The sequence below is a fragment of the Nomascus leucogenys genome, chromosome 15 (genome assembly GCF_006542625.1).
Source record: "Nomascus leucogenys isolate Asia chromosome 15, Asia_NLE_v1, whole genome shotgun sequence".
Taxonomy (NCBI): domain Eukaryota; kingdom Metazoa; phylum Chordata; class Mammalia; order Primates; family Hylobatidae; genus Nomascus; species Nomascus leucogenys.
Window position 1 is genome coordinate 79551750 of NC_044395.1, and position 141951 is coordinate 79693700.

The following is a 141951-nucleotide window of genomic DNA, read 5'->3' on the forward strand; positions in this document are numbered from 1 at the left end:
GTCCAATTGCAATTGTATCGGTGTGGACTGCATGTTTAAAGGCTTCAGGGAATCTGTCTTTGCCTTTTGCTCCTGGGTTATGAGAAAATGTATGTGGCTGTGCGTCCAGGACAGCAATGTGTTTGTCTCTGAGCCAAGCTCAGTCCTCACCCAGGCACCGGGGTCACGGTCACGTTCACGTTCCGTGGACGCCTTGGCACGGCCTCCCAAGGGGGCGGGGCCTGGGGGGTCCCCGCCTTCTGACCCCTGGGAGATGCCTCCTTTCTCCGAGCAGCAGCCGGGGGCCTGGCCGGCGCCGCCAGCCGGGCCCCGCCCCCCCGGCTCCCGCCCGCTCATTGGCCCTGGCCACGGTGACGTCACAGGGCTAGCTGACAGAACCCGGGCGCCGGGCGCTCGGGAGGTATTGTCCGTCCGTCCCGGCTTTGTAGAATCGTCGCCGGCTCACCTGGCCGTGGGCGCGTCCTGGCCGCTGCAGCCCGGAGCGGGGTACCAGCCGCCGCCGCCGCCGCCATGGTGTCCCCGGTCACTGTGGTGAGTGAGCGAGCGAGCGAGTCAGTGCCCGGCGCGGCTGGAGCCCACCGGCCTGGCCGCCGGACTTCGGCGAGCTGCTAGCGGCCGAGGCGGGGCGGGGGTCCCGCGGCGGCCGGAGTCCCCCGGCGGGAGGCGGGCGCTGTCACGGCCCCTGGCTCCTCAGACTCGCGGCGCCCCTCCTCGCGCGCCCCCAGCCCGCCCGCGGAGGGAGGAAAACACTGGCCACGTGACTCGGAAGCGTGACTTTGTTGATCTCCATGTATTTGGCGCGGGTCGGCGGGGTCGGGGCCCGGGAGAGGGAGGGGACCGCTGCCGGCCGCCGAGTTCCGCGTAGGCGGACCACAGGGAGGCGTGGGGGCGGGGGGTGCTGGGAGGATGACAGGGACCTCCTGGGAAGGCCGTCCCAAGTTTGTTTCCTAACCTTCCTCATTTTGTAAACAAGTCGGCGGACGCCCCTGAGTCTAAGGAGCGCTGATAACGCGCTGGGGGAAAGGGGGGCATTCTCTATGACATCCCCTGCTTTTCAGACTTTCTCAACTCGAACCTTTTGTTTCGTCTCCCCATCCTCCTTATTCTACTACTGGGTTCCCTATAACTGTCAGGGTCTCTCTAGCTACTGCCGGTATCTCCTTCTAGAAAATATGGGGCTGGGAGAGGCCATGGAGCGGAGGTCAATGCTCCCAGGGGCTGGCAGGTGGTTACTGGGCATTGTGGGCCTGGGCATCCCCTCCAGCCTCCTCCTCTGACCATGCCCCTACCCTGACCAGCCTTAATTTCCATGGAAAGTGGAAGTCATTTCTTCTCACTGCTCTTACCTCTGGCAGAACAAGGAAAGGCTTGGACCCTGGAACCACCCATCCGCCTCTTCCCAATCCTCCTCATCACAGTCTGATCAGTCCTTAGGTACCTGGTCGTCTGGGAGTCTGAGTGTTTCCCAAGTCCTGTGCTGGACAGCTCACCTAGCCAGAGACAAATCACTTTGGGCAGAGTGTGGGTGTACAGGGAACCCCAGCTGCTCCATATCACCCTCAAGGGATCTGTTAGCAGCCCAAGGAAAGGAGTTTCAAGGATCACAGATTCAGAACATCGCTGCAGCCCCCTCCCCCAGCTTGGACTCTGCCTGCAGTGGCCTTGGGTACAACCTTTCTTTAGCTGCCCTCTGCTAATCCGGCTGAGACCAAGTCAGCTGCTCTAACTTCCCCCTCTCAGTTCCCCATCTCCCAGCCCGTCTGCTGGCTCCAGATCAGAAGCTGGGAGAACCCCTCCCCCCCTTCCTGCCTCTCTCTGGTGTGGCTTGAGTTGCTCTTGTTCTCTGGGAAATGAGGCTGACTGACACACACCCTCCCTTCCCCCCCGTTCTTGAAATCTTTGGTGTTTGAAGGACAGTTTTCTTGCTCCCAACTCATGGGTCCATTTGTCTAGCCAGCATCCCTAGCATAGCTCTCCTTGCCCTTGATGCCACCTTCAGGCTGGGGCAGGTGGAGTGGAGGCTGAGGAACAGACTGGTTGAGGAGGAGAGAGGCTGTGGTGGCTGAGGTGGTTGGCATTGCCTGCCTTCCCACATTCCTGGCACACACCTGGTGTTGCCAGGGCCCTAAGGCTGCGCCCTGGCCCCATGCTGAGGATCACGAGTTGGCCAGTCAGGGCGTCTCTGTGGTTTCCCACTGACTTCACTCCATTCCAGACAGCTGGGGGCTGTTGCTGGCAGAGAGGGGGGCTAAAGGGGCCCTGAGGAGGGAGAAGGAGGGGGCAGGAAGGGAGAGGCACACTAGGCTGCAGAAGGGACGTTATTCCAAAGTCTGTTTGCTGCCCAGTGAGTGACTATTCCGGCCCAGCCCCAGGACCAAGAGTGGAGGCAGATAGCAAGGACAGTGGAGCCCTTCCCCCTCCTAATATACTGAGCCTCAGGGCAGTAATGGGTTTGGCCACAACCTGCTGGCTGGTAGAGGCAGGCCAGGCTGGGTTTCTCTGTGTCAGTCTTCTCAGGTTGGGGGTGGAAGTGAGGTGGGGGTATGGGTGGGAGTGTCTCTGGGGTGGATGCCTAGGCTGAGGGTGCTGACTTTAAGCCCCCAAGTTCTGAGTGCTGCCCTTGTCCTGTGTCCTCCAGGTGAAGAGTGAAGGACCCAAACTGGTGCCATTCTTCAAGGCCACCTGCGTGTATTTTGTGCTCTGGCTGCCCTCATCTAGCCCATCGTGGGTCAGCACCCTCATCAAGTGCCTGCCCATCTTCTGCCTCTGGCTCTTCCTTCTGGCCCATGGCCTGGGATTCCTGCTGGCCCACCCTAGTGCCACCCGCATCTTTGTGGGGCTTGTCTTCTCTGCTGTAGGTGATGCCTTCCTCATCTGGCAGGATCAAGGATACTTCGTGCATGGTCAGTGGCCATAGTAGTTGCCTGGGAGGAGTCCTGAGGCTGGGGGATAGAGGGTCCTGGGCTGTAGGCAAAGATTTGGAAGAGGGAGTTCTTGAACCAGAGTATGGGGAGCCTGAGGGTTTCTGAGGCCAGGGACTGTGAGGGTACTTGTTAGGGGATGACCTCGCAGGGGAACTAGTGATCAGTTCCAGAGTCCTTCAGGGGACTGGGGTGGTGGTCTTTAACTTTAGATCTTCCTACCCCTGTTATCCCAAAGCAAAGCTGCTGGGTTATCCCAAACACTCCACTCCATCCCCACCTCCATCCCTACCCCCATCCTGTTACTCATTCTTCATCAAGCTTGCCCTCAGCTGCCTTTGCCCCTCTTACCCCCAGGTCTGCTGATGTTTGCTGTGACCCACATGTTCTACGCCTCGGCCTTTGGCATGCGGCCACTGGCTCTTCGGACAGGTCTGGTGATGGCTCTGCTGTCGGGCCTGTGCTATGCCCTCCTCTACCCATGCCTCTCAGGTGCCTTCACCTACCTGGTGGGGGTCTATGTGGCCCTTATTGGCTTCATGGGCTGGCGAGCTATGGCAGGGCTGCGGCTGGCCAGGGCAGACTGGCGCTGGACAGAGCTGGCAGCTGGCAGTGGTGCACTCTTCTTTATCATCTCAGACCTGACCATCGCCCTCAACAAATTCTGTTTTCCTGTGCCCTACTCTCGGGCGCTTATCATGTCCACCTACTATGCAGCCCAGATGCTTGTCGCCCTGTCAGCTGTCGAAAGCCGGGAGCCTGTGGAACACTACAGACTGACCAAGGCCAACTGAGGTGCCAGGGTCTGGTCACCCCTCTCTCCTCCTGGGGCTGGGGCCCAGATCCCGGGAACCTGCAGGAGCTGGATCAGGATGGCTGCAGTGCCAGCCTGGGGCAGCAGGCACTGCCTGGGGAATTTGCAAGTTTGAATGGGGAGGCTGGAAAAGGATCTCCCTAGCAGAACTCGTGGTCCAGGACAATGCTGAGAGCTAAAAGAGCCAGCCTAATACCTGACTGGAGCCAGAAGTAGCCATCTCCCCACCTCTACCCTATCAGGACTTTCAAAACCCCCCTGGAAGGTGATGGTGCTCAGCTTCTTGACACCCCCCCTCCCCCTACCAGGTGGAAGAGTCTGACTCCATGTGTTATGCCTAGGACCAATGGCAGTGCTGGGTTTACCCACTCCTTCCCTTTTCATCTGCACAAAGTTGAGGGAAACGGGAGAATCTGTGCTGAGAAGACTCAGACCCAGGAGCCCCTTTCACAGGCCCCTAGTTGGGAAGACTGGATGAGAGTGGAGCCTCCTTTCTTTTCCCTCTTCTATCCTTGTTACTTGAACAATCTCAGTCTCTAAGTGGTGGGTGGGGACGTGAAGAGGTGTGGGTCCAGGTTAGGCAGGAGAGAGAACTTCTTTGGTCTCGGAGCCTGGGGTCTCAAGAATTCAAGTGGCCCCATCTCTCTCTCAGGCAAGCCCAAAGCTCAGGTCCCATACACCACCCTTAGATCCTATCCCCAGGGCTAGGGTGAACCATGCCAAAGGAAGGGGCCAGCTTCTGTGTGTGTGTGTGTGTGTGTGTGTGTGGTGTGTGTGTGTGTGTGTGTGTGTAGCCTGTCTCCTAGTCTGCCTATGTCTTTCTCTGCTATGTTTCTGTCCTGCTGTCTGTCAACAGTCTCAGAGAGGGCCCCAGGGAGCTGCTGAGGGGTGCTGAGCCTGGCTCAGGGAGCTGGGACCCCTCCCCTCCAACACACATACTCACAGTGCTTTCCTCCTTGCCCCTCCTACACTAGGAGCAAGAGGAGGGGGCTCCAATGACACTCTGGGGTTTTAAGACCTAAGGCACATTCAATGCAAGGGGAGCAAGGATGGGACAACTCCATCTTCTGCTGCCCATGTGAAAAAAAAATAAATATCAAGAGCCACTGGCTGCCCTGCTTGTGGGCCTGTGTGGCATATGCCTATCTTGGAGAGGGCGTGGGGGCATGATGCCAGAGGCTCTGGCTGTCCTCACAGCCTAGTCACAGTCCTGGGCAGTGCATCTTGGTGCCAAGCTGGCTACCTGGCTCTGGTGACACTGTGCTGGTTGGAGTGTGTCTCACTTCCCTGGTGTGGGTGAGGATGTGGTTTAGGAGGATGGGGGATGAGTGGTATTTGCCACTGTCCAAATTTGTCCTTGATGTACTCCCCTGTGCACAGGTGCCCAGCACCCTTGGTGACCTTTAGTTACCCAATGTCATCTATTGCTGCCCACCTTCTCCCCTCCCCACTTGAGACCTGCTGCTTCCTTCGAAATGATCTAGATTCCCTTCAAGCATCTCCCTCATCTTGGACTCCGGGCTTAGTTGAACAGCTGGGAGCAATGGGATTAGATTGGCTGATTCATTCATTAGTTGTAAAGCCCTGGCAGAATAATGCATCACTCTGCTCCAGGAGCATTTGTAACTTAACAGACAATGCCCTAACCCACAAGTAGAAAGGGAAGCCTTGGGTGGTGGTGGATATGCCATCAGTAGAGGTGTCGCACATTTGTGGGGCTGTGATTTAGGAGACTCAAGTCTCATGGGTGGTTGGATGAATCAGTGATTTCCAAATTAGTTTTTACAGAGATTCCTGGTAAGGGGGTAGTGAAGGAATAATGAGAGAAGGTAGGCTCAAAGACCTCCTCTCCTTATTTCAAGTCCAGTAGCTTCTTAGGTTGTGTTTTTTTGTTTTGTTTTGTTTTGGAAGGATTCCACTGAAAACTGTAAGTTTGAAACTTAGTGAGCTGGATGATCAATCCCTTCTAGCTCTGAACCCTGGACACTAAAGAGGGAAGATCTTGATCCTTTCAAACTTCAGAACTCTGAACACAGACCTACCTAGTGTGGAGAAATGGGAGGAAGCAGGATGGGGAGAAGGATGAAGTCAGCAGGACTTGCCCCCAAGCTCTGAGGGGAGGGGGAAGGTGCCATGTGGATGTGGAGGAGGGGAAGGGAAGACCAGGCCCAGTCACAAGGAGGCTGGTCACTGCCTTGTGGGTGGGTTTGGACTAGGCTTTCAGGGGTCCAGGTCTGGGATTCCCTATCATGCAGTCACATCCATCCCCTTGGTCCCTGCTGTATACCACCCTCAGGAACAGGAAAGGATGAGTTTAGTTTATTGCCCTATCCCTTCACTGAATGTTTACATTGATAAACACCAGGGAGCAAACTGGGCTTCCTACACCGGGCCATGCAGGCCAAGACACTCCACATCATAACAGCCGCCTGATGCCTGGGCTTGGCTGGAGCTCACATAAGGTGCTTTGATTTCTTCTGCAGACTCTCGGTGATGGACGCCACAATTGACTTATCATCTTTGTCTGAAAGAGCAAAGAAAGTATTCGTTATATTAATGATGCTGGGGACCAGGGAAATTCCAAACTGCTGGACTTCCTATGCAGGAAACCAGGAGCTGGACCCTGGGACCCTTAATCTTGAGTTGGCAGAGTGTGAAGGGGCAAAAGCTGCCATTTATCTAGCACTTAATATTTGCCAGACATTGTGCCAGGCAGTTCTGTACTGTCTCATTTAAGCCTCATAGTCCTATAAAGAAGATGAGAAAATAGGCTCAATGAGGTAGCTTGCTAAGGTCACATGGCTGGTCAGTGGCAGAGCCAGGGCCCTGGGCCCACATGCTGTGCTTACAACCAGAGTTGAGTTATCAGGGATCTCTTTAGCTGTGGAATGAAAGCTGGATAGCACCCACAGTGCCATCCCTGGCCTAGTTCTTTTACACAGCTCAGCGGCCTCTCTGGAGATATTGTCTCAGTGCCAGACACTTAGCTAAGCACTCGAGAGACAGAGCAACAGGACAAGGTCCTTTCCCCAAAGAAAGGTATCGATAACTGGATAAAAAGGGTCTGTAACCATGGAGACCACAGCAATGGAGTGTCATGGAAGGTTCAGGAGTAGCAGAAGGTGAGATGAGAGGTGGGGGAGGGGGAAACCTTGTTGGTTTGGGATTTTGTCATGAGAGGAAAGCTGGGGGAAATTTAAGCAACAGAAAGCAGGGCAGGCCAGCTTTGCATTTAGAGTTCACGCTGCTAGCTGTGTGCCTATGAAGACAGTAGACTGGGAAGGAATAAAATGCTTCCCCCTATGTGTGCACACATGAGTAGAAACATGGCATGCATGTACAAAAGGGAGAGTTCCCTTCGCTCCTCCCCTTGTTTGTGCCCCCCACCTGTCTTTATCCTAGACCAGTTTTAATTTTGATTGCACATCAGAATCACCCGCAAAATTTTGTAAACATATAGGTTATTTCCAGAACCGTGTCAGAGAGATCGTGATTGGTGAGTCTGGCTGAGTCCTGATCACCAGTATCTTTTTTTTTGAAGGCAGGTCTAGACTCACCAATAGTTGCAAACCACATCTTATCTAGGGATTGAGAACTCTCATGTCTGCAGGGGCCAGGCATATAACAAATAACATCGAAAGGATGGGAGAGTGGTAAGAACTGTGGCCAGTTAAGAATGTTTGCACCACCTGTTGGTAGTCAGATTAAAAAACGGTGCCAGCCAAATAAAGAGTTGACCAGTGGCCCACAAGACCAGCCTTTTGCGCCTCTCCCCCTCCTCGAGGCCGGACCCCGCGGCGCCCTCACCATAGACGGTGAGCGTGCAGCTGCTGCGGTCCTTGCCCAGCTCGTTCTCCACCAGCACGCTGTAATCGCCGCTGTCCTTGAGCGTGCAGGTGGGGATGACGAGGGTGCACACGCCGCTGGTGGAGTTGTACCAGAACTTGGAGTTGGCCGTGATGTTGACGTCGCCCTTGTAGAGGGTCACTGTGGGCCGCGGGTTCCCAAGGAAGGCACAGGTCATGGTGCAGTCCTGGCCGCGGAGCACCGTGTGTGGCTTGAGGGGCGTCACGAAGCGCGGCGCGTGGCGCCAGTCTTTCTTCTCGTAGGGCTTGAGCTTGGCGCTCAGGTCCTGGACTGCGCGGGCGGGGCGGGGCGGTCCGTGAGCGCGCCCCAAGGCCCCCACCCACCACCCACGTCTTACAGCTCAGCTTACACGGAACCCCGAGGACCTAGGCCAGATTCCCAGCGCCACCAACTCTGGGGGCCCAATGTTACACTGGTTCCTAAGGGCTCCGCACCCGCCCCCAGGCCCCCCCCGACCCCCCAGCCCCGTCCCCAGCCACTCCAGGGTTCTGCCACCCAAATCACGCTTTCCCGCACCCCTGGGGCCGAGATGTCATTCCAGCGCCAGCTTCCTGGACCCGGTTATTCCCAGCCTTTAACTCCGCCTCCAAGCTTCCCCTACGTCATATCAGCGTCCACAGTCTCCCCTCTTACCCATTTAGCTCCTCAGTTCGAGTTTCCCGACGCGGCCCCCACCCTTAACCCCTAGCCTCCAGGGATCCCAGACATCCTCCCGGCTCCCTAGAGCCCTCCCCTGTTCTCAGCCCCGTTAGACCCTCCCCTCAGAGCAGAACGCGTCTGCGCTCTCAGTCCGCCGCAGCCCCTCCACCGTCGTCTCCGCCCCCAAAGGTACCTCCCCACCTCCACTTTAGTCTCACTCCTAAGTACCCCAAAGAAAGCCAATATTTCCTTCTCTCCGCAGCGCCCCAGATATTAACCGTTCTATCTCAATGGTTTTCAGATTTTATCTTGCCTCTTGGGCACCCTTTGGGACCCTTATGTCATCCCCACCATCAGGGCACCCAGACTTAACCCTAACTGCAAGTCCCAGACTCACTCTGGTCCTTATTGATGAGCCAGGTGTCCTTGGAGTCAAGTGGCTCACTGTCGCCGATTTCATTCCGAGCCACGACTCTGAAGTAGTACTTTCTGCCTGGGAGCAGCCCCGTCACTGTGTACTTGTTGCTGAAGACACGCTCGGCTGCCGTGTACCAGGTGGCAGTGCTTGCATCCCGCTTCATGATGACGTAGTGAGCCTCACCGTCCTCCTGCACATCTGGGCTGTGGTTCCAGGTCAGAGTCACTGTGTTGGGGACTTCCTCAAACAACCGTAGGTTTGTGGGGGGCCGAGGGAAATCTGGAAGAGTTAGAAGATCTGTCAGCGACCTCGGGGGACCTGAAGTATTGTGTCCCCACCCCAGCCATCTGCCAAGTCCGATGGACGATAAGATGGGACAAGTCTCAGGCAGCTGGTGTCTTGGAGTCGGAAAACTATTTCTGAAGTCTGCTCTGCCATTTACTAGCCTTGTGACCTGGGGTAAGTTACTTATCTGAGACTTCTTTCCTCAATTGCAAAATAGAGCTAACGATGACTATTTGATAGAAATAGTGGATAAAGAGGCTGGCATGTACTGTTCAGTAAAAATGAATCCATTCCTTCCTTGAGGGTTTAGAGCTTTATTTTAAAGCTTCCAGCTCTCTTTAAGCGGTCACCCCAATTTTTAATGGATTCATCTCCATTTGTCCCTCCTGCCCCTCCACCCATTTCTACTGTCTCTGCCGACCATACTCTGTATGATAAAGTCTTGCTCTGTGGTGTCAAAGAAATCTTCATGGCCCTAAGGCATGACTTTCCTGTGGTAGGAACTCAAGCAGCACTGGGGAGCTGTACTTTGGAAAGTGTACAGGGATGAGTCCTGGAGGCCTCTGCCTTCTCTCCATACCTGCCACGCGCACATGGATGTCATAGTGTGCTTCTCCAAACTCATTCTGAAGCAAGATTCGGTACACCCCTGAGTCAGAGCGCTTGGTGCTATTAATGAGGAACTGGGAGTGGTTTTTGCTCTTGGTAATTGTTTCTCGGCCCTTGGTGGGAACGCCATCTTTCTGCCAGATCACGTCAGGTGGTGGTGAGCCCTGAGTAGTGACAGGAGATGGCACAATTGGTCACGCAGATGATATTTGGGGGCAGGCCTTCCTCCGTTGTCGAGGAGTTTCCTGCCAGGCTGTCGCACTAGGGGTCTGGTGAGGGGCAGAGTCAGAGTCAGAGTCAGAGATTGTGATGGCTACAATAGCCATCTTGGTTATGTGGAGAGCGTATGGAGGTCAGGGTCAGGGACAACTCACGGAGAAGGCTGCATGGATGCAGAGGGCTGTCCCAGCGCGAACCACCATGTGACTCTTCAGCCGGGCACTGAGGTCAAACTTGGGTGCAGCTGAGATGGAGGAGACAGAGGTGGAGGCATGGATCTCTCTTTCAAGAAGACTCTGCTTTAAGCCTCCTCATCAAAGCCTTCCCAACCTCTCCTCTCTTATGCCCCCACTACAGGCCATACAGACATCTAGCTGCCCTGCAACACTGTGAAGCATTTATTTGTTTTCTCATCTGTCTCATTCTACTAGTATGCAAGACCCTGGAAGGCAAGTCCTGTGTCTTGTTTCTATATCCCTAACACCTCCTTTTGAAATTGCCATTGCAACAATTATAACAGCGAGAAAATTATGACAGTGAATGAGATCTGATCTAACCAACCCCCATCTTGCCTTTAACCTCCAAACTGCCCTTAATCATTCCTGGTTTCAGACCAAGCTAACGTTGGGAGAGACATTTAGTTTATAGTTTAGATGATAAGAGTCCTTCCCCCAAACTAAATCACCTTTGCGAAGCTAATGAAAGGCCACCAGGTTAGGAGGATGTGAGGAGCCTGAATTCTGCTAAGGTGTAGACATAAAAGATTATCAGTCATTATTCCAGAGGTCACAAGATTTGCAACTCCCCAGCTGCTCCTGCAAATAACATCACTATTGTAGAACCTAAGATTGGTCGTTGAGATGTCTTTTCAGGTTTTTGCATTTCTGACGACTGATGGCTCCACCTGGACCTGCTGACCCTCCACCCAACAAGTCCTGTGGCCCCACTCAGAAGCAGGCTTCCTGGACTCTGAATTTTCGGGGAGTTGATTTGGGTAATAACTCCGTCTCCCATACAGCATGCCTGGCCTTGTGTCCATTAAACTCTTTGTTGCAATGCTGTGGTCTCAGTGAACTGGTTTTGCGTGTACAATGCGCAAGAAGAACCCATTGGGTGGTTACACTTTGACACACAGTGGATGCTATTTGGCACACAATGATTGCTTTAGTGGGGGTGCCCCTGAAGTTACCCCTAACTTTGTCCAGGCACAACAACTATGGATGACTTTTTCATAATCATAGCATCATCCAATTTTCCTGTGGGATGAGGCCCCAGAGGAGAAGGTTTGGAGGTACGATGTTGGGCATGAATCCCCAGCCCTCTCTGTGTCCTTACCTGGTGGTGGCATGGCACGGACCCCCTCGTCTAGCTCCACAGGCTCCCCAACCCCAGCCTCATTCACAGCCCGGATTCGGAAGAAGTATTTCTGCCTCTCGGTGAGTCCTCCCACTGTGTAGCAGGTGCCTGAGATGGGGATCTTTGTGCACTTGGACCACTCCTTTGTGTCTTCAGCCCTCATCTCAAGGATGTAGCCAGAGGGTGGGTCTCCCTCTGCAGGCTCCCGCCAGGCCAGGGAAATGCTGGAGTTGGAGGAATCAGATACATGCAGGTCCTGGACCAGGCCTGGGGGTTCTGGGGTAGAACAGACATGTAGTCAGCCCCTCCAACTCATCTCCACTAAATGCTGTGCCCACTTCCCACACTCAATACTCCTGAACCCCATCTTTCACTACTTCTAGCTCCAGAACCCTTAGTTAACACCCTCAGTACCTAACCTTATACACTCAACCTCCAAATAAAATTCAGTTATCTTACTGTTTTAACACTTTCATCCTTAAACTCAATATCCGTTAAATTCAACATACCCCACATATTCAAAGCTTCTATATTCAAAACCCCAGCCTTTAACCCAACCACCTCCACCACATCCACTTCCAGGCAGTACCTTCACCTTGCTTCCTAAATGCAACACCCTCCAACCAGCTACCTCACACCTTACTCAACCCTCAGCATGCCCCTCCTACCTCACCTAACTGGAAATACATGAAATTTAAAAAACGTTTTTGCACCCCACCTCCTCACTGTCCCTGACTCTCAATCTTTATTTGCTGGCTTTCTCTGGTGTGTGAATCTTGTCCCTCTATGAGGCTGGCAGTTTGCAGAGTGTAGAGACTGTGATACCTCGTGTCATACTTTCCCAGGGAAGAAATTCTTTCTCTACTTTGAATGGGCTAATTCCATTATGTGTCAGGACCTGGCAGCCCCATACTCACTAACAGGATCCTTGGCCACTACTGAGCTGGATGGCACACTGGGCTGTCCAGGGCCTGCCTTATTTACAGCTATAACTCGGAATTCATATTCTGTGTCCTCCAGGAGACCATCCACAGTGCACTTGGTGCCTGAAATGGGAAGATGAGGGGTTGTGAGGCCAGAGGCATCCATGGGGTGAGAACAAGAGTGAGAGACGTAGAAGAGGAGGTCATGGGATGTTGTTAAAACTTCCAGAAGAGTTGGAGGAGGGACTGTGTCAGTAGTTAATGGGTCCACTCAGCAAGACCTCCTTTGGTCACTCCTGGGCCTCTGTTCCAAGGACCTCACCCTGGATGGGGTCCTTGTTGACTGGCACCCACAGGTTACTGCCTTTCTTCCTTCGTTCTACAATGTAGCCGAGCACTGGGGCTCCCCCATCCTGGGTAGGGGCATTCCACGTGATGGTCACGGCCTCTTTAGTCACATCAGTCACTTGAGGCTGGGAGGCAAAACCAGGAGGCTCTGTGGGGGACAGAGAGAGTGCAAAGGTTAGGAGGGGGAGCATGTAGATAGTTGCCTACCTCATGCTGACTTCTGCCTTGCCTGCTTAAATAAACTCAAAACAGTGATTCTTTTTTCTTTTTCCTTTTTTAGAGACAAGGTCTCACTCTGTTGCCCAGGATGATCTTGAACTCTTGGGCTCAAGTGATCCTCCTGTCTCGGCCTTCCAAAGTGCTGAGATTACAGGCATGAGCCACAATGCCTGGCACAAATGATTCTTAACTTTGCTTGCACATTAACATCAAGTGGGAAGTAAAAACAAAAATGAAAACAAAACAAAAAAAGACCCACTAACAACAACTAGTGTCTGGGTCCTGCTTACCCATATTCTATGCCTGGTGTGAATGGCAAGTATTATTAGCATTATTAAAGAAACCAAGTGATTCTAATGTATAGCCAACGTTGAGAATCAGTGACTTAAAACTTTCCCACAGTGTGACCCCCAATCCCATCATTCTCAATCTACTGTCCTGACATGGAGATTTGGAGATCAGTTGGGAGAGGTATAGCAAGTAATTAATTTGCAGTAATAATAATATTATTATTTTTGAGACGAAGTCTCACTCTATTGCCCAGGCTGGAGTGCAGTGGCATGATCTCGGCTCATTGCAACCTCCGCCTCCCGGGTTCAAGCAATTCTCTTGCCTCACCCTCCCGAGTAGCCAGGATTACAGGAGCCCGCCACCACACCCAGTTAATTTTTGTATTTTTAGTAGAGATAGGGTTTCACCATGTTGGCCATGCTGGTCTTGAACTCCTGACCTCAGGTGATCCGCCCACCTTGGCCTCCCAAAGTGCTAGGATTACAGGTGTGCACCACTGTGCCCAGCCTGCAATTATAATTAAAATGCCAATGTTGTCAAGGATTTTCTGTGGGGAAAAATTAGAGTGGTTTAAAGGTTATCCCTAAAGCAACATCATGCTCACTTGGATTCTGGGATGACTTCTGAGATGGGGAAAGAAGTGGAGTCAGTTCCCCGAAGTTGTGCATGTCCTGGGTATACCCATGGGAGTGTGTTGTGCATGTGATATGACTGGACAAAGTTGACAATTCCTGCCCAAAATGATGTTCTGTTTTTACTCTGGAATCAGTCTGTCTCATAAGACAGCTAGAGAGATGTTCCTGTGGAATTCCCCACAGATCAGTGTTCCTCCCTGGCTTAAGGTCCCCATGCTGACCCTCGGGTTCCCCACTGAGCACCAGGCTATCTCACCGACCTATGGGATTTCCTGCAAACACTTCTTCCGTCTCCAGTGGGTCACTCACACCTTCTGAATTGACTGCCAGGATACGGAACTGGTAGGCTTTTCCCTCTTCCACCTTGTTGGTGGAGAAGTTGGTGACTTTGCCGTCCACCTCGCCTATCTTAATCCAGGACTTCTTGCCAACTGCCCTCCGTTCCACTATGAACTGTGTCACAGGTCGTCCACCGTTGTCCTTTGGGGCCTTCCACTTCATGTGCACGCAACTACCTGAAAGCTCCAGGAACTCCACCCGGCCCTGTGGAGGCTTCGGACGGTCTGGGGACAGAGAACAGCTTCAGAATGGGGCTTTGGAACAAAGGATCAGAAGAGCCTCCTCCCACTCACCAAAGGTCTGCCCAGACTAGGGTATAGCTGGATTTGGAGCTTTTTGGATCCTTTGCCCCTCCCTGTGTCCATCATCCCTCCTTCTAAGACTTGCCCAAAGAGTTTGATCCTTGCCCCCCTGAGTTTCCCATCTGCCTAGCAATGGGTAGACTAGAGACCTTAGGGGCCCCTGCCCTTAGCTGATCTCCCTGTCCTCTTCCAAACACGTTCTCCCCCTCTTCTGAGCTTTGAGAACACCAGTACTTTCTAGTACCACTGTTTACCTTATGTTATAATTACAGTCTGTCTACCAGTTTCACCCCTTTTGGATTGAGGAACTGCTGGGCATACTTCATCTCTGTGTACCCAGCAGTGAGAACACAGAGGAGGTGCTCGGACTTGCTGCTGAATTGAATTGAAACTCAAACTTTCCCATCCCACAGCTTGATGGAAATGCAGGTAGAGGAGGTGGTGATGGTGTGTATGTGGCGTGTTGAATATAAGTACATTCAGGCCAGCTCCTCATCTCTTTCCTTATATCCTCATGTTCAGACAAATCCCAAATCCCATTCCCAATCCCCATTCCATCTTTCCCACCTTATTTTATCTCCAGCTCTATCTGACCTCCCACCTCACCCTGTTTCACTTTCAAACTCACTACTCTTTCCAATCAACCTCACCTCCATCCCTAAATCCCACCTCTTTTTTGTTGTTGTTTCTTTTTTTTTTTTTTTTTTTTTGGTAACAGAGTCTTGCTCTGTTGCCCAGGCTGGGGTGCAGTGGTCTGATCCTGGCTCACTGCAACCTCTGCCTCCCAGGTTCAAGCGATTCTTATGCCTTAGTCTCCCAAGTAGCTGGAATTACAGGTGTGTGCCACTATGCTCGGCTAATTTTTGTATTTTTAGTAGAGACCAGGTTTCGCCATGTTGGCCAGGCTAGTCTCGAACTCCTGACCTTAAGTGATCCACCTGCCTTGGACCCCCAAAGTGCTGGGATTATAGGCGTGAGCCACCATGTTTGGCCAATTCCACCTCTCTTTCACCTCATTCCCACCTTACTTCCTATTAAGTTTTCCTCTTCAAGTCAATAACAATACTTAAGTAACATCTGAAAGTATATTATGTCCTGCGTTCTTAGCTGTGCACTTTAAATTCACTAGAAATGGATACTAGAAAAAAAATCACCCTGTTCCAGGTAAGAAGCTGAGGCTTAGGGAGGTTCACTCGGCCAAGAGCTAGCTGGGAAGTTAGAAAGCGGGCTTCTGGCTGAAAAGCCAGCCTTCTAGGCCCATTCCCAGTCCAAACTTCGACTCTGACCTCTTCCTCAGCCTGCCTTCTGCCCTGAGTCTGGGCAGCAGATGCCCTCAGCTCAGCCCGGCCCAGACCGGCCCTGCCCTTACCCAGCACACTAAGGTGCAGAGTGGCCGTGGCTGAGCCGTGGTCATTCTTGAGCTTGAGCAGGATGAGGCCGCTGTCTTCACGCACACAGTTGGAGATGGTGAGCAGTGCCTGGTCTTCCCCACGCTCCATGGACACGCGTTCCTCCTCCGTCACTTCCATGCCATCCTTGTACCATGTCACTTTGGGCAGCGGTTTTCCCCGGAAGGGGACCTTGATATGGGCCGTGTGGCCTACCTTCACGGTGATGGGGTGTGCGGCCAGTGCCTCCAATACTGACGGGTCGATGGTAGGAGGATCTGTGGGGCGGGGCGGCAGGGAAGGCTTGAGCATTGGCATGGAGGAGCCCATGAGGTGGGGGAGAAGCCACGAGCTTGTAGGTGGGCCAGGCATGGTTGAGCTTTGCCTACCTTGGACAGATCCATACCTGCGATGAATACAGAGGCTTCACTTTCCGCGCCCTTGGCCCGGAATGTGTACTTGCCCTCGTGCTCAGGGCCCATACTGGGAAAGATGAGCTTGTGCACTGCACCCTGCTTCACAATCTGCACGCCCGGCAAGTCCGTGATCTGGGGGCCAGGGGTGGGCGTGAGTGTGAGCATAGGCTAGGTCTACCTCCTTCACCCCCTTCCCTGGCCCCTCCTTCAGACCTCCTTGCCATCCTTCAGCCACACACCCTCCACCTTCTCGTCATTCAGCACTACACACAACTCAGCTGGGCTCCCAGTGGCTGCGTGCACGTCGGACATCCCACTCTTCACTGTGGCCAGACGCTCTGGGGAGAAAGGTGGGCAAGGGACTGGCTCAGGATGTTGGGGTGGGAGGGACTTCCGGGAAAAAGCCTGGTGGCGATGGTCATGGGACTGGTCAGGGGTGCTGCGTCAATCAAAATAATTTATGATGAGCAGGTGGCTTGCCAATGTGGTCAATAGGTGATTGGGGGGTGCTCAGTGGGGGGAACTGGAGCAACAGGTGGGAGGGGGATGGGGAAAGGTCAGTGGCTTGGGAAATGGTGACCAGGAAAACTGGGAGATGGCTAATGGGGATTGATTAATGGAGGGTGGTCAGCAGGGACTTAGGATGCTGGGTTGAAGAGGGAAATAGATGGTGAAGATGCAGGTGGTTACTGGAGTTGGGATGTTTAGTTGTGGTTATGCTAGACTGTGGGATACATAAGGTCATTGGGGGTTGAGGGTAGCCAGGGTCTGTGGAAAGTCGTTTATGATTAGGTAGTAGGAGATGGCCAGGATCAAGACGTCTGGGATATCAGGGTTGCTGGGGATGGTTAGAGTCTCAAAGTGAAGGATGAAGTCAGGAAATTTGGGATAGAGTCTGGAAGATGGGGAGTGATCAGTGTCTAGGAGGTATAAATGTTCAGGGCATGAGAGGTCAGAGACGGTCAGAATTTAGGAAGTGAGGGTCATCAGAGCGGGGAGACACAAGTTGGTCATGGTCTATGGGAGGGTTGGAGTTAGTGGGAGGGGGGCAATTGATGTCCACTGTAAGGGAATACCAGTGTCGGGGGATTGGTCAGTGGGGATTGATAGGGCGGGTATTACCCTCCACAGTGACGATGGCAGTACTGTAGTATTCAGTAGGGTCTCCATCCTGCGTGGCCACCACAGTGTACTCGCCGCCATCACTGAGCTGTGCATCCTCAATGATCAGCTCTGCTCGCTTGCCCTCATGGTTCATGCTGTACTTAGTGCCATGCATCAGCAGCTGCCCATCCTTCTTCCAGCGCAGTGTCACATCCTTGGATGTCAGCTCACACTCCAGGCATGCGCGACTCCTCTCTTTCACACGTACATTTTTGAGGTTGCTCACAAACTTGATGGGGATGCCTATGGACAGACAGACACTTGGGCCTGCTCCCAAACCACGACATCTTTTTTCTGCAGCTATAGAGCCATAAGCCCTGTCCCTCTTTCTGGCCCCAGAAAACACAAGAACTTGTGATGTTGAATGTGTTTTTGTGCAATATGTGACTCACAGAAGTACCTGACAGGGAGAATCTCAGCTCTGGCCTTGACTTGCTAGTTGACTATATACAACTCATTTAGCTCTCTGAGCCTCAGTTTCCTCGTATGTAAAATGGGGTGAGAACTTTTACAGAGCTCAATATTTCTAATGCCCCCTTGGAGCTCCAACCATACCTGCATTGTCTTTCTAATGTCTGGACGTTTATACATGCTATTACCTCTGCTGGGGATGTTCTCTACTCTCCCTCATTCTTTGAAAGTGGAACTCCTTTTAGTTCTTGGTAAAGCTCGGACACCATTTCATTATATCATTTCTGATGTTGCCAGGTGATGCCTTTTCTTTGGTCTTCTACAGCCCTTGTGTCTCCCTCCGTCACAGCAATGATGATTCCATGTGATATAGATTCCAGGTGCGGTTCAGATATGTGACATGCTCATTGGTGTACCTACATTACTTACGAATTCCCAAAGTAGTTGTGATAGCAGAATGTAAGTAGACAAGGGTGACACAGATGTGCTGTAATATATGACATTAGAGACATAGACTAATACTTTTTGGTCCACGATCTCACAGCCGATAATAAGACCCCAGTGTGTCTTCACTCTTGGAATAATAACTGCTATTCTAATTTCATTTTCATACCTGCCTCCGCTACTAGACTAGGGGTTAACAGAGAGGAGATCCCCCTATCTTTCCAGTACCTATCACAGGGCTTTGCAGAGAGGAGATGGATGGATAGATGGATATATAAATGATGACTACCTGCATGGAGGTTGCAGTGCCATAAAGCCCACCCCTTAGGCTCTTGCCCAACCACTCACGGTCAATAGTGAGCTGGGCCTTTTGCGCCAGGTTCCCTGCCTCAGCAGAGAACTCGCCGGTGTCACTGAGTCTGGCATCCTTAATCTTAAGCGTGTGCGTCAGACCATCTTCAGACACCGTGATTTCATACTTGTCATCCCTCTTCAGCTCCTTCCCATTGAATTTCCACACAAAGTTGGGCTCTTTCTTAGAGAGGCGGATCTCAAACACAGCTGTCTGGCGCTCTGTCACCTTCACAGGCTTCATCTCTCCCAGGAACTTCAGTGGCTCATCTGCAGCAAACAGTAGGAGTGGTAGTCATTGGGCTGGTCCCTCCTGAGGGGTGGAATGGTGAAGAGGGCACTCACATGTCACTGGCCTCCTGTAGCCCATGGCTGGGGGAAAGCACCCTTCCTTTGGTTTTGTTTTCGAGCCCTTCTCGCCTGGAGTCCCCTCCTATGATGTTCATGTGGTCTTCTCCCCAGTAATGGTAAAAGCAATTTTAAAAGCACTAATGTGGTTTTAGATATGTTCCAGGCACCATTCTAGCCATATTAATTCATCCAATTATCACATAGGTAGATTCTATTATTCCGCATTTTGTAGATGGGGAAACTGAATCAAAGAGAAGTGAAATAACTTGACCTAAATCACATAGCTCATAAGTGGCAGAAAGTGGGATTTGAACTCTAGTAGTTTAGCTCTAGAGTCTGTGTTCTTTTTTTTAACTTCTTTTTTGAGACAGGGTCTTGCTTCATCACCCAGGCTAAAGTGCAGTGCAGGATCATGGCTCACTGCAGCCTCAGCCTGCCGGGTAGCTAGGACTACAGGTGTGTGCCACCGTATCTGGCCAATTATTTATTTATTTTTGTAGAGACGGGGTTTCACTATATTGCCCAGGTTGGTCTTGAACTTTTGGTGTCAAGCGGTTCTCCCGCCTCAGCCTCCCAAAGTGCTGGGATTACAGGTATGAGCCACCATGCCTGGCCTAGAGTCTATGTTCTTAATCACTATGCTACACAGCCCCAAGGCACTTATTATCTCATAGTCCTCTCCCTTACATCTGATGCTTCCTCCCTCCATTGACTCCCATCCCCACACAATCCTTTCTTGCATAGTCCCATAGTCCTCTCTTCAATATCCCCATGGACCCCAACCCTGGCCATTCCTCTCTTCCAACCCGACATGTCCTCCTTGTGCCCTTGCATGCCCCCACTCATACCCAGCACTGTGAGCTCTGCACTCATCCGCTTATCGCCCACGGACAGGCTGTAGATGCCAGCATCGTTCATGTTCACGTTGCTAATAACCAGCATGTACTTGGTGCCCATCTGCTTCACATCGTACTTGCCCAGGGAGTACTGGATCCTCAGTGGCTCAGTACCCTGCCTCATGGAACAGGTAGGAAAGCTGATGAAGGGCTTTAGGAGGAGTCTTCCAGAGGTCTCCATTCCCCAGCACCAGCCTAAGCTGGAGGGTGCATGTCCAACCCTCTAAAGACACACAGAGGTCCCTATGATCTCTATAGCCTCATCATCTGGTTTGGTGGGCTCCAAGATCCCTGCCTCCCCACAGGCCTCCTCACAGGCCCGAGCTCTTAATATGCATGAGTTCATTAGATGCTTTTCCTTAGAGGCACAGATCTTCAGTGACCTTCAAGACTGTCTAATCTAGCCTTTCAATTTAAAGATGGGTAGACTGAGGCATAGAGAGAGGAATGTGACTGTCTTACTTCACACAACAAAGTGGTGAAACAGTTAAGAGTAGAGCCCAATTCCAGCCTCTTTCAACCATACCAGGAGGCATCCTCTTGATGGGATGGAAGACAGGCTATGGCTTATGGATAGTGAGAGAAGGGGGTAGAGAGGAAGAGATATTGCCAAGGTGGACTCTGGCTAGGCATCCCCCACCTTGATCCATATCATCTTGACATTGGGGTCTTTTAGTTCCATTATGCAGTCAAAGACCACTGTGGTGTCAACCTTGGTCTCTTTGTCTTCCAGGGGCTTCAGAATCCGGATGGCCTGAGAGATTATGATAATAAAATGACGAGTGTCAGTGGTACCCAAAGCCTGCCCAGACTGTGTCCTCAATCCTGGAGAAACTCTTAAGCATGTGGGGAGAAATGACTAGGCTCATCAGATAACAACCTGCAGTGCTCCACTGACCAATTGAAAGATTTAGGAGGAGAGGAATATTAATGGGAGATAAGTAAAAAACCATCATTCATGGAATAGTCACTATGTACCTGGGCCCATTATATAGATTCCCTAATTCCAGTGTAGAGGCTTAATGAGTTGGTTGAGTGAACCAATGACGACAGCAACAACACAAAAACAAATGAAAGAAGGAAGTATAATTTTCATTTTGTAGATGAGGAAACTGAAGCTCCGAGAGATGCCCAAGTTCACACAGCTAATAAGGCAGTACAACTGGGATTTGTTTGTTTTTTTTGAGACGGAGTCTTGCTCTGTCACCCAGGCTGGAATGCAATGGCGTGATCTTGGCTCACAGCAACCTCCACCTCCTGGGTTCAAGCAATTCTCCTGTTTCAGCCTCCCAAGTAGCTGGCATTACAGTTGTGTGCCACCACACCCAGCGTTTTTTTTTTTTTTTTTTTTTTTTTTAGTAGAGACAGGGTTTCATCATGTTGGCCAGGCTGGTCTCAAACTCCTGACCTCAGGTGATCCACCCACCTTGGCCTCCCAGAGTGCTGGGATTACAGGTGTGAGCCACTGCACCCAGCCTAGAACTGGGATTTGAATCTAGGTCTATCTGACTCTAAAGTCCATGCAAGTATGTTTGGGAGTGGTGAAGACAGAAGTAGAAGGAAGGTGACTTGTGCTCCCTTGCTGCTTTCACAGTAGAAAGTACGCCTCTGAGTATGTGTGTGCAGAATTGGGGAGACCTTCTTGCTGAGAAATACACAGGCACTAGCACTTTGGGTGAGGCCCTGCCCCTAGTCTGCAGGCGCCTGCTCTCTGCAGGGTACTTACCTCTACCTCTACTTTCTTCTTCATCTCTTTGAGCTTCCTGAGCAGCCCCCGAAAGTCAGTGAAACCATACTCCATGCAGACCTTCTCAAAGTCTTTCTTGGGCACTTTGGACAAAATCTCCAGCATCTCTTTCTCATTTGCCACCTTCTTCTGCTTCTTCTTGGGAGCAGGGGGTGCCCTAGGAGAAGGAGGAAGGGACTAAGCTTGTATACAAGGCCTCTCCCAACCTTGAGAAACCCCTCCCTACTCCATGGATTCTTGGAACTCAGGCCCTGTTGAGAGGCCTTTGAGAGGCTTCAGCCTGGATGAGGAGACAATATCTTGGGCAGAAGGACCTGCCAGCCTCACCTCTTCTTCAGCATCTTTTTGAAGTCCATTTTCTCTTGACCTAAGGATAGACAGAGGGACAGGTTCAGACAGGGGGAGTCTGGTCCCTAAGAAGAAAGGCCAAGAGGAAGGGGCCGACTCACCTTCTGTTACCTGCAGAGATACAGTATAGATGGCATCTGCATGGTCATTGCTTGCAATGCACTTGTAGTTGTCAGAGTCATCCAAGGTCAGTGGCTCCAGCTGGATCAAAGTCCGGCCATTAGTGGGGGAAGGAAAAGGAACCACAGGGAGACTTTCTGTGAGATAAGGAAGGAGGCCTTTTTTTTTAGGGGACAATAGGAGCTGACTGTTGGGTATATGTGTGGAGGATTAAGCAGCTTGTATGATTTGGAGGTACCAGCTAGTAGGCAGTGTGAGTATGCATGTTTGTAGCCTGATTCCATAGCAATAAAACCGTCTGCTTCTCCATCAGACTTTCCCCCTTGGCTGTGAGCTTCCAGAAGGCAGGACTTCCCCTGCCTTGTAACACTATCTGCAGTTTCTGGCATCATCTGGCTGAGACTTCATTTAATACAATTTACTCCTCTGTACCAGGCACTGGGCTGAGCCCCAGAAGGAACAGTGGTGAGTAAGGCTTACTTGGTGCCCTCTGCATGGTGCTTGCAGAAGCCTGCTAGGCTCTCAGAAGCCAAGGCTCTCAGAAAGTGTCTGCTGAATGAATGAGCTTGTGCAAGAGGTGGCCAGTAGGGGGACCTGGGGCAGCTCGTGTGTGCTGTGGGGGGCTTAGGGTCCAGTGATGATGCGCGTTTGGGAGGAGACTACTTCTGTCTGTGGGGAAAAAAGGAGGCCCTTTGCCTTTCACAACTGGAAATCGGGTCAGGACCCGAGTGATTATAGGATCAGAAGTAATTATAGGCCTAGATCTCCCAGTGACCCATCCCTCCCTTTCATCGAAGGGCCTGGAGCCAGGGGTTGCAGCTGGGTAGGCCCAGCTCTCAGAAAGTGATCCAGAAGCTGGTTAGACCTAAGGATGGTCGGTCCTTGGGGAGGGTTCAGCTGAAGAGCCCAGAGCCCCGACCCTCACCCCTACTCTACGACCAGTCCCTCCGGCACCTCCCCACCCACAATGGTCCCGCCCTCCATGGCTACGCCCACTGTCTTGGTCCCGCATTCCTTTGGGCTCACTCGCCTTGTGGACACGCCCCTTCGCTTCCATTGGGCCCCGCCCCGCCACGTTCTGGCTCTGCCCCTGCTCTGCTCTGCCCCAGGGGTACTTTGGGTCCTCTGCTCTTTCCGGCAATATCCCGGTTCCTGACTCGGCCTCTTTTATCCTGCCGCCCGTCTTGGGCAATGACAGCTGCTTTTTCCACTGCCCAGTTCTCGGGCCGCCGTTAAGGCTCTCATCGGTGAGAAGACTGGCGGCCCGCCCTGGGGGTCCCTGCCTCTGGCCTTCTCGGTAACCGGACTCGGGCTCGGCCCCCGCACCTTCAGCACGTGTTCCTTGTTAATGCTGTCGTAGAATATCTTGGCGGACTCCTTGATGGGGATGCCGCTCTCCCTCTTCCAGGAGATGTGGGGTTTGGGGTTCCCCTGCACTCGGGCTCGGAACACGGCTTTGTCCCCTGCGATGAGCACAGGACGCGTTTTCGCCTCTTAGCCACCAGGCTAGAGCCTCTGCCACCCTCTGCCGGCTCTCTGCCTCCTCCCAGACTCCTGGGCCTGGCCCCGGGCAGGGGAGGAACCCTCGGCCAGGCTCTGCCGGGGTTTAGCATTGGAGGTCGTTGGGGTGGGACGGAGGGTGGGGGCACTCGATTAGAAAGCGAAGCACTGGGGACCCAGGGAGCCACAAGCAGCAACACACCCTCGGGCGCGGTGACCGGTTGAGGCTTCTCCACGAACTCAGGGACGCTGTCGCCCTCAGGGATGTTTGAGCTCCGGGTCACTAAGCTGAAGAACTCCACTATGCTCGAGGACTTCCTCCTCACGACCTCCTCTGTGGGGGCAGGCGAGAGGTCAGAATGGGCTCCAGGTAGAAGCCCAGCTCGCGATGGGAGGACTGAGCTTTCTTGAGGGGACGCTGGAGCATGGGAACAAAGGGCATTTAGGGAAGTGAGAGCAGGACCAGCTACATGGGGAGAAACGGTGGGTCGATGGGCCTTTGTGTTATGGCAAGTTTCAACCACTAGGGGAGGCGAACTCCTTTCCCACACCTCAGTGGTCCATTACCTTTATGGGGCCACAGCCCTAATTTTTGTTTTTAAAGGAGGCTTCCCTTTTGGAATTTTCTTGGTCTCTTAGCCTTCTCTCCTGGAAGTCCTGGTCCCCCAGTAGCATTAAGAGGCGCTAGGCCTGCTTCTGCCTGGGAGGTCTGTAGCTTGGCTGAGCTCTGCTCTAGATTTTCTCCCTGCCATTCTGTGGGTTCAGCATTCATTGCCTTGGTAGTAGTGGTTCTTGAATGAGGGACAGGACACATTCCCACTCCAGTGGAGCTATATGTGGGAATATCCTTATCTGAAAGCACATCTTCAATGTGGAAATATAATTTTATATTTGGAAAACAAACTGTTTTTGCAGTATAAAACTACAGACAATCTTCTCGGCTGGTGAGTTATCAATTCACAACAATTGCTCTGAATCATGGAACACTTTCCTTGAGTCAGGAACTGTGCTAGGCACATATCAGAGATGATTTTATTCCATCTTCACAGCATCCCACTGAAGTAGGTGCCTTTATTATCCCACTAATCTGACAGAGGAGGAAAAGTGTGTTAAGAAGCTCTCATGGCCTGCTTTTAAATAGTAACACGAGGTCTCAAACAGGCAGAGTGCAGTGGACACCTGGCCTGCAGATGTCTTTTATGTGACCTCCAAAATGTTTAAACAAAAAAGTAGCCCTACATCTGAAATAGAAAGATTTCACATAAAAATTCAGATTTCTGGATTCTTAACACTAAACTTGTATTCCCATATGGCAACAGTCAGTGGGAGGTGACTAGTGGCTGCCCCTTTAGCTGGGATATACAGTCTCTAGTTTACCCCAGTCTTTTCCCCACATGTATGTTCCCTGCCTGGGCCCTGTTGATCAGTGGTCTACAGCTTTGGCTGCACATATATAATCCATGGAGAACTTTATAAGAAATACCTGATTGAATGGTCTGGGGTGAGACTCAGGTACTGCCATATTTTTGCCCTCCTCACACCCCCTGCACTAAGGTGACGCATGTGCAGCCAGAGCAGAGAATCACTGCTGTAAATCACTTGAGTTTGGAACTTCTGGTCTAGACCATAGGCCTTGAGTCCCAACTGTTCCGCTTGCTCTGCCTCACTGGCCAGGAGGTATTGGTTGGTATAGAGTGTTTATCTGGCCTTGACCTCTGTGCACAGAGGACTTTGAGGGACTCTATCCCTTTGAGGCTTTGAGGGAGGGGCAATGACTGTGAGAAGGGGTATCCAATGTCTTGGCTCCTGGCCATCTTTTCATCTCTTTCCACTAGAGACATGACTAAAACACTTTGTTCAGCTCTGAGACTATTTCTCAGCTTTCCCTTGGATCTGCCCTCCTCCAAGTCTGGCCCCAGAGGGCTAAAAGCCTGGAAGCTAAGGTCACCTTCTTGTTTATGTGTTCACCTTCTTTCTCCACTGGTAGCCCCAAGTCTCCTATTTCTTAAGTGGAGCAGGGTCAGCATTACTGATATGTAGATAAGGTGGCTACCTTCCTAATTTCCCCTATGCTAAAATTCTACCTTTGGAGATAGAATCTGTTCACCTATGGCTCTGATCTCCTTCAGCAATTCACACACATCCACATGATTGATCTTTTCTAAGCTGTTTTCCTGGAGATCTGATCTGTGTTGAACATCCAGCTGGCTGAAGCTTTAACGAAGCCCAGATTAGAAGCACACGTTGAATGGGGGTTGCTGTTGGTATTGTGGGCTCCTGAGGGACCCATTAGTGGCAAAACTGGGGCTACCCAAGGGATGGGTGTGGAGGAAGAATAGCTGCCCTTCCCGATCCCTTCCCTGCCCCCATTCCACTTGCCTCCCACGATCTTGGTTGTCTGGGAGAAGGTCTGCACGTGGGTGGTGGAGCTGGAGAACTCCATGGACACGTGCTCCTGCAGCATCTGCTGGCTGTGAATGGTTGTCATGGTGACAGCAGGCGTGGGCACTCACCTGTGAGACTGGGGAGAGGATGAGGCCATGAAGGACAAGACAGGGAGTAGGAGGGAGATTCAGAGATGTTATGTGTCTGTTCAGACATAAGAGGAGATGGAAGCACACAGGAGAGGGCCAGGAGAGCAGTCAAGCTCTCTTTTCTTCATTTCCTAGCTTCCTTTTCCTGGTTAGTTACCAGACCCAATAGGCCTGTCCTCTCACTGAGTAACTCCAAACTATTCCAAGGTCTCAGAGGGAGAGGTTATAGGGCTTAGACTTACCAGCCAACCAAGTAAGGCCTGGAGGGAGTTGAGGATACCTATTGATAGCTACATGGCACTAAGGAGGCAGTGCTGGGTGTTTCATCAGGAGGGAATGCAGTCAGACCTAAGAAAGAACTTCCTGACTAAGCCATACTGGAGTGGGCCTTAGAAGGAAGCTGTGGCTCTTATTCCTGGGCCCTGGGGACCCCGGCACTGGTGGAATGCTAAAACAGATGACAAAACATCACTACAGTTCTGCTTGTGTTTGCGACATGATAAAGGCAAAGGTTTAGTTTTTCTTACATTTTTCTTTGAACTGGTAATTCAATCACAGTTAAAGAATAAAACAATATAAAAATCCATATGGAGAGGCTCCCTCCCACTCCTGCATCTATCTTACAACCTTCCCCATTGCAATAGGTAGCCAGTCTCTAGGTTCCTTCTAGACCTCCATCATGCAAATAGGGAAACTCATATGTTCTTGTTATCTTCCCTTTTTTTTAATTAAAAAAGCACATAAGGTAGCCCATGATACACACTATTCTGACCCTTTCTTTTTTCATTTAATATGTCTTGGAGATTTTTTTCCATACCAGATGATAGTGTTTCCTCATTCCTGTTCAGAGCACCATGTTTTCTCAACGAATGGATGTCCCTCCATGTTTTATTTAATGAGCATTGCAGTTTTTTTGTGCGATCTCAGCTCACTGCAACCTCCTCCTCCCAAATTCAAGCAATTCTCCTGCCTCAGTGTCCCCAGCAGCTGGGTTTACAGGCGCGTGCCCCCATGCCCAGCTAATTTTTGTGTTTTCAGTAGAGACAGAGTTTCATCTTGTTGGCCAGGCTGGTCTCGAACTCCTAGCCTCAATGGATCCGCCTGCCTTGGCCTCCCAAAGTGCCGGGATTATAGGTGTGAGCCACCGCATCTGGCCAGCATTGCAGTTTTTTTTGTTTTGTTTTTTTGAGACAGAGTCTTGCTCTGTTGCCCAGGCTGGAGTGCAGTGGCACGATCTTGGCTCACCATAACCTCTGCCTCCCAGGTTCAAGCAATTCTCCTGCCTCAGCCTCCCGAGTAGCTGGGACTACAGGTGCCCACCACCACACCTGGCTAGTTTTTTGTATTTTTAGTACAGATGGGGTTTCACTATGTTGGCCAGGCTAGTCTCAAATACCTGACCTCGTGCTCCGCCCACCTCAGCCTCCCAAAGTGCTAGGATTACAGGCATGAGCCACTGTGCCCGGCCCAGCATTGCAGTTTTTAAAGTCCTATTTCGTTGAGGAAACTGATGTCTGAAAGAAATGACCTGTCCAAGGTCACTCAGACTAGACTCCTAGTTCTTGACTCCAGTCCAGTGGCATCCCAGAGGGCTCCAAAGCCTTCTTTAAACCAGGTAGTTAGGGGTTAAACTCTATTCCCTCCCTCCACCCCCTAATATATCTCTGCCTGGGTTGCTTCTACCTTTGGGTTCTGAGACTACTCCCCTGTTCCTGTTCCTGCCCCTGCCCTCTACCCGAGTCCCCTCTGGGCTCAGAAGGTGGTCAGCTTTGTCCCCTTCCTGAGGGAGGAGGGGAGCCTTACCTTCAGCACTGACCAGTCCCTCCCAACACTCGAATGCTGTGTCCACGGCTTTAGAGGCTCAGCTAGTGCCTGGACTGTAGGGTGGCCCGTCTCCTTCTTCCTTTGCCCCAACAGTGAGACTACCAGTGTCATCCGTTCCTTAAATGTCTGGCCCCCTGGGGGCGATTCCTTACTCTGGCTCTGCAGCTGTCTCAGCTGGATGACACACCGCTTGGTTGTGGGGGGAGGGGGAGGGCAGTGGAGAGGGGAGGCAGGAAGCAAGGCTGGATCCAGGCTGGGGGAAACACCGAAGGCCAGGCAGGAAGGAGGCTGAGGGTGGTGGTCCAGGGGTACTTTTTCTGTTCCCTTGTGGAACAGGTTTTGGCTCTCACTGCTGCTGGGTGGGACCTCTCTGAGCTGAGGGGCTCAGGGTAGTGTGTGTGCATGGGCATACACTCAGGTACATGTGCATGCATAGTCCAGCAGGGCTCAGGGAGCAAAGCAACAGGTCTGTATTTTCCAGGGACTGGGACAGGGTGAACTGGGGAGGGCCTCTGGGATCTGCTGCGTTGCTACACAAATCCAGGGGTTCCCATTCATGTTGCACTCCTATGTGTGGTTCATACACAGCCTGAGTATCTTTACAAGGCCACCCTGGGGAAGGACAGGGAAATGTTAGCTCTCCTTCCTCTTGCCACTTCAACAGCCCAATCTCCCTAACCTGGGTAGAAGAGTAGGAGGGCCCATCCTCTGGGGGTTGTGGGGAGGTCTCTGCTTGAGGGTGACTGGAGAGTATGGCCGCCTCTTCTCAAGGACTTCTTCCATCTGGGCTGCTTCAGCCACCTGTTGTTTTCGTCTTCTTTTTTTTTTTTTTTTTTTTGAGATGGAGTCTCTCTGTCACCCAGGCTGGATGCAGTGGCACGATCTCGGCTCACTGCAACCTCCACCTCCCAGGTTCAGTCGATTCTCCTGCCTCAGCCTCCTGAGTATCTGGGATTACAGGCGTGCACCACCACACCCGGCTAATTTTTGTATTTTTAGTAGAGATGGGGTTTCACCATGTTGGTCAGGCTGGTCTCGAACTCCTGACCTCATGATCTGCCCCGTTTGGCCTCCCAAAGTGTTGGGATTACAAGCATGAGCCACCGTGTCCAGCCCACCCTCTTGTTTTCTCATCATCTGTAGCACACCCCGCATGCCTGGACCCTGGATTCCACCCAAGGTTCTGGCATCTTGTAAGGACTTGTTGGTCAGCACCCTTGCCCTGGACCCTTCCTTCTGCCCTGGGGTGACCCCCATCTGCCAGCAGTGGCATCATGGCTACTTTTGCTTCATCCCAGGGGGGCAGGGGACAAGAATAGAGCAGGAGTGTCCAGGATGGCTCAGGATCTCAGCCCACATGCAGATTCCCTGGGCCCCTTGGGAGGAGCTACTCTGAGCCCAGGCCTTACAAGGGAAATTACTGGGCTGCAGCTGCTGTTGGGATCTGTGGAGCTAACATGGGATAAGTGTTTGGCCAACAGGGAGGGGCCTGGGTGTGACCTGAATGTCTCCTTGCTCTAGCCTTGGCTTCTCTGGCACATCTGTTGGAAACGGTGATCTGCCAGCCACTGTGCCTTCCTTGGAAGCCTTCCACACCTGTCCTTGAGGCTCCCCATGGCCCAGAGCATCTGTCAGGGCCAGGGCTGAGGCTGTGTGAGAATCCTGCAGAACGTTCCCAGTTTGGCTTTACGAATTTGGACTTACTCCATACTCCCAGTCTCCACAAGGGGCTCCAGTGAGCAGAAGGGCCAAGCTCTCTGTGTGCTCATGCTGGGGAGGGGCACAAAGACCCAGGTCCCAGGTACAGGAAGGAAGGCAGTGGAGGGGAGAGGCAAATCACACAGACCCAGGAGGTTAGTTTTGCTCAAAATGCTCCGTTTATTGCTCTATTCAATGACCACGAGCGAATTATAAAAAGACACCAAATGTCTCTGTCTGCCGTGGGATAAATATTTAAAGTCAGCAATAAAAACACGTGGCTCCAAGATAACACATGTTGCCAAAGAGTCATGCATGCCCTCCTGATGGGCTCTCAACACACACATGGACATGGGAACACACGCAGAGCGACACGCAGTGAGACTTCTGGGAAGGCTTTCCCACAGTGACACAGAAAAATGCCTCACACAGATCTGGGGCTGAGTCCCCACCCAAACCTTGAGCTCCCCTCCCCTCCCCAACAGGGCCTAGATCCTCTGGGTTCTCCATGCCCCATCTGCCCCCTACCTTGCCAGTGCCTCACAGGCTGGGCACCCTCCTGAGGACATCTGACACCCAGAGGCCACCCTGGCTGTGATGCCCACTCCAACCTAGAGAACTCTCCCTCAGCTGAAAGCTCTCTGGTAACCCTCCGGAGCTCCCCATGCCTAACTCCCGGTCATCTGCCTTTTGGGAGAAGTACGGGTGAAGCCGAGGCTGACAAGTCCGGTTGCTTAGGGGCTGGAGCTCATTACCCCTTCCTGGCCGAGGAGACACAGTGTCCGGTACAGAGAGCAGAGATGGATGGACAGACAGAACACACTGCAGCAGGACACAAAGTGTAGCACGGAAACATTCTGGATCAGGTATTGATGGAACCATCGTTAAAAACTGGGGCCCGGGATCTGCGTGGTGTGGGTCAGGCCCTGGGGCCCCAGGCCTGGCCTGGCATGTCCCTCCCCGACCCTGCCCCCCACTCCCCAATATGTACAGTAGGAAGAGCAATGCTGGAGGGTAGGGGCCAGGCCAGGCTGACAGAGGACAGAGGGAGCTGACTGAAGGGGAGGAAGCGGGGAGCAGGCCTAGGACCCAAGGCGGGGCCCTGGCTGGGGGCCGAGACTCAGGCTGAGCAGTGCCCAGAGAACCTTGTAGAAGCGCAGTCATTCTGGGGACCGGTGGGACAGCTGCTTTTCGTAGAGGCTCATGACGTGGTGCACAAACTGGTACTGCTCGCATGTCTGGATCATGCCGCCCCTGCCCGGCAGAGATGCACAGTGGGGGCAGGGTCGTGGAGGGATGGGCTGTGGGAGGGTGCCTCAAAAGCCATGGAGTAGCAATCACTTGCCAGGCCTTGTCCCTGCGCATCTTGGAGAGACCAACCCTTGCCAACCATTACCCTCTGCCCCTTCCTATCAGGGACACAGATGACATGTCCTACTGCTTTCAGCCTCTGTCCTTTTGTCCACCAGCTCTGCTTTTCTTCCCTCTTCATCCGCCCCCCCACTGTCTGGATCCTGCCCCTCTACCCAACTGTCCTCGCTACTCCTTGTCTGCCCATCAGTCCATGCCAGTGTTTTCCATCTGCCCCTCGCCCCCTCCCCCCCCCCCGCCCCATGCACATGTGGGTCTCTCCCTGTACCCCCTCGGGGCTCTAGCTCCCCTGAGTGTCCCCACCCCCGCCCGTGGGCTGACCTGTCCTGACGGAGCTGGCACGTGGTCTTCAGGATGTCCACCACACCCTCATGCCGCAGCTGCTGGCAGCAGATGCTGGTGGCAATGAAGCAGCCGGTCCTCCCAATCCCTGCACTGAGGGCCGAGGGGACCGGTGGGATGAGGGGCAGGGCAGCCCAGCGGGTGGGGGGCTGCCCCGCTCCAGTGGCTGGCTGGGAGGACCCACCTGCAGTGGACGATGATGGGGGCACAGTGGGGCCCCTCCTGCTGGGCTGCCTCCTCCACCTCCCGCACCAGGTGCAGGAGTGGGGGGGCCCGGTCTGGGGTCTTCTGGTCGGGCCAGGATGTGAACCAGTAATGCTTCAGGCCTCGCTCCTCAGTCCCACTCTGTCGAGGAGACAGAGGCCCACCCCAGGTACGTGTGAACTCTTTCAGCTCACAAACCACCCAGAGATAGAGATGGGATGGGAGGAGGAAGAACACAGGAAGCACACAGAGAGTGGGACCCCTTCACCCTTCCATCTAGGCCACATTGCCCAGTGGCACCAGACACAGACCCAAAGCCAGCTCGGTTTTGGGGGTTGGTCAGCGGCGTTGGCATGGAACTTGTCTTTGGTCCTGCCCCAACAACTTCAGGATCATCCAAGAGGGGCCAAGAGCCCCTTCTCCGATTTACTACTATCTCCAGGGTTCCTTATCTTAACAAATGGTCCCCCAGTCATCCCTTTGTCACATAACCCAGCCCCGGGACTCTTCTTCGCCTCTTGCTGTGCCTCACCTGCGCCTGCATCTGCGTGACTCGCCTCTATCTTAGTGCTGCAATTAGTGCTGCAAGTTTTACCACCTCTTCACACTCCCCGCTTCACTGCCACCTTGACCTTTATCATTGCTCGAGTGTAGGAGATTTCTGCCTCATCCCCAACTGTCTCAGATCCACAGAGTCCAAATAGTCTGTGTACAACACACATCTGGACATGCTGCTCTCCTGCTGAAAACCCATGGCTTTGGACTGAATGTGTGTGTCCCCTTAAGTTTACATGTTGAAACCAAATCTCAACATGGTGGTATTTGAAGGGAGGGCCTTTGTGAGGTGATTAAGTCATGAGAACGGAGCCCTCACAAATGGGATCAGTGCCCTTACAAAAGGAGCTTTCACTCCTTCTGCGATGTGAGGACATGACCCTGGAAGTGGGTCCTCACCAGGGTCATGGTGCCTTGATCTTGGACTTCCCAGCCTCCAGAACTGTGAAAAATAAACCTGTTGCTTACAAGCTACCTGGTCTATGGTATTTCGTTAGAGCAGCCTGAGCAGACCACAACATCCTTCGATGTCTCTCACTGCTCTCAGAATAAGACCCACTCTCCTCAGTCCTTCGCCTGGCTAGGAAGACAACTGCTACAGGGCCTGCCCTTCCAGACACACCTCCTGCCCCTGCATACTTGTACTCAATGCTCCCACACTCCAAAAGGTTTGTAGTTAAAAATCTCAGCAGCACACACAAACACATGCACACACACACGCACACAAGTGTTCCATCTTCCATGTCCTTACTTTTATTTTTTTCTCACTGGGAATGTTCTCCTGACTTGTTTGCCCCTGGTCAACTCTTACTTATCCTTCAAGACCCCATTCAGCACCACCACTTACAGGAAGCCCTCCCTGAGCACATTAGCTGGCAGAGTGTCCTTTTATACATATATATATATACACCTATATATATATTTATATTTTATGTATATTACATTTTATATATTATATATTTATATATTTTATATATAGGTATATATAGGATATGTATATCGTATATACATACATATATACATACATATATGATATACATATCCTATATTCATCCAATATAACATCATATAATATACATATCCTATATTCTATATACCTATCTCTAGCTCAGTACTTACCATCTTATACATGCTTCTCAAGAAAAAAGTCCAAGCTTTGGGAAGCTCTGTGTTCATAGTACCCAACCCAGAACCAAGCTCAGGCCAGGTGCTTGTAATGTCTTATGGACAAAAGTAAATTCCATCAAACTCCAAGATGCCCTGGTTCTTCCCTCATCATCTCCAAGGCATTGAGAAGGTGAGCAGCCCTGCCTCATCTCAACCTGGCTTTCTGGGGAATTTCTACTCAGGAAGCCATTTTCTCAAGTCCTGGGTTACCTGGCTGTGACAGCGACCACTACCTCTGCTCTTCACTTCCTGGCCCTTCATGCCCCCCAACAAGACCTGGATCTTAGAGCTGCTTGTGGGGACAACTGCTCTTGGGGGCTGAGATGCTCCTGACACCCTACCTAGCCCCTATCCAGTGGGAGAGGGAGCAGCTCAGAGGGCCAAGTCTCTGGTCTTGTGCTCAGTAACCCCTGTGGCTGTCAGCATCAATGAACTTCCTTGGCTGCTCCTGGATAGGGCATCAGCTTCCTGATGCCTAGTTCACCTCTTCCAGCCTTTGGGGTTATTACAGCCTTCCCTAAACATGGGTCTTATTTCTCACAAACAGAATCCACTAATCCCGATTTCAAAGGAACACTCTCCTCTATTATGCTGATCTTGGAAGAAGCACAACTTCAGGGTGGGAGGATACCTTCCCCCACTCTTCTGGGCTGTTTTGTATTGCTCATATTTTGTGTGTCTTCCTTTTTCTTGCTGTTTTCTGTAACCACAGCCTCCCTGTACAACCCCAAAGCAGCAAAGAGTGCCTGCCCTCTTGTGGACAGATTGGGCACTACAGGCCAGAAGCCCAGGATCCCAGGTGAAGAGATGTTTCTACGGAGAATCTCAAAGTCATGATGAACCCTCAATTATAAGCACAGTGCTGGGGGCTGCTGAAGTCCCCTCATCCAGACAGTCCTGGCCTTGGGTAAATTTGAAGCATAGCTCGTACGCATTATGAATGACAGAGTAGATAGACAGACAGAGCCCAACAGCATGAAATGTAACTGAGGACTGGGAAATGCAAGGGGTTTGATTCTACCTCTGGCCCCCAAGTCCATTCACCTCTCACTCATCCGTAATTATCAGAAAATCTGGGAGTGACACTGGCTTTTATGTCAGTTACAGCGGACTTCGGGGACCTGTTCTCTGTGGAGTCCCCAGTTAAGCCCCTACACTCATCCTCAGCTTCACCCAGCCCTGCCCCAGGCCTCACCTTGAGGGAGATGAGTCGCAGCCGGTAATCCTCCGTGTGAATGACTTTCTGCACAGTGATCTCAACACCGTCGTACACCACCTGCTCCTCCGGCCAATACTCGGTGCATTTCTGCAGGGGCCCAGATCAGGCTGCCATACAATCCTGTTCCCTTCCCACACTCTCCACAACACTCTTCAGGGCCAGCGGAGAGATACACAAGGGCAACAGGGTTGCCGCTACAGAGTGTCGGGTTCAAATCTCAGCTGCAAACTCTATAAGCTACTTCCCTTTCCTGAGACTCAGTTTCTTCCTCGGGAAAACAGAAGTGCTACCCATCTGAAGGACTTTTATGGAGATTCAGTTAAATGGGCCCTTACGGGTACAGGAGTAGCCAACATCTGTCCTGGCAGGCTGGGAGGCAGCAGAGTGCTGTGTTTAAGGTCACGGGCACCGGAAGTGGAGAGGCCACCTCCAGGCATGCCTCTATCTGGGAGGCCCGGGGCAAATGACTTAACCTCACCAAGCCTCGCATCTCCTCATCTTGGCAGCGGAGTGAACACCGCCGACCTCGTGAGATTGTCATAAAGATTAATTTGAGAACAAGACACTTAGTGTAGGGCGCAATGTAGCAGACACTCAGAATGGGGACGGGGGTCCCTACCTCGTTCATCTCCTCGATGTTGGTGATCATGACAATGATGGGCGTGTGCTCCTGCCACACCATGCGCCAGAAGTCGGCAACCGTGCTGACGATGGGTCCCTGAGTGGCGATGTACACCTTCTCCTCCCCACCATAGCCCTGCGGCCAGCCAAGTCCAGGCTGTCAGGGTCAGAGGCAGTGCTCCCAGGACCCTATCCCCACACTCAGGCTCTTCCCAGGAGCTGGCAGGAGCCAGACTGGTGTAGGGACAAGGCTGGAGGATGGATCCCATCGACTCAGGCCTCCCCTTCAGCAAGAGGCCGTCAAGGTGGGAATACGTACCCGGATGTAGTTGGCATTGATGTAGGAACTCAGAGGGTCGTCAGGGTCTGGTGAGGTCAGACACACTCTGCTGTGAGGGTCTGGGGTGGTGGGAGACAAGTAAGGCTGGAAGCTGGGCCCTCTGGTGCAGGGCCCACCTTCTCTGGCCTATTCCAGGATACCCACATTTCTTCTGCGACCTTAGCAGTTCTTCCTTCCCTTGCCCAGCAGCAAAACACTGACCCATTCATGCTTCATTTTGCAGGTGAGGACTCAGGATGAGAAGGAGGGTGGAGAGAGAGGGGGATCCCCGGGTCTCTACCTGTGTCTCTATCCTTAGCCTATGCCTCTTAAGTTGCCCTATACTCACTGCGTCTTAGCTTCTGGAGAGGAGACAGCTAAGTCAAGAATGGAATTACCTAGGGAAATTCCTGTACAGATCTTGTTCAGCAAGAGACAGCCAGCTTGAGTACACGCTGTCATTGACTTGCTGTGCAGGCTTGTAAAACACATGGCCTTTCTAAGCCTCAGTTTTCCTATCTGTCAAATGGAGGCAAAGATGCCTACTTGCTTGGGCTGTTGGGAAGATGAATGAGAAAAGAGATGAGAAAGTTCTGTATAAACTGTAAAGTGCTTTATAAATATAAAGGGCTGTTAAGATTCGGCAGTAGAAGGTTGAGGAAGGCTATTAACATGAAAACGATAGTCTCCTCTATCTGGATTAAGACTATAGGGTCTTAGCCTCATGTCCACATATGCAAAAGGTTTTTTTCCTTTCAGTTTATTCACATGTCAAATCCCACAGTAAAAGGGTCTCTGTCACTCAGGCTGGAGTGCAGTGGCACGATTATGGCTCGCTGCCATCTCAAACTCCTGGGCCCAAGTGATCCTCCTGCTTCAACCTCCTGAGTAAGCAGGACTACAGCCATGTGCCACTGCACCTGGCTAAATTTATTTTTTTATTTTTATTTTGGTAGAGATGAGGTCTTGCTATGTTGACTAGGCTGGTCTCCAATTCCTGGCTCAAGTGATCCTCCTACCTCGGCCTCTCAATGTGCTGGGGTTATAGGCATGAGCCACTGTGCCAAGCCCCCACCCTGCTCTTCTTCCTGGAGTAGATTTTGTTTTGTTCCAGCTAGAGCCTCCCTGCACTGACTATTCTGTCAGCCTGCAGAGGCCGAGACTGAGGTTGTATGGGGTAAGGGGGAAGCTGGCTGGGGCCCCAGATTCCTGGGTTCTGGTTTAGTTTTGTCATCAGCCCACTTGTCCAGGACCCAGTTTCTTTCCTATAATAGGGAGGACTGGACTAAAGGCACTTCCAGTGTGCACATTAGGAGGCTCTCACAGGCAGTATAGGGGAGTCATTAAGAGTCTACACTGCTAAGCCAGAGAGGCTAGGTTCAAATCCTGATTCTGACTTACTAGCAGTGTCAATATGGACAATTTACTTTATCTCCCTGTGCCTTATCTGTAACCTGGGGATGGTCATTCCACAATGACCTTGCTTATCTTGTAAAGGAGTTAACTTTAACAACTAGAGTCCTTATACCAGTAACTAGGACCAACACAAAGTATCAGTTGCTGTTATTACTGACATTATTACAAGTTCCACAAGTTAAAGGATAAAAAGAAGGATCCTAAACCCGGTAGGAGAAGCTGGGGAGGTAAAGGGCACAAGCTTCGCCTCTTTAGCCCAACCCCACTGTCTAAGGTTTTGGGAGGTGATTTGGGGCAGTTCTTGTGAAGAGGGGGTGTAGAGGGTGGCAGGGATGGAGAGGAGCGAGGGTAAGCGGGAAGGGGGATTTTGGGGGACCTGCAGCAGAGAGGGGCAGGAAGCTCTGTGTGGGCCATCTCCCTTCTCCTTGTCTGCAGGCAATGCTGTTCTGTCAGATTCACATGCACAGCGCAGGGTAGGGAGTGGTGAGTAGTGAGGCTGGAGAGGAACCAGGTAACAAAGGGTCTTATAAACCAGCTGGATTTAGGCCGGGAGTGGTGGCTCAAGCCTGTAAGCCCAGCACTTTGGGAGGCTGAGGTGGGCGGATCACTTGAGATCAGGAGTTGGAGACCAGCCTGGCCAAACATGGTCAAACCCTGTTTCTACTAAAAATACAAAAATTAGCCAGAAATTGCTTGAACCCAGGAGGCAGAGGTTGCAGTGCGCCGAGACTGTGCCACTGCACTCCAGCCTGGGCAACAGAGTGAGACTCTGTCTCAAAAACAAAAAAAAAAGAAAGCTGGACTTAAACCTGAGGATTACAAGGGTGACAACAATGATGGCATTTAAGGAAGAGAATGACACAATCAGATTTCTGTTTTGCCTCATTTTGGTGGCAATGGTAGAAGATGGAGAGGAGAGCGTGGGAGCCAGAAGACCAGTTAGAGGTTTACTGCAATGATCCAAGTAAGAAGTGTCAAGGATCACAGGGCTGTCCAGCCCGGCATGGCTCCGGGGGGCACTTATGTCAATGTAGTCTATGTAAATGGTGTCCCCTGGAATTGGGCAACATGAAAGCCCTAACCTCAAAAACATCACTTGGCGGCGAGGCTGGAGAAGAGGATGTAGATTTGAGAGATATTATTCATTCATTCATTCAAATAGGTGCAGACCCTGGCATGGTGGCTCATGCCTATAATCCCAGCACTTTGGGAGGCCGAAGCAGGCAAGGATAGCTTGAGGCCAGAAGTTCGAGACCAGCCTGGTCAACAGAGCAAGACCTCCACCTCTACAAAAATGAAAACAATCCAAATAGGTGCAGAATGTCTACCATGTGCCAGGCAGCACTGCTTTGATGCTTGGGACACAGCGGAGAAGGGGACAGAAATTGCTCCCAGCATCTTGTTCTCAATGCTGCCTGTGGGTTACTGGTCACTCTGACTGTAACTGTGCATGGACCTCTCTCCCCCACTAGGCTGGAAGCTCCTTGTGCACAGAGTCTGTGTCCTATTTACATCTAAATCCTCAGCCCCTGGGGCAGGAGCTGAGGAAGTGTGTGCCCAGTGAATGAGAGAACAAACCTCAGCATGTCCTGGATCTGAGAGGCAGCCTCTGCTCAGCCTCACCTGCCCTCTGCACTCCCCAACCCAGTCTCTGAGGGCACAGGGTCCATTCTTGCCGGACACAGACAAGATTCTTCATTGGGCTGGGGGCCTGGAGGCTCAGGGCATGGTTGGAGGCAGCTCCAGCCTCTCGGAATGCAGCAGGGACTGCATGGCATCCTGGTCTGCTCCCACCTTCCCCCAGTGGCCATTCTGAGCGGCCAGCAAAGTCCAAGGTTCTAGGATACTCGAGTCCCTGCCTCCAGGTAGGGCTGGGATCGGGGAGGGCAAGACGAGGGAAGAGGTGAGCATCCCTGAATAATGCATCCTGGCCTTAAATGGCGCTTTGTTTAACCGGAACTACCTAGAGACTGTGTAACCATAGCAACTACAAGTCGATATTTTAAAAGTTAAAAATAAGTCATGACATCTTACATGTTGTTGGAGATGCTGATGGCAAAACTGCTTTTTAAAAGCCTTGCTACTCCACAAACTGAATGGAGTGGTTCACGGGGATTCACTTTCAACAAGTCAACGCCCAGGCTAGCCCTGGGGCCTGGGGTCAGAACTTGGCGAGGGTGGCAGGCTCATCGAGGCTTGATAAAAGTTATCTGAAAACGATACCCCAGGGCTGAAAGAGGAGCATCAGGTCACCTGGTCTAACTGCTCCCAAGGGAGGAAAATCCCTTTCAGACCTTCTAGGGGACTGCTCATGACGCCTCACTTGAATACACCGAGTAACAGGGAGCTCACTCCCTGACAGAGACAACTCATTTGCCTGTGGGAGTGGATGTCCCTGTTAGAGGGCTTACAACCCGACCACACTCCACACAGTGTAGACAGAGAGCCTGACTCCGGGATCACAGAGGCCCAGGTCTGAAATTCAGCTCTGCACTTCCTAGCTGTGGGACTGCGGGTGAGCCACTTAACCTCTCTAAGCCTTAACTTCCTTTCCTTAAAATCTGCCCACTCGGAAAAGATAGAGGATGCGAAAAGTGACCTTTCGGTTACCACAGTGTGGCTAGGAGCTGCTGTCATTACCACCCTTTCTCTCTGGGTTTCTAGAGGGCCCAGCACAACACGTGGCCAGCCAGGGCAAAGGACCACAGAGTGCTGTGTGAGGAAATGAACTCGCCTCTGGCCTCACCGGGGTGGTGCCTCCCTTCAGCCAGCAACCCCCAGCCCTCTGTCCCACCTCCTCCAGTGATGAGTGTCCCGTCACCGCTGGAGGCCCAGCTGTGGGCTTACGGTCCTCCTCAGGGTGAGGGGGTCCCCAGGTGAAGCTGAGCCTGCCCCCATCCCTCTGGGGCAGCGAGTACTCACTGGGAAGTATGGTTTTGTACCGGTTCTTCCGCACCAGCCCAGGGATGTCGTACTCTTTCGGATCCACAAAGTTCATGGGGATTTCCTGTGGAAGGAGGACACGAGGTGTGAGCAGCTATGGGCCCTCACAGATGTTTGAATCCAGGGGACGCTGTGCCTCCAACTCCTAGCCCAGGGACTGGCTTGAGTGCACGCATTCATTCAACAAACATTTACTATTAAGAGAGTTAGTGCTCACGAAGCATTCAGAACAGTGCCTGGCACATGCCGAGTGCGTAACAAATATTATAATGACTATTGTTTATGGAGAGCCAGCCTGGCATATATAGACAGTCAATAAATAGCTGATGAATGAACAAAAAGACAAAAAGTGACCTGGCCAATGGCTGCCTTCTTCCACGCTCCCTGGGCAGCATTCCTCCCCGGGCATCCCTATCTCGGGACCTGGGTTCGTGCTGCTTGTTCTGTGGTAACACACACCCCATCCTCATCTCATGTCCCGCCTCCTCTGAGAAGCCTTCCCTGATTCTCCAGAAGGAGAGAAGCCTCTTTCTGAGATCCCAGGAGTATCTGCACCTCCCAACCACTGTCTGTGTCCAGAGCTCTGAGTCTGAACTTCTCTCCTGGCATGTGAGGGCTTCTCAAATCTGGCCTCCCTTTACTTCCAGTTAGGCCTGTTTCTCCCGTTGTTAATCTGCTGTTCTCAGTCCTGCCTCTGAGTCTGAGCTTGTGACGTTCTGCCTCCTGAGGGCACTGGTCTCCCCTACCCCCATCTCTCCAAGTTGCACCCACCCTTTAAAGTTCACCTCTGCCCAGGCACGGTGGCTCACGCCTGTAATCTCAGCACTTTGGGAGGCCGAGGCAGGCGGATCACGAAGTCAGGAGTTTGAGACCACCCTGGCCAACACGTTGAAACCCCGTCTCTAATAAAAATACAAAAATTAGCTGGATGTGGTGGCAGGCCCCTGTAATCCCAGCTACTAGGGAGGCTGAGGCAGGAGAATCGCTTGGAACTGGAAGGCAGAGGTTGCAGTGAGACAAGATCACACCACTGCACTCCAGCCTGGGCAACAAGAGTGAAACTCTGTTTCAAAAAAAAAAAAAAAAAAGTTCACCTAGGAGTCTGTCTCCTTCTGACATCCTCCAGGATGACTCTCCATGCCTCTTGCCTCTGCATTTCCTTCCAGTCTGTCCACCAGCTTAGCCCTTGACTGCACCTAGCTTCACACTGTTCATTGTTTTTGGACACACTAAGTATGGGCTTTGGAAAATGAGGATCATAACACTTTCCAGGATCGTGAAAATCAAAATAAAAATACAACACATGCAAAACTGCCCCCAGAGTGGGTGCTCAGGCCACGCTCCTTCCTCAACAGTGACCCACCGAACAGGAAATGAGGTAGAGGATGTGATTCTTTCTCGAAGGGGAGATGACGGCAGTGGGAGCTCAGAGGAGGAGCTGAGGCTGGGGTGGTTGAGGAAGGCTTTCTAGAGGCGTCTGGAGTGGGTGATGATGTGAGCAAAGTCACGGCAGGAGGAAGGCACAGGCGAGGCTGGCCCAGTTTGAAGTGGACAGTCCCTGCAGGGGTGGGGCATGGGGGCATAAGGCTAGAAAAGGAGGCTGGGGCCACACCAGGTGAGGTGTGCTGATGGTGTATGCAGGTGGTACCAAGTTCTGGGGAACTTGGAGCAGCAGATCAGATGGTGATGGAGGTCTTCTCACAGGGGAGAGCTACCTGGTCCAGACAGGCCCAGGGCGGAGGCCAAAGGAAGGGAGCTATGAGGGAGGAGGCACCTGCTTCCGTACCCCTCTGGCTTCTACCAGGAGGAACTCGCCCCAGATACTCTTGGCCTCTCGCCTTTTCCTGCTCACAGAAGTGAGGAGTTACCTGTTTGGTGAATTTGGTTGAGGAATGGAGCTTTGGAGCCTCAGCCCCTTCCTTCCTCCTCCTCTCAGGGTCCTCCTGCCAGGAAAGAATTATAGGGGTGCCCCCATGGGGCAAGGTCCAAGATATGCCGGCACCCCTGCGGAGGGTGGAAGGTGCATCTAATTCTGGGTGTCAGTATCGGGAGGCTCACTCTTGCTATACCCTGCTAAGCTCATTTCCAACCTTTATTTTATTGACAACAAAGGTGACATTGTGATCTTCTACGCCTTAGCTCTTAACTGGCTGAGCACTCAAGCAGGGAAACAGGGGTGCCATTTATTGAGCCCCTCGAAGTCCAATAGGAGGCAGCTGGAGGCTGCTGCAGAAGCCAGGGTGGAGGTGATTAGGACCTAAGCTAGGGCCCCAGGGGTGGTAAGGAGGGGAGGCCACTAGAGAGATTTCAAAGGCAGAAGAACAACGCTCGGCAGGAGGAAAGTGGGAAAACACAAGAGTTAGAAGTGAAGGTTCTCTGTGGCTTTCAGAGCACAGCACTGGACAATAAAGACTTAGCATTGTCACTGTACCTCCATCACCCGGCTGGGTGCTCTGCACATATTAGTCTCTTTAATCTTTGCAACAATTCTATTATTTTCATCTCCATTTTCCAGATGAGGAAACTGAAGCTCAGAGGGAAAGCAGCTTGCCCAAGATGGTGGGAGAGCTGATAATAAAGTGATACTAATCTACTGCAGATGCTGAGTTCCAGGGACCATGCTCCACCACCTGGGTAGGTGGATGATTGACATGGGTCTGCACACAGTGGGGCGACCGGCTCAAGGGAACTCACAAAGAATTCCGCCTGCAGCAGGAAAGGGTCCAGGGCCTTTTCGTGAAGCTCTTCTGCTTGGAGGACACGGGAGGCGCTGAGCAGGTACTCGCGGGCGGACTCCTCACGTGGGGACATGAGATAGCCAAAGCCCTCTTCGTTGCAGCCCGGAGTGCACATGTCCAGGGTCAGGGAGACATTGGAACCCCTCCTGGAAGGACCAGGAAAGGGAGTGTGAGCCTCTGGGGCAGAGGGACGGGCATGAGCTGGGGTCTCCAGGGGTGGGAAAATGAGGGAGGGAGAGATCAGCTGGGAACAGAGTGGGGTTGAGGAAGAGGAGTGGGAGTATGACAAGACCCCCTGTCAAAGAAGCGTGACTCTCAGCCCTGAGGCATTGGCCTGACTCCCTATCTCCTGCCTCCTGCAGTGGAGATGTTAACTTAGCGGGGATTTGGGGCTCCAGTTCTAAAAGTTCCATCCAAAGCTACCCCAACATGGCCTTACCCTGGACTCTCCTCCATCACCGTTGGAGGAAGTTCTACCCTGTGATCCCCAGGAAGCTCAGAGAGGGGTCACCTGCCTGAAGCACAGAAGCAGGGCTTGGGCCTGAGAGGATGGCTCCAGACCCTCCCCACTGCAGTCCTGGGCCCAACAGCCCTGGGACGAGGCTGCTGGTGAGTCAAGGACATATTGTCCAGGAGAGGACAGGACCCCAGCTGTCAGGAAGGAGGGAGTCCCAGGAGAAGCATGGTGGCCGCAAGGATGTCTACAATGGGCAAACTCTACTATACTCAGAGTCTCAGACCACAGGACAGGATGGGGCTTCATTACATAGAAGGGGAAACTGAGTCCCCATGAAGGGCCAAGAGTTGTCCAGGCTCTCCCAGTAAGGCGGTGGCAGAGCTGAAACAAAAAGCTAGGTTTCCTGACTCCACACCCAGTGTTCTTTCCATGACATCACACGGGTAACTCAAATTTGGTGTGATCTGGCTTACCCACCTAGACTCTGAAAAGAGGGTGTCTACACTTCTCAAAGTGTGCTCTGTGGAACACTATGAGCTACCCTATAAAAACAGGTTCTAATTGGGTACCCAGGTACATAAAGATGGCAACAATAGGAACTGGGGACTACTAGAGGAGGGAGGGAGAGAGGCGGGCAAGGGTTGAAAAACTAACTGCTGGCTACTATGCTCAGTACCTGGGTGATGGGATCATTTGGACCCCAAACCTCGGCATTATGCAATAGGCTCAGGTAACAACACTGCACATGTATCCCCTCAATCCAAAATAAAAGTAAAAAAAAAAAATAGAGTTCTGTGGTCAAGTGACTTTGGGAAATGCCACATACTGCCCCCTTGCTGGTTTACAATGAACACAAGCATTTTAAAGGCCCTGACAAGTCCTGCAGCAAAGAAACGCACCCAAACTTACTTGAGCATGGGAGAGTGTGTGTGAACATGTGTACACCTATGTGTGCATGTGCAGTAACAGTATTTCTCAGCATTGATCTTGGGGCACTTTGATCTCTATGAATGACCTGGATAGCACGTATCTACACTGGCTACGCTATGAGGCCAGCTCTGCCCTGGGCACCGAGAGTCAGAGTCAGGCATCCACTCTTCTGATCAGGAGCTAAGAGCTCGAGGGCCCGTGGAGCCCACCCCTCCTCCACCCCTCCCACCTCTCCTGCAGACCCATGGACTTGACGGTGAGCGAGGTGGGGTCGGCCTCAGGCTTGATGTCCATCACACAATCAAACACAGGAGTCTCGGGCACCGGGTCGAGGTCCAGGAAGTCATCCTCGATTTTCTCCTCCATCCACTCTGAGTAGGTGAAGGAGGGCTGGCGGCTCACTGACTGGCGCCTGTCCTCAGGGGGCAGTGAGGTGGGTGGCTCTGGGGCTGTCCTCAGGAGGTGCCACACCTGGTTGGGGTGTACAGCATCACCGATCTGGGACCATGCTGGCTGCCCCCCGTGTTCCTGGAGTGCCCATGGGATTGACGCCCCGCCACTCCCTCAGTGTGTCTAGAGCAGCCCTGCTCTCCTGGGAGTTGTCCACAAGGCACTGCCCTGGCCTTGATGGAAGGCTCCATGCTCACTCTCCCTCCCTGCCCCTCCCTCTCCCAGCTCTCTGTTTCTTGTGGCTTCAGGCCTTCTCAGCGGGGCTTGGGAGTTCCTACACCAGTCTTCTCCCTGTCTCATCCCCTTTCCTTAGCCCAGATCACTGCAAACCAATTTTCGGAAAGGGGGAGGCTCTTGCCCCAGGCTGGCACACTTGTGCAAAGAGATAGGTATCCCTCCCTGCCCCACCCAGAACGTCCAGCCTGTAAGTCAGATGGGAGCTGGTAGAAATCCAGGCCTCAAGGTCACAGGAGGACAACCTTGAGGTTGGGGTCAGGAGGCGCCTTACCAGGGTGGTAACGAGGACCAGGCCCACGGACAGAAAGACCAGCAGCAGACTGGGGACTCCCCACGTCCCAGAGTCAAGCCAGGCCTGGGGAACATCAGATAAACAGGTCAGGGTGGTGGTGGGGGCACAGTTCTCAGCTCTTGCAATGACGACAAAACCAAGACTCTGAAAATCACGTCCCAGGTCTGGGGTGGGGAGCAGGCAGAAGAACTTCAGGGGCTTGGAAGTATCTTCTGAACTCAGAGAAGCCCAATCTGGAGGTTGGGGAGGGTGGGACTAGAGGCCCCCAACAGATCCCTGCTACCCCAGGACTCCCCAAAGCTTACTCACCGAGGGTTCCAGCTGTTTCAGGAGCGTCAGCAAAGAGGAGACGAGGTTTGTGGCGTTCTGTGACCAGACGTGGCCATAGCCGCTGAACCAGAGCACCCCGCAGGCAAGCTGGGGCACAGGGGAGCAGGATGAGTATGGAGCCGGCCCCTTCCCCCGTGTTCCCCCGGCAGAGCTCACCTGCGGCCTCAACCTGGCCCTGCATGGAGGCTCCTGAACCTCTAAGGTCCAGACTGGGCAGCTGAGAGCAGGGCCCTGGTGCTGCGTGCCCAGGGGAGGCCTCAGGACTCTCTCTGGAGAAAAGCTGACTGAAGGGAACCAAGAGAAAGCCCTTTCCAGAGAGGACCTCACAAATATGTACATCAAAAGGGTAGTCTCCCAGAAAGGCCTCCACAGACAGGAGTTCTTAGGAGAACGCTGCAGGGCTGGGAGGTCAGGGGTCGGGGAGGCCCTGTGTTCCGGATTCTTAGGTTAGGGAGGCAGGTTGTGAGGTCTCAGCTGCTGATGTGGTAGCTCAGAATTCCAGCCTTCCCCTCATCCCAGCCTTGAGGGCTTGGAGCTCCTGAGGAACACCAGGGAGGCCCCTTATCCTCCTGCCTTCCAGGTGGCCATCCTGGGGAGGAAGTGGGAGGCTGGCCCTCCGCCCACCCTCTCTCCAGACCCTTGTGAGGCCTGTGCCATCCTTACCAGGAACTGTGAGGCAGCAAACAGGCACAGGCTGCTCCTGACAGTGAGGGAGTGGCTCCCAGTGCCTCGAGGTGGTGGCTTCTGAGCTGGATCTGAGGGCGGCGAGGGAGGAGGGGGTGGCGGCATCTCTCTCTGTGAGTCCTGGAGCCCTTCAGCCTCGTCCAGTGCCTCCATCACTATCGGCTGGGGGAGACCTGTGGAAGATGGGCCATGCGGGCCGATGACTCCGGCCCTGTCCACAGGCAGAGCTCTGCCACCCCTTCTGGGGTGGCTGTGGCTGCCTCTCAATCTGGGATCAGTCAGCGTGGCTCCACTTCCAGCAGTCACCCTCGATTAGCAAAGCAATATTCACCTACCTTCGTCAGAAAGAGCTAAGTGTGGGTGGACAAATTATTTCTCTTTTATTTCTCCAGTAACAGAGTTAAAATGGCAGGAGGTTTTCCAGGGAGTTAATATAGTTGTATTTACGCAGCTTCATTCTTTTCTATCTCTTAAGGAAACAAAAAACCACCACCTCAAACTCAATTAAAAAAGCAGCAGCAGCAGAAAAAAAAAAAAAAGACATGGCATAACCAGCCTATGACCCTGAGCAACCCACCCACGCCTGCCCTGTGGATTTTTGTCTCATGTGGGCCATGCCCCAACTGGGGCTGGAGGCCGGACTCTTGACAGACCACAGCCATGTGCCCCCACCCCATCTCAAGACTCCCTGCACACTGAGAGAGGCTGGGGGCAGTTAGGGCGAAATGCAGGAAAAACTTGGTGTAGCAGAATTGATACCAGATGTCTGGGGCCACTTCTGGGTCTGTCCCTAGTGATTCCGGAGAGTCACTCCCTCTCTGGATCTTGTTTCCCCACCTGGAAGATGGGGTTTGGGTTCAACCCTAGTTTTTCTAACTGTGCTTTACAGAGCCCTCGTGTTTTTTCAGGTGCACAGGGGCTGAGGCCCTATGTCTGCCCCTCAAGGGCAGAAGCTCTGCCTGTCCCTGTACCATATACTGGATTTCTGCTAAGATTATTTCAAGGCAGAGTTCTGCTACTAAAGAGTCTGAATACCATTGGCTTAGATCTGAGCCCCTGGCTATAGCACGGGGATTCTAGCTGCGGCCACTTCGGTGAGTCCCAGATATTGGAGGTCTGCACCCAAACTCACAGGATTTAGGGACCTAAACATGGATGTCCCTAAATGGGGACATCTTCTTGATGTTCCCTGTCAAGAGGAGAGGGACCAAAACATGGATGTATACAGTTTGAAAGCTGGGAAGGGGCTGTCTACATATCATGCTGTATATGGGACAATGGACTTGGGTGACAACAGAACCATGTGGGCCCAATATAGCTGTTTGCCCATGAGCTGCTCGCTCACTTGACAAACATTTACTGAGCATCTCCCATGGCCTGGATCAAGACTGTGGTGCAGAGAACCCGATCCTGGAGCTGTGTTTGTAGCACAGGCTCCCGCTTCCCAGCCGGGCCCATTTCAGCTGCACTCCTTGCAGTTCCTCAGGTAAGCCCGCCCCCTGTGCTTTGACATGCTGTTCTCTCTGCCTGGAACATCCCTCCAACACCCTGCTCCCCTCCCCTGCCTCCCACACACTTTGCCAAGGTAACAATCTTGTAGACCTCAATCAGATGTCCCCTGAAGAAGGTCCTGCTCTATCACCTATGAGCACCCCATGCCTCTCCTTCATATCATCATCATCATCAGCAGCAGCAGCAGCAGCAATATGCCTGGAATGTGCAGGGGCCCTTCTCTGTGTGCCTTACATGGGTTAACTTCTTTATTCTTCACAGCACCCCTATAGAGTTGCTACTACTATTATCCCCATTTTACAGAAGAGGAAGATGAGGTGCAGAGAGATTAACAGAGCTGCTCAAGGTTGCCTAGCTGGTAGGGGTGGAGGTGGCTTCAATCCAGGGCAGTCAGATAGGCTTCAGGCTACATTACACTTGCCATGGGTTGTAAAATAACTTTTGAATATCATCTCCTCTACCCACCAAGAAGTTCCATGAAGGCAGAGTGGTATCAGCTTTGTTCATCCCGATGTCTACAGCATGTAGCATAAGTCCTGGTGTGTAAGGCTACAATAAATGTTTACTAAATGAGTGAATGATGATGGGCAAAGGATACTCTTTTACTCAGTTTTTTTTTGCCTGATAAATGGAGATAATAATACATACTTTGAAAAGCTGATATATATATATATATATATATATATATATTTTTTTTTTTTTTTTTTTTTTTTTTTTTTTTGAGATGGAGTCTTGTTCTGTCACCCAGGCTGGAGTGCAGTGGCGCGATCTTGGCTCACTGCAACCTCCGCCTCCTGGGTTCAAACAATTCTCCTGCCTCAGCCTCCTGAGTAGCTGGTATTGCAGGCGTGTGCCACCACGCCTGGCTAATTTTTGTATTTTTAGTAGAGACAGGGTTCACCATGTTGGCCAGGCTGGTCTTGAACACCTGACCTCAAGTGATCCACCCACCTTGGCCTCCCAAAGTGCTGGGATTACAGGTGTGAGCCACTGCGCCTGGCAGCTGTTATAAATATTTTAGATACTACAGATGAAACACCTAGCATAGTGTTCAGCATTTAGTAAGTACCCAATAAATGGCAGATTATAATGCTAACACATAATTCTTGCCTTCAAAAGGCTCCAGTCTCGTGGCTAAAACAGACCAGTAAAGACATGTTTACAATACAGTGCATTAAGCAATAAATCTAAGAGCCAGTGGAGTCTAAGAGGGTCACGGGAGGGCATCTACCTTTGTCCATGGAGGTTATAGTTCCTGACCACCTGAGCAGTCAGCTCAGATCCTGGGAGCAAGGTGAAAAAGGAAAAGCTGCTGCTAAAAGAAGGATCTTGTGGGAAGGGAAGAGTTGCTACTATTGATAAGCAGGGGGTTGATTTATCAAGGGGCAAGGTCTCTGTCCACACACAGTTGACAGGTGATGCCAAATATGGAACAGTGGGAAGGGACAGACCCAGGGGTTACCTGGCTTCTGTGCCTTGGTTCTGCAGAGCACATACTTGGACCTTGGGCAATCCCTTCTTCTCCCTGGATCTCAGTTTCCTTATCTGTAAAAAGAAGGGCTTGAACTAGAATTCAGCGCTTCTTAGATGTTTCTGCAAACCTCAGAGGAGAGGGAACATGGGACTATGGGGAATAACATGATCTTGGACTTGGCTGCATTTTTTTTTTTTTTTTTTTTTTTGAGACAGAGTCTTGCTCTGTCACCCAGGCTGGAGTGTAGTGGCGTGATCTTGGCTCACTGCAACTTCCACCTCCTCGGTTCAAGCAATTCTCCTGCCTCAACCTCCTGCGTAGCTGGGACTACAGGCACAAGCCACTGAGCCTGGCTAATTTTTGTATTTTCAGTAGAGACGGGGTTTCACCATGTTGGCCAGGCTGGTCTTGAACTCCTGACCTCTCAGGTGATCTGCCTGACTTGGCCTCCCAAAGTGCTGGGATTACAGGCGTGAGACACTGCGCCTGGCCTGTATTAAGACATATGGGTGTTCTGTATTCTACACTACGATATATTTGTACTCGTTTTGATATGAAAATAATGTGTTTTATTTCCCTCTCCTAAAGCTCTGAATCACAAATTTTGCTTCAGGAAGATGTGTGACATTTATCCTATGGCTTTGCCCTCAGGGATACATGCACCCCAGTCTGAGAAGCACGGAATTTACCTGCAATAAAACATTATGCAGCCATTATAAATGACTCTGCTGATGAATATTTGATAAACATGGGAAAAAATTTTGATGGTATGGACTAAGAAAGGCAAGGTTACAAAACAGTATAATCTCACTGACCTTAAAAATTAAGAAAGTATAAATATGTCTATAAAAAGATAGCAAATACCTGATGTGAGATTAGAGGTTAACATGAGATAGAGATCATACAGCATGGAGCAGTGAACTCTTGGCACACAGTAAGTGCTTAATAAATGTTGTACACAGTAAATGGGAAGACTAAAGCCAGGTAGTAACACCAGGTCTTTGGGGTGGGGTGAGATTAGAGGTGATTTCATTTACATATCCTAAATTTCCTCTAATAGATAAATATATATGTGTGTGTATACATATACAGACACATGCACACATGTATTTGTAGTGAGAAAGATATTTTTTTCAAAAAGATCAAAGTTCTGAGTTGATATCATGAAGCCTAGTCAGGATTCTCAGGTTTCAGGCCTCGACTCCCACCTGTCACATCTAAATGCATACACTGGGATGTAAGAAATTGACAGAGTATGCGTGGCTCTGTGAGACCCACCCAGCAGCAGAACAGCCACTCCGGAGGCAGGTCCCTCGGAATATGTGTGATCATTACTTTTGCATATGAAAGATAGGTTAACTGTCTTGCACATTATGGAGGTGGTAGGAAAAACGGCAGGCTCGTAGGGCCCTAGATGTGTAGCTCAGAGAGGGGGTGGCTTACAATTTTTTTAAGACTACTGGTCACCTGGCAGCCCTGGGGACCAGATGGATCCAACTGATGGGTATTTACTGGGCAACTGGTAGATGTACATCTTTCAGAGCAGGATTTATTTAGATATTTTTCTGGGTAGAAGTCTGACTTTTTTTTAATCCAGCAAGATATGTTTCAAACACACACTATATTCTGCACATAATTTTGGGGGAGATGTATGGACCTTAGGTTAAGAACCCCTGATCTCAGGGGTGGGCAGTGGATGTCTGTGATGGAAATTGGTGTTAGTTTCAAAGACGGAGAACTGGGCTAGGGGCCTGCCACTCTGGTTTTAGTCTCTGCTGATTTGTGCATGAGTCCAACACACATTTATTGAGCACCGATTATATGTCAAGCACTGGGAACACAAAGATTCAATGTCATGCAATTCAGAAAAGTATTTACTGGGTGCCTACTTTGTCAAGCATGGGGCTAGGCTCTGGGGTTACAGCAGTGAAGGAAACAGCCTCCACTTGCACGGACCACTGTGGTCCTAGGCTCGTTTGTTCTTTTGGGCTCTGTCCTGCTCCTAGAAATGATGTCAGCTCTTATTCTTTCCCTGCCCTCTCCTTTACTATCTTGTTCTGGGAATAATACCACCTCACTGGGCTGGCTCTCTGCAGTTCCCAAAGTGCCTCTGCACACGCAATTGCATTTGCTTCTTTCGACAGCCCTGTGAGGTAGACACGATCATCGTCAGCCCTGTTTTGTCACTGAGAGGCAGCTGCTTGTGTCAAGGGCTGGCTTTTCAATAGTTCACAGCGAGGTGGCTGCTTTGCCACGCATGAAACCCTGACTCAGAGGCAGCTTGCTGACAAGTGATTTAACATCAGGCTCCTCATGGGCTCACCTCTTGCACAGGATGATGGGATTTTCCAGGCAAGAAAAATCAAGGCTTAGAGAGGTTAAGTGTCTTGCCCAAGTAAGTGCAGACCTGAGATTCAAACCCAGGGCTTTCCAGCATCAAGTGATGTTTCCATTTTGCCATGCCGCTTCTCAGTAAAGGGTCACTGCAGCAAGACAGGGAGGTCCTGTGTCTGGGGTCGGAGGGGGTGCGGGTGGAACCTTGAACCTTAATAAGCTGCATGGGGGCCACGATGCAGATTTTGTGCCTGGTCCCCAGCTGATGGAGCCTCAAAGTATACATATGGTATGGAGGGAAGGAAACAAGCCCTGGAAGGCAAAGCTCAGTATCCCAGGCCAAAGCTGTAGGATCCTGGGTAAGGCATGCAGGCAAATGGCCTTCAGATTTCACCTGAGTCACAGGGAAACACTATGATCCCTCTCCTGTCACCCAGCTCCCAAATCCCACCATTGAACTCTGCAGCTACTCTGTGCCCTGGAGCTGGTGCCGCCTGAGCTCCAGAACTGTGGCTGCTCCTGTCAGTGACTCATTCTTTGAGCTCCCAGGCTGCCAGCCCACCGGAACTGGAGTGGAAGGCTGGCTCAGCCTGTTCCTGTTTACATGAGAAAGCAAGCTCTGTCCCAGTTAGCTTTTCTTCCCTTCCCAATGTGGCCAGCAGTCACAGGCAGCCCTACCCAAAAGAACATGACACTCAGACCTGCCCGGACTTCATGAACTACCGGCTGTCAGAGCCTGATGGGTCCTGAGGGATATCTGGTTCAGCTGGTTAATTTCTCAGATGGAAAAACAGGCCCAGAGAGGGGAAGTGGCTTGCCCAAGGTCCACAGCCAGCCAAGGGCAGAGCCTGAACGTTGAAGACTTACTGTGTGCTGGGTGCTGTTCCAAGTGCTTTACATGTATTAACACATTTAATCCTCACAACAATCCCAGAAGGTAGGCGCTGCTCTTACCTCCATTTTACACATGAGGAAACTGAGGCACAGAGACGTTAAGTCACTTGGCTGAGGTCTGCTAATAAATAGGTAGAAGCTAAGACTAGAACCCAGGCAGACTGCTTCCAGAGCCCATGCTATTAGCCACACATGAGATGAGACTAACTCCCTAGGCCTAGGACCAGGCATTCTGCCTCCCACACCACTTCATTGTTAACAAGTCTCCAGCAGTCCCATCCCTCAACCATCTGGGTAATGATGCTGGGCTCCATGGCCTGTCACTGTGTCCAAAATGCCACCAGTAGACACTGACTTCTTGTTCATAGGATTGTTGCTCCTATCTCATTGTGGGGACGGAGGGTGATACAGGAGCGGTAGGGGTGACCTTGGGCAATTTCCCAATAGCTCTCTCCTGTGAAGAGATGAATCCACAGGGAGGATTTGCCTTCCCTTATCCTCCTATCCTGCCAGCTTGGAGCCAGGCACATTGTCAGTCTTATGCTGTTCAGTATTCACAACTGTGCTGCAGGTTGACATGATTGCCCACGTCTTACATGGGGAGCCACTGAGGCACAGAGAGGTTAAGTGACTTGCCTGGGATCACAGAGCCAGACGGTGACAAAACTGGACTTGAACCCAGGTTGGTGGGTCTCCACAGTCTACGATTTTTCTCTTATTCCACAGAAAGGTCTGGAAACCCACAAGGGGGATGGGTGGAGCAGGTTTGCCTACCCGGCCTATTTTGAAGTTTTGCTTGGATAGGTCCAGAATCGAAGGAGGTACTGCTAGAGGAACTGAGAAGGGTAGAGTGGTGGAAGAGTCTAGAAGGAATAGGCCCAATCAGCCACTTCTACCACTGCAATATCACACCCTCAGCACTCCCGTGGGCTCTGAGAGGAAGAGCCTGGCCTCGCTGGGCACTGCTGTCGTCTCTGTACTCACTGGGAGAGGCTGGAGGTGGCTCCCTATTTTCTGCTCCTTTTGCGGGTGTGTAGCAGGCAAACTAGGTGTTAGAGGATATACGGTGCTGAAGAGCAGAGTCCCTGCAACAAGGCAAACACTAACCAAGCACTTGCTCTATGCCTGGCCCTTCACTAAGATTATCTCCTGCCTTAAAGATGTTCTATGTTTCAACCTCAACACTGACCAACAGGACTCCTGGAGAGAAGCCCTGGAGGAAAAAATTTCTAGCTTCTCCCAGCAAACGCAAACGCAAACAGGTGGTGGATTTGGAATTCTGGGAATTTGTACTGGCTCTCTGCAACCCCTCCACCCTGTTAGTCCTGCTGATCAGTGAGCAACACGACCAAGAGATCAACAGGAGGAGGTAGGAAGATGATAAGGGTTTGGGCCAGCAGCAAGTCCATCTCGGATGGTAAGCTGGCTGAAGGCAGGGCCCAAGTCTTGTTCATCTCCACACTCTCCAGGCAGGCAGGATGGGGGTGGGAAAAGGAATCAAATTTTGACATAAAAAGATTCCGGACTAAAACATGGGTGCTCACCACTTATCAGCTACATGACTTAGGCCAGTTGTTTAACCTCTCTGTAACGTAACTCCTGTGGTGGTCTTAAAATATGTCTGTAATTCTTCACTACTTCTCCCATCAATAGGTGGCATCTATGTCCCCTCTCTGGCTGATTGCCCTGATGGAGTGAAGGCGGCAGAAGTGATGTTATAGGGCTGTAAGGCTAGGTCATAAGAGTCCATGTAGTCACCGGGCATGGTGGCTCACCCTGTAATCCCAGGACTTTAGGAGGCCGAGGCAGGCGGATCACATGAGGACAGGAGGTCGAGACCAGCCTGGCCAATATGGTAAAACCTCGTCTCTATTAAAAATACAAAAATTAGTCAGGTGTGGTGGTGTGCGTCTATAGTCCCAGCCACTCAGGAGGCTGAGGCAGGAGAATCGCTTGAACTTGGGGGGCAGAGTTTGCAGTGAGCCAGAGAGCACGCCACTGCACTCCAGCCTGGGAGACAAGAGCGAAACTCCGTCTTAAAAGAGCAAATAAACTTGCCTCATAGGACTTAGAGGATGCCATGAATGAAAACATGCCAAATGCTTAGCCTGCTGCCTGGCACATGGTGAGTACTCAATAAATGGTAGCCAGAATCTAGAGATGATGGGGAAAGGGGAGAGTGAGAGAGAGGCAGCAGTAAGGATTTCCCTTTCATCTGCCAGATGAGCCTCCCAGGAGGACAATGGGTGCCCCACCTGGACATGGGCAGGGGCTTTGAGGCTGCTGGTTGGCAACTGGGGTCGGTGGATGGAGTGCGCGTGGACTGGGGGTGGAGGAGTTTTGTCTCTGCCAGCTAATTAAGTCCAGAATGCTAACGAGCTTTCAAAACAAAACACAACTCAAGTACTCTTTGGATGGGATATAATAAAATGGTTCTATCTGAAATTGCAAACAGCTTTGTTGCTGCAAACAAAGGCTCAGTTCTTTGTGTCTCTTTGGTGTGGAGGCCCAGAAGTACGAGGGTGAAAAGGGTCAATGAAACTCTGAGGGTGTTGCTTCCCCCAGCAGCTGCCCATGCTGAGAACTAAAAGAGCTGACAGCAGAGGCCCTGCGGCAGTGAGGTACCAGAGGTCCCCAGTGCCTGAGACTTAAGCACAAATGCTTGGGGAGGAAGGGACAGACTTGAGAGAGCATCTTGCTCCATCCTCTCATTTCAAAGATGAGAAAACTGATGAGATCCAGAGAATAAGAGGCAAAACCAGGACTGCCATGCTCATCTTTAAGCCTCTAGTTCAGCTCTCTCATTAAGCTAGCATATGAAGTTCAACAGGGATTGCCTGTGGATATCTGGAAAGTCTAAGGCTTGAGGCCCCATGGCAGTGGAAGGCTGGGTCCTGGCTTGGGGTTCTTTGAAGGATCCTGTTAAATGCCCTCAGAGGTCTAGGAAAGTCCAGGTGACAGGAAGTGAACTCTTCAGCCCAAGGTCCCCCCAGGACAGCAGGGCAAATCCCAAGCCTCCAGAGGCTGCCACCTCTGTGTATGAGATTGGCCTAAGTCAATCTGGCTGGATCTCTGAGTATGATGGACGATGCTCTAGAAATTCTCGAAAACCACCTTTTCCTCTCCAAGTAAACCCAAAACAAAACCACCGAGTTGGAAGTTGAGCCAAGGTCCAATGGGGGAAACAATGAACGGAAATTGAGGGCCCTTCACCCTGTCTGCATCCTGGAACTGACAGAGCTGGAGAGAGAGAAACCCTGGCTGTTTGGGAATCAACAACTCTGAAGGGAGAAAGACTCACGGACTGAGCTGCAGCACAGCCGACTGTCAAGGAGACCCCTGAATCTCGTTTCCTCCGAGCTGGTTCACCAACATGACCTCTGAGTCATTTTCTGGGCTTTCTACAGGGAGAGGGGAATTCCATGCCTTGGTGGCTGTCTCCAAGCATAACCAGCCTCATTAAGATCCCCGGGGTTGGGTCAGCCCCAGGTTTCCACCTGCCAAGCTGAACCAATCAACCCAAAGGGTGGTGACTCAACTCAGAGGGCCCCCTCTCTCACTAGCTATCACTCTTGCTTGGCAAGGATTAATTAGTATTTTGGAGTGGCCAATCATTTTTTCTTAATGATTTTAGAAAATATGAAGACCTCCCCCTACAATAAAAGCATAAAGCAAAACCAAGTCATCCATACTCTTGCCTCACTGAGAAAGGCGTTGTTTTCCTTTTGATGTATTTTTCTCTCATTGTAGGTGCACTTTTACCACGTGCATCGTTTTGTATGTAGGCATATCCTGAGACTATGCCTCTTTGGATTACAAGGATTCAACTTTTAAGCAATATGGCAGACAGCCTCCAAGGTGGCCCTCAGTGAACCCTGCCTCCTGGTATTCACATCCTTGTGCAGTCCCTCCTACGTGGTCCCAGGGTTAGTCTTCGTGACCAATAGCACACAGCAGAAGTGAAGGCATGTCACTCTAGGATTAGGTCCTAAGAGACTGTGACTTCCATCTTGGACACGCTCTTGCTCCCTTGTGTGCTTTCTCCTGGATCACTCACTCTGTGGGGAACCAGCTGCTCTGCAGTGTGGCCGCTGAGGCAGCCCGTAGAGTGTCCTGTGTGGCAACGTACTGAGACCTCTGGCCCAGAGGCTGCAAGGAACTGGAGCCTGCCAATCACCTGTGAGTGAGCTTAGAAGTGGATTCTTCAGCTACAGTCGAGTTTTGGGATTATTGCAGCCCTGGTCAACATCTTGAGATGTTGTGAGAGATCCAGCCAGATTGACTTAGGCCATGCGGCTAAGTCATTCCTGGTTTCCTGACTTAGAAACTGTGGGGGATAAGAAATGTTGTTTTAAATTGCAAAATTTTGGGGGTAATTTGTTATATAGCAAAATATAACTAATGCAAGCAGTTTTATCCCTCCCTCAGGTAATATGGACTTTCGTAGCAGGATGTATTCCCATTGAGGAGAGACAGGCCTAAGAGGATGGGGGTTGCCCTGCTGCCGGATACCAGGACCCACTGGGAGGCTACTCAAGACTGGCAGAGGGTGGCACTGGGCTGGGTAGAGGACTAATGCACAATTTCAAATGGTCTTCTTTGTGATTGATAAGGGGTTTGTCTCAAGCTAGCTGATGTTCAACAGGGATGTGGGAAAAAAGATGATCTTTTTCGGGCCTGACGCGGTGGCTCACTCCCATAATCCCAGCACTTTGGGAGGCCGAGGCAGGCAGATCACAAGGTCAGGAGTTCGACACCAGCCTGGCCAACATGGTGAAATCCTGTCTCTACTAAAAATACAAAAACTAGCCAGGCATGGTAGCATGTGCCTGTAATCCCAGCTACTTGGGAGGCTGAGGCAGGAGAATTGCTTGAACCCGGGAGGCGGACGTTGCAGTGAGCCGAGATCACGCCACTGCCCTCCAGCCTGGGCGACAGAGTGAGACTCTCTATCAAAAAAAAAAAAAAGATGATCTTTTTCAATATCTAATAGTCACATCAGACACAGCCCAAATAGGGCTGAGAGGGGGTAGGCTAGTGACTGGTCCTCAGAAGAAGGATGCTCTATGCAAAGCCTTGCCTTGTTTAGGAAAATGGTGTGCAATGGGAAATTCTGGGCAGGCTTCTCATCTGTATTTTAAAAGGCAACATTATCCCAGCTGACATCTGGCTTATGTCTGGTTCAGACAGTCTAGTTCCCTCTTTGCTGATAACTCTTCTTGGTCCCTTACATCCTTCACTTTTTTTTTTTTGAGACAGATTTTCACTCCGTCACCCAGGCTGGAGTGCAGTGGCATGATCTCTGCTCACTGCAACCTCTGCTTCCCAGATTCAAGCGATTCTTGTGCCTTAGCCTCCTGAGTAGCTGGGATTACAGGCGCAAGCCACCATGCCTGGCTAGTTTTTGTATTTTTAGTAGAGACAGACTTAATTAGTTGGCCAGGCTGGTCTTGAACTCCTGACCTCATGTGACCCACCCATCTCAGCCTCCCAAAATGTTGGGATTACAGGCTGAGCCACTGCAACCAGCCCATCCTTCAGGTTTTAACCACTTGGAATTAAAAAGAAACAGCATCAAGGTCCTAATAAACATCCCCACCTGTCCCACACATCATTTTCGTATGTGTGTGTGTGAAATTCCGAAGTTTAGAGACGTAAAGTGATTCATGCAAGATCCAAGCTCAAAAAGGGCAGAGTGCAAATTCATTTGCATCCAGGGCTTCTGAATCCAACAATAAGAAACCATAAAAAAATGAGCTGTGAATAAGACTTTATGGTTTACAAACCCCCATTCACATCCATTGTCTCACTGAATTCTTATAACTACCATGAAAAAAATTGTTTTTCTCATTTCACAGTAGAAATGCCTCATGGGAGGGATGGAGCAGTAGAGGGCTTGTCCAAGCCCATCAGTGAAAGGCAATGCCCAACACAAGGGCAGACACACTCAGCACTGTCCTTACACCCAGGAAAATGTCCCTCGTCCTGATCTCACACTTTGAAGGGCACTGCTCCAATCCTCCACCAGGTATGCTCCTCCTCACAGGTAAGGAGTCCAGGGAACCAAAGGGACATTCTCCCTGTAAGGCCACATATTCAAAACCCCAGATTCCCTGGTCCAACGCTCCTCAGCCTGATTCCTGGACCTGGTGGCCCTCTTTTTTGACTGCTTCATGAGAGTACACTGTGTTGTGTGTATTCCTAGAACTGGCTAAGGTGACTGTTTGCAGAAGGTGTGTTTGGAGCTCAGATGTGTGGGCTGGGGTACCCATCTACCCAAGTGCTCATGAGTGTCCTTGTGGTGCTGGACAGAGCAGGGGTGGACTGGAGACTGGCTTTCCCTAGACCCCATATTTTGGTGCAGAACTCAGAATTCTCTATTTGAACATGGCTTTTAAACTCTCTACAAATGAATATTTGTCAGGGTGGAAGGACAACATATTTCCTTTCAAAGCTTATCAGCCTGCTTTCGAACAGTTAGCTATCTAGACATAACATATACAGCCTTACAAATGTTAGGGGTGGGACTACACACAGCTGTGCTCTTTGAAGTGGCAGGGAGGAGAGCCAAAGAAAAGAGAAGGGCAAAAGAGCCGAAGATTTAAGCAACAAAGGGTCAGTAGTTCAAATAGTGGAAGGTTGGGGAAAAGAATGAGACATGGGATGAAGGCCAAGGGGAGGAAGTTTCAGGAGAGGATGAAGCCAGTGTTAGGAGGAATGCGAAAGCTTATAAAGAGGATGTGCTGGTGGATGAAGGATGGCCACAGATTCTCTGCACTCCTCCTATCAAGAGGTGGCATTTACTTCCCATCCCTTGGATCTAGGCTGACCCTGTGACTGGCTTTGATCAACAAAATATAGTGGAGTGACACTGTGTAACTTCTGGAGCTGGGCCTTAAGAGATCTGAAGCTTCTTTTTTGCCCCTCTTAGAGTGCTCCTTCTTGGTAATCACATAAGAAGTCCAACTACCATGAGACCACCATGCTGTCAGGAAGCCCGAGGTAGGAGCACTGAGGTGCCAGATGTATAATAAAAGCTTTCTCGGACATTCTATCCCAGCACAAAATGAGGTGTGTACAGCTGAATGAGTGACCTCAGCTGATGCCACATGGAATGCAAGAACCACCCAGCTAAACCCTGCATGACCGTCCAAGTCATGAGCAAATAAAATGGTTTTTGTTTCAAGCCACTATGTGTTGAGATCGTCAGGCAGCAACAGACAACCAAAACAGATGCTAAGATCTGAAATGAAGAAATGAGCTTCAATGGAAGGATGAGTTTTTTTTTTTTTTTTCCCAGATATAAAGAACTTCCTGAGAGCTGGGGTGATTTGTCCCTGAGCCAGACCAAAGAGAAAGGTAATTGCATCTGTCACTGCATATGTTAGGAGTATGATGGATGCCCATTTGTCTAAAAGGGCTTTGGCATCAACCTTTGAAGATGCGGGGGACTGGACCAGATGCATTCCTTCTTTCAGTTGCAAAGACTCTCTTTAAGTGTCATCACACATCCAGGCAACTCCCTAGAATATGAGAACTGTTTCTATCCTGGTGAAGGAAAATGGAGGATCATTCTCCCCACCAACCCTGGCCCCTTGACTATGCAAGCAGAAAACACTCCTGCCTGTGGCTGTGCTGGTTCAGTGAAGTCTCAGACCTGTGGTGGGGAGTCAAGAAAGGACCACCGGCTACACCACCCCACTCCGCTGCTGTAGAACTGGCCTGGACCTGACGCCCGAGCCCCGGGCACAGGAACACAAAGATGCGAAGGTTTTTTTCTGTTCACATTCCATATCCTGGAACAATCATCACCGTCACTATTAGCTACCATTTATAGAGCACTGTGTAATAAGCACTTTACGTCCATGAACTCATTTAATCCTCACAAAATCTCTGTGAAGATCTCATCATATTACTACCCTTATTTTAGAGTGAGGAATTTGGAACTCGCAGCAGTTAGATAATTTACCTCAGGTCATGCTGTTGGTCAACAGCAGAGCTGGGATTTGAACCCAGGTCTGTTTGCCTGGCCATAGCACACCAAGGCCTAGCTAGATGGGCTCCATCGTGGTGTCTGAGAATAGTTAGCCTCTACTATTGCTGACCAGTGGGCACCTGGGATGGTGCTTCTTTTCTCAATACAATGGCATCGTTACAGAATACTGCCCAATTAGTGTTCTTAGCACATCCAAATGGTGTTTCATTTTACTTCAATTATCCATTCTGAAGACTCAAGTAAAAAACTCATTGTACCATCAATGACAATAAATATCTCTAAATGCACGTAAAGTCTTGAATGAAAACAGAACCATCAATTCAACAAAGAAATAAAAATCAACAGAACCTCTACCACTGAGTGTTGACAGCTACCAGTGACATCTCAGCAGTACTACTACAACCAGGTCCATCTTCTGGAGATTTGTCCATCTGGGCTCCTGCACCTGCCCACAGACCAGCTTGAAGCAGTACTAAGCACCACTCTGGGGGGCTTTGTGAAAACAGCGGCTAGCTGATCAGGGATGAGGCCCATTACGAGGTAAACCTGTTCCTTAAAATGCTCGACACAGCAGGTTCCCGAAGACATGAACTGAGACCCTATTCATGTTCTAGGTCACTTCTTAGAGGAAGCCTTCCCTGACCCCCCAAGATAGGGTTGCAAAATGGCTGTACCCTTCCATGGCACCCTAAACTCTTTAGGAGCAGGGACCATGTCTGTCTTGCTTGTCACTGTATCACCAGTGTCTGGCAAGCATGGAGAATGGAGTAGGTGTTCAATAAAATTGAGTGGATAAAAGAATTGGCTGCCTTTTCAACTGCCCTTGTTGGCTACTGGTCCAAGACCTCATCTGTGGCATGGTAGGAAGGCTAAGTAGGCTATGACTTGTTCCTTCCTGCTGGTCAGAGATAGGTGCTGCAGGATTAGGGTGACAAAGCTTTCCTTGGTTCAGGCCTCCAGCTCCTTTACTTTAAAAAGTGGCACTTGGGATGGGCAGTGTCCTCTTGCTGAGACCTAGACCTTGTCCTTGGTCCAAAGGGAGGGTCCACTTAATACCCACAATGACACAGAGAGGAGTGCCTAGGGCTGGGTTGGGGGACAGGTTGCAAGACATCAGGATCTAAGGTGGAGAGTAGGTCTCAGAACCACCAGCCCAAGAGGCCAGTTGTTTCTACCAAAAGTGCAATGGCCTACTCAGGCCTTCAGCATACTCATGACCTTGCATAAAGCCAGCTAATCATGACACACTGAAATCTCAGGTTGGTAGGGATTGTCATGGCTCCAGCCAGCTGCCCGCAGGAAGGCTCCAGGAGTACTTTGTTCCCAAGAGCAGCGTTGTCCTTAGACCTGGGCCCTGTGCCCCGTCTCTTCTGCCCATGGCACTCCCCATGAGCAGAGAAGTCCATAGGGCTCAGGAGATGTACTCAACTAGAGTCTCTTACTAGCTGGTGTCCATGCTCCCCTTTCCAGGATGTACTCTAACTACTAGGACTTCAGGATTTCCTGCCCAAATGGCTTGAAGTCTGCATGGGTCTCTTGCTCAGGTACATCCCTGTGAGGGTAGACACTGTCTCCTGCTTACGCATCCTCAGGTTTGAGGGGTGGCCAAGGGGTAGCTATTAGGGTGGAGTGTGGACCAAGCCTGGACGTACAGACTGGCCTGCCCACATGCATGCATGCAAGCAACGGCCCTTGCAGTGCAGGACTGAGCAGGGGTGGTATACTGCGAGGGTCTTTATTGGCAGTGTGACCTTGGTCCCTGCAGGCCTGCCCACAAGTCCACATGATGAAGATGCTGAGAGCAATGCCTGGTGATGTTGCTCTGTTCCATGTGCTGGCCCCCACTGGCACCTACTGTTGCTGTATCTACCTCCTTCTACCTTGTACCTCCGCGGCAGCTGCTGGGAGCTAGGATTATGCTGGGCTAGGCCTGTACTGGTGCTGGTTGGGGGAAGGAGTGGAGGCCCCAGCATCAGCAGTGCTGCCTGGTATCTTGCAAATGTGAACACCTACACATAGAAGGGAGTGTGTGAGTTTGAATGTACCAAAGTGTTTGGGTGACTGTGAGCAAATGAAGTGAGCAAGAAAGGAAGAGTGAAAGAGAAAAGGAGGGTGAGCACATGAAAAAGGGTGTGTGCATGAGGGAGAAGAAAAATACATGTGTGTGCATGTGCACGGGGTTAGGGAAGGCAGCGAGGTAGACACTCAGTGCCCCCACAGTACCGGGGAGCTGGGCATGACTGAGAGCCTGGGAAGAGGACAGAGAATGGAGAGGGAGAAAAGGAGTCTGCCTAGTCATTTTCAAGAGTGTGTGTGAAGAAGGGGTACAGTAGCGGGAGAAAGAGAAAGACACCTAAGGAGGGAATGAGAGAGTAAGCACATCTCCAGGAAGCACGCAGAGTGGAAGCCGCAGGATGGAGGGATGGAGCTGAGAGAGGTGAGCATGCAAGAGGAAGGCATGCAGGTGTGTGAGCCTGGAGGTGTGCATCCGCCCCTGCAGGGCTGTGTGAGACAGAGGCAGGCCACGTGCCCGGGTGACTGTGCGTGGGAACATGCATGTGCATCAGGGAGCATGCGGCTGTGACAAGTGAGCACAAACACGAGTGTGCGAGGGCACATGTGGGGGTGTCCCAGGGGCTGTGAGGCAGCATGCCTGGCCCTGGGGCATTGTTGGGGGGCTGTCAGGGGGTGTTGGTGATGTTGAAGACGTTTCCACCCCAGAAAGCTCTAGGGGGACTGTATGACCTGCTCCGTGTTGGCTCAGATCTGGGTGACTGTGGTGGCTGGGAGTGTTGGCCATGTTGCCCCCATCCGAAGGTGGGTGTGGGAACGAATGAGCCACCAGGCATGGCTGGCCCTCACTCTGCCTTGCCTCTGGGCAAGACAGCCACGAGTGGAGAGAGTACTTGAGGGCTGGATTTTTATACCATCATTATGCAATTGCCTGCAGTGCTCATGGGCTCCTTCTAAAGGCCTAACACTCCAACTCTCTTGGCCTACAAACCCCCATTTCCTTTGATGTCCAAGTTGCAGTACAGGTCAGTGTCCGTGACAAACATTTGTGGAAGTCTACTCTACACCAGCCTCTGGTGTAGACTTCCACAAATTCAATGTGAATTTACCCCATTCACAATGCCAAACCATTCCCTAGTTCTTTCCCATCCCCCTCTTCATGGCTTTAATTGTCTTCACAGCACTTGCCACTATTAACCATACTATGTGGCATGACTTACTTATTTGTTGTCTATTTTTCCCTAATAGCAAATGTCTGTACAGCATTTGGTACATGCCAGGCATTGTTCTAAGCTTTCTGTTAATTCACTGAATCCTCTAACAACTCTGCACAGCAGTGAATATTGTTCTTGCTATATTGTGAATGGGAGGCCCAGAAAGATTCAGTAGCTTGTCCGTGATCATCCCACTGGTAAGTGGTGGGGCCAAGCTGAGGTCCAGAGTCCCTGTTCTTGACCAGCACATAATACTGTCCTGGGAGGGTGGGAAATTTTTTCAGTTTGGATTTCTGTTCAATCTCTAGTGCTTACAACAGTGCCCAGCACATGTAGGTGCTCTATCAGTAGTGACAGAATGAAGAAATGAGTGAATACATGCTGGACATGGAGGATACAGAGACGACATAGAGAGGTACTTGCCTTCAGAGAGCTCATGACCCCATGGAGGAGGCAAATAATTACTGCAATCCCCTATCAGGATGGCATCATGGGAGTCTAGAGGGTCACACAACTTGCTCGGCCTCTGCAACCAGGACTTCCCAGGGGAAGGACACAGATAGGGACAGGCACAGACATTGTCTACCTCCTCCAAACTCCTATCTGGCACAAACACACCTAAACTCTTTCTGCCTCAGTCCACAGGGTGCCAGAAGATGACAGTGGCTCCATGGGGACAACAGAGGCAGAACAAGGTAGTGGTGATGACATGGGCTACTGAGAGAGACTGCCTGGAGTGAATCCTCTCTCTACCAGCTAAGTGACCTTGGACAGACTGCCTAAGCTCCCAGGGCCTTGGTCCTCTCATCTGTAAGAAGGGAGTAGCAAATGACACTGATTTCCTGGGATATTACATGACCAAAACTCTTCTATTCTACACTGGTTGCTGGCTTTTGGGGAGAAATGGGAGAGAACACTGGGATTCAACCCATTAGGCTTATTACTGCAGCCTCTCTGCTGTGGCTTCATCCCATTTTGCAGAAGCAGCTCGGAGCAGAAATTGTCCATGAACTTTCCTTAGGGAAGGGACTATGTCTGTTTTATTTACCACTATATCTCTAGCACCTAGTACCTGAGACCTAGTAGGTGCTCAATAAGTACTTGAGTGAAATGGCTGAGTGGTTACATTTATTTATTCCCCCAGGACCCTTGTGAAGACAAATATTCATATTGCTATTGTTTCTATTCACAGATGAGGGACTGGAGCTCCAGCAAGGTTAAGTGACTTGCGCATAAACACACAGCCTGAAGCAGAACAGGCGGACTCAAACGCCAAATCCCATGCTCTTTCTTCCTCCACACCGTGCTACTCTCTGGACTCCTATTCATCCTGTCCTATTTTCTGCGGATTTCTTCTAGTCAGTGGGGCCATCCCTGATTGTAGAGTCATCTCCGAATTCTATGACTCATATCTGAATCACAGAACTGTTTAATAGTTGAAGGGGACTTCTGATGTCATCTGGACCTCCCACCCATTGTGGAAATTTCCTCTCCATTGTCTATCTATCTAGTACTTGAATGCCTCCTGTGATGGAACACTCATTTCTTCCTCTGGAATTATCGAGTTCTATGACTGGACCACTTTTAGAGTCAGAGAGTTCTGCGTCTATGGGCCAACAGGCCTGTTTTTAATTTCAGTGCCTTGGGCTTACGTCATCCTAAGATACACAGAATAGAACTGCTGCCCCTTCCGCAAGACAGCCATTCAGATATTCAGGAAGTTCTCACATCTTTTCAGAGAATTCTCCTCTTCTAGACAGATGGTTCCGTCTTAGACCATTTCAACAGACTGCCCCAAGTGTTTTGAGCAATGGCACTCCCTACTGGTTCAGGTATGAACTGCACCAAAGGGCTTCCTCAGGAGCTGGGGCACTGAGTGTGGTGTGAATAAAATACCACTTATTTTGAAGAGTCATCGCTTTAGACTCATACCTGGTTGTTTCCAATGTCTATCTTAAAGAGTGTCACGTGAAGACTCCATTCTAAGGTTCCTTGCCAATCATGAGGTCTCTGACAAGCTACAGGTTTGGAATTTCAAAGTTAGAGTTCAAAAGACTTGTCTCTCTTTTTCTTTTTTTGGAGACGGAGTCTTAACTCTGTCGCCCAGGCTAGGGTGCAGTGGCGCAATCTTGGCTCACTGCAAGCTCTGCCTTCTGGGTTCAAGCCATTCTCCCGCCTCAGCCTCCCAAGTAGCTGGGACTACAGGCGCCCACCACCACGCCTGGCTAATTTGTTGTATTTTTAGTAGAGACGGAGTTTCACCATGTTAGCCAGGATGGTCTCGATCTCCTGACCTTGTGATCTGCCCGCCTCGGCCTCCCAAAGTGCTGGGATTACAGGTGTGAGCCACCGCGCCTGGCCCAAAAGACTTGTCTTCTAACAAAATGTTCAGAAGGAACGATATGAAAATATATGCTATGTTACAGGATTATGACAATTTTTCTTTTTTTATTTGTATTTATTTTCTAATATTTTGACAGTTAACCTTTTGTTATAAGAAGGAAAAGAACAATAAAAATCTATAAAAAATATAAAACTCTCCCTCCACCCCTTCTTTTTCTTCCTTCTGAGGCTGTTTATCATGGCATGGGTCATGGGGCTACAACTGGGGCAAGCTGCCACCCTGTGGGCAAGAGTGCCTTGGTAATATCTCCATGGTGGCTGCAATGGCCTGGCTCCCTGCAAGTGTGGTCAACTGGACTCAAGCAGCACAGTTTCACCCTCAAGCCAGGCTTCTCAACAGGGAGATCAGGTAGCTCTCCACATCCCCCACCGCATCCTTGGCTCTTGCTGCCTTCAGGTTTTGTTTTCTACCTTTACCTCTTGAAGTCAGCCCAGCACTGAATGGTCAGTGGTCATTCCCTAGGAACCCTGTACTCCTCAGCTCTTCATCCTTCTTTTCACTTCCTAGCACACCCTCAATTGCCTGCTCTTCCCTCCATGTGAGCCTAGAGCAGCTCCAAATGATAACAGGTCAGAAGGCATCAGGGATTAGAAAAACAAGTCCCCATTTAAACCAAGAGCTATGGAGCAGCTGCATGGTTCTTCTCGTGCAAGTTCATAGCTAGCTAGGCTTTACTCCAGCCCCATTCTCTCTCCACTCTGAGGTGTGGGAGGACCTGGGTGCTGGGAAGACTCACCCGGTAGCCTCTCACTGCAGCACATGTCCAGGGCCCCTCCCTCGGAGTCATCAGCAGCGTGGTTCTCTCTCTCACTCCTGCAGCAGGATGGAAAAGGTAAGAAGATGCTGTTGAGCCAGGATAAAGACAAAAACCCTGAGCAAAGATAAGAAGGCTCCCTCTCCTGTATTCTGTATCCCTTTGAATAACCCCACCCCATCAAAGGGACCTGAGGAAAATACCAGCCTATTGAGGGGTCAAGCTGCAGAGGCAGGAGCAGAATTTTGCAGGGTCTTCCTTGTGGAATCAGTGGCAGCAGTATCATCACAACCATCATCATCATCATCATCATCATCATCATCATCACCATCATCATCATCTCTACCACAGTAGGAGGATTTACTATATGCAAGCACTTTGCAAACTTTATCACGTTAAATCTTCACCATGACCTCATGAATGAGGGATCATTAAACAGGCTCAGAGAGGTTAAGTAACTTGCCCAAGGTCTGTTTAATGTTCTTTAAATGTTCTGTTGAGCTGTGGCTCAACAGAATAGAGATGAGTTTGAAATTATGGCCTAGGACTCCAGGCTCATGCTCTCACTGCTATGCCATTCTGTCTCCTAGTTCCAGTGGTTTTGAACCATGGGTGGACAAGAAGAGGGCTCTAAGTAACCCACAATCCTGTGTCCAGCTCTCCAGGATAAGCAAGTCCCCTCTGCCCCAGGCAGTAAAAAGTGGCATGCAGAACTCTTCTCCAGAAATAGCTAGAAAAAATAGTTATATACACGTTTTGTATAGTCTAAATATTTCCTTGCTGAAATCAGAGAACCCTCTTTCTAGCTCATCAGGGTACCTTATAGGAGAGTATGGGGGTCTAGTTTTTCTCCTTTACCTGATAAGCTGGAAGAAGGTTGCTGGAGATCAGCTAGATCCCATGAAGCATCTTGAGAGTAGACATATCTTGAGGGCAACCACTTGACTCACAGGGGTTCCCCTACCCTGGGAATGGCCTGAAATGCAGTGTGGGTTCCAATGGCCTTGTCTGCCTTTCATGTCTCTGACCCTTGGCAGTAGCTGATGACTGATCCAAGGCTGGACACACAAACCAGGCTGGGTCAATCAGATCCTCTCCCTTGCACATTGAAAATGCATTCTGGTGCATTTCGCTGGTGCTGAATCATGGTAGCCACAGTGCCCTGGAGAGAAGACCTGCTGCTGAGGGCCTGAGAGCTGCCTTGTTCCCATCTGTACTGAGTCTTGGACAATATGTCCATCAAGACCATAAGATGGCCATGGATCCTTCCAATAAATCCCCACATTTTAGCTTACGCCAGTGGGATGTGATTTCTGAAACTGGCAACCAAAAGAACCTTTGACATAGCCTTACTAGCACACTTCCAGGAATTCCAGAAGCTCAGCTGCTTCTCTGCCCCCAAGTCCTGCTATCCTGCTTCTTGAACTGGCCCTAGGGCCTGTTTCAGGCCCAACTCCAGATTTTAAATAATTAAGGGCAGAGAGGGCAGGTTCAGGGTGGCCCTTCTCTCTCTGATATCTTCTTTTTCAACTGGCATTATATCATTTTATTTTTTTCCTCAACCCAATTGCCAGGGTCTCTGAGAATCACAAGTCCTAGAGCCCAGCACTCCTGCAGAGAGGAGGTCACCTCCTTCAAGGTAACTTTAAGTGCATTCTTTAAATGTCTCTGGAGTCCCTCCACATTTCTCCCTCCCCATCTTGGTCCCAGCCGCCATCATCTCTTGCCTAGATTGCTGTGGCAATATTTTAACTGGTTGCTGGCATCCACTCAGGCTGGCCTCCAAAACATTCTCCACATGGCTCTAATGCTTATGGCATAGAAAATCTGCGCAGTTTACAAACTGCACAACTGGACGTGGAAGTCCCCTTTGCCCCAGGCAATGGAAAGTGGCATGGTGAACTCTTCTCCAGAAGAGAGGAGCTAGAATCAATTCCTCAAAACTCAATGTTTACCACATAACCTTTCTTGAAAAAATATTTTCATGGCATCCTTATTGTATTTAGAACAAAGAAAAATCCTTTGACATAGTTCACTAGATGTTGGGTGGTCTGGTCCCTGTTGATCCCTCCAGCCTTACCCCATGTCCCTCTCCCCCTTGACCTCTGCACTCCAGCCACACTGAGAAGGCTCTTTCCTCACAGTGCCTTCCACATGCTTTTCTCTCACATGGTATGCACTTGACACAGTTAGAAATGTCACTGTAATATATGCCATTACTCAACATCTGTCTCCATCATTAGACTGTGGCTTTCATGAAGGCAGGGTTCACTATTTCTGTTTTATTTACTTTGTATCTTCAAAGCCTCGCACAGTGCCTGGTTCGTAGTAGGATGTTCAATAAATAAACACTTATAAAATAAGTAAATGTTGACCTGACATTCTTGAGAAAACATTAGGAACCTCAAACACAGCCATCATCTGAGCTGCTTTGTGGACGGGTCTTTGCTAAGTAGCTGGGAGCTCTCCTCCACAGCTGTTGTCCACAGAAGTCAGAGAATCACAGATCTGGAAGGCCTCTCATTTTACAGAGGAGAAACTGAGGCAGAGGATGGGGTCTGACTTGCCCCACATTTTATATTGAGCTGGTGGTGGCCACAGGGATTGTTTGAGAGCACCCACCCCCAACCTTCCAATCCTAAACTTGTTCTTTCCTTACCCTAAAGAGCACCCAGCTGGATGGCAGCCCATGAGGGCTGACCCCTGGCTGGGTACTGAAAGGCACAGTATCCAGATATCTCTGGAAGGGGACCCATGTGTGACTCACACCTGCTTTCACACCTTAAGCCTCTCAGGCCCCAAGCTGTGTTCAGAATAGCTCAGTGCTGCATGTGTGCGGTGGACTCTATAAATAAGCTTCCTAGAAAATGACTAATTTCATAACCAGAAAAGCAGAACGAGTAGCACCTCTTGACTGCAAAGGAAAATGGAGCAAGAGCCTCTGCTGCTCTTCCCTGCAGTCGAAGGACTCCAGGCAACCCCAGCCACAGCCTGCATGTCTAGGCTGTCCAGAGGAGGGTTTAATTAGCTTTCCAAAGAAAATAGATGGCCCATTCAGGCTGGATGGGGAACCCAGTCTCTGGGCGCTGCCTTCCTCCCTCCCCACCAAGAGCAGAAATAGCTACTTTTATTGGATTGCTAAGGCTCCTGCTCTCTCCTTCCCCACTTCTATCAGCCAGGCAACAGGAACAGAACACTGGCCTGTGACAACAGCAGCCACTTGCTGGGCTGCCCCCACCACTGCTTCCCTTATAACCAGAGAACACCAGGGATGAAGGGACTTGGAAATCACCCAGCCTGCCCCTACTTCACTGATGGAGGATGTCCCGGAGTGAAAGCCGCTTCCCAAAGCCATCATCGCATTCAACAGGCGTGTGCCGAGCACCTCCTGTGAGCAAGGCCTGGAGCTGCCCTAGGAATACAGTGATGAATAATCCAGGTCCCTCCCTGCAGGCTCCCAGTCTCCTCAGGGAGACAGACATGCAGACACGACTGTACCCTGATACCTGCTTTAATTGATGTATGCATGTGACCACCCTGGGGAAGGCTCTGCTCATTTGTGGGAGGGGCAAGGGGAAGAGGAAGCCTTCTCCAAGGGGGAGACAAGAGCTGGTTTTAATTTTTTTTAAATTAATTAATTAATTTTTGAGATGGAGTCTCACTCTGTTGCCCAGGCTGGAGTGCAGTGGCACTATCTCAGCTCACTGCAACCTCTGCCTCCCTGGTTCAAGTGATTTTCCTGCCTCGGCCTCCCAGTAGCTGGGATTACAGGCGCCTGCCACTATGCCCGGCTAATTTTTGTATTTTTAGTAGAGACGGGGTTTCACCGTATTAGTCAGGCTGGTCTCAAACTCCTGACCTCAGGTGATCCTGCTTGCATCGGCCTCCCAAAGTATTGGGATTACAGGCGTGAGCCACTGTGCCTGGCCAGGAGCTGGTTTTTAAAATATGCTTTTAGGTGAATGAGGGGTTGGGAAAAGGATTTCTTGGGTAGAGCAAATACAAAGAGCAAGGCATGGAGGCCCAAGATGTATGTAACATCTGGTGCAATCAGAAGTAGGCTGGTCAGTGGGATGGAGCAGCAGATGGGGGCTAGGCCTCAGCAGAGGCACGTGGGCAAGAAGCAGCCTAGAAGACAGGACTCCTGCCTCCTGGCGGGGGGTGGGGGAAGCCCTCTTCCACTTGATCATGTGGCTTCCCTGCACTGAGAGTGATGCTGGCTCTCTCACACCTGGTCTGGTTGGGTAGGTCTGTAACAGGACATGGGGGCAGCAGCTTATGTTTAAGAAATGGACTTTAGACCCAGCTGGTAGCGTCCGATCTGGTCTGAAACTACTCTTTTTACTGTGCTAAAATTCCCATAGCATAAAATTCAACATTTTGACCATTTTAAAGAGTACAATTCCGTGGCATTTAATACATTCATAATGTTGTACAACCATCATAATGATCTGCTTCCAGAATATTTTTGTCACCCCAAAAGGAAATCCTGTACTCAATAGGGAGTCAATCCCTGTCCTCCTCCCCCCAGCCCCTGGCAACTGCTTATCTGCTTTCTGTCTCTATGGGTTTGCCTATTCTGGATATTTCGTATAAATGGAATCATAAAATATGTAGCCTTTTGTGTTTGGCTTCTTGCGCTTAGCAAGTCCGTAGAATGCATCAGTACTTCACTCCTTTTCATGGATTCCTTTTCACGGCTGAATAATATTCTACTGTAGGATAGATGACGTTTTATTTATCTATTCATCAGTTGAACATTTGGGTTGTTTCCACCTTTTGGCTATTTGTGATAGTGCTCCTATGAACCAAACGGCTCTGTCTCCACTCTCCTCCCATCACGCTTGTGGTTTTGGGCAATCCTTTCTGCGCTCTGGGTCTGAGGCCTCACTTATGAAAATATGGTGGTCAGACTCTAAGCCCGTTGTAACTTGAATGTCACCACCTTCCTCTGCTCGTTCGTATGTGTGAAGGTAATGCGTTGTGCAGCTATGCCATCAGTGCTGGGTGCTGGAGATCCAGACTAGACTACCCATCCCATTTTCTACAAGCTCACGGCCAGTGCAGAAGATACAGAACAGACGCTGCCGTGGGCTGGGTGAAGTGTTCTAACAAAGGCACCGCCCCTCTGCCTGGGGGGTAGAGTGGGGGATGGGGGATGCTATTAGGAGACGTCCTGGAGTCTCCTAACATGAAGTCCTAGCTTTGCCCAGGACTTCTGCAGAGAAAGAGCTGGCTGGTTTGCTGAGCCAGTCAGGGAGCCTGAGCCTGCTTCCAAGGTGGGTGAGGAGCAAGGGAGAACTGGGATGCTGAAGCCAGGATTCCTGGGTGTGAGGCTGAGCCAAGCCAAGGCAGACATGCCCTCTATCCTGGGCTTTGTGCTCCTGGTACCCCGTAAACACCCCTCACTGTCAACGTGGAGCTCCTACCACCCTCTTAAAGCTCCAACCCCACCTGACATCTCTATTCACTGAATTAAACCTCTCCATTCCTCCTTTCGAGCCTTGTTTGTGCTGTTCCCTCAGCCTGGAAGATCCTTTTCCCCTTTTGTCAAATCTTACTCATTCTCCAAGGTGCGACTCAGGTGATGCATCTTCCACGGAGCACTCCCTGATCTCTCAGGAAGAACTGCGTCCTCCCACTTCTGGGCTCCCCCACACACCTGGTTCATATGTCCCTTTGTCTCTTACTTTGTTCTGCTGCTATAGTTAGCTGTTTATGCACCTGCCTCCCCCACCAACTTCCGACTTTGGAGCATCCTCACCCCCTCAACCACCTCTGCATCCCAGGTGTTTAGCACAGAGCCTGAGCCTGTTGATGTACACCTTAAAGGCCAAATGCAGGGTAGTGGCAGGGTCTCAGGGTTGGTAGCTTTAGGGGCTCTAGGAAGGCAGACTCCAGCTAGGAGCCTCCCAATTAAAGAAGATGGCCAAACCATAGCCACGAAGAGGCCCATAATGCCATCCAGATTTTCATCAGCATGTTCAGCAGGCAGGGACAGAGGACACGCTGGTTTCATGGAAAAGGAATGATCAGGCTGAACACCTCATGAGAATGAGTCATGTGCCCCACAGCATCCAGATGGAGAAGGCTTGGCCTCCTCAGTGGGCGGGCTGCAGGGGGACGGCGTAAACGCTCACTCACCTGGCTCCCTCATAATTCATTCCCAAGGTGTCTGGATGGGAAAGGGTGCCATCTTCCAGGGCAGGAAGCTTTCCCTGCAAAAAGCAAGCTGGAGATATAAATGAAGGAGAGAGGGCAGCTTCAGATCATCCAGATGGGAAAACGGGGCAAAGAGAGATGAGTGACTAGTCTCAGCTCACACAGTGTGCCAACAATTTCTTTTCAGGTAGTTAAAATCCTGATTTCCTTTTGGGAGTCACCTTTCTCCTCCCCTGGTGCCCTGCTTGCCCCTTGCTACACAGACAGCCCAGAATCAGAACTCAGTTACCTGTTATTTATATCATACCCCAAAGCCTTCTAATAAATATCTTTTCTGCCTAAGTTACTCAGAGTCCTCTTCTGTTGCTGGCAACCACAGAACCCAGACTGATGCGTGCAGCAAACTCGTGGAATGAATAGGCTCTGAGCCCAGGACTCCCAATGCTTAGTTCACTGCTATTTCCGTCCTGCCAAGCTGCCTACCCTCCTTGCCCAGCTGTCCACTGTCCAGCCATCTGTCCTCACGTCTGAGCAGACTGCAAACTTGAGTGTTCTGGATCCCAAACACAGGGTCTGAGTGTTCTCTGCTTGGGATGTGCCCAGACAAATGACTTCCCTTCTGTCCCTGCTCTTCTCTGAGTGGGAGAAGTGGGTGCGGGCATGGCAGGGACCCCAGGTAAGGGAAGATGAAAAGTGCAGGGTAGGCCCAGCCTGCTGAGGGGCTCGGGCAACAGTTGTCCATTTTCCATTTAAATCTGATTCAGGGATTGGACCACTCATTTGTTCAACCCGTTTACTAAACACCTGCTATGTTCAGGCTACGTGTGGGACCCTGGGAATACAATGAACGACAAGTATCTCATGGGGGATGTAGGTAAGAAGAAAAGGCAACGGCGACACAGATGACCCGTGTGTGGGAAGATGAGCAGGGTGCCCTGGGAGTGCCAGCCAGACCCCTAGGGAGGCAGAGGACTCAGGAGACGTTTGGTTCCCAGGAAGGGCCGTCTCTGGTGAGATGTGAAAGAGGAGTGGGGGTGAGAGGCCGTGAGATGAGACAGGAGAGGGTGGGGTGCTCCAGGTAGAAGGAGGGCCCGCAGACGGGCCTGGAATTGACACAAAGCAGGGCACATTCAAGGACTAGAAAGAAATGTAGTCTAAAAGGGGAGTGTGGAAAAGGGGTGTGGTGTGGGATGGGACAATCTACTGAGCCGCTCACTTGGAATTTTTTTCCTTATCCCTCCCGTTCTTTCCAGAGAGGTAAGACAGACCTATACTCCCTTGGGAGAGGCAGCTTGGCTGCAGGACCAAAGGCCAAGTTCCTGGAGGAGCTATCCTTCCAGTCTTTGTGAAAGCTGGAGCACCTGGGAGCGGGTGTCTCTTGGTCATGGAGGTGGGGGTGTGAGGAAGGGGAGGGGGTCTCCGGGCCTGGGAAGGTGACAGAGCCCAGAGCCCATCAGTTCCATGACTGGTGCCTGGTGTGTGGGTGGGTGGCACTGAGTGCATAGAGAGGACTGGATCTCAGCCTCCAGGGCTTCCGCTGCACCCCAACACGGCGCCCTCCCTACAGAAGGCACAGAGTCTGCAGACCCAGAGGGGCTCTTCAGTGAGGCTGGGGCATCTCAGCTATAATCAGTGTGGTCTCCTTGAAACATCCCTGGCATGGGGGTCACAACAGTGGGTCAGAGTCACTCCAGTGATGACTGGGATTGAATTTCCTACCAGATAGGAATGCTGGGGAGCTCTGAGTCTGGGCTAATTTCATTTAAGGAGCATAATGAGACATTTCTTCCATACCTGATATTAAGGATTAAAAAAATCAACCAGTTCTAAGAATAGATTCTTGGCTTGGGAGGCAGGAAACCAGCTAAAAGGTGGGTGTGTCAATCAGGTAAGAGATGGGGCATCCTAGCCTGGGACTGCAGCTGGGGACTGCCCCCTTGCTGGGCCACCTGCTCCAGTCACTCTGATTTCAGACCACAACTGCCTTCTCATCACCCCCGTGACCATGAAGGACATCCTTCCCTTCACCCCTTTGCTTAGGCTGTCTCTCCTGCCTGGAAGGCCATCACCTCTTTGCACCCCTCCTTAAAATCAAACTCAGACTTTAAGCTCCAGCTTAATCTTGAATTGCTCTAGGAAGCCTTCCCTGGGGACAGGTCTTCACTCTGCTCTAGTCAAACTGTGTGGCTCTGGGAAAGTGTCTTTATCACTCCGAGCCTTAAATTTTTCTCATATGTCTAACACAGATGACAATATCTTCTACACAGGATTGCGGTGAAGATCACCAGTGAATGAGAAAGGTGAATGTTGACTATCGTGGTGACTGGTGCACAGCAGGTGCTCAGGATCTGTGCAAACAACCAACAAAGGCACAGCAGAGAAATGAGGGTGGTGGTGGTGGGGAAGCAGGTGTAGACAATGTATAAACTCCCAGGAAAGGGCTGGGAACCTAGCTTCTAGAAAGGGCAAAAGGCTCTGAACAATGCCAAGTTGTCTGGGGCAGCCTCTGGACAAGAGAGGCATCCCAGGACCATGTGCCCTCCCTCGCTGACAACAGAAAGGCGTTGCTGGGCCTGCAGGTGTCTGTGGTCTGGACCAAAGGTCCAGTATGAACTGAATTTACCAGCTTCCCCCTGTACTCTGAGGAGGAGGCGGCTGGAGGGGACTTGAGGAGCCCCCATCCTTCCAAATTCCTAGATTGGGTGGTATGGGAGCAGGAAAAACACACACAGATTCTTTGCTGGCTTTGGCCACCCTGCTGGGACCAAAGTAGCAGGGGCTAGCTGCGTAGGCAGCATTGAGAGAGACCAGGGTCTCATGGTTGAAGCCAACACATTGTCCTAAATACACCTTTTGGGGGGAGGGTCAGAAATTCATGGTGATTCAGCTCAGACTCTGTGGACCCTCCCAGCCTCTTCTCAGGGCCACTCTGGCTTTCTTTTAAAATCTACACTTTTTAAATTTCATGGTCAGGTTGGTGAGGATGGAAGGGAACAGGAGGAAGTGATCAGAGAGAGGAAGGAAGAAGGAAAAGGGGCAGAAGCAATCTTAGGGCCACCTGTTCAGTAACATCTTAGCTCCTGACTGAAGAGGATAACAATGATGGTATCTTCACAACAGAAATGGCAGCTATCACTACTGCACCTGGACCACACAGGCCAGGCCCTGCTCCAGTGCCTTGCATGTGTTAGCAAATTCAGTCCTCACAGCAGCCCCTAGAGGAACGTACTAACATTCCCTGCATTTTCTAGAGGAGGAAATGGAAATTCAGAGAAGTAAAGTGACCTGCCTAAGGCCACACAGCTAGTCATCACAGAGCTTCCCCCATTGCCCACATTCCTAACCTTTCACTTTTTAGCTTTTGGTATGAAAAAATATTCTGCAAATACAATAGGAAGAGACTGCACATCATAGCAGTTGCTTTCTATATGTTCTTTTAAAAAATCCTCAACATAAATCTATGTGAGAAGCATATGATCCCTATTTTTACAGATGAGAAAACTAAGGCTCAGGGGGTGAAGTGACCCAAGTGAACGAGTGAAGGAGCAAGAAGGAGATCCCTGTGCCTGTGTCCCTGCTTGGGCTCATTGCTGTTCTCCCCAGAAGAACACTGGAAGTCCTGTGCTGGACCATGACCTCGGGTTTCTCCACTTGAAGCAGTAGCTCAGGGAGCAGGCCTCGGGAGGCTAGCTTGCATGGGGAGTTTGGGAGGCTGGCTTGGGTGGGGAGCCTGTGATGGTGGCAGCTGTGTTCCATCAGTGCCGTGACGAATACACTCACTGGCCCAGGGCCCAGAAGCCTTGGGCTCTAGTCCCAGGCTACTGTGTGACCTCGGGCTAGTCATTTCCCTTATCTGAATCTCAGTAGCCCCAAATGAAAACCAAAGCACCTGAATGAGATGACCTCTAAGGGCCTTTCCTTAGAGGTCAAGCTTCAATTCCGGGCCTGTCAGGTTTAATGAGGCAGAGGGTGGAATGGCAGTGAACCAGCAGAGGGCGCTCACAGCATCAGGGAAACTGGCCTTGGTCCATGGAGCCCAAACTTCAAGTGTGTCCGGCCTGAGCCAATTATTAACAGAGTCCAGGTTCAGCTGTGATTTGATGCTGTGGATGGTCCTACCTGATTATAAACGATGCGGCGGTCAGGGACCCAAAAGATAGAAAGGCAGGATTTTGGAGTTCAAAGGTGATCTGGTCTGATCCTCTGTTCTCCAAGACTCTGAAAACATTGCATTCTGCTCCCTCTCCCTGCACCTGCCCCCAGGTATGCAGTTTAATTTACAGGGAGAAAACAGGCAATCGTAAATGCAAAGGTGTGATCGCACCTCTTGTGGGCGTCTTCTGGTATTTCCGTTCAGTTACATGCTTGCTCCTACCTATAATGCTTTAGGATGCGCTTTTCCCTCCACTGGAAAGCCCCCTTTTCCCTTCTCTGCTTGGAAAATTCTTATTTGCCTTTTAAGACTGTTCAAATGTTACCTCCTCAATAGAACCCTCCCCGACTCCCTTAGGAAGAACTGGGTACTCCGTCTTCTGTTCTTACCCCTCCATACGGTCATTATCTGTTGATGCCAGTCTCCCTGCCTCACACAGAGCTACCTGGACATAAACCTGTGGTCTATGATTACCGCAGCTTCCTTTTATTGCAGGCTTATTGTGTGCTAGATGTCATGCCAAGCACCGCACATGTATGACATCATTCACTTCTCTCTATAACCATATGAGGTAAACAGTCATCCTCCACCTATACGTGGAGATTGGGACTTGGAGAGACTAAGTCACCTGCTCAAGGTCATATAGTTGGTATGTGGCAGAACCAGGCTTCAAACTCAGTTTATCTCAACCCCAGGCTTTATTTAAATCACTAGGTTTACAGCATCTGATACAGACTTTTCTGTTTCCCATGTCCAATACTGTATCTGGCACCAGGCAAATGTTAAAAAACAACAACAAAAAAAGAAAAGTGGGGTAATGTTTGAGCATTTACAAATGGCTCATTAAAAACACTATAAAGGGCCAGGCACGGTGGCTCATGCCTGTAATCCCAGCACTTTGGGAGGCCGAGGTGGGAAGATCACCTGAGGTCAGAAGTTTGAGACCAGCCTGACTAACATGGTGAAACCTCGTCTCTACTAAAAATACAAAATTAGCCGCGTGTGGTGGTGGGCGCCTGTAATCCCAGCTACTTGGGAGGCTGAGGCAGGAGAATCACTTGAACCAGGGAGGCAGAAGTTGCAGTGAGCCAAGATCGCGCCACTGCACTGCAGCCTGGGCGACAGACTGAGACTCCATCTCAAAAACAAACAAACAAACAACACCATAAAAGTAGTAAACACATAGGCTTTGGCTCTGGACTACCCGAGTATGAATCAAGGCTCCCCCACTGGCTGCCTGATCTTGGGCAAGACTTCGAGTTCTCTGTGCCTCAGTTTCTTCATCTGTGAAGCAAGGATAAGTGTGTCTACAATTCAGAGGGTTATAAAGGAGATTAAATGAATGTTGATCTTCACACAAAGTTTTTACACGAGATGTATGGAAAATGTGTAGAACAGGGCCAGGAAGCTTCTAAAAATGTTAATTGTCATCATCTTGTGTTTCAGGCTTTGCCTATTTCCCAGTTAATGTAACTTTTCTCCTCCCACGGATAAGGTCCATGAAGGCTCTGGGATGAATCTTGTGGTGTGCTGATAAACTGGTTCTTAACTTTCTCTTTACTGGACCTGAACTGCTGTTCTTAACTTTCTCTCTACTGGACCTGAACTGCTGTATCACTGGGAGCAAGATGAAGTAAACTAGAATATTATGCAGGAATTAAAAAAAGAAGAATGTAGGCCAGGCATGGTGGCTCACACCTGTAATTCCAGCATTTTAGGAGGCTGAAGCAAGAGGATCGCTTGGGGCCATGAGTTCAAGACCAGCCTGGGCAACACAGTGAACTCCTATCTCACCAAAAAACAATATGTGAGCGGGGCATGGTGGTACACACCTGTAGTCCCAGCTACTCAGCAGGCTGAGGCAGGAGGATCGCTTGAGCCCAAGACTTCAAGGTTGCAGTGAGCTATGATCGCACCACTCCATTTCAGCCCAGGTGACAGGGCGAGACCCTGTCTCTGAAAGAAAGGAAAAGAAAAGAGCCCTGATTTGTGCCCTCTGCCAATTTCATGGTGCAAATGCTCCCACCATGGCTGATTTCAAGCTATGACTGTGAAGAGTCATGCTGCCAGTCGTAGCAGAGGTCCAGAGTTTTGCTCAATCTGTGCCTCAGTTTCATCTTTAAAATAGATCAGCAATAGGACCTAACTCAAAATACTGTTGTGAGGAGTAAACCTGAAGCTCTTAGACGAGCACATGGCACGTTGTATGCTCTGTTAGCCAATATTACTGTTAAGAGTTTTAACTCAGTCTCACTGTTGCTTATCTGGCTTGGACACTGACTCAACCCCAGCAACTGGCCTTCTGCTCTGATGGGCAGTCTCTGCCTTCTAGGAGTAGGCCTTGTCCACCTTGCAGCTCTCCCTTCTCCCTCTGCGATTTGTCCCCACCCAAATCTCATGTTGAATTGTAATACCCAGTGTTGGAGGTGGGGCCTGGTGGGTCACAGAGGCAGATCCCGCATGGCTTGTGCTGTCCTGACGCGAGTTCTCACAAGATCTGGTCTTCTAAAAGCGTGTGGCACCTCCCTCAACTCACTCTCTTGTTCCTGCTTTCACTGTGTGATGTGCCTGCACCCTCTTTGCCTTCTGATTGTCAGCTTCATGAGGCCTCCCTAGAAGCCAAGCAGACGCCAGTGCCCTGCTTCCTGTACAGCCTGGCCATGGGCCAATTAAACCTCTTTTCTTTATAAATTACTCAGTCTCTTGCATTGCTGTAACGAAATTGCTGTATTTCTTTATAGTAATGCAAGAATGGTCTAATACACCCTGGAACTAGAATTCTGGCCTAGCCTGTGTTGGTTACACACCCACCCTGATCATACATTATTTCATGCCTCTGGTTTCATCCCTAGACTTCCCTCATGCTGCCCTGGGCCTGGGCTGCCCGTGCAGCTGTGCCTTGCTCCAGATGGTCCATGATGATCCTTCTGGCATCTGCTCTGCTCCTCATTGCTTACAAGGCTCCTTCTCACAGGGCTGGGATGTACTTACAGAGGGGAAAGCTGAAGTTCAGAGCTCAGTTTGCTCCCACCTGCAACTAGAGGGGCCCCTAGCTCCTGCCACACCCTGCTGTGAATTCCAGCTTCTCATCAGGGCCCCTGCCCCCAGCCTGATTTAACCCTTCTGTGCTCAGGCCTGGCTCAGGTCATGGCAACCTGGGAAGATCTCGGCATCTTTGAGTTTGGTAGAAGAGTCTAGCTGAGTCAGAAGCAGGGCCTGGAGGGGAAGACACAGACAGGCTGGGTTTCGAAACATTAGCTGGATTTGAGGCTCTTTTGCCAGGAAAAAGAAAAAATAGAGTGTAAACTAGGAAAAAATACCCAGGTGGGACCAAGAGTCAAGGTTGAAAGGAACCTGACCTCTTGAATTCAAATTTAATAAATAGCAGCTGCATACCTACCGTGTGCCACATGCTTCTCAGTACCTTATTTCATTAGCTCTTTGAGACAACCCCATGAAAACATCATTATCTCACTCTGCAGTAGCTATAGGCACTTAGAGAGGTTAGGGACTGACATGAGAGCAGGTACGTGGTCTCCCTGGTCCTGCTCAGGTGGCCAATGGAGAATACAGGAAGGGGCCTGGTCCTGGGCCAAGGATGGCTGATTCTCTCCTTGCCCTGTGCCAGTGGATAGCTGGAAACCTGGGCCCAGGGCAGGCTGTCAACAGAGGTCCTCGGTCACGGGCTGAATTCCTCAAAGCATGACAGACTGACCATTCTGAGGTCACATATTGTAAGGCAACCATGGTCTTCCGGGAAAAGGATGAATTCAGAGGCAGAGAGACCTGGCTAAAATGCTGTGCTCTGCCACTTTCTCCACATGGGGCCTTGGGCCGGTGTCCTAACCTCTCTGAGCCTGAATTTCCTCCCATTTAACATGGCAGCCATGAGAGCTGCAGGGTTGTGATGAAGCCTGGGAAGCGAGGGCTGTACATAGGGAGAGCTTGGCAGTCCTGGGCAGACCTCCTTCTCCATATTCCTGCTGACCTGGCTCGAAGCTTCACTTCCTGTCTCCCTCCAAGTCAGCCTCACACAGGAGACACTCCTGCTCTTTGTACCAGGCAGTGCCATCAGCTACAAAGGTCTGCTTCCTATTTCCTCAGGCTCTGTCAGGTGTTCCTGGAGCTAATGAGAACAATGCAGGTGACAGCAGCTGGAGGATGAGAGGGGTCTTCCCAGCAGAACCTCCTCTGCCCTCTGGAGAGCTCCAGGCTGTTTCCAGGTCCCCAAGTCAGACCCAGAGCCCTAGGAAAGGGCGGGTAAAAGAACTGGAAACTCCACTTCGCAGGATTTCCCAAATCCTCCTCTGCCATGACATCTGCCTGCCCCAGCCTTGCTCCCTCCTGCTTTTCTGCCTTAGTCTCTCAGCTCCTAGAGCGGCCCCTAGCTCCTGCCACACCCTGCTGTGGGCTCCAGCTTCTCATCAGGGCCCCTGCCCCCCGCCTAATTTAACCCTTCTGTACTCAGGCCTGGCCAGGAAAGGCCTTCCTGCTCCTCCTCTTTGTGCTGTGGTTTCCTGCCCTTCCAAGGCCCACCTCAGCCCAGGTCTCCTCCAGGAAACCTCCCTAGTGAGTCTAGGGTGTGTTGACCTCTCCTCTGGCTGAATCCTTCCCCCAGTATTTTTTGTGACTTGGAAACTGGTAATGAGCCACACCCTGTCCCGGGCTGCTTGTCCATAACTTTGGCTCTCTTGTCCATAACTTTGGCTTCTGTAAACTTCCCAGGCTGAGAAGGGGCAAGGGATAAAACTCCCTCTTTATCCCCCACGACAGAAAGCCCAGTGCAGAGGAGGAAAAAAATGGAAGGCAGGTCCAGCTCTTTCCTTTACACTCAGATTTGGAAGGAAGATGGGAAGGAAAGACCAAGTGGGAGAAAAAGCAGACAGACATGAGTGGAAAGGAGTGAAGGAGGAGGGAAGGGCTGCTGCATGACACTCATTACCAGGGTCATGAGAGGACAGATCAGGCCCATGATCCAGGTGGCCTTGACTCATGCTTTAGGGCTCTCACACTCTGATTATGAAACTCCTAGGCTCCACACAGAGACCTCTTTGAAAACCTTTGGAAGTCACCTCCTCCAGGCAGCCTTCCGTGATGGATGCTGATCTTTGCCCCCGCCCCTCCCCTTGACTCCCTGAGCTGCACTACTTTGCACTCATCCATGCTACTTCCCATGATGCTAGGTCCTCTGGGGAAGGGATGGAGGTCTCTGCCTCACTGGCAGGAAGTCAGTTTACATTTATCATCTGTAGCCAGAGATCAGACTGTCTTTTTTTGACCACTTTTTTTTTTTTTTTTTTTTTTTTTGAGATGGAGTCTTCCTCTGTCACCCAGGCTGGAGTGCAGTGGCGTGATCTAGGCTCACTGCAGCCTCTGGTTCCCGGGTTTAATCAATTCTCCTGCCTCAGCCTCCCAAGTAGCTGCGACTACAGGCGCCTGCCACCACGCCTAGCTAGTTTTTGTGTTTTTAGTAGAGATGGGGTTTCACCATATTGGCCAGGATGGTCTCAAACTCCTGACCTCAAGTGATCCACCCGCCTCGCCCTGGTGCTGGAATTACAGGCATAAGCCACCGTGCCCAGCCCCACCTTTATTAGCTCCAGAGGGTGGTTCAGAATACATTTTGCATTTTAAACCCAGTTTGTCTCTAAGATAATCTTACTACAATCTTATATCAATTTCTTTAATATCAGGTTTTGTACTGAGCCTTGGGGGACACACAGATAACTAAGAGCCAGTCCCTGCCCTCCACCCAGCATTCAGCCTAGTGAGTTGAGTGAGAAATGCATTAAAGGCCCACTGAGGCTGTCTTATGGGAGCACTCAGGAGAGCACAAAAATAGAGTCTGGGAAGCTGCACAGAAGAGACCCGAAGGACAAGCAGGAGTTCACCAGATACAGGGAGGACATTCCAGGCAGGGAACACTGCAGGACAAAGGCCCAGAGAGGTGAAAGCACAAGGTATGCCAGGTAGACGGGCACCTCAGTGTAGCCACAGAGTAGACATAAGAGGGACTCTTGTCACACAGCAGAGGGCTTTTCATGCATCAGCCTAAGACACACTAACTTTGACTCACAGACCATTTTTTTCTCAGGGGGACAGAGGCAGGTATTGCCATGCTAGTTGGCATTTATAAATCTGTGTGTGTATCGGGGGTTAGTGGGGAAAACGTGACAACATGGATGGATCTCAGAAACTATGTCTTTTTTCTTTTTTCTTTTTTTTGGAGATGGAGTCTCGTTCTGTCACCCAGGCTTGAGTGCAGTGGTACAATCTCGGCTCACTGTAACCTCCACCTCCCAGGTTCCAGGGATTCTCCTGCCTCAGCCTCCCAAGTAGCTGGGGCTACAGGTGTGTGCCACCAGGCCCAGCTAATTTTTGTATTTTTAGTAGAGACGGGATTTCACCATGTTGGCCAGGCTGGTCTCGAACTCCTGACCTCAGGTGATCTGCCCATCTCGGCCTCCCAAAGTGCTGGGGTTACAGGTATGAGCCACTGTGTCTGGCTTCTTAAAAACTATTTCATGACACAAAAGGGCACATACTATATGATTCCACTTATATGACGATTAGGAACAGACAAAATTCATCTACAATGATAGAAATGGGAATAATCGTTATCTCTGAACTTTTGGGGGTGATGGAAATCTTCTGAGTCTTGCTCTTGGTGATGGTTATATGAGCTCATGCAGTTGTCAAAATGCACTGAACAGAATACTTAAGATCTATACATTGGACTGCTTGTAAAGTAAACCTGAAGAACATGTGTGAGCATTTTTGGTTGTTATAATGACTGAAGGGTGTTACAGGCAAATATATAGGAGATGGGGCCAGGGATGCTTTTACATCAAAGAACTCTCCCACCCAAAGGCCAGTAGGCCTCTGTTGAGAAATACGGCTGCAAGCCATGGGGAGCCACAGAAGGATGGAAACACCAGAGACTTGGCCACATCTGTATTTTGGTAAGACAGGGCTCTGTGGTGGTGGGAGTATCTTGGGACAGTGATGTGGCACAGAAAGTGAACATATGATCTGCACTGCCACTCGTAGGCCTCATATTTGCCTAACTCTTAGCCCACTGGCCTGATGCTGCCCCGGAGGTCCCTCCGAGGCACCTCAGATGCTGACCAGCTAGGGAAGTAGCAGAGGCAGCAGATGGCAGTGGGAAATGGCAATGCCTCACCCCCAGCCTCCCTGCCTCATGATAAGCAGCAAGGATGATAAAAGTGATCATCTTCCTCTGAAGTGGAGTCTCAGTGAAGGGGGGTCTCCCTGAGTGTCTGGAGTCCCTGGAAGCAGGGCTGAACGCTACTGCTGCTACTATAGAAAAGCACTGTTTTACATCACGGGCTGAAGAAGAATACAGCTGACTTGCATGAAAATACTCACCTGACCCCTGCCTTCGGAAAGCCTTCTCTGACCTCCATCCTGGGCAGGTGTCTCTCCTGTGTTCCCACAGCCCTACAGAGCACAGTTACTGCCTAGGTTTGAATTCTGGCTCTCTTACTTGCTGTGCGTACCTGAAACAGAGTTACTCAAGCTCTCTGTTTCCTCACCTGCAAATTGAGGATAACAGAAACTGTCTTCACTGAACTGTTACCAAGATTGAGATACTGTAGTAAGCACTCAGTAAGAGTGAGTGCTTATGATGAGCCTAGAATGCATCAATACAGACCACTGTTGCCAGGTGACTCCTCTGGCACCTCCACTAGACATTAAGCTCCTTGCGGGCAGGGTCCTTGTGGTCATGTTGGTTGCTGAGGGCCTTGTGTCCACCACAGTGCCTGGTACAGTAAATACTTGCATGCCTGAATCAATTCCACCCACTAAGATCTCTCCTGAGAGCTTTCTTTTTCCACCCACAATGCCTCTAAATCACAACAATTCTTCAGAAATGGAGTCAGACTTATTTGTATTCTGTTCCCTCTTCTCTCTTCTCTGTTACCTCCATGGCCATGCAGAACCCAAACAACATTTAGTTTTTAAATTAACAGCTTCTTCCTGGACTCTCTAGTCCTAAGACTTCACTCAGTAGTCTTCATACTGGGCACACAAAAATCCTTTTTAAAAAATGCACCCTGCACCTCTCAAAAAGTTAAACACAGAATGACCATACAATCCAGCAATTCCACTGCTAGGTATATACCCCAAAGAGTTGAAAGCGGGGGCTCAAACAGATCCTTGCACACCAATGTTCATAGCCGTATTATTCACAATAGCCAAAAGGTGGAAACAGATGAATGGCTAAACAATGTGGTATATCCATACAATGGAATATATTCAGCTTTGAAAATAAATGAGATTCTGATATATGATACAACAGAGATGACCCTTGAAAACATTAGGCTAAGTGAAAGAAGCCAGACAAAAAAAGACAAACATGATGCCACTTACACGAGGTACCTAGAATAGGTGAATTTATGGAGACAGAAAGCAGAATGGTCACCAAGGGCTGGGGGAGATGGGAATGACGAATTAGTATTTAATGAGTACAGCGATTCAGTCTGGGAAGATAAAAAGATTCTGGAGATGGACAGTGGTGATGGTTGTATAACACTGTAAATGTACTTAACGCCACAAAATTATACACTTAGAATTGGTTAAAATAGTAAATGTGTATTTTACCACAATTTAATAAAAGCCTCCCACACCAAACAAACAAAACACTGGAAGGACAGACTTCCCTCTGAAATCTGACAGAGCTGCACGCCCCTCTGCCACCCCTAGGGCTCTGTGACCTTGACCCCCTGGCCCATGATCTATCTTCCTCTCCATCCTCTCCTTGGTTCCAACTCTTGGGTTCCCTGTACTTTTTTTTTCTTTTTGAGACAGGGTCTTGCTCTGTCACCCAGGCTGGAGTGCAGCAGCGCTATCTTGGCTCACTGCAACCTCTGCCTCCTGGGTTTAAGCAATTCTCGTGCCTCAGGCTCCTGAGTAGGAGGGGCCACAGGTGTGCGCCACCATGCCTGGCTAATTTTTATATTTTTACTAGAGATAGAGTTTCACCATGTTGGCCAGGCTGGTCTCAAACTCCTGACCTCAAATGATCCCCTGCCTCAGCCTCCCAAAGTGCTTGGATTACAGGCGTGAGCCACCGTGCCAAGCTCCCTGTTCTTTTTCTACTCCAGACGCCAGGGCCACGACATGTTCTTTTCCTTGCACCCCTCTTTAACCATCTTGATCCCATCATATCTCTTGAGGTTGCTTCAGATGGATGCTTTGAGACTCTGAGATGGGAAAGCTATGTGCCTGGAGATGCTCATTATTGACTATGTGCAACAATAAAGACATAGTTAAATAAAGCAGGGGTCAGCCAACCAAGTATAAACAGAGAAGTCATGACAAAATGTTAAGTGAAAAATGCAGGCTATAAACCTATATGTGGACTAATTTCAACTATTACAAAATACAGATCTACAGAAAACATAGAATAGGGTATATAAAATGATGGTTCATCTTATGTTTGTTCTCTAGCATGGAGTATGGTTATTTTCACAACTGTAATTTCTAATTTATACCAGACAACACCTTTAAGCAGATGATAAAATATACACATTGTTAGTTTTGCAAGAATCTTCAGAATTGATTCCAGATGCCCATATGCTGCCACCACTGAGGGCCACAAATCCCTCCTGAAAGGCTTGCAGAGGAATGGGAGGCGAGGGGGTGTTTCATGTTGACTCTTCAGAAAGACACTTCGGGACTTGGTGTCTCTCTCTAATGACTCCAACCAACTACCTCACCACAAAAAGGAGGGCAATTTAGGGTCTTTATTTTGCTATTGGACTAACCAGGAAATTTGGCTGTGAACAGTTTATCCCTTACATTCGCCCAAAGTTAGGAATTCCCATGATGCTTGTTCCCTTACAAATCTGCAAACAGTGGATCTCCCGCATCTGGTGTGAGGGGATCCCCTCCCCATCCAACACGCTACACCCCAGGTATAGAAACTTGAGTCACGCTTGCTTCAACGGGGACAAAGGAAGGAGGGTGGCTTCTGTTCTACGTGCTGCAACACAGTGGGAAAAGCTTTTCTCAGTCTGAGAGTTTGGAAATTTCTGAGTTTTGCCAGACACCAGTGGCCACGATGCTCGTTCCACATCTCACCAGATGCAGAAAAGATGGGGATGAAGTTAAAAAATGGGGGGATTTTTTTTTTTTTTTTTTTTTTTGAGAAAGAGTCTCGCTCTTTCACCCAGGTCAGACTGCAGTGGCTGTATCTCGGCTCACTGCAAGCTACGCCTCCCGGGTTCACGCCATTCTCCTGCCTCAGCCTCCTGAATAGCTGGGACTACAGGCGCCTGCCACGGCGCCCAGCTAATTTTTTGTATTTTTAGTAGAGACGGGGTTTCACCATGTTAGCCAGGATGGTCTCGATCTCCTGACCTCGTGATCCACCCGCCTCGGCCTCCCAAAGTGCTGGGATTACAGGCGTGAGCCACCTTGCCCGGCCTAGAATGGGGAGAATCTTATTTTCCATAATCCCCTAAGATAAGGAAGAGCCTTTTGGTGATAACACTGCTTAAAAGAGAAAAAGAGTTTCTAGTTTTTTTTTTTTTCCCCCTTGAGATGACCTGAGTTTCTACCTTCTACACGTGACAGGTGACAGACCTGTGGCTTCAGATGGAATCTGGACCAGAGGGTCCAGAGATCCTGTGATTCTAAGACTGAGCCTGCATGTCACCTAGCCCCTCGCATGGTCCAGCCAGTTTTCCCATCTCTACCTGTAGATCCATTTCAACAACTGATTAGGTGCCTGAAGCATTTATTTGTCTATAAATAATTTCTCCCGCCCCACTGCCTTCTCTTTTTGGGAATCTGTCAATTTACTGGAGATGATAGCATCTTGTCCTGCAAATATGGGTCTCTGTGTTAGAGATGAGTTTCTTTAAAACCTCTATGAAGGAAATGGTTGAGAGTGCAAGAGAAAATTTGAAATGAAGCCAGAAAGATGTATATTTGTGCTGGGAGGAGGATGAAGAAAGACCAAAAATGTTATTTTCATTGTTTTACAGTCATTTCAGGTATGTTTTACTATTTTGTCTTAGTCAACAGCAGTGTTTATAATATCAAGCCATATTGAATAAAATATGCAGACTTCACTTAAATTTTCATACTTGAGCGACAACACAGAATTCAAGTTGTCTGAGCTTTATTATTTTGATCATAGTACAGCTTTCTATACCCTTACTATGGTATAATATCTTTATTTATTGGTTCATATAAGTCTAAGATATGCAGTCTCATACATAAATGGTCATTTCCAACATTCATTCATTCATTCACTCATTCAACAATTATTTACTGTGAAGGGCCAGGCTTGGTTTGCTAGGCACAAAGAATATAAGGTGAATAGGATATGTGTTCTCTTAGATTCATTAACATCATGCAGCTTCTCATTCTTAGGTCTATAGGCCCTTAAATGATTGGCTCTGCCCACTCTCTCACCTTTTTCCTTATCACTTTCCCCCTTTGTCTATCTCTTACAGCTACACTTCAGGCTCCTTGAAGACACCAAGCTACTGTTACCCCAGGGCCTTTGCAGCTGTGGTCTCCTCTTTTTAGAATGCTATTCCCCAGGTCTCCTCTTCATTCAGGTCTTTGTTCAAATATCACCTCCCCAAAGACAATTCTATTTAAAGGCAGATCTCTTTCTCCATTCTTTCTCCCAGTCATCCCTCATCTTACTTTATTTTTCTCCAAAGCACTGCTCACCACCTGAACAATTTTATCTTTGCTTATGTTTTATTTTCTGTCTCCCCTGGTAGAGCTTAGGGAGGAAGTTCATCTTTTTAGCAATGTATCCCTAGGGGCTAGAACAACCTGGTATGTAACAGATGTTTATATGTATTCGGAGAATAAATGAATGAATGAACTGGTTCTTGATAGTTTAGGGAGCTTGATGAACCAGCTTTGCAGGAGGGATCATTACGGTCCCTGGTATATTCATAGCCCCTACTCCTAAGCCTCCCACTCCTCCTATTGGGCTGTGTCTGTGAATGACATCCTTGGCTATTCAGTCTCAAAGCCTTGCCATCACTTATTCCTCCCTCCTGCTACTGCCTACATCCAATCAGTTACCAATTTTAGTGACACTGTGGCCTCTTGCATCAACTCCTTTTTCTAACCATTCTTACAACCACCCCCAGTCCATACTCTCTTTATCTCTCACCTAAACCATTGTCATCATTTCCTACCTGGGCTTCCGGCCAGCAGGCTCTCCTCATCCAATCTGTTCTCCAAGGTGTAGCCAGAGTGAGTTTCATCATGTTACGGTTTGATTATGTTTCTCCCCCACTCAAAAACTAAAGACTCCCAACTCCTTAGCTTGGCAGTCAATGTCCCCCCAATAACCTCCATCCTCTTACCCAACCTTCCTTCTCAAGTCCCTTCTTTTATTCTTTTTGTGCCAGTTGGAATGAACCGCTTTCCAGTTTCTGTATATATCCTAGAAGTCCCCATTGCCTGTCCATCCTCTGCTCATGCTGTTTCCACTCCTTGAAATAGTTTTCTTCCTTTCTTCTAATGTACAAATCATTCACCTAGTTTAAATGCTACTTGGGTTCTCCAAGAAGCCGCTACTGACCTGTGAGGAGAATAAAATTCCTCTTTCAACTGTTTTTAAGGGGATATCCGCCTCTCTTTTAGGGCAAGTCTTGGGAAAGGACAGGCAATACGACACAGAAGAAAGAGTTCAGAATCTGGAGTCAGATCATCTAAGCTGGAGGCCTAGCTCTCTGGATCTAAGACTTTTGAGGTATGTACCCTTAGATAAGTGAAAATTCAAGCCTTAATTTCCCTATCTGTAAAATGGGGATGATAAAACTATTGATGTCATGGATGTGTTATGAGGAGTAAGTGACAGAGTATAGGAAGAGCTTTTGACACTACATACAAATTATGAAATTCTATCATGCTAATGTACAAAACGTTGAATAAACAAAAGTGTTGCTCCTCCCAGGGAGTTTTCATGGATGTTTTATGCTGGCTGAGCCTGAAGTCCAGGAATAGGTCAGGCGGAAAGGAATTTTTTGAGGGAGGAAGACTTTGAGGCCTTAAGAATCCCATGTCCTTGGATGATCTGAAGAAAGGAAGAAGTATAGGGTATATCCACAAAGCAGGGGTCCTAGTGGAATTACTAGCTACCAATTCCTGAGCATTTTCTATGTGCTAGGGACTGTACTGAGTACTCTACATACATCATTCTTGAGTCAGAAACTATTCCTTCATAGAGCAAAAGAAGCCCATAGCAGTTATATAAATATGTGCTCCCACCCCACCGCCAAATAGTTCACAACATCATCAATCCAATGATTGGATGGAGAAATTGAGACCCAGAAGGGTTATATACTGACATTGTACAGCCAGTGAGGAAGAGACTGGGCCTGGAATCCAGATCCCTTCATTCTCAAGGCAGAAATCCCTACATGGCAAAAACCCGGAGGCCACCATTCATTATCAAGTCTGTGTAAACTTCATAGCCAATGCCATCTACATGGACTACATTGTCAGTGGCAGCCCCTGAAGTTCTGCCACTTGGCCACCCTGGCTCAGCTCCATGATGAGCTGCTCACCCACCTCAAAAAGGAAGTTCTCGATGGAACTGGAGACTATGATTCTAAGTGAAGTAACTCAGGAGTGGAAAACCAAACATTGCATGTTCTCACTTGTAAGTGAGAGCTAAGCTATGAGGATGCAAAGGCATGAGAATGATACAATGGACTTTGGGGACTTGGGGGAAAGGTGGGAGGTGGATGAGGGATAAAAGACTACACATTGGGTTCAGTGCATACTCTGGGTGATGGGTGCACCAAATTCTCACAAATCACTGTTAAAGAACTTACTCATGAAACCAAATACCACCTGTTCCCCAAAAATCTATGGAAATAAAATAAAAAAAGGAAGTTCTTGAGACCAGAACCTCAGCTCCCTGGAGACTAAACACTGCCCTCCTTGCCAACTATTCCATCCAGAATCTCCTCCAAGGTGACTGACTCCATCCCTTCACCATCCATCTATGCTTGTGCTCCTTCAACACACCTCTCGGGGCACCCTCTCTGCACCAGGCATCAGGCTCAGCTCTGGGGACACCTGGCTGCCCTTGAGGGAGCCGTGTGCTGAGAAACCACCCGAGCCTGGTGTGATTGTAACTCAAGCTTCCCCAGCAGCTTTGTTAGCAGCACCAAGAGGCTGCCCTTAACAAGCCCCAAGGAGAAAGAGGTGGGGACCTCGGCAAAGGGATGACTAAAGGGGCCTGGTTGGAGTAGAAGATCTGGCCCTCAAGGGGGAGGGAAGGGTGACTGGGAGGGCATGCAGTCAGGACACAGTGGAGAAGAGGACGAATCCTGGGATGCCACATCACCTGGTCCAACTGAGGACACTCAGGCTCAGTGTGTCCTGGGTGGATCAGGACTAACGCCTGGGAATCTGATCTCAGGTTTGGGCTTCTTCATTCTCCCAAACGAATCCCAAACCCGGAGTGTTTGAGTGTTTGCATAAGAGACATGAGAGCTCTCCTTTGAGGTTGAAGGAAGCAAATTAAAGTCCCCTCTCTCCTTTTTTTTGGTACAACAGGTAGGGAAGGTAGCAAATGAATGGCACCTGCCCCACCAAGTGGGGCAGGGCTGGAATTACACACTTTCGTGGTACACTCAGGTGAATTTGGGGTTCTGGGGCTTCAATGTGGGTGGCATCTAGTTGTGTAGGAGGGGAGCATGAGTATGAAAACCAGGAACCCTAGATTCTAATGAAAGCTTTACCACTAACTCTCCGGTGACCTTGGTCCAGCCACCTTACTGGGCCTCAGTTTCCCCATCTGTAAAATGAGAAGGTTGAATAAGTTCCCAGGATTCGTCTGGCCCTGACCTTGTAAGTCCTGTGATCCTTGATAAGGTAAGCCTCCCAAGGCTCTGACCCGAGCAATCTCCGGTTTTGCAGGAGCCTGGGCCTCATCCAGAAACAAGCAGCACGCTGGGGGAAGGGAGCGCGCTAAGCTTTTATTCTACGGGAGGGTGGGACACGGGAGGCTAAAGCTAAAGGGTCGGTGGAGGCGAAGCGATGGGAAGGTTGGGAGCCGCGTGTTAGAGGCCAGAAGGCTAGCAGCGATTTCCAAACTCCCTCAGGGGCTTCAGGCTCTGGAGAGGCGATGCAGCCCAGAGCCGCGCACCAGCCTCCGCCGGCCGCAGAGGCTCAGACCCCAAACCACTATTCCGATTCCTCCCCGGAACCGCGCACGGGCTTCGTGGGGAGTGGCTGCCGCTCCCTCCCGGCTACCAAGCGCCAAGCCCCCTCCTCTGCGTGGGGGACCCCTCCCCCAGCATGGGGCGCCCAGAGCCCCACGGGGGCGTGGCGGGGGCGGGCGCCGGCTCCTCGGCCCGGAGGGCTGGATAAGGTGTCAGCTGCGGGGCCGCCCGAAGGAGGGACCCGCGCCCTCCACCTTCCGGCTCCGCACACAAAGGCGCAGACTGAGGCGCCGCACTTACCGGCCAGAGCGGGCTCCGGGCGCGGGCGAGGAGGCGGGCAGGCTGGCGGGGGGATGTGCGCGCGCGAGTGTGCGTGTGTCTGCGTGTGTCCCTGCTTGTGTCTGTGCCAGTGTGTGTGCGACGGGGGCCGCGCCGAGCTCTGTGCGTCTGCGTGTGCGGGGGCGTCCGTCCTTCGGTGCGTCCGTCCTTCGGTGCGTCCGTCCTTCGGTCCGTCCGCCTGGCGCTCAGTCCCGCGCTCCGTGCGCGCTCCCTCGCCCGACCGCCTCACCAAATGCGCTTCAGCTGCAGAGTCGCCGGCGCAGCCGCCGGGTGGGTTTGGCACCCCCCAGCCCCGGCTCCGCCCCGCCCCCGGGCGGGCTTGTGCCGCTCGCCGGGAATTGCGCAGGGCTGGCGGGGCGGGGGACCGGGAGATCGGGCTGCTCCCGGGGCATGAAGGGGGCCGGATCACAGACCCTTAACCCCTGACCTCATCTCAGGTGCCTCCCTCTCCCAAGCAACTCTGCGCGGAGTCTCCGCAGTCGTCGCCCCCACTCCAAGGTTGCCTGGACAGGGAGGGCGAAGGAGTGGGAGCAGCGCATCCATTTCATTCATGATTTTTTCTCCTCTTGGGAGCCCCGGGTCGGGCCGCGCCGCTACGGCAACCGCCAGAGGGACCCCGGCAGGGCAGTGCGCGCTGAACCTGGGACGGGACAGACAGGCGGACAGAGGGAGTAGGGACCAGCGAGACAAAGGGGGCAGAGTTGGGGGAGGGGGTCGGCTCACTGGGGGCATGCTGTGGCGCTCCCCGCATGTTACCAACACCTGCGCAAGTGGAGCGGCCCCATACTAGGGTGCAGGCAATACCGGGTGCCGAGGACCCGTTCTAGGACGCTGAAGAGGCGTCCCTTTTCCCAGTTCTCCCTGTTCAGCCACTGGGGAGCTAGAGCGAGTGGACAGCCCCTCCCTCCACTGAGTCTTGCCCTCCTGACGTGCGGCGCGGGGCACGCACCTGTCTTGGTTTTCTCGTGGGCACCAGGGGCCCGGACGCGCAGGGAGCTGCCCATGCGCCCCACAATCCTCCCACAATCTTCCGTATTCTCCAGGCTGCTACTGCGCTGGCCAGAGGTTTCCGGCATTCCATCCCCATGGGGGCTTGAGGCTGTGGGCTGCACACAGGGCAGGGATCCTAAACTCCATTTTTTACACGGGAAATCAGAGGCGAGTCACCACATAGCTACCACCTTGGTTCCAGCCACCATCCCCCCTCCTCTGGGATTTCCATTATAGCCTCTTTACTGGTATCCCAGCTACCACCCTGGGCCCCCTACAGCTGATTCTCTACACAGCAGTCAGGGCAATCCTTTAAAATTTAAGTCAGAGCACGTCGTTCCTTTACTGGAAATCCTACACTAGCACTCCATTTCATCCAAGGGAAAGTTAAAGGCCCCTCATGACCTGCAAAGCCCTTCGGGAGCTAGCTGCCTTTTAGCTCTTTAACCTCTCTTTCTACCACCCTCCCCATTCTCCCACGCTCCAGTCACATTGGCCTTTTTATTTATTTATTTTTTTTTTATTTTTTTTTTTAGTTTTAGATGACTTTATTTTGCATTTAGAAAATCCCATGAATCCACAAAAAAACCATTAGAGCTATTAAAAAAATTTAGCAAGATTGCAGCATAAAATATAAGTACACTAAAATTAATTGTATTTCTATATACTAATGAGCAATCTGAAAATGATATTAAAACAATTTCATTTACACTGGCATCCAAAATAATGAAATACTTAGGGATTAATTTAACAAAAGAAGTCCAATTTTATCTTGAAAACCGTTACACGTTGTTAAAATACATTAAGAAATATCTTAAGTGAAAATGCATCTGCATACATGGGTTGGAAGAGTTAATACTGTTTTTTATTTTTATTTTTATTTATTTATTATTATTATACTTTAAGTTTTAGGGTACATGTGCACAATGTGAAGGTTTGTTACATATGTATCCATGTGCCATGTTGGTGTGCTGCACCCATTAACTCGTCATTTAGCATTAGGTATATCTCCTAATGCTGTCCCTCCCCACTCCCCCCACCTCACAACAGTGTGATGTTCCCCTTCCTGTGTCCATGTGTTCTCATTGTTCAGTTCCCACCTATGAGTGAGAACATGCGGTGTTTGGTTTTTTGTCCTTGTGATAGTTTACTGAGAATGATGGTTTCCACTTTCATCCATGTCCCTACAAAGGACATGAACTCATCATTTTTTATGGCTGCATAGCATTCCATGGTGTACATGTGCCGTATTTTCTTAATCCAGTCTATCATTGTTGGACATTTGGGTTGGTTCCAAGTCTTTGCTATTGTGAATAGTGCCGCAGTAAACATACGTGTGCATGTGTCTTTATAGCAGCATGATTTATAGTCCTTTGGGTATATGCCCAGTAATGGGATGGCTGGGTCAAATGGTATTTCTAGTTCTAGATCCCTGAGGAATCGCCACACTGACTTCCTCAATGGTTGAACTAGTTTACAGTCCCATCAGCAGTGTGAAAGTGTTCCTATTTCTCCACATCCTCTCCAGCACCTGTTGTTTCCTGACTTTTTAATGATGGCCATTCTAACTGGTGTGAGATGGTATCTCATTGTGGTTTTGATTTGCATGTCTCTGATGGCCAGTGATGATGAGCATTTTTTCATGTGTTTTTTGGCTGCATAAATGTCTTCTTTTGAGAAGTGTCTGTTCATGTCCTTCGCCCACTTTTTGATGGGGTTGTTTGTTTTTTCTTGTAAATTTGTTGGAGTTCATTGTAGATTCTGGATATTAGCCCTTTGTCAGATGAGTAGGTTGCAAAAATTTTCTCCCATTCTGTAGGTTGCCTGTTCACTCTGATGGTTGTTTCTTTTGCTGTGCAGAGGCTCTTTAGTTTAACTAGATCCCATTTGTCAATTTTGGCTTTAGTTGCCATTGCTTTTGGTGTTTTAGACATGAAGTCCTTGCCCACGCCTATGTCCTGAATGGTATTGCCTAGGTTTTCTTCTAGGGTTTTTATGGTTTTAGGTCTAACATGTAAGTCTTTAATCCATCTTGAATTAATTTTTGTATAAGGTGTAAGGAAGGGATCCAGTTTCAGCTTTCTACATATGGCTAGCCAGTTTTCCCAGCACCATTTATTAAATAGGGAATCCTTTCCCCATTTCTTGTTTTTGTCAGGTTTGCCAAAGATCAGATAGTTGTAGATATGTGGCATTATTTCTGAGGGCTCTGTTCTGTTCCATTGATCTATGTCTCTGTTTTGGTACCAGTACCATGCTGTTTTGGTTACTGTGGCCTTGTAGTATAGTTTGAAGTCAGGTAGCATGATGCTTCCAGCTTTGTTCTTTTGGCTTAAGATTGACTTGGCAATGCGGGCTCTTTTTTGGTTCCATATGAACTTTAAAGTAGTTTTTTCCAATTCTGTGAAGAAAGTCATTGGTAGCTTGATGGGGATGGCATTGAATCTATAAATTACCTTGGGCAGTATGGCCATTTTCACGATATTGATTCTTCCAACCCATGAGCATGGAATGTTCTTCCATTTGTTTGTATCCTCTTTTATTTCACTGAGCAGTGGTTTGTAGTTCTCCTTGAAGAGGTCCTTCACGTCCCTTGTAAGTTGGATTCCTAGGTATTTTATTCTCTTTGAAGCAATTGTGAATGGGAGTTCACTCATGATTTGGCTCTCTGTCTGTTATTGGTGTATAAGAATGCTTGTGATTTTTGTACATTGATTTTGTATCCTGAGACTTTGCTGAAGTTGCTAATTAGCTTAAGGAGATTTTGGGCTGAGACAATGGGGTTTTCTAGATATACAATCATGTCATCTGCAAACAGGGACAGTTTGACTTCCTCTTTTCCTAATTGAATACCCTTTATTTCCTCCTCCTGCCTGATTGCCCTGGTCAGAACTTCCAACACTATATTGAATAGGAGTGGTGAGAGAGGGCATCCCTGTCTTGTGCCAGTTTTCAAAGGGAATGCTTCCAGTGTTTGCCCATTCAGTATGATATTGGCTGTGGGTTTGTCATAGATAGCTCTGATTATTTTGAGATACGTCCCATCAATACCTAATTTATTGAGAGTTTTTAGCATGAAGGGTTGTTGAATTTTGTCAAAGGCTTTTTCTGCATCTATTGAGATAATCATGTGGTTTTTGTCTTTGGTTCTGTTTATATGCTGGATTACATTTATTGATTTGTTTATGTTGAACCAGCCTTGCATCCCAGGGATGAAGCCCACTTGATCATGGTGTATAAGCTTTTTGATGTGCTGCTGGATTCGGTTTGCCAGTATTTTATTGAGGATTTTTGCATCAATGTTCATCAAGGATATTGGTCTGAAATTCTCTTTTTTGGTTATGTCTCTGCCAGGCTTTGGTATCAGGATGATGCTGGCCTCATAAAATGTGTTAGGGAGGATTCCCTCTTTTTCTATTGATTGGAATAGTTTCAGAAGGAATGGTACCAGTTCCTCCTTGTACCTCTGGTAGAATTTGGCTGTTAATCCATCAGGTCCTGGACTCTTTTTGGTTGGTAAGCTATTGATTATTGCCACAATTTCAGAGCCTGTTACTGGTCTATTCAGAGATTCAACTTCTTCCTGGTTTAGTCTTGGGAGGGTGTATTTGTTGAGGAATTTATCCATTTCTTCTAGATTTTCTAGTTTATTTGCGTAGAGGTGTTTGTAGTATTCTCTGATGGTAGATTGTATTTCTGTGGGATCAGTGGCGATATCCCCTTTATCATTTTTTATTGCATCTATTTGATTCTTCTCTCTTTTCTTCTCTATTAGTCTTGCTAGCGGTCTATCAATTTTGTTGATCTTTTCAAAAAACCAGCTCCTGGATTCATTAATTTTTTGAAGGGTTTTTTTGTGTCTCTATTTCCTTCAGTTCTGCTCTGATTCTAGTTATTTCTTGCCTTCTGCTAGCTTTTGAATGTGTTTGCTCTTGCTTTTCTAGTTCTTTTAATTGTGATGTTAGGGTGTCAATTTTGGATCTTTCCTGCTTTCTCTTGTGGGCATTTAGTGCTATAAATTTCCCTCTACACACTGCTTTGAATGTGCCCCAGAGATTCTGGTATGTTGTGTCTTTGTTCTCACTGGTTTCAAAGAACATCTTTATTTCTGCCTTCATTTCGTTATGTACCCAGTAGTTATTCAGGAGCAGGTTGTTCAGTTTCCATGTAGTTGAGCGATTTTGAGTGAGTTTCTTAATCCTGAGTTCTAGTTTTATTGCACTGTGGTCTGAGAGACAGTTTGTTATAATTTCTGTTCTTTTACATTTGCTGAGGAGAGCTTTACTTCCAACTATGTGGTCAATTTTGGAATAGGTGTGGTGTGGTGCTGAAAAAAATGTATATTCTGTTGATTTGGGGTGGAGAGTTCTGTAGATGTCTATTAGGTCCGCTTGGTGCAGAGCTGAGTTCAATTCCTGGGTATCCTTGTTAACTTTCTGTCTCATTGATCTGTCTAATGTTGACAGTGGGGTGTTAAAATCTCCCATTATTATTGTGTGGGAGTCTAAGTCTCTTTGTAGGTCACTCAGGACTTGCTTTATGAATCTGGGTGCTCCTGTATTGGGTGCATATATATTTAGGATAGTTAGCTCTTCTTGTTGAATTGATCCCTTTACCCTTATGTAATGGCCTTCTTTGTCTCTTTTTATCTTTGTTGGTTTAAAGTCTATTTTATCAGAGACTAGGATTGCAACCCCTGCCTTTTTTTGTTTTCCATTTGCTTGATAGATCTTCCTCCATCCCTTTATTTTGAGTCTATGCATGTCTCTGCACGTGAGATGGGTTTCCTGAATACAGCACACTGATGGGTCTTGACTCCTTATCCGATTTGCCAGTCTGTGTCTTTTAATTGGAGCATTTAGCCCATTTACATTTAGAGTTATATTGTTATGTGTGAATTTGATCCTGTCATTATGATGTTGGCTGGTTATTTTGCTCATTAGTTGATGCAGTTGCTTCCTAGCCTCCATGGTCTTTACAATTTGGCATGATTTTGCAGTGGCTGGTACCAGTTGTTCCTTTCCATGTTTAGTGCTTCCTTCAGGAGCTCTTTTAGGGCAGGCCTGGTGGTGACAAAATCGCTCAGCATTTGCTTGTCTGTAAAGTATTCTCCTTCACTTATGCAGCTGAGTTTGGCTGGATGTGAAATTCTGGGCTGAAAATTCTTTTCTTTAAGAATGTTGAATATCGGTCCCCACTCTCTTCTGGCTTGTAGAGTTTCTGCCAAGAGATCTGCTGTTAGTCTGATGGGCTTCCCTTTGTGGGTAACCCGACCTTTCTCTCTGGCTGCCCTTAACATTTTTTCCTTCATTTCAGCTTTGGTGAATCTGACAATTATGTGTCTTGGAGTTGCTCTTCTCGAGGAGTATCTTTGTGGTGTTCTCTGTATTTCCTGAATCTGAATGTTGGCCTGCCTTGCTAGATTGGGGAAGTTCTCCTGGATAATATCTTGCAGAGTGTTTTCCAACTTGGTTCCATACTCCCCGTCACTTTCAGGTACACCAATCAGACGTAGGTTTGGTCTTTTCACGTAGTCCCATATTTCTTGGAGGCTTTGTTCATTTCTTTTTATTCTTTTTTCTCTAAACTTCCCTTCTCGCTTCATTTCATTCATTTCATCTTCTATCACTGATACCCTTTGTTCCAGTTGATCGCATCAGCTACTGAGGCTTCTGCAGTCTTCATGTAGTTCTCGAAACTTGGCTTTCAGCTCCATCAGCTCCTTTAAGCACTTCTCTGCATTGGTTATTTTAGTTAAACATTCGTCTAATTTTTTTTCAAAGTTTTTAATTTCTTTGCCATTGGTTTGAATTTCCTCCTGTAGCTCGGAGTAGTTTGATCGTCTGAAGCCTTCTTCTCTCAACTTGTCAAAGTCATTCTCCGTCCAACTTTGTTCCGTTGCTGGTGAGGAACTGCGTTCCTTTGGAGGAGGAGAAGCGCTCTGCTTTTTAGAGTTTCCAGTTTTTCTACTCTGTTTTCTCCCCATCTTTGTAGTTTTTTCTACTTTTGGTCTTTGATGATGGTGATGTACAGATGGGTTTTTGGTGTGGGTGTCCTTTCTGTTTGTTAGTTTTCCTTCTAACAGACAGGACCCTCAGCTGCAGGTCTGTTGGAGTTTGCTAGAGGTCCACTCCAGACCGTTTGGCTGGGTGACAGCAGTGGTGGCTGCAGAACAGCGGATTTTCGTGAACCGCAAATTCAGCTGTCTGATCGTTCCTCTGGAGGTTTTGTCTCAGAGGAGTACCCGGCCGAGTGAGGTGTCAGTTTGTCCCTACTGGGGGGTGCCTCCCAGTTAGGCTGCTCGGGGGTCAGGGTCCCACTTTAGGAGGCAGTCTGCCCGTTCTCAGATCTCCACCTGCATGCTGGGAGAATCACTACTCTCTTCAAAGCTGTCAGACAGGGACATTTAAGTCTGCAGAGGTTACTGCTGACTTTTTGTTTGTCTGTGCCCTGCCCCCAGAGGTGGAGCCTACAGAGGCAGGCAGGCCTCCTTGAGCTTTGGTGGGCTCCACCCAGTTCGAGCTTCCTGGCTGCTTTGTTAACTTAAGCAAGCCTGGGCAATGGTGGGCGCCCCTCCCCCAGCCTCGCTGCCGCCTTGCAGTTTGATCTCCTACTGCTGTGCTAGCCATCAGCGAGACTCCGTGGGCGTAGAACCCTCCGAGCCAGGTGCGGGACAAAATCTCCTGGTGTGCCGTTTTCCAAGCCCATTGGAAAAGCACAGTATTAGGGTGGGAGTGACCCGATTTTCCAGGTGCCATCTGTCACCCCTTTCTTTGACTAGGAAAGGGAACTCCCTGGCCCCTTGTGCTTCCTGAGTGAGGCAATGCCTCGCCCTGCCTCGGCTTGCACACGGTGCGCTGCACCGACTGTCCTGCACCCAGTGTTTGGCACTCCCTAGTGAGATGAACCCGGTACCTCAGATGGAAATGCAGAAATCACCCGTCTTATGTGTTGCTCACGCTGGGAGCTGTAGACTGGAGCTGTTCCTATTCGGCCATCTTGGCTCCACCCCTCCACATTGGCCTTTTTAATGCATCATCGGCTTGGCAGCCCTGTGGCCTCAGGACCTTTGCACTGCTGGTCTGTCTGCTGGAAATTCTTCCCTCTGATAATCACATAGCTACTCCTTTACCTCTTCAACATGTCACTCCCCCCTCCTCCCGCCCCCGAGATGGAGTCTTGCTCTGTCGCTCAGGCTGGAGTGCAGTGGCTCCATCTCAGCTCACTGCAACCTCTGCCTCCTCCTGGGTTCAAGTGATTCTCCTGTCTCAGCCTTCCAAGTAGCTGGGACTACAGGTGCCCACCGCCATGCCCAGCTAATTTTTGTATTTTTAGTTAAGATGGGGTTTCACCATGTTGGCCGGGCTGGTCTCGAACTCCTGACCTCATGATCCGCCCGCCTTGACCTCCCAAAGTGCTGGGATTACAGGTGTGAGCCACCCTGCCCGGGCTCAACGTGTCACTTCTAAGATAATTGCTGTAACTATCCTGTTTAAAGTTGCTGGCCCTCCCTCCTCATTTTCTCCATGCAGCTATGACTTTTATTTCTGTTCCCTGCCCCTGAGGCTCACTGGCCTCATTGCCAGCTCCCACCTCAATCCCCTCCCATCCCAATCCTTCAGCCTCACCTCACTAATCTGTTCTTTAAACAAATCCTGTGTTTTCCTGTCTCTAGGCCTTTGTTCACGTTCTCCCTGTTCAGTGTGGACTAATTTTTAAGGGCCAGCTTAAATACCACCTCCTTCTCCCCACATTCCCAGGGACACTCAGCCCTCATTACTTTCTGTCTGCTGTGATAGTGGTTCCTTGTCTTTTTTCCCCAGGTGCACTATGAACTCCTGGAAAGTAGGGCGGGGTGTCTTCCCTTTCCCCAGTTCCCAGCACAGAAGGGCCCATCAGTACATGTTTGTGGAGCAAGGGCACTGATTGGGAGGCCCTAGGCTGGGCCTTGATTGGTCTTTTTTTCCCCCCTGGGAAAAGACCTAGAGACCTAGACCCAATTAGGTCCCTGTGTTGCCCTCAAGGAGTTTCCTGTGGGGTTGGGGAGGATTATACATTGGATAAAAAGGCCATACTGCTTGGGTTGTATGGAAGTGTGAGTAGACATGTCAGCCTGTGTGCCAGGACCTGCTCCCCACCCCCTGAGAGCATCATCACCATGGTTCAGCATGAGGCTGATTTCTCCAGGCTGCGTCAGTTGAACAATAGCAGCTACTATACATGGGCACTTTAGTATGTGCCAGGTAGTGTTTTGTGTTTTCTCAAGGCACTGCTCTATTGAATCTTCATGACGTCTGTGGGAGGTAGGCCTTTTGACATCCCCAATTTCAGTAGAGGAAGCAGAAGGAATAAGTGAGTTACTTAAGGTCACTTAAGAGGTGTGTGTTTCAAATTCAGATCTAGCCAGTTCCGTAGTCTGTGGTCACAGAAGCAGGGATGCCTTAACATGAAAGCCCTTTGGGCTGATGGAAGGAAGGGGAGAAAGTAGGGCTTAGAGAGCTTCAGTGGCATCAGCCTGGACCAGATTCTTGATCAGCCTGACCCCAGGTCAGGGGTCACAGAGTCGTGGTACTCCAGGTGTGCTGGGGCCTCACAGGTTCCTGTCAGTGCTGCCTCTGATGTCCTGTGGTGGAGGCTAATGGCTGCCCTTATAAAGGCAACTTCAGAAAGTTAGAGGTGCCTCGCAAACATTCCTAGCTGTGTGCTCTGGGTTCAAAGCCCAGCCCCAGCTGTCACATGTGGATAATAATGCCCATCTTAAAGGGCTATGGGAAGGAAGAATTATGATAATACCTCTAGAAAGTAGTAAGGCAACAACAACAACAAAGATCTTTCTCCTTTTGTTTCTTGTATTGAGTTTCTGTCAGATAGGGATAGACCTAAACTAGTCTCCTCACCCTGTTTCCACCCTATACACCCTCTTATTGAAGAGCATTACCCCAGGGTGCGGTTCAGGAAGGAAATCTAGCATTTGTTGAGGGCTTTAAAAATAAGCTATCCATGTTGCTTCCCTGCATTCTCTCCTTTGATCTGCCAAAACACCTTAGGAGGGACTGCTATTACCAAGGAGGAATAGGAGGCACAGAAAGGTCCAGGGGCTTTCCCAAGGCCACAGAGCTCGCTGGACGAGATTCTAGCTTATGTCTGACTCTGTTCACTTAACCAGCACCCTGCCAACACATGGAAAGTGACTGCTTTGATTTCCTTTCTCTTCTCTGATGAGGAAGAGTCCTGTGAGGCCCATGGCAATGAAATAGTTGTGAGGTTGTGACGACTTAGGAGTCTTCTTGAGCCATTTTGTGTAACTCATTTACCCTTTCATGATGGAGGGAAGAAGAGGGATTTAAGAAAGAGGAGATGGGGAGAAAAAGATTGTCTGAGAAACCAGAGAATGTTTTACTGGTGGTTCTTGGTGGACTGTTAGAGATTAGAGTCCATCTTTCTTGCTTTTGGCCCACTTGCAATTCACTGTCTTGGTAATGAAATGCTTTGCTTCAGTGAAAATGTCCCCCGATCCAGATTTTTATTTATTTATTTACTTACTTATAACTTACCCCAATCCACAAAGGATTTGAAGTAGCTTACCAAAGGAGCAGGATCCATAAAACAATGTTAAAATATCAATGAGGATAAAGAATCAGGACCGAGGAAAATATAAATAAACGTTGAGTGACATGACCAAAGCTCAATAATCACAGCTGTTTTTTATTCAGTTTACACAAAGGAATTTGTTCAGTTTACGCAAAGGAATTTATTCAGTTTACGCAAAGGAATAATGTACGCAAAGGAATTTGCGTACATTATTTCATTTAATCCTTAAAAGAGCCATGTAAGGTAAGTACTATTATTATCTTCATTTTGAAGCATAGGTAGGCATTTCTCTCAGGCTTGGAGAAATGAAATATGATGCCCTAAGTCATGTAGCTGGTAAGTGGTAGAGGCAGTATTTGAATCCAGGTTGACAGTGGAACCGATATCCTTAACCACTGCACTATCCTGCCTCTCCAAAGGACAAAAGATTACAAATGTACAGACCACAGGGGCCTCTAGAGTACTGTGCTTGAACCTCAAATTTGATTCTGATCATCTTGGGATGCCAAAAAGAAACAATCTGTTACATAGAACTAATGCCTTTATATCCTTCAAGTTTTTGCTCCAGTGTCATTTTCTCAGTGAGGCCTCCCCTGACCTCCCTACCTAATACGTCAGAGCCTGCCTTTTCCTGCTCCCTTCAGGAGTCCCAATCTCTCCTTATCTTTTCTTTTATAATGACACATTTTACCTTCTAATGTACTGGATAATTTCTTTATAAACTATGTTATAATATCTATGTCATATTTTATATATTTCTTATGATATATTCTATATTAATAAATTTATTTACGAGCTATAGATTAGGTAGTTTATCTATTTAGTATGTTCACCCTTTAATATCTGTTAAATATCTGCTTTTTTTCCTACTGGAATACAAGGTCCACAGGGCAGGCATCTTCATCTGTTAGGCTCATTGATATATCTTAAGTGTCCAGGACAATGCCTGGTACATAGTAGGCACTCAATAAATTTTTGTTGCATGCTGAAATAATTATCTCAGAGGGGAGGAAACAGACTAGTGTATCTGAAGTAGCAAAGTATATCACTTTTTTTTTTTGCAAGCTCATACTACTTTCTTTCCCTTCCCTCCTTCTTTTCTCCTTTTTTTTTTTTTTTTTTTTGAGACAGTCTCGCCCTGTCGCCCAGGCTGGAGTGCAATGGTGTGATCTCAGCTCACTGCAACCTCAGCCCCCTGGGCTCAAACGATTCTCCTGCCCCAGCCTCCCGAGTAGCTGGGATTACAGGTGCACGCCACCACACTCAGCTAATTTTTTTGTATTTTTAGTAGAGGTGGGGTGTCACCTTGTTGGCCAGGCTGGTCTTGAACCCCTGACCTTGTGATCTGCCTACCTTGGCTTCCCAAAGTGCTGGGATTACAGGCATGAGCCACTGAACCCGGCCCTTTTCTCCTTTTTCCCTATTCACTTCCATAAAAAATGTGAGGTAGTTCTAGCACTTAGCTCTAAGAGGAAGTCTTCAGGAGGTTTTCCTGATGTTAGACCTTTAGGGTTTATGCAGCCAGGGACCTTAGTCTCATCGTTAGAGCAAATGAGCAAATGGGAATTCATGAGCCTAATTGTGGTGGAACCTCTCGACAAAAGCTGGATATTATCCCTTTACCTAAATCAGATATTGATTTAGGTAATATCTAAATCAATATCATAGATATTGATATGGATATTATCAGACCCCCTTTTAGGGGTCTAGGAATAGTGCCCAAGTGCCGAATCTCAAAGATTTGGGATTTAGAGCAGATGCTATTGGGATGGAGATGGGAAAATAAAGAACAGAGCTTTTTTTGTGAAACAATTGATTTAAAGAGAGATGACATCCTGGTGCTCCTAAGAGCTCATCTCCAGGGTTGTATTTCCTGGCTGCAAGCCTGAAGAGTAAAAAGCCAAGGACATCAGCGAGGTTTCTCAGAGAACCTTAGCTGAGACCATTTGCTGGTGTGTGTGTGTGTGTGTGTGTGTGTGTGTGTGTGTGTTGGTTGCAGTGTGGTGTGATCTTCCTGTAGGGGCTGGACACAGAGCTGGGACAAGCCCCTGGGATCTACAGATACCAGTCTGTCAGCTCAAGGTGAAGGGCAAGGTCACCTGGCTGCTGATCCCAGGAATAAACATCAGAAACACTTGGTCAGGAGGAGTGAGCATCACAGCTTTGTCTCCTCCGTGGTCATGGTTCTGAACTCTTGCAAAGCAAATTATTTAACAAATATTTTATTGAGGGCCTACTCCGAGCCAGCTACTGTCTCAAAAACTGGATACATAGTAGAGAACAAGACAATCAGCTTCCCTGCTATCATGGAACTCGCATTCTGGTGGGGACATGCTGACAATAAGCCAGGTTAAAATAACAGATAAAAGGATAATTTCAGACAATGAAAAGCGCAATGAAGAAAAAGAAAAGAAGGTGAGTGATGGAGAGTGAAGGTGGAGAGCCACCATTTTCAACTGGGTGTCTGGAGAAGGTTTTTTGGAGGAGATACCATTTGAACAGAGACTTGAGTTGCAAGAAGGAATGAGCCACTCAGAGTAGGGCAAGGATTTCCTGGGCAGAATGTTCTCTTCTAGGCACAGCAGGAGAACAGACTGAAAGATGGGGTAGGAGAGGAGCCCGGTGCGTCCCAGCTGTATCTCAGAATCATCTCGGTGAACTATTAAAAGGTATGGATTCTGGGCCATGTGCAGTGGCTCAGGCCTGTAATCCTAGCACTTTGGGAGGCCAAAGCGGGTGGATCACTTGAGATCAGGAGTTCCAGACCAGCCTGGCTAACATGGTAAAACCCCATCTCTACTAAAAATACAAAAAAATTAGACGGGCATGGTGGCATGTGCCTGTAATCCCAGCTACTGGAGAGGCTGAGGCACGAGAATCGCTTGAGCCCAGGAGGTGGAGGTTGCAGTGAGCCGAGATTGCACCACTGCACTCCAGCCTGGGCAATAGAGGGAGACTCAGTCTCAAAAAAGAAAAAAAAAAAAGTATGGATTCTGAAGCTCCTGCCCCTGGAAAATTTAATTCAGTGGGATTAATTCAGTGGGATCGAGGTGAGGCTCAATGTTAAATGAAAATAAGTTCTCCAGATGATTCTGTTGACTGGCGATTGGCCAGGGTTGGAAACGACTAGCCTGGCCAAGGACCCCAACTTTTGGAGGAGGATACTGAGGCACAGGGAGAGGAAATCTCTTGTCTGGGGTCACATAGTGAGTTAATGGCTGAAAAGTCTCCTGACTCTGGAGCAGACATGGCCAGGGGTCTCTGGCAACAGGCCACAGAAATGATCATTGGCTGATTTAGGTGAAGGGGAATTTACTGGAAGGCCGTAAGGAGGCTCATGAATGGAAGAGGAGGCTGAAGAACCAGGCTTGGAAAGGTGGATGTCGGGAAGCTCCAGAAGTTTGCAGGGTTAGGAATGCCTCCACAGTCACATCCAGATGTTACCACAAGGATGTATGAGCAACTAACTTTTCTTCTTCCTTCCTACTACTCCGAATTTTGGCTGAGTTCCAACTGTGGCCTCACCCCACTGGCTAGAGGAGGGCACATCCTAGTTGATGTCATATCAAAACTTCATCCAAGGCTTCATCTGAAAGGAAATCAGGAGGCTGTTACCAAAAAAGCAGCCCCAAAGGAGCAAATGTGCACTACACCTGGCACCTCAGAGGGTTGAAAGGATCAGTCATCACTGTCATCATTATCATCATTACAAATAAACACACACTTATTTGTTTAGTAACTACTTACTATATGCCAGATACTGTTCAAAGCATGTACATATATTGACTCATTTCATTCTTCCTTTATGACAATGAGGCAGATACTGAGGTAGGTACTGAGTCAAGAAACTGAAGCACAGAGAGGGTATGTAGCAAGTAATGTTCAATTCTGCTTCTACAGGTTCTAAAGCTCGTAACACCTCTTGTCTAAGTTGCTCCTTACAATGGCCTGTAAGGCATTATACCTTAAGAGGTTTAATGAGCTTTGTCTACCTGTAAATATTACAGGTAGAGAAAGTGAGCATGCACATTCCAGGGTCACATATCTAGTAAATGGTAGAGTCCTTAGATTCATAGATTCACTCACTTATTCATTCATTCATTCGTCAAATGGCACGTGGCTTTCAGGGGCCAGATACTGTGCTAGGTTCTGGGAACTTGCTGGTGAATAAGCTGTATTTCTTCTCTCTAGAGGTTCACCAACTCCAGGGGAGTGGCAAGAGAAAAGGCTGGAGTGTGAGCAAAGGCCAGAAAAAACCAAGGGTTCATACCAAGGAGTCTGGATTTCATCTTGAGGGCAACCACAGAAAGATAGTAAGCTGGAAACTTGTGTTTTGTAAAGGCAGCTCTTTGCCCAGACCAATGTCCAGAAGAGAGAGTTTTCCTAGGTTTTCTTTGAGTATTTTAATAGTTTCAGGTCTTACATTTAAGTCTTTAATTCTTTTTTTAAGACAGGGTCTCACTCTGTCATTCAGGCTGGGATGCAGTGGCAATCATAGCTCACTGCAGTCTCAGACTCCTGAGCTCAAGCAATCCTCCTGTCTCAGCCTCTCAAGTATCTAGGATGCAGGTGTGCACCACTATACCCAGCTAATTTTTATTTGATGGGATTTTTTGTAGAGATGGGGTCTTGCTATGTTGTTCAGGCTGGTCTTGAACTCCTAGCCTCAAGTGATCCTGTTGCCTTGGCCTCCCAAAGCACTAGGATTACAGGTTTTAATCCATTTTGAGTTAATGTTTAAATATGGTGAGAGATAGGGGTCCACTTTAATTATTTTGCAGCAAAATGGATAGAACTGGATGGGGGCCATTATCTTAAGTGAAACAATTCAGAAACAGAAAGACAAATACTACATGTTCTCATTTGTAAGTGGGAACAAAATAATGTGTACACATGGACGTAGAGTGTGGAGTCATAGACATTGGAGACTTGGAAGGGTGAAGGGGGTGGGAGAAGGTGGAGGATGTGAAATTACTTAATGAGTAGAATGTATATTATTAGGGCGATGGATACTCTAGAAGCCCAGACTTCACCACCACTACGCCATAGAGCCATGTGACAAAATTGCCCTTGCACCCCTTACATTTATACAAATAAAAAAAGGAGACGTCCACATGAAGATAAATTTTTATCACAATTTTTAAAAGGCAACTTTGACTGCAACATGAAGAATGGACTGGAGGGGACTAAGAATGAAGAGAGGGAGACAGTCAGGTGCTGATGCAGTGATTCCAGTGAAGACATGGTTGCCTGGATTAGGAGGATGGTGCTGCAGATGAAAGGAAGTGAACAGAGTAGAGAGGAAAGAAATGGAATTGACAGAATTTACTGATTGGATGAGGGTAGAAGGGGAGGGAGAAGTTAAGGATGAAAGCGAGATTTTTGAGTTTGGCAACTGGGTGAGGGGTAGTGCCATCCACTGTGAGGAAGACTAGCAGAGGAGCCATTTGGGAAGAGGATAAGATAAGCTCAGTTTTGGAAATGTGGAGTTTGAAGTTCCAGTGGGATAGGGACATGGAGAGATATGGGAGTTTGCTGGACCTTTGTCTCCAGATCCCATTATTTTCCTACAATGCCTGGCTAATTTAGAGTCTCCATCTGCAGAGGCTGTCAGAAACCCAGAGACTGTCAGATCAAACCGTTCAGATCGCCTGCTTCATCTCTCTCACAGTTCAGGTGAGAAAACAGAAGCCTGAGAGAAGTGGCTTCTGGAGGTCACAAGCCAAGTGGATGACTGAGCTGAAACCCAAGCCCAGGGATTCCCAGAGGGCTTCTTCCCTGTCACCCCACAGTACCCTGAGCCAGAGGGTGCAGACCACAAACCTGAGGCTGAATCCAGACTCTAGTAGGGCCCTGTTTGGCCTGCAATGAATTCAGATTGGTGGCCACCATAGAAAAAATTGGAGCATTTCAAATATAAATCCATATTTTTAAAAATAACAGAAAGTGTGGGAACTTCAGGCTCACATCTCTACATGACAGTGACCACATGGAGCTGGATAACAGTTGCTCCTCTGAGGCAGAGCAAGTCTAGATTGCCACAGTGCCCATTCTTGCCTCCATCACTGAGGGCATGTGCTATTTGCCATTTATCAAATGTTTGCTCTGTTGTTTTTCTTAAAGGGGAAAGTCACACATTTCCTGTAATATATCTAAAGTATCTCTTATCTGACCCCAGCTTGCTTAATTTCCTTGGCCCCTGCAAGCATTTGAGTTATGATCTTGCCCCTTCTGCTCTGAACCATGCATTCCTCATTTGCAAAGTGAGTAATTTTAATGTGATGATTCCAAGGCTCTCTCTAGTTCTGGCTTCCAGGGCTCTCCAAGTCTGCACTTCAGAAATGAGTTGTGCTATTGACAATGCTTAATTGTTCTGCAGATGGTTTTTGAGGGATTGCTCACCCTTGACTCTTTTGTCCTTGATTTATAATTTATCTCAGTCCTTGGAAAAAATGTCTTTTGTTTTGGGAGTTTATCCTTCATCTTTGAACAAAATGAATACTTCAAACAATGCAGCATAGCTGCAGTTGCTAGGAAGACAGAGCAGCAACAGAAGATGCCTGGATACAAGGCCATCAGAAAACTCATTTTTTCCCTCCCTCCCTCCCTTGCTTCCTTCCTTCCTTCTTCTCCCCTTCCCACCCTCTTTCCCCTCTTTTCAGTGAAGATATCACACTAAGTAAACAACCCTTTCTACAAAGACCAGTCTTAGTCATCAATAGAGTTTAGGTTGTCCTGAATCCAAAGGTTTATTTCTACAGAGAAATTCCAACAAGCCAAACAATTAAATAGTCAGTGAAATAATCTCCTGGGTTTTATTCCAGGCTTTGCGACTAGATAGTCATTTGACTTTGGGCAAGTAATTATTAGTTTTCTCTGGGCCTCAGTTTCCCCACGTGTAAAATAGAAGAGTGGAGGAATGGCTGACGCCCTTGCAGCTTCTTCTAGCCCTGACAGTTTACAAGGAGACTGCCAGAGATTTAAAGAGCGAGATAGTGCCTACAGTTAACTTCTCTATAACTCTAAATCCAGGTGAGCGAGGCCCTGGGACCCCTTCACCTAGAAGCCATGATACCCAGCTCCATGTCTGTGGCCTCTGGCTCTCTGCTGGCTCCCTAGTAAGTGGTAAAGGAGGGCTTTCTCTCCACCTTTCTCACTAGATGGGATGTTCTCCAATAATCAACTTTGCTCTGTAATATTTCTTTTGATGTCATAACTTTGTTGTAGGAAGGGCCAGTGACAGGACCTAAATGTCTCCGATTATTTATTCTTCAAGTCCTGCATTTCAGATTCTGCAGGTCCCCGGCAGCAGGAATGTGATGATTTAAGCAACAAGTGCGCCCTCTGGTGCCATATGTAAAACTTGCAAAAAGGATCTGCCATTACGTAACTGAATTTAATAAATCCCGCTTCTGTCTAACCCACAAGTTAGGACAAAAATGGACCTAAATATACTGTAAGGTAAAATACTGCCTACAAATTGGAAGGCTATTGTTTCTGAATCTTGCATTTTCCCTTTCAGAGATGACTTTTGCTCATTTGGCATGCCACCCTTGCCCCTCAGTTCTTGACTTGGTAGCTGGGGTAGAGGATATATCGAGTACAACACTGCCCTCCTCTAGTCATACCTGCCTCTCAGTGAAACAATGGAATGGATTATTTTAGGAGCAATCAGCTCTCAATTGCTAGACTTGTAGAAGCAGATTCTGCATGAGTCCTTTTTGAGAATGCTATAAAATGGAGGGGTAAGGTTGTTCAAACAAGCAGATATTTGTTGAGTACTTACCATGTTCCAGAAACTTTCCAGAGTGACAAGTACACAGTTGTGAACAAAACAAACTCCTTGTTTTAGGAGCATACCTTTTATTGGGAGAAACGGCCTCCAATATTCTTTTCTAACCGGAGATTCTAAGAGTCATCAATTCACAGTAATGGTACTGTGGTTTGGCAAGAATAGGTAACAATGATTTTGGCCAGAGACTCAGGGCCCTAAGGGGGTTTGCAGATCACAGTGAAAGCAACTGAGGTTTCTGGACATCACCTTGACAGACAGGAGCCACAACACTAGGAGCTGTTCTGGATCCTGAAAGTGGACTCAAAGGGAATCTTTTTTCTTGAAGTACAAATTCCTGAGCGTGGCCTATGGGAAAGAGGAAAGGAGACAGAAGAACATGTACAAGCATCAGAAGTGGCATATATACACAATCACCAGAGCTGGAAGGCATTTTAGAGATGATCTTTTCTAACATACCTATTTTAGTGGTAACTGAGACCCAGAGAGAAGTGCCTTGCCTGAAATCATAATCAATGGTCGTTAGCAAATAGGAATTAAAAATTGAATTTGTATTTATTGATAAGGAGACCAAGCATAGTACAAATAAATGTAAATATTGTGATTCTAACTTTGATTAAAAATAATATGTGGTTGTCTTTTGGAGGTGAGATTGCAAGGGTTTTAAATTTTCTTTGGTATACATTGATGTATTTTAAAAAACATTCTACAATGAGAATGGATAATTGTAAAATAAAAATAATTTTTTTCAAAATATTTTTTTTTTTTTAATTTGAGACAGAGTCTCACTCTGTTCCCCTAGCTGGAGTGCAGTGGCACAATCTCGGATCACTGCAACATACACCTCCTGGGTTCAAGCAATTCTCATGTTTCAGCCTCCCAAGTAGCTGGGACTACAGGCATGCACTGCACCATCATGCCTGGCTAATTTTTGTATTTTTAGTAGAGAAGGGGTTTCACCATGTTGGCCAGGCTGGTCTCGAACTCCTGGCCTCAAATGATCTGCCTGCCTTGGCCTCCCAAAGTGCTGGGATTATAGACATGAGCCACCACCCTCAGCCACGAATTTGTATTTTCAATGACTCAAAGAAAATAAACCAGAAACCAACAGCAGTGGGGGCATCTGTGTGTGTATGTATGTATGTATGTATACACATTTGTGCACACACATGCACACACACATAGATAAAATTGATATTTTGATTTTCATGAATCTTCCACAGTTTATTTAATAACTGTTGACATTGCTAATCTCCCCAGTATGCAGTCTTCTTGTTCTGGACATAGAGCAGAATTACCCTTCCTTGGTCTTGCAGTTATTGTAGGATAATATGACTAATTCTGGTCAATGGGCAGTGACCCATGTGATCAATGGAGATGATCCGGGTTGCCTCAGAGCTGCAGCATTTAATTTCCAGTGTGAATTATTTTTTCACGATGAACTTTAAACCTCCTGTCAAAATGGAGGTGCCTCAGAATGGAAGCTGCCTGCACTGCCGAGTGGTGAATGTGGAGGACAGCTGCCCTGGGGAGTTGTCCAGACATGCTGTAAACTTTGCATGAACAGGAGTTTAACCTCTACTGTGTTAAATCACTGAAATTTTGGTATCATTTGTTGCAACAGTGTAACCTACTCTACTCCAACTGTTTTAAGAGTGTAACCTAGTCTATTCCGACTAATATAGTAATGTTTACCTTAGTAATAAAAAAAATTGTTACCATTTTATAAAATGTAATCAATTAAACAAGTACCATACTCAAAAATTTTCATGTCAGAATTTCAGAAAGTCACATTAAATTACATTTGTAATAAATGATCATCCTATGCCTGGTTTAAAATCAAGATCACTTTTTCAATTAAGAGTTATTGATTTGTGATGAATTGTTAACCGAACCATAGACTTGTAATATTGGCAGGGACCTCAAAATTTCATTTTGCCTATCCCACCCACAAGTTCATATACAGGTATATCTAAACCATCCAATACAACTGAGTTGTCTAAACCAATGGGTTCCAAAACTTCCATCGTTAGAAATATTACAACTTAAATAAAAGAGGAGACTCCTAAGTCAGACTTCTGGAATTTTGGTTAAGGAGATCTAGGACAGGAGCTGGGAAATGGCATTTTAAAAACTGTACCATGTGATTTCAGTCACAGGGAGGATTGGGAATCCCTGGTCCAGAACATAACTTTCAAATGATCATTACTTCAATTTAAGCTTCACTTAAACTTTGTGCCCATGTTGAAATTGAGATCACTTTTGTAATTTCAGGCCACGTTCTCCAGAAGCGGAATCTGAGGTGGGGATTCATGTGCATGTGATTTATTAAGGACTGCTCTCAGGGGAAGCCTGTAAGGGAACACATCCTATGATTTAATGATTTGAAAACAAAACAAACATTTTATTAAACACAGAAATGATGGTATGGTGGAAAAAACATGGGCTTCAGAATTAGATAGACCTGACATTAAAAAGTTTAAATTATTAATACTATGTTAGATTGACAAATCATAACTGTACACATTAATTATGTAAAATGTGAAGTTTTAATATATGTATACAATGTGGCATTAATAAATTAAGCTGATTAACATATCAATCACCTTTCTTGCCTATCATTTTTTAAGTTGAGACATTTGAAATGTACTTATGAAATATATAATACATTGTTATTGATTATAGTCAGCCTTCCATGCAATAGATCTCAAAATCCTTTCCTCTTATCTAATCTGGGTCTTGGTACTCTTTCATCAGCAACTCTTCATTTCCTCCCTCCTCTCTCCCTCAGCATCTGGTAACCATTATTCTACTGTCTACTTCTATGAGTCCACATTTTCACATTTCACTTATAAGGAAATCGTGAGGTATTTGTCTTTCTGTGCCTGGCTTTTTCACTTCGCACAATGTCTTCCAGATTAATCCGTGTTGTTGCAAATGACAATATTTCCCCCACTTTAAAGGCTGAATAGTAGTCCATTGAGTATGTACACCATATTTCTCTTTATCTGTTTATCTGTTGATGGAAACTTAAGATTGTTCTCATATCTTAGCCATTGTGAATAATGCTACAATGAATGTGAGTGGAGATACCCCTTCAACATACTGATTTCAGTTTCTTTTTTTGAGACGGAGTCCCGCTCTGTCACCAGCTTGGAGTGCAGTGGAGCGATCTCAGCTCACTGCAACCTCCGACTCCCAGGTTCAAGAGATTCTTTTCCCTCAGCCTCCCGAGTAGCTGGACTTACAGGCACCCACCACCATGCCAGGCTAATTTTTTTGTATTTTTAGTAGAGACAGGGTTTCGCCATATTGGCCAGGCTGGTCTCAAGCTTCTGACCTCAGGTGATCTGGCTGCCTCAGCCTCCCAAAGTGTAATTTCAGTTTCTTATTAATATATACCCAGAAAGGAGATTACTGAGTCATGTGGTATTTCTATTTGTAATACTTGGAGAAAACTCCATACTGTTTTTCATAACAGCTGTACTAATTTACATTCCCATCAACAGTATATAAGAGTTCCATTTTTCTCTGAATCCTCTCTAACACTTGATATCTTATCTCTTTGATAAAAGCCATTCTAACAGGTATGGGGGATAGTTCATTGTGGTTTTAATTTGCATTTGCCTAATGATTAGTGATACTGACCTTTTTTCATGTACCTATTGGTCACTTACATGTTTTTTTTTTTTTGAGAAATATCTGTTCAGGCCCTTTGCCCATTTAAAAATCGGTTTATTTATTTTTTTCTTGCTCTTGAATTGAATTCCTTACATGTTTTATAAATTAACCTCTTATCAGATGTATGGTTTGCAAATATTTCTCCCATTCTATGGGTTGTCTCTTCATTTTGTTAATTGTTTCCTTTGCTATGCAGAAGTTTTTTACTTTGATGCCATCTCATTTGCCTATTTTTCTTTTTGTTTCCTGTGCTGTTGGGATCCTATCCAAGAAATCCTTGCCCAGAAAATTGTCACAAAGCTTTCCCCCTACGTTTTCTTCTAGTAGCTTTTCAGTTTCAGCTTTATAGTTAAGTCTTTTGCCCATTTTGAGTTGATTTTTGTGTATGGTGTAAGATAAAGGTCTAATTTCTTTCTTCTGTGTATGGATGCGCAGTTTTTCTAATACCATTTATTGAAGAGATGTTCTTTCCGCATTGTGTATTCTTGGCATGCTTGTCAAAAATCAGTTGACTGTAAATGCAAGGGTTATTTCTGGGTTTTCTAGCCTGTCCTACTGGTCAGTGTGTCTGTTTGTATGCCAGTACCATGCTGTTTTGATTGCATTGCTTTATATGTTTTGAAATCAGAGAGTGTGATGCCTCCAGCCTTGTTCTTTTTTTTAAATTAATTAATTAATTTTTTTTGAGATGGAATCTCACTCTGTCGCCCAGGCTGGAGTGCAATGGCGTGATCTTGGCTCACTGCAACCTTTGCCTCCCTGCAACCTTTGCCTCCCAGGTTCAAGTGATTCTTCTGCCTCAGCCTCCCGAGTAGCTGGGACTACAGGTGTGCACCACCACACCTGGCTAATTTTTGTATTTTAATAGAGACAGGGTTTCACCATGTTGGCCCAGGCTGTTTTTGAACTCCTGACCTCGTGATATGCCTGCCTTGGCCTCCCAAAGTGCTGGGATTACAGGCATGAGCCACTGCACCCGGCCCAGCCTTGTTCTTTTTGCTCAAGATTGTTTTGGCTATTTGGGGTCTTTTGTGGTTCCATACAAACTTAATGATTTTTTTCCATTTTATAAAACATGACACTGGGGCTGGGCGCAGTGGCTCATGCCTGTAATCCCAGCACTTTGGGAGGCTGAGGTGGGCAGATCACGAGGTCAGGAGTTGGAGACCACCCTGGCCAATATGGTGAAACCCCATCCCTACCAAAAAATACAAAAATTAGTTGGGCGTGGTGGTGTGTGCCTGTAATCCCAGCTACTTGGGAGGCTGAGGCAGGAAAATCGCTGGAACCCAGGAGGCGGAGGTTGCAGTGAGCTGAGACTGTGCCACTTCACTCCAGCCTGGGCAACAGAGCGAGATTCCATCTCAAAAAAAAAAAAAAGACATTGGATTTTTGATAGGGATTGCATTGAACCCTTAGATTGCCTTGGATACTATGGACATATTCACAATCTTAATTTTTCACACCCATCAACATTAGGTATCTTTTCATTTATTTGTGTCATCTTCAATTCTTTATTTTTTAGAAACAGGAATCTCACTATGTTGCCTACACTGTACTTGAACTCCTGACCTCAAGTGATCCTCCTGCCTCGGCTTCCCAAGTAGCTGCGACTAAAGGTGCTTACCACTGCACCTGACTTTCAATTTATCTCATCAGTGTTTTATAGTTTTCAGTATACAGGTATTTTACCTCCTTGGTTAAATTTATACCTAAGCATTTAAATTATTTTGTTATTGTAAATGGGATTGTTTTCTTAATTTCCTTTTCAGATAGTTTGTTATTAGTACATAGAAACACTAATGATCTTTGTATGGTTCTTTTGTAGCCTGCAACTTTACTGAATTTATCAGTTCTAACAGTTTTTTTGGTGGAGCCTTTAGGTTTTCTATATATAAGATCATGTTGTCAGCAAATAGAGACAATTCTACTCTTTCCTTTCCTGTTAGGATGTCTTTTTTTTTTTTTTTCTCTTGCCTGATTTCTCTGGCTTGGATTTCCAGTACTGTGTTGAAAATAAGTGGTGAAAATGGACATCCTTGTCTTGTCCCAGATCTTAGAGGAAAAGTTGTCAATTTTTAGCATTGAGAATGATGTTAGCAATGGGTTGTCATATATAATCTTTATTGTGTTGAGGTACAGTCCCTCTGTAGCTAACCTGTTGAAAGTTTTATCCTGACAGGCTGGTTTCTTTGCCTGCCTGCCTGCCTGCCCGCCCGCCTGCCCGCCTGCCCGCCTGCCCGCCTGCCTGCCCGCCTGCCCGCCCGCCTGCCCGCCCGCCTGCCTGCCTGCCTGCCTGCCTGCCTTTCTGCCTGCCTGCCTTTCTGCCTGCCTGCCTTTCTGCCTGCCTGCCTTCCTGCCTGCCTGCTTTCCTGCCTTCCTTCCTCTTTCTTTCTTCTGATGGGGTCCCAGTTTGTTGCCCAGGCTGGTATCAAACCTCTAGCCTCAAGCAATCCTCCTGCCTCAGCCTCTAAAAGTGGTGGAATTACAGATGTAAGCCACCATGCCCAGCTTGTGATATTTTTAATGCCTGCAAATCTTTGCCTCTAGCAATACTGTGCTCTATTATCTATCTCTGTAGATTCTTCCCAGTCAGGAGCCACTGGCTGATACTCCGACCTTGCTGCCCATTGTGGTAACTATGTTCTTTGATTATTAATGCTGCTGTTTGGCCCCTTCAACTCCAGAATCCTATTATTCCCATGAAACCAAGGATCCCAGCATCTCCTACTGTCACTCCAGCCTTCAGAGGACAGCTACCACTCAGCTCTTCAGCCGTACTGACACCACCCTCATTGTTAATTCCTTATCATCTTGGTAATGGTTCATTTCCCTGGGCTGTTCTGAGGAGCAGAGCCTGAAATGTGTATTGTGCAAGTGATAATCAATGGACTGTTCTCAGGAGAAACCTGTAAGAGGGTGAGGGAAGCAGAATAGGGAAGAGGCAGAGCTAAGCGCGGAAATAGTTTCAGGTAAAGTCAAGTCTCGTGTTGATCTTGAGTATAAACTGGGATATGGAATCTGTCTCATCTTTTTTTTTTTTTTTTTTTTTTTTGAGACAGAGTCTCGCTGTCGCCCAGGCTGGAGTGCAGTGGCACGATCTCGGCTCACTGCAGGCTCCGCCCCCCGGGATTCACGACGCCATTCTCCTGCCTCAGTCTCCCGAGTAGCTGGGACTACAGGCACCCGCCACCTCGCCCGGCTAATTTTTTTTTTGTATTTTTAGTAGAGACGGGGTTTCACTGTGTTAGCCAGGATGGTCTCGATCTCCTGACCTCGTGATCCACCCGCCTCGGCCTCCCAAAGTGCTGGGATTACAGGCGTGAGCCACCGCGCCCAGCCTCGTTTCTTTTTTTGTTTGTTTTGAGATGGTGTCTCATTCTGTCACCAGGCTGGAGTGCAGTGGTGCTATCTTGGCTCACTACAACCTCCACCTCCTGGGTTCAAGTGATTCCCCTGCCTCAGCCTCCCGAGTAGCTGGGACCACAAGTGCGTGCCACCACGCCCAGCTAATTTTTTTATTTTTTAGTAGAGACAGGGTTTCACCATGTTGGCCAGGATGGTCTCGATCTCCTGACCTCGTGATCTGCCCGACTTGGTGTTTATATTGGTGTTTCAATATATACAATGTATAGTGATCAGAGTGGGGTAATTAGCATATCTGTTATCTCAAATATATAACATTTCTTTGTATTCATATATTATTTCTTTGTAAGTGGGAGTTAAACATTGAGTACACATGGACGCAAAGAAGGGAACAACAAACACCAGGGCCTACTTGTGGGTGGAGGGTCAGAGTAAGGTGAGGATTGAAAGACATTCAATATCCTCCTTTTAGCTACTTGGAATTATGTTATTGTTAACTATAGGCATCCTACAGTGCTATAGAACACTATAACTTATTCTATCTAGTTGTAATTTTGTATCCTTTAACAAATATTTCCCTATCCCCCATTCTCCCTACCCTTCCCAGCCTCTAGTATCTTCTATTCTACTTTTTATTTCTATGATACATTTTTTTCAGTTTTTGCATGAGTGAGAGCATGCAGTGTTTAACTTTCTGTGCCTGCCTTATTTTACATAACGTAATGTCATCCAGTTTCATCTATGTTGCTGCAAATTACAGGATTTGGCTCTTTTTATGGCTGAATAGTATTCCATTATGTATTATGCCACATTTTCTTTTTTTTTTTACTTTTAGATTCAGGGTACATGTGGAAGTTTGTTACATAGGTAAGTTATGTGTCATGGGAGTTTGGTGTACAAATTATTTTGTCACCCAAGTAATAAACATAGAACTCGATAGGTAATTTCTCAGTCCTCACCCTCCTCCACATTACACCCTCAAATAGGCCCTGGTGTCTGTTGTTCCTTCTTTGTGTCCATGAGTACTCAATGTTTAGCTTCCACTTACAAGTGAGAACATGTGTTATTTGGTTTTCTGTTCCTGCATTAGTTGGCTTAGGATAATGGCCTCCAGCTCCACCCATGTTGCTGCAAAGGACATGATCTTTTTTTTTTTTGAGATGGAGTCTCGTTCCGTCGCTGGGGCTGGAGTGCAGTGGCATGATCTTAGCTCACTGCAAGCTCCATCTCCCGGGTTCAAGGCCATTCTCCTGCCTCAGCCTCCCGAGTAGCTGGGACTACAGGTGCCCACCACCACACCCTGCTAATTTTTTTTTTGTATTTTTAGTAGAGATGGGGTTTCATCGTGTTAGCCAGGATGGTCTCGATCTCCTGACCTTGTGATCTGCCTGCCTCGGCCTCCCAAAGTGCTGGGATTACAGGCATGAGCCACTGCGCCCTGCCCGCAAAACGACATGATCTCATTCTTTTTTTTTTGTATGGCCGTGTAGTATTCCATGGTGTATATGTACCACATTTTATCTAGTCTACCACTGATGGGCATTTAGGTTGATTCCATGTCTTTACTATTGTGAATTGTGCTGCAATGAACATATGGTTGTTGGGGTGATCAGACCCAACATCAGGTTGTGGGGGTGACAAAGTCCAGTGGAGTCAAAGGATTGAGAAAAAGACAGTTTGAGAGAGAAATGTGGGACACCAGGGGTCTATTGTTAGTGTACAGAGGCTGTGAAGGGCCTGAGCTCTGGGAGCCCATGCTATTTATTGGTAATCCAACAGAGAAATAGGTGGTGAGAATGTGGAGGTCAAAAGGGCAGGTGCATGATCTACAGCTGTGATGGTTTAGCATTTATAAGGAACATGTTCTGCTACTTGAGATAATGGGAATAGGAGCCTAGGAGGGCTAGAAGCAAGGAGCCAGCAAGTCTAGACACATTCCAGAGGACATTATGCAAGCCCTGCCTTGGTTTGCCTCCCAACACTCAGCTTTTTCCCCAACATGCCCCCACTTCTCTTTCTTGTAAAAGAGAAGATATTATTATTACTATCATTATTACTAGCATAAGAGGTGACCTCTTTTAATTGAGCAAGGCAATTGCAGGCTGTGCAGTCCTTAATTGCTGGTTGGTGATCCAGCTTCATTTTTCTTAGCCCTTATTCAAACTGGGGTCACTCTGGTTTGAATGCTTCCCACATATCTCCCCTTTCCCTTTTATAAAAGGACCCTTAATCCTAGGTGTTGCAGAAGAATGAAGGTCTGTCTTCTGTAACTTCTTCATGCTGAATAGGGGCAATGATACTCCTGCCTAAGTATTAGCGGTCTCTTGTATTCAGGGTAAAGAGGAGCTGAGTCAGAAAGCATTGGTCCATTAAGCATGATGACTCTGGTTGGTCTTCGTTCCATCTTCGCATTCAGATTGAAATGGATCATGGCTTGTACTAGGGGAACCCTGTCCATGGTTGGGATCCATGGATCCCTCCAGTCTCCCGTTCCATGGTTGTACACATCTTGAGGGCATCCACACGGTTCATTCATCTCCTGCAAAAACACAAGCCTACCCTCACCCCCACGTTAGTAAATCTACTGAAACAGAAGCGAAAACTTTTGTGGCTGTAGCCGGGAGGCCACTGATAATGAGAAACAGGCCCCTTCTAACAAGGCACAGAGAAAGCAAATTGAGGCTTTTCAAACCTTCGATTCACACTGTACAGGTGGGTCCACTAGATGCTGTGGCTCATGATAGATCTTCAGATGTTTGGTAGGCACCTGTTACCTGGAGAGACACAAGCAAATCTTCTTCCCCATAACATTATCTTTAGGCAGGGATCGGAGGACGTAGATTCAGAGGTAAGGAGAATTTTGGGGCCTAATGGCTTCCTGATGTTTGATAAGTGTTCCTTCAGAAGTTAGGAATTCCCTTTCTCTGCGTATTGCTGTGTGGGCATGGAGGACTAGGTAAGCATACTTAGAGTCGGTATATATATTTTTCCTTTTCCTTCTCCTAATTCTGGTGTATAATGGCCCCTGCTTTTGCTAGGATGTCTCTCCCTAACAAAGGAGTGGGGCTTTCAGGCATAATTAGAAAAGCATGTGAAAAGAGTAAAGTTCCCCAGTCACAATTTAGTGGCTGGGAGAAGTATCTAGTGACTGGCTGTCCTAGGAGCCCTCAGATAGTGACAAATCTGGAGGACAGTTGTCTGGGACAGGAGAGTAAGACTGAGAAGGCTGTACTAGTGTTCAGGAGACAGTTAACCTCCTGGCCCTCAATGGTCAAGCATACCTGGGGAGGGTGATGGCATGGGCTGGCACTTGCCCCGGGCACCCTCAGTCCTGCTGCTGGATCATCTGGTTAGGGGCTTCTGATTCAGAGGAACTTCATCCCCTGGGGCAGTGGGCCTTCCAGTGATTCACTTGACATAAGGGGCATGGACGAGGCGGCAGCTTATTTCTATTCGGATCTGTCCGTGTCAGATCAAAGAATTGTCCTAACTCTTGCGAAACATCAATATAGCCATCAGGGTTATCTGAGAATTTACCTAGGTCTATTTTAATTTGTTTCAAGTCTGAGAGGGAAAAAGGTACATACACTCTGACTGGGCCAAATTCTCCAGAATACATCTTAGGGGCATTTTTGCCTTGGGGGGATCATTTCCTATCTGAAAAAAAGAACATAGGGATGCCAGCATCCCTAGTCATTTTCCAATGAGCATTAGTCTTAGAGTATCCTCTATGGTCCTAATGCTTATTCCTTTCCAGGGTGCATAACCACCCATGGACTTCTGCTTATTGGATTAATTATGCTCACCAGTGTAGCAGTCCTGCACCTGTTTTCCCACCTTTCTTGACCGCAAAGAAAGGGGTCCAGGCTGCTGGATTCTAGTGGTCCTTTACCAGCGTGCCCAATATGCCTTTGTGCTCAGAGGTGATTTCTAGAGCTGGGCTGGGTTTCTATTTCATAACAACCCAACTGCCCCATCAAGATGCATTCCCATAAACAGTTCTTAAGCAAATTCGTTCCAGAGAGGGTGTAGGTAACCTTTTGAGTCAGGATTGAGATAGAGTTTGATTCTGTGAGTACTTTAAGGCTTGGCTGAGTGCAAACAGCTCACACATTTGAGCAGACCAATTATTACGCAACTTTTCTAACTCTGCTTCTACAAGTCTCCCTATCAACTACTGAATACCCATTGTGTGTGTGTGTGTGTTTTCCCCTCAGTCACCCGGGAGGAACAATCTATCATCCTGTCCTGAAGAGAGTTCCTCCTAGGTCTGGTCGGAACTTTTTTATGGTAATTAAGTTTTAAATCCCTCATTAGGAAACCTGCTGGGTTAAGGGAATTTTCAGTGGTTAATGTTAAATCACTTTTTTTTTTTTTAACAGAATAGCCCCATACTTTAAGATTGAGTTTGTAAACTACCTTTTTGCTTTTTTAACTTAGGATAGCTCTGAACTGGTGGTGTGTGCTCACAATGAGGTTTCTTCTAAAGGTTATTTTTCTAACTTTCTTCTGTTAGCAAAGCAGTTGCCGCTACAGATTGAATACATTTGAGCCATCCACGGGTTACTGGGTTAAGGATTTTTGATAGGAAGGCTACTGGTTGTCAGTGGTCTCACTGCTTTTGGGCTATGCCGTTGTTTACACTGACAACAAGGTGGTATTGGAGTGTTACGGGGTCAAGGAGAATACCTTCAATGATCAATTATAGGTTTTAAATTTACCCTGGCTTTTAAAGGAATAGGGTACACTATTTTCTTGTGTATCTCTTTATCCTTTGTAGATGGATTTTGGAAACACAGCGGAATGGACGTTTGCTGTCCTCCCTGCTGGATTATAGTTACAGGAAATTGCCATGCTTCAAGGTCTCCTTCAGCTCCAGCCTTTTGAATAGAATTTTGTATAGCACCACCAGGTTTTGTTTTTTTTTGTTTTTGTTTTTTTTTTTTGAGACGGAGTCTTTCTCTGTTCTCTGTCCCCCAGGCTGGAGTGCAGTGGCGCAATCTCGGCTCACTGCAAGCTCCGCTCCCCGGGGTTCACGCCATTCTCCTGCCTCAGCCTCCCCAGTAGCTGGGACTACAGGCGCCCGCCACCACGCCCGGCTAATTTTTTCTATTTTTAGTAGAGACGGGGTTTCACCGTGTTAGCCAGGATGGTCTCGATCTCCTGACCTCGTGATCCGCCCGCCTCGGCCTCCCAAAGTGCTGGGATTACAGGCTTGAGCCACTGCTCCCGGCCGCACCACCAGGTTTTAATATTGCAACTACAGGAGCAGTAAGTTTTGTAGCTGATTCATTTTCTTGCCCATTAAGGGGAGAAAGAGGAGGTGGCCTTTCACTTAATTCAGCAGGTGGAGCCGACAGGCTAGTAAAACAGACTTTTTCAGTTTCCCTTTCTTTAATTTCCTCTGTTTCCTGTTCCTCACATTCAGAATCTGAAGTTAGTTTGTTACACTGGTCCCCCTGTTCCTCATCTGATCTGCCTCATCATCTGTTTGAAATGGCTCAAGAGCTGCTTTTATTAGTGCCCACATTGACCAAACCAAGACTGGAATTTTTGCTCCATCTTTACATGCTTTTAAAAAATATCTGTCAATTCCCTCCCACTTATACAACTCTATAGTCCCGTGTTCTGGGAACCACGGACAAAACTGCTTTACTGCACTAAAGAGTGAGTGATGATAAATTCTGAGTACTAACTTTCACTCCCCTTCTTCGTAATAAATGCCTTAAGAAATTTAAATAAGCAGAATGTCTGCTTTCACTTTGTCCCCCTGTTACTCTGGTTTTCCTGAGTGCTCAGCTTTCCCGCTGAGCTTCTTTCAGATGTCCTTTGGTGTCCTTTGACCATGCATTCTCCACTTTCACACGCTCTAGCATTCCTTTACCAGGGTCTTTGTTGCCCCACATTGGGCAGCCAGGAATGTTGGGGTGATCAGACCCAACACCAGGTTGTGGGGGTGACAAAGTCCAGCAGAGTCAAAGGATCGAGAAAAAGACAGTTTGAGAGAAAGGTGAAACATCAGGGGGCCATCGCTAGTGTACGGAGGCTGCGAAGGGCCTGAGGTTTGGGAGCCCATGCTATTTATTGGTAATCCAACAGAGAAACAGTTGGTGAGAATGTGGAGGTCAAAAGGGCAGGTGCATGATCTACAGCAATGTTGGTTTAGCATTTATAAGGAACATGTTCTGCTACTTGAGATAATGGGAATAGGAGCCTAGGAGGGCTAGAAGCAAGGAGCCAGCAAGTCTAGACACATTCCAGAGGACATTATGCAAGCCCTGCCCTGGTTTCCCTCCCAACACTCAGCTTTTTCCCAACATATGGTTGTATGTGTCTTTATGGTAGAATGACTTATATTCCTTTGGGTATATAGCCAATAATGAGATGGTTGGGTTGAATGGTTTTAAGTTTTTTTTTTTTTTTTTTTTTTTTTTTGAGACAGAGTCTCGGTCTGTCGCCCAGGCTGGAGTGCAGTGGCGCAATCTCAGCTCACTGCAAGCTCCGCCTCCTGGGTTCACGCCATTCTCCTGCCTCAGCCTCCCGAGTAGCTGGGACTACAGGCGCCTGCCACCATGCCTGGCTAATTTTTTGAATTTTTAGTAGAGACGGGGTTTCACCACGTTAGCCAGGATGGTCTCCATCTCCTGACCTCGTGATCTGCCCACCTCGGCCTCCCAAAGTGCTGAGATTACAGGCATGAGCCACCACGCCCGGCCGGTTTTAAGTTTTTTGAGGAACCATCACACTGTTTTCCTCAGTGGCTAAACTAATTTACATTCCTACCAGCAGTGTATAAGCAGTCCCTTTTCTTCACAACCTTACCAGCATGTGTTAGTTTTTGACTTTTTAATAATAGCCGTTTTGACTGGTATGAGATGATATCCCATTGTTTTTTTGTTGTTGTTGTTTTTTGTTTTTTCCCGAGACAAAGTTTCACTCTTTTTGCCCAGGCTGGAGTACAATGGCATGATCTTGGCTGACTGCAAATACTGCCCCCCGGGTTCAAGTGATTCTCCTGCCTCAGCCTCCCAAGTAGCTGGGATTATAGGTGAGTGCCACCATGCCTGGCTAATTTTTGTGTTTTTAGTAGAGATGGAGTTTCACCATGTGAAATGCCAGGCTGGTCTTGAACTCCTGGCCTCATGTGATCTGCCTGCCTTGGCCTCCCAAAATGCTGGGATTACTGGTGTGAGACATTATGCCCGGGCACCATTGTGGTTTTGATTTACATTTTTCTGATGATTAGTGGTGCTACAATTTTTTTTTCACGTGCTTATGGGGAAAGTATATCGTCTTTTGAAAAGTGTCTGTTCATTTCCTTTGCTCACTTTTTAATTTTTTTGTTTGATTTTTGCTTGTTGTTTATAGATTCTGGATATTAGACCTTTGTCAGGTGCATAGTTTGCAAATATTTTCTTCCATTCTGTAGGTTGCATGTTTACTCTGTTGATAGTTTCTTTTGCTGGGCAGAAGCTCTTTAATGAGGCCCAATTTATCAATTTTTGTTTTTCTTGCAATTCTTTTGGCATCTTTGTCATGAAATCTTTGAAAGGGCCTATGTCCAGAATGGTATTTTCTAAGTTCCAGGGTTTTTATAGTTTTTGGTTTTACATTTAAGTCTTTAATCCATCTTATTTTTGTTTATGGTATAAGGAAGGGGTCCAGTTTCAATCTTCTGCATATGGCTAGCCATTGTCCTAGAACCAGCTATTGAATAGGGAGTCCTTTCTCCATTGCTTATCTTTGCTGACTTTGTTGAAGATCAGGTTGTTGTAGGCATGCAGCATTATTTCTGGGCTGTCTATTCCATTTCATGGGTCTATGTGTCTGTTTCTGTACCAGTACCATGCTATTTTGGCTAACGTAGCCTTGTAGTGTAGTTTGAAGTCAGGTAAAATTATGCCTCCAGATTTGTTCTTTTTGCTTAGGATTGCTTTGGCTATTCAGGCTCTTTTTTGGTTTCATATGAATTTTAGAGTAGTTTTTCCTAATTCTATGGTAGTTTTTCCTAATTCTATGGAATGTCGTTGGTAGTTTGATAGGAATAGCATCGAATCTGTAAATTGCTTTGGCTAGTATGGCCATTTTAACAATATTGATTCTTCCTATCCATGAGCATGGACTGTTTTTCCTTTTGCTTGTATCATCTCTGAATTCTTTCAGCAATGTTTTGTAATTCTCATTGTAGAGATCTTTTACCTTCCTGGTTAGCTGTATTCCTAGGTGTTTTATTTTTGTGTGTGGCTCTTGTGAATGGGATTGTGCTCGTGACTTGGCTCTCAGCTTGGATGTTGTTGTTGCATGGAAATGCTACTGACTTTTGTACATTGATTTTTGTATCCTGAAACTTTGCTGAAGTTGTTTATCAAATCTAGGAGCTTTGGGGCAGAAACTATGGGGTTTTCTAGGTATAGAATCACATAATCTGTAAACAAAGATAGTTTGACTTTCTCTCTTCCTATCAGATGCCTTTTATTTCTTTCTCTTGCCTGATTGCTCTGGCTAAGACTTCCAGTACTATGTTGAATAGGAGTGATAAGAATGGGCATCCTTGCCTTGTTCCAATTCACAGGGAGAATGCTTTCAGCTTTTGCCTTTTCATGATGATGTTGGCTGTGAGTTTGTCATAGATGGATCTTATTATTTTGAGGTATGTTCCTTCAATGCCCAGTTGTGGATGATTTTTATTTTTATTTTTATTTTTATATTTCTATTTTTATTTTTTATTTCCATAGGTTTTTGGGGAACAGGTGGTATTGGTTACATGGATAAGTTGTTTAATGGTGATCTCTGAGAATTTGGTGCACCCATCACCTGAGCAGCATACATTGTACCCAATGTAGTCCTTTATCCCTCCCCACCGCCACCCATTCCCCTGAGTTTCCAAAGTCCATTGTATCATTCTTATGCCTTTGCATTCTCATAGCTTAGTACCCACTTATGTGTGAAAACATATGCTGTTTAGTTTTCCATTCCTGAGTTACTTCACTTAGAATAATGGTCTCAAATTCCATCTAGGTTGCTGCCAATGCTATCATTTTGATCCTTTTTATGGCTGAATAGTATTCCGTGGTATATATTTACCACAATTTCTTTATCTACTCATTGATTGATGGGCATTTGCGCTGGTTCCATATTTTTGCAATTGCGAATTGTGCTACTATAAACATACGTGTGCAAATATCTTTTTCATATAATGACTTCTTTTCCCACCCAAGAGTGGGATTGCTGGATAAAATGGTAGATCTACTTTTAGTTCTTTAAGGAATCTCCACACTGTTTTCCATAGTGGTTGGACTAATGTACATTACCACCAGCCTGTAAAAGTGTTCTTTTTTTCACTGCATCCCCACCAACATCTAATATTTTTTGATTTTTTTGATCATTCATTCAATGCCATTCTTGTGGGAGTAAGGTGGTATTGCATTGTGGTTTTGATTTGCATTTCCCTGTCCATTAGTGATGTTGAGCATTTTTTCATATGTTTTTTGGCCATTTGCATATCTTCTTTTGAGAATTGTCTATTCATGTCCTTAGCCCACTTTTTGATAGGATTTTTTCTTGCTAATTTATTTGAGTTTCTTGTAGATTTTGGATACTAGTTGTTTGTCAGATGTGTAGATTGTGAAGATTTTCCCCCACTCTGTGGGTTGTCTGTTTACTCTTCTGATTGTTTGTTTTGCTGTGCAGAAGCCTTTTAGTTTAACGAAGTCACATCTATTTTTCTTTGTTTTGTTGCATTTAGTTTTGGATTTTTGCTCTTTGCCTAAGCCAAAGGGCTTTTCTGGTGTTATCTTCTCAAATTTTTAGGGTTTCAGGATTAAAGTCTTTGATTCATTTTGAGTTGATTTTTGTACAAAATGAGAGATGAGGTTCCAGTTTCATTTTTCTACATGTAGCTTGCCAATTATCCCAGGACCATTTGTTGAATAGGTGGTCCTTTCCCACTTTATGTTTTTGTTTGCTTTGTCAAAGATCAGTTGGCTGTAAGTATTTGGGTTTATTTATGGGTTCTCTATTCTGTTCCATTGGTTTATCTGCCTATTTTTATAACAATATCATGCTGTTTTGGTGATTATGGCTTTATAGTATAGTTTGAAGTCAGGTAATGTGATGCCTCCAGATTCGTTCATTTTGCTTAGTCTTGCTTTGGCCATGTGGATGAGTCTTTAGAGCTTTCTAGGTTTACAATCATATTATCAGCAAACAGCGACGGTTTGACTTCCTCTTTACTGATTTGGATGTCTTATATTTCTTTCTCTTGTCTGATTGCTTGGGCTAGGAATTCCAGTAATATTTTGAATATAAGTGGTGAGAGTGGGCATCCTTATCTTGTTCCAGTTCTCAGGGAGAAGACTTTCTACTTTTCCCTGTTCAATATTATGTTGGCTGAGGGTTTTTCATAGATAGCTTTTATTACCTTAAGGTATGTCCCTTCTATACCAATTTTGTTGAGGGTTTTAATCATGAAGGGATACTAGATTTTGTCAAATCTTTTTTCCGCACCTACTGAGATGATTATGTGGTTTTTGTTTTTAATTCTGTTTATGTGGTGTATCATATTTATTGACTTGCATATATTAACTCATTCCTGTATCCCTGATATGAAACCCACTTGATCACAGTGGATTATCTTTTTGATATGCTATTGGATTCAGTTAGCTAGTTTTTTTTAGGCATTCCTCAAGGATATTGGTCTGTTGTTTTCTTTTTTTGTTATGACCTTTATTGGTTCTGGTATTAGGGTGATACTGGCTTCATAGAATGATTTAGGGAGGATTCCTTCTTTCTCTCTCTCATGGAATAGTGCCAGTGGTTGGTATCAATCCTTCTTTGAATGTCTGTCTGATAGAATTCAGGTGCGAATACATCTGGTCCTGGACTCATTTCAATCTCGCTGCTTGTTATTGCCCTGTTCAGAGTTTCTCATTCTTCCTGGTTTAATCTAGGAGGGATGTATATTTCTAGGAATTTAGCCATCTCCTCTAGGTTTTCTAGTTTATGTGTGTAAAGGTATTCATAGTAGCCTTGGATAATCTTTTGCATTTCTGTGGTATTGGTTGTAATATCTCCCATTTTGTTTCCAATTAAGCTTATTTGGATCTTCTCTCTTCTTTTCTCAGTTAATCTCACTAATTGTCTATCAATTTTATTTATCTTTTCAAATAACCAGCTTTTTGGTTCATTTATCTTTTTTTTTTGTTTCAATTTCATTTAACTCTGCTCTGATCTTTGTTATGTCTTTTCTTCTGCTGGATTTGCGTTTGGTTTGTTCTTGTTTCTCTAGTTCCTTGAGGCATGGACTTAGATTGTCTATTCATGCTCTTTCAGACTTTTTGATATATGCATTTAAGGCTACGAACTTTCCTCTTGGCACCACCTATGCTGTGTCCCAGAGGTTTGGATAGGTTGTTTCACTATTATTGTTCAGTTCAAAAAATTTTTAAATTTCCATCTTGATTTCATTGTTGACCCAATGATCATTTAGAAGCAGGTTATTTAATTTCCATGTATTTGCATGATTTTGAGGGTTTCTTTTGAAATTGATTTCTAATTTTATTCCACCGTGGTCTCAGAGAGTACTTGATATAATTTAAATTCTCTTAAATTTATTGAGACTTGTTTTGTGGCCTATCATATGGTCTATCTTGGGGAAAGTTCTATGTACTGATGAATAGAATGTATATTCTGCAGTTGGGTAGAATGTTCTGTAAATATCTAAGTCCATTTGTTTGAGGAGATAGTTTAAATCCATTGTTTCTTTTTTGACTTTCTGTCTTCATGACCTATCTAGTGCTGTCAGTGAGGTATTGAAATTCCCCACTATTATTGTGTTGCTGTCTATCTCATTTTTTAGGTCTAGTAGTAATTGTTTTATAAATTTGGGAGTTCCAGTACTAGGTGCATATATATTTAGGATTGTGATATTTTCCTGTTGGACAAGTCCTTTTATCATTATATAATGTCCCTCTTTGTCTTTTTTTAACTGCTGTTGCTTTAAAGTTCCTTTAGTCAAATATAAGAATAGCTCCTTCTGCTTGCTTTTGGTGTCCATTTGCATGGAATTTTTTTTCCATCCCTTTACTTTAAGTTTATGTGAGGTCTTATGTGTAAGATGAGTCTCTTGAAGGCAGCAGATACTTGGTTGGTGAATTCTTATCCATCCTGCCATTCTGTTTTTTTTTTTTTTTTTTCCCTGACAGTCTCGCTCTGTTGCCAGGCTGGAGTGCAGTGGTGTGATCTTGGCTCAGTGCAACGTCCGCCTCCTGGCTTCAAGTGAGTCTCCTGCCTCAGTCTCCCGAGTAGCTGGGATTACAGGCGTGTGCCACCATATCCAGCTAATTTTTGTATTTTTAGTAGAGACTGGGTTTTACCATGTTGGCCAGGATGGTCTCGATCTCTTGACCTCATGATCCACCCGCCTTGGCCTCCCAGAGTGCTGGGATTACAGGTGTGAGCTATCACACCCAGCCCATTCTGTATTTTTTAAGTGGAGCATTTAGGCCATTTACATTCAATGTTAGTATTGAGATGTGAGGTACTATTCTATTCATCATGCTATTTGTTGCCTGAATACTATTTATTTATTGTGTTTTTGTTTTAAATCTTGTGAAATTTGTGCTTTAAGGAGGTTCTATTTTGGTGTATTTCAAGGATTCCTTTCAAGATCCAGAGCTCCTTTTAGCAGTTCTTGTAGTGGTGGCTTGGTAGTGGCAAATTCTCTCAGCATTTGTTTGTCTAAAAAAGACAAACAAATTTATGAAGCTTAGTTTGGCTGGATACAAAATTCTTGGCTGATAATTGCTTTGTATAAGGAGGCTGAAGATATGGTCCCAATCCCTTCTAGCTTGTAGGGTCTCTGCTGAGAAATCTGCTGTTAATCTGATAGGTTTTCCTTTATTGTTTACCGGGTGCTTTTGCCTCACAGCTCTTAAGATTCTTTCCTTCATCATGACTTTAGATAACCTGATGACTGTGTGCCTAGGTGATTATCTTTTTGCAATAAATTTTCTGGGTGTTCTTTGAGCTTCTTGTATTTGGATGTCTATATCTGTAGCAAGGCAAGGGAAGTTTTCCTCCATTATTCCCTCAAATATGTTTTCCAAACTTAGATTTCTCTTCTTCCTCAGTAACACCAATTATTCTTAGGTTTGGTTGTTTAACATAATCCCAAACTTCTTGGAGGCTTCATTCATTTTTTTAATTCTTTTTTCTTTGTCTTTGTTGGATTGGGTTAATTAAAAAAATCTTGTCTTTGAGCTCGGAAGATCTCTCTTCTGCTTGTACAATTCTATTGCCAAGACTTTCCAGTGCATTTTGCATTTCTCTAAGTTTGTCCTTTATTTCCAGAAGTTGTGATTATTTTTTATTTATGTTATCTATTTCACTGAAGATTTTTCCCTTCATATCTTGTATATTTTTTATTTCATTAAGTTGGACTTAACCTTCCTCTGGTGCCCCCTTGATTAGCTTAATAATCAACCTTCTGAATACTTTTTCTGGCAATTCACGGATTTCTGCTTGGTTTGGATCCATTGCTCGTGAGCTAGTGTGATCTTTTGAGGACATTAAGGAACCTTGTTTTGTCATATTACCAGGATCATTTTTCTGTTCCTTCTCATTTAGGTAGACTACCACGAAGGGAAGCTCTGGGGCTCAAGGGCTGGTGTTGCTGGTGTTCAGATTCTTTTGTCCCATGGGGTGCTCCCTTGATGTAGTGCTCTCCCCCTTTTCCTAGGGATGTGCCTTCCTGAGAGCTGAATGTAGTGATTGGGTATTGTAGTGGTTGTTATTCCTTTTCCAGATCTATCCACCCAGAGGAGATACTCAGCTCTGGGCTGGTACCAGGGGGTGTCTGCACAGAGTCCTGTGATGTGAACTGTCTTCAGATCTCTCAGCCATGGATAGCAGCATGGTTTTTGGGCTGTCTCCTGGGGTCTGCAGGAACAATCTTCTTCCTTCAAAGGGTCTGTGTGGATTATTTTGGCTTTCCTGGTATGTTGTTAAGGAGTTTTAACATGAAGAGATGTTGAATTTCAGTGAAAATCTTTTCTGCATCTATTGAGATAATCGTGTGTGTTTTCTTTTTTTTAGTTCTGCTTATGTGCTGAATCATATTTATTAATTTGTGTATGTTGAACCCACCTTGCATCCCAGTAATAAAGCCTACTTGATTATGGTGGATTAGCTCTTTGGTTTGCTAGTGTTTTGTTAAGGACTTTTGCATCTTTATTCATGAAGGATAGTGGCCTAAAATTTTTCTTTTTTTGTTGTGCCTCTGCCAGGTTTTGGTATCGGAATGATGTTAGCCTCACAAGTTGAGTTCGGGAGGAGTCCCTCTTGCTCAATTTATTGGAATAGATTCAGAAGGATTGGGACCAGCTCATTTAAAGCTCATTATTGGTGTGTTCAGGGATTCAATTTCTTCCTGATTCAATCTGGGGAGGTTGTGTTTCCAGGAATTTATTCATTTCCTCTAGATTTCCTGGTTTGTTTGCATGAAGGTGTTCATAATAGTGTCTGAGGATCTTTTGAATTTCTATGGAATTGGTCGTAATGTCATCTTTCTTGTTATTGATTGTGCTTATTTGGATGTTCTCTCTTTTTTTCTTTGTTAATCTAGCTAGCAATCTATTGATCTTGTTTATCCTTTGAAAGAACCAAGTTTTGCTTTTATTAATTTTTTGTATACATTTTTGGGTCTCAAAATGTTCTGCTCTGATTTTAGTTATTTGATTTCTTCTACTAGCTTTGGTGTTAATTTGTTCTTGTTTTTCCAGTTCCTCTAGGTGTGATGTTAGATCATTAATTTGAGATCTTTCTAACTTTTTGAGGTAGGTGCTAAGTGCAGTCAACTTTCTTCTTACCACTGCTCTTGCTGCATCCCAGAGATTTTGATATGTGGTGTCTTGTTTTCATTTATTTCAAAGAATTTTTTGATTTCTGCCTTAGTTTTCCTGTTTACCCAAAAGTCATTCAGGAGCAAGTTGTTTAATTTCATGTAATTCTGTGGTTTTGAGAGATCTTCTTGGTGTTGATTTCTGTTTTTGTTCCACTGTGGTCTGAGAGTATGATTTAAAAAAATTTTTTTGCATGTAAATCAAAACCTCAATGTGATACATCTTACTCCTGCAAAAATGGCCATAATCAAAAAATAAAAAAAAAATAGATGTTGACAGGGATGTGGTGAAAAAGGAACACTTTTACACTGATGGTGGGAATGCACACTAGTACAACCACTATGGAAAACAGTGTAGCGATTCCTTAACTAAAGTCGTTATATGAAAAAGGTACTTGCACATACATGTTTATAGCAGCACAATTTGCAATTGCAAAAGTATGGAACCAGCCCAAATGCCAATTAATCAATGAGTGGATAAAGAAAATGTTATATATATATATACACACACACACACACACATATGTGTATATATACACATATGGAATATATATATGTACATACACACACACTCAGGAATGGAAAACCAAATGTATGTTTCCACTCATAAGTGGGAGCTAAGCTATGAGGATCAAAAGGCATAAGAATGATACAACAGACTTTAGGGACTTTGGGGAAAGTGGGGAGGGGGTGAGGGATAAAATACTACACATTGTGTGTTGGGTACACTGCTCAGGTGATGGGTGCACCAAAATCTCATAAATCACTATTAAAGAACTTATTCATGTAACCAAACACCACCTGTTCCCCCCAAATCTATTGAAATAATAAAAATACATGTGATTGATCATGAAGTATGTTCCTTGTGCAGAAGAGAAAAATGTATATTTTGTGTTTGATGGGTGGTGTATTCTGTAGGTGTCTATTAGGTTAAATTGGTCAAGTGTTGAGTTCAGGTCCCAGATATCTTTGTTAGTTTTCCGCCTCAATACCTGCCTAATGCTGTCAGGGAGATGTTGAAGTTTCTCAGTATTATTGTGTGGCTGTCTAAATCTGTTTGCAAGTCTAGAAGTACTCATTTTGTAAATCTGGGTGCTCCAATTTTGGGTATGTATATATTTAGGATAGTTAAGTGTTCTTGTTGAACCCTTTATCATTGTGTAATCCCTTCCCCCATTTTTTTTTTTTTAGAGACAGAGTCTCACTCTTTTGCCCAGGCCAGATTGCAGTGGCCTATCTGGGCTCACTGCAGGCTCCACCTCCCAGGTTCACACCATTCTCCTGCCTCAGCCTCCTGAGTAGCTGGGACTACAGGCACCTGCCACTGTGCTCGGCTAATTTTTTGTATTTTTAGTAGAGGCGGGGTTTCACTGTGTTAGCCAGGATGGTCTCTATCTCCTGACCTCATGATCCGCCCACCTCGGCCTCCCAAAGTGCTGGGATTACAGGCGTGAGCCACCGCGCCCGGCCTCCCCAACTTTTTCACTGTTGTTGGATTAAAGTCTGTTTTATTGATATAAGAATAGTGACTCCTGTTTTTTGTTTTCCATTTTTGTGATAGATCTTTCGCCAACTTGTTACTTTGAATCTGTGGATGTCGTTTCATGTGAGATGGGTTTCTTCAAGACAACAGACAGATGGATTTTTTTTTTTTTTTTGGTCCAACTTGCCACTCTGTTCCTTTTAAGTGGGGGCATTTAGATTATTTACATTCAAGGTTAATATTTATATGTGAGATATTGATCTTATTAAGTTGTTAGCTGATTGCTTTGCAGTTTTTATTGTATGGTTGCTTTATGGGGTCTATGGGTTACAAACTTAAGTGTGCTTTTGTGGTAATAGGTATTGTTATTTTGTTCCTGTGTTTAGAACTCCCTTAAGAATCTCTCATTAGGCTGGTCTAGTGATAAGGAATTCTCTAGTGCTTCTTTGTCTGGAAAAGTTTTTATTTCTCCTTTGCTTATGAAGCTTAGTTTTGCAGGATATGAAATTCTTCGTTGGAATTTCTTTTCTTTAAGAATGCTGAAAATGGGCCCTCAATCTCTCCTGGGTTGTAATATTTTGTCTGGGAAGTACATAGCCTTATGGGACTCCCTTTGCATATGAGCTGACCTTTTCCTTTAGCTGCTTTCAAGAGTTTTTCTTTAGCACTAATCTTGTATAGTCTGGTGACTATATGCCTTGGTGATATTTGTTTTGCGTAAACTCTCACAGTTGTTCCTTGGATTTCTTGTATCTGAATGTCTACCTCTCTAGCTAGATTAGGAAAATTTTCTTGAATTATTCCCTTAAATATGTTTTCCAGGTCACTTATTTTTTTTCTCCTTATCCTTCAGGAATGCCAATAATTTCTATACAATTCAATTTTTTTCTCAAATATTTTGTTAATTATTTGAAATTCTTCTTCTTTTTTTTTTTTTACTTTTGTCTGACTGGGTTAGTTAGAAAGACCAGTCTTCAAGCTCTAAAATTCTTTTTCTTTTTTAAATTCTATTTTTAGATTCCAGGTGTACATGCTCAGGTTTATTACTTTGTTATATTTTGTGATGCTGGGGTTTGGGGTACCAGTGATCCTGTCACCCAGGTACCAAAACCTTAATGTTATCTCTTCTGTTTGGTTCAGTCTATTGATAAAGATTTTGATTGTACTTTGAAAATCCTTATGTGAGATTTTCAATTCTGGAAGCTCTGATTGATTTCCTTTTATGATGTTTATCTCTTCCTTCGTTTCTGGGATCGACTTAGAAGTTTCACTGTGATCTTCCACCTTATCTTGGATCTTATTGAGCTTCCTTGCAATCCATGCTTTGAGTTATTTATCTGTCATTTCTGGGTCACTATTTTGGTAGGGCTCATTGCTGGAGAGCTAGTATGATCTTTTGGTGGTGTCACTACATTCAGATTTTTCATAATGCCAGAATTCTTGTACTGGTTCTTTCTTATCTGGAGATGCTGGTACTTTTAAATTTTATAATTATTTTTATGCAGATAAGATTTTTGCTTTTTCTTCCTTTCCATATAATACTGTTTTTTTCTTTCCTTTCCCCCCTCTCCTTAAAGGATGTGACTGTACAGAATGTTGGGTAGAGTCTTTTGGCTTTGCTTCTATAGCCCTATGCACTTCTGCTGGCAGGTTTTATATTGAGTTGTGCTGTTTAACCTACAAGCCAGTAGATGAAGCTTATAGGTAAGAGCTGGCTGTGGCCAACATGGGTGGGCATATACTTGATTCTCATTTTCTGGGAAAAGCTCTCTGTTGTCTTAGGTGATCAGCTGGTTCATGGAGCATAAAATGCTCTAACCTCCCTGCTCAGTCCCAGACTAGTGGGGTGCAGTGGGCAAAATGGGTGGGGCCAGACCAGGCAGGCCCACCACAGGTCCCGGTGTGGAAGGCACAAGCAACAGTGCTGAGGGAGAATCCAGTGGGCATCTGGCAAGTGCTCAGAGGTATGCCTAAGTATGGAGCTGGGAAACCTCCTTGGCCCCATGTTCTGTGCATATTCCAGGAGTGTGGGTGCTCTAGATTCCTGGAGATCTGCCTGAGTGTGGAGTAGAGAGGGCGCTGCTTTACCACAATCTCTTCACAGGAAGTTAGGCAGCTCAGGCTTCTGGCCCAGGTGAGTGGGTGCTCTTACTGCCTGAGCATAAAGCAATAAGGGGCCCCCCTTCACCAGGATCTCTGCACAGGAAAGGTTGGATGGCTCAGGTTGTTATTTAAGGTGAGTGGGTACTCCAAATGCCTGGAGATGTGCCTGGGTATGGAGTGGAGAGCCCTCCCTGCCATCCCACAGCAGGACCTCTGCACAGGAGGGATGAGGTGACTCAGGCTGCTGATCCAGGTGAGCAGGTGCTCTGAATGCCTGGAGATCTGCCTGGGTATGAAGCAGAAAGGACACCCCTGCACCAAGATCTCTGTACAGGAAGAGTGGGATGGCTCAGACTGCGGAACCAGTGAGTGCGTGCTCCAAATGCCTGGAGTTCTGCCTAGCCATGGAGTGGAGAGGGCCTTGCTACACCATGATCTCAGGGGAGCAGGCTTGGGCAACCAGCAGTGACACACACAGACCAGTTCCAGGTCACCATGCTGGCCCTGGCTGCAAGTCTTGTCATGCAGGAGAAACTGCAACTGTAGCAGCTCTTCTCCTGCCCCTGACCTGTGATGGGGGAAGAGCACAATTCCAGCACCTACTGCTGAGGTGCTTTCCACAATTCTGGTAGTAGAAGTTCCTACTCTACTCCAGAGAAGGCACTCCAGCCTCTGGCCTGAGACTAAAATGCCTGTGTGGCCATGCTGCCAGGTTGCTGAAGAATGATTGACTATATGCAACTGGATTAAAAATGGTGTCCTGCTCTTGGTCCCAGGTCTGGGAAAACGCCTGCAGCTTTTCCAGGTGTCTTTTCCTCTCAGCGCCTCCAAGCCTCTCCTTAGGTTAGCTCCAGGACTTGGCAGAAACAAAGTGTTCTCCCTCACTCTGGGTTGCTCGGATCCCTAGTGGAAAGCTGAGTCATGGAGGGAGGCCTTTTGCCTCTCTTATGTATCAGAACTTAACTACTTTCATCAGCTGGACACCATTGCAGAGGCTGTTGGCTGGCACTCTCCTCCCTGGGATCATAAGGAGATCCCTCATGATTCTGCTGGACCCCGTTTCCTTTTTGAATTAAAGCTCACAGATTTTTTTTTTTTTTTTTTTTTTGAGACAGGGTCTCACTCTATCACCCAGGCTGGAGTGCAGTGGTGTGATCTCGGCTCACTGCAACCTCTGCATCCTGGGCTCAAGCGACTGTCCCACCAAAGCCTCCTGAGTAGTTGGGACTACAGACCTGTGCCACCATGCCTGGCCAATTTATGTATTTTTAGTAGAGATGGGGTTTCACCATGTGGTCAAGCTGGTCTTGAACTCCTGACCTCAAGTGATCTGCCTGCCTTAGCCTCCCAAAGTGCTGGGATTACAGGTGTGAGCCAGCATGCCTGGCCACATAATTGATTTTTATGCACTATCTTACTATTTCCAAATGGCTGAGTGGCTGATGCACAGAAAAAGCCTCTAATTCACCATGTTGGGGAAAGAAAAACAAATAATTGTTTTTAGTAGTCCATTTTGGAAGACAAAAATTAATTATTTGCTGTGCCCCTTTGTGCTCTTTTGATAAAAATCTTTCTGAGACATGTATCTTTGAGGAGAAGGTAACAGAGTAAATTATGGTGGAGGTGAAGAAGGGAATCAAATTACCTGTCTTGAACTTTCATTCTGCTACAAAAACTACCGTTTTTTGGTTGTGGGAATTAGAGATCACAGAGTAGGTATCAACTCATATTTGTGTTCCTGGGGACATCACTAGAGTATTCCAGGACATGGTAATAAGCAACTTTTGATGAATTTACATTGTGTGGACTTTATGTCAATTACTTATTCAGATTCATGATCCTGGATCTGTTTGCCCTCATGATAGCCATGAGTTGGCTGGTGGGGAGTGTAATTGTCCTTTAGCTCCTGGACTTCCTCATATGCAGGAACACCTTCTCCATCTACATCCCCCACCTGGTTGGGACTGACATGCTCCTCTTTTCCTGCAAAGTGGTGCAATCTGTAGAGGACCTTGTTTTTATCTTACACATTGTTGTTGTATGCACTTCATTCTTCAGATCAACTGTGAAGTACTTCTACTACACAGTGGGCCTGAGTATACTCAGTGCCATTAGCACTGACTGCTGCTGTCCAGTCCTGTGCCCCAGGCAGGCACTGCTGCCATGTCTGAGACACATGTAAGCTGTCATGGGTCCTGTCCCTAGTGCTGAGCATCCTGGAAGGACAACCCTGTGGCTTAGAGTTTAGGCTCTTTAAAGACAGGCTATATCAGGCCTTCGATTTCATCTCTGCCATCTGAGTGGTCTTTCTGTTTGTGGTTCTCACTAGGTCCAGTCTGACTCTGCTGGCCAGTGTCCAGTGTGTTTCCCAGCAGACACAGCTGCCCAGGCTCTATGTGGTCATCTTGCTCACGGTTCTGGCCTTCTTTTCTATGATCTGCCCATTAGTATCCACTGGTTCCTATTTCACTGGGCAGTGGTCTATCCCAAGAACATTAAGCCCTACCTGATTAGTTTAACTCTGTCCTGTTTGAAGAGCTATGCCAACGCCATCATTTACTCTTTGTTGGTTTCCTTAGACAGCATTGATATGTGAAGACCCTCAAGCTGATTTTCCAGAGGGCCTTGTGTGGTGAGCAAGAGATAAAGCAGAGGGAAGCCAGCCTTCCCTTGGAAACAAAGATGTCAGTAGGTGGAGCAATCAATGGTGAAGAGTGGATTTCAGAGTCAGAAAGACATGGGTTCGAGATCATGCTCTGTGACTTACTAGCTATGTAGAGTTTTAAATTCTAAGTATTAACGTCTTCATTTATAATTTTGGGATGATAATGATCTATGTATATCATAGGGCAAGTGTGATAATCACATGAGATAATCCTTATAAAGACACAAACACAGGAAGTGGGGTGGGGCCAAGATGGCCGGCTAGAAGCAGCAGCAGTCAGGCGCTTCCACTGAGAAGAACCAAAACAACATGTGAATGCTGCACCGGCAACCAAGATATCCAGGTTCTATCATCAGGACTGATTAGGCAGTTGGTGTGACCCACAGAGACCAAGGAAAAGCAGGGTCATGTGTTGGTGCAGCTGAGAGCCAAACTGGACAAGGGGAGCCACCACCCTTCCACCAAGGAAGGTGATGCATGAGCATACTACCCAACCTGGGAAACTGTGCTTTTTCCACAGATCTGTGCAACTCACAGATCAGAAGTTCCCATTCTTGAGCCCATGCCACCAGGGCCCTTGGTCCCAATCACAGGGCTACACAGATTCTAAGCAGCCACTTGGCTGGAATCTGCCTAAGAGTACAGAGTTCCCAGAGAGAGGGGTGGCCATCATCACTGCAGCTGCTGGATACCTAAGAAAACTGAGCTCCCTGGGGGAGGGACAGCAGCCATCACTGTGGTTGCCAGCTGCCTAAGACACTGAACTCCCAGGGACGAAGGGCAGTAGACATCACTATAACTCCAGGCTGCATTTTTCCCTTGCTGGAGCCAGGGATATTGGACAGCTTGGTTCCAAGAGGTATTCTCCACAACACAGAACACCGGCTGTGGCAGACTGTGGGAGACTGACTCTTTAGGCCAGACCCTAACTCATCCCTCCTCACTGGGAGGGGCCTTTCTGCAGGAAAGCCAGGAACTCCAGCGGGGGGCTTAGGGACAGAACTGTGATCTCCTTGTGCCTGAGGCCCTGGGGGGAGGGGTGGCTGTGGTCTCTGCAGACCAGCAGACTTAGTCTTTCCCCCTGCTAGCCCTGAGGAATACAGGCAGCCCACATAAACGGGTTTCCCCCCAGCACAGCACACCCCCTCCACCAAGGGACAGCTAAAGTGCTTCATTAAATGGATCCTGGTTCCCATGCCCCCCAACTGAGTGAAACCCCCCAACAGGGGTCACCAAGACACCCTATATAGGACCATTTCTACTGGCATCAGGTTGTTGCCCCTTGATGTCAGAGATCCCAGAGGAAGGAGCAGTTACTCATCTTTGCTGTTCTCCAGCCTCCTTGAGTGACATCTCCAAGTGCAGGAGTGCCCCGATGAATAGGGCCTGAAATTAACCCCCAGCAAACCACAGCAGCCCTACAGGAAAGGAACATGACTGTTGAAGGAAAAACAAATAAACAGAAAGCAACAACAACAGCATCAATGAAAAAGTCTCCACAAAAACCTCATCCAAAAGTCAGTAGCCTCAAAGATCAAAACTAGACAAACTCATGAAGATGAGAAAGAATCAATTGAAAAAATGCTGAAAACTCAAAAGGCCAGAGTGCCTCTTCTCCTCCAAATGATTACAACACCTCTCCAGCAAGGGCACAGAACTGGACAGAGGATGAGATGGACGAATTGACAGTAATAAGCTTCAGAAAGTGGGTAATAACAAGCTTTGCTGAGGTAAAGGAGCATGTTCTAACCTAATCCAAAGGAGCTAAGAACTATAATAAAAGGTTACAGGAGCTGCTAACTAGAATAACCAGTTTAGAGAGGAACATAAATGACCTCATGAAGCTGAAAAACATAGCATGAGAACTTTGTTTTGCAAACACAAGTATCAATAGCCAAATTGATCAAGCAGAAGATAGAATATTAGAGCTGGAAGACTATCTTGCTGAAATAAGGCAGGCAGACAAGATTTAGAGAAAAAAGAAGGAAAAGGAAAGAGCAAAACCTCCAAGAACTATGGGACTGCCAAGGCGGGCGGATCACAAGGTCAGGAGATTGAGACCACAGTGAAACTCCGTCTCTACTAAAAATACAAAAAATTAGCCGGGCGTGGTGGCGGGCGCCTGTAGTCCCAGCTACTCGGAGAAGCTGAGGCAGGAGAATGGCATGAACCTGGGAGGTGGAGCTTGCAGTGAGCCGAGACTGCGCCACTGCACTCCAGCCTGGGCGACAGAGCAAGACTCCGTCTCAAAAAAAAAAAAAAAAAAAAAAAGACCAAATGTACAACTGAGTACCTAAAAGAGATGGGGAGAATGGAACCAAGTTGGAAAACACATGTTAGGATATCATCCAGAAGAACTTCCCCAACCTAGCAAGACAGGCCAACATTCAAATTCAGGAAATACAGAGAACCCTAGTAAGATACTCCTCAAGAAGATCAACCCCAAGACACATAATTCTCAGATTCTCCAAGGTCAAAATGAAGGAACAAATGTTAAGGGCAGCCAGAGAGAAAGGCCAGGTCACTACAAAGAGAAGTGAATCAACTAACAGCAGACCTTTCAGCAGAAACCCTACAAGCCAGAAGAGAGTGGGGGTCAATATTCAACATTCTTAAAGAAAGGAATTTTCAGCTCAGAATTTCATATTTGGCTAAACAAAGCTTCATAAGTGAAGGAGAAATAAAATCTTTTTCAGAGAAACAAATGCTGAGGAAATCAGTCACCACCAAGCCTACCTTGCAAGAGCTCCTGAAGGAAGCACTAAATATGGAAGGGAAAAACCAGTACCAGCCACTGCAAAAACACACGGAAATACAAAAACCAATGATACTATGAAGAAACTGCATCAACTAGTGTGCAAAATAACCAGCTAGCATCATGATGACAGTATCAAATTCATACAGAACAATATTAACCCTAAATGTAAATAGGCTAAATACTTCAATTAAAAGACACAGACTGGCAAATTGGAAAAAGAGTCAAGACCCATTGGTGTGCTGTACTCAAGAGACCCATCTCACATGCAAAGACAGACATAGGCCAAAAATAAAGGGATGGAGGGAAATTTACCAAGCAAATAGAAAAAAAGCAGGGGTCACAATCCTAGTTTATGACAAAACAAAGTTTAAACTAACAAAGATCAAAAAAGACAAAGAAGGGCATTACATAATGGTAAAAGGATCAATTCAACAAGAAGAGCTAACTATACTAAATATATATGCCCTAAATACAGGAGCACCCAGATTCATAAAACAAATTCTTAGGGATCTACAAAGAGATTTAGACTCCCACACAATA

At 47.7% G+C, this 141951-nt stretch overlaps 3 protein-coding genes and 1 long non-coding RNA gene across 9 annotated transcripts; 2 read left to right on the forward strand and 2 right to left on the reverse strand.

The window, feature by feature from the left end:
* Nucleotides 1-358: 358 nt before the first annotated feature.
* TMEM86A (transmembrane protein 86A) lies at nucleotides 359-5366 on the forward strand. Its single transcript, XM_030829490.1, has 3 exons — nucleotides 359-531; nucleotides 2639-2903; nucleotides 3279-5366. Exons 1-3 carry the CDS (start codon nucleotides 511-513, stop codon nucleotides 3713-3715), a joined length of 723 nt encoding a protein of 240 aa, XP_030685350.1. The 5' UTR covers nucleotides 359-510; the 3' UTR covers nucleotides 3716-5366.
* Nucleotides 5367-6032: 666 nt separating this feature from the next.
* Nucleotides 6033-27773, reverse strand: IGSF22 (immunoglobulin superfamily member 22). Its single transcript, XM_030829489.1, has 23 exons — nucleotides 27659-27773; nucleotides 25701-25842; nucleotides 23524-23655; nucleotides 23148-23284; nucleotides 21803-21902; nucleotides 21681-21720; nucleotides 21333-21510; nucleotides 20247-20360; nucleotides 19559-19721; nucleotides 18357-18629; nucleotides 17112-17396; nucleotides 16203-16327; nucleotides 15980-16121; nucleotides 15555-15851; nucleotides 13805-14107; nucleotides 12374-12547; nucleotides 12046-12174; nucleotides 11108-11404; nucleotides 9928-10016; nucleotides 9525-9717; nucleotides 8639-8938; nucleotides 7543-7872; nucleotides 6033-6259 (listed from the first exon to the last, which is right to left on the reverse strand). Exons 2-23 carry the CDS (start codon nucleotides 25807-25809, stop codon nucleotides 6189-6191), a joined length of 3981 nt encoding a protein of 1326 aa, XP_030685349.1. The 5' UTR covers nucleotides 25810-25842; nucleotides 27659-27773; the 3' UTR covers nucleotides 6033-6188.
* Nucleotides 8662-10828, forward strand: LOC115838612. The gene is made up of 3 exons (XR_004033661.1): nucleotides 8662-8874; nucleotides 9003-9118; nucleotides 10130-10828. It is a non-coding gene; the product is annotated as an uncharacterized LOC115838612 (long non-coding RNA).
* A 1760-nt stretch (nucleotides 27774-29533) lies between the features above and the next one.
* On the reverse strand, nucleotides 29534-92467 carry PTPN5 (protein tyrosine phosphatase non-receptor type 5). Of its 6 annotated transcripts, none has more exons than XM_030829284.1 (15): nucleotides 92045-92467; nucleotides 72392-72479; nucleotides 66230-66306; nucleotides 45632-45825; nucleotides 44948-45055; nucleotides 44618-44701; nucleotides 43889-44130; nucleotides 42229-42418; nucleotides 39514-39598; nucleotides 35176-35255; nucleotides 34855-34992; nucleotides 34212-34322; nucleotides 31275-31435; nucleotides 31070-31183; nucleotides 29534-30631 (listed from the first exon to the last, which is right to left on the reverse strand). In XM_030829284.1, the coding sequence occupies exons 2-15, from the start codon at nucleotides 72409-72411 to the stop codon at nucleotides 30538-30540; spliced, it is 1698 nt and encodes a 565-aa protein (XP_030685144.1). In that variant the 5' UTR covers nucleotides 72412-72479; nucleotides 92045-92467; the 3' UTR covers nucleotides 29534-30537. The 6 variants fall into 6 exon arrangements, with proteins under 6 accessions (XP_030685144.1, XP_030685147.1, XP_030685145.1 ...); XM_030829287.1 differs by having other exon boundaries at nucleotides 72392-72465; nucleotides 92045-92112; XM_030829285.1 differs by lacking the exon at nucleotides 92045-92467 and adding an exon at nucleotides 78395-78436.
* Nucleotides 92468-141951: the final 49484 nt, after the last annotated feature.

Excerpts from the sequence above, each read along its gene's own strand:
- IGSF22 (XM_030829489.1), bottom strand. The coding sequence starts at position 25,809 with ATGACAACCATTCACAGCCAGCAGATGCTGCAGGAGCACGTGTCCATG. Across the intron at positions 23,656-25,700 it reads GACAACCAAGATCGTGGGAG|AGGAGGTCGTGAGGAGGAAG; the intron begins GCAAGTGGAATG and ends CTGCCCCCACAG. Across the intron at positions 23,285-23,523 it reads ACCGGTCACCGCGCCCGAGG|GGGACAAAGCCGTGTTCCGA; the intron begins GTGTGTTGCTGC and ends TGCTCATCGCAG.
- TMEM86A (XM_030829490.1), top strand. The coding sequence starts at position 511 with ATGGTGTCCCCGGTCACTGTG. Across the intron at positions 532-2,638 it reads TGGTGTCCCCGGTCACTGTG|GTGAAGAGTGAAGGACCCAA; the intron begins GTGAGTGAGCGA and ends TGTGTCCTCCAG. Across the intron at positions 2,904-3,278 it reads TCAAGGATACTTCGTGCATG|GTCTGCTGATGTTTGCTGTG; the intron begins GTCAGTGGCCAT and ends TCTTACCCCCAG.
- PTPN5 (XM_030829284.1), bottom strand. The coding sequence starts at position 72,411 with ATGAATTATGAGGGAGCCAG. Across the intron at positions 42,419-43,888 it reads TCCATGGGTCTGCAGGAGAG|GAGGGGTTCCAATGTCTCCC; the intron begins GTGGGAGGGGTG and ends TGGTCCTTCCAG. Across the intron at positions 31,436-34,211 it reads TGCGACTCATCTCCCTCAAG|AGTGGGACTGAGGAGCGAGG; the intron begins GTGAGGCCTGGG and ends TCTCCTCGACAG.